General features: G+C 52.8%; 1 protein-coding gene and 1 long non-coding RNA gene across 6 annotated transcripts; one reads left to right on the forward strand and one right to left on the reverse strand.

Annotated features, from left to right (window-relative positions):
- Positions 1 to 49675: 49675 nt before the first annotated feature.
- LOC123575552 (uncharacterized) lies at positions 49676 to 51349 on the reverse strand. 3 transcript variants are annotated; one of them, XR_006700854.2, is made up of 3 exons: positions 50944 to 51349; positions 50174 to 50339; positions 49676 to 49793 (listed from the first exon to the last, which is right to left on the reverse strand). It is a non-coding gene; the product is annotated as an uncharacterized lncRNA (long non-coding RNA). The 3 variants fall into 3 exon arrangements; XR_012417626.1 differs by having other exon boundaries at positions 49695 to 49923; positions 51058 to 51349; XR_006700853.2 differs by having other exon boundaries at positions 49695 to 49923.
- An 8374-nt stretch (positions 51350 to 59723) lies between these two features.
- On the forward strand, positions 59724 to 112797 carry RET (ret proto-oncogene). 3 transcript variants are annotated; one of them, XR_012417627.1, is made up of 20 exons: positions 59724 to 59992; positions 82919 to 83182; positions 84819 to 85106; positions 87335 to 87576; positions 88793 to 88988; positions 91445 to 91644; positions 93720 to 93978; positions 94622 to 94747; positions 95375 to 95485; positions 96086 to 96205; positions 97017 to 97273; positions 99123 to 99270; positions 100952 to 101059; positions 102119 to 102333; positions 102601 to 102739; positions 104473 to 104543; positions 106143 to 106280; positions 107344 to 107443; positions 109032 to 109179; positions 110560 to 111085. XR_012417627.1 is itself a non-coding variant. In XM_005565037.4 (20 exons), the coding sequence occupies exons 1-20, from the start codon at positions 59914 to 59916 to the stop codon at positions 110715 to 110717; spliced, it is 3351 nt and encodes a 1116-aa protein (XP_005565094.2). In that variant the 5' UTR covers positions 59724 to 59913; the 3' UTR covers positions 110718 to 112797. The 3 variants fall into 3 exon arrangements, 1 of the variants encoding a protein (XP_005565094.2); XM_005565037.4 differs by having other exon boundaries at positions 102601 to 102723; positions 110560 to 112797; XR_010577937.2 differs by lacking the exon at positions 110560 to 111085 and having other exon boundaries at positions 109032 to 109963.
- The last annotated feature ends 6332 nt before the right edge of the window (positions 112798 to 119129 follow it).

Below are 119129 nucleotides of genomic sequence, written 5' to 3' on the forward strand. Positions count from 1 at the left end.
TATTAGAAAGACATAACCAAAGTGGTTATGTCTTGCCATCTAACAACAGAGCTACAAGATATATGAAGTTAAAAGTGAAAGAAAGGAGGAAGAAATAGACAGTTCAACATAATAGCAGGAGACTTCAATACTCAACTTTCAATAATGGATAGAACAACTAGACAGAAGACCAACAGGGGACCCGAAGACTTGAACAACACTCTAAACCATTAGACTTAACAAACGTCTATAGCACACTCCACCGTACCACAGCAGAATACATATTCTTCTCAAGTGTACATAGGACATTCTCCAGGATAGACTATATGTTAGATAACAAAACAAATCTCAATAAAATTTTAAAGATTAAACTCTATAAAGTATCCTCTCTGACTACAATAGAATTAAACTAGAAATTAATAACAGAAGGAAAACTGGAAAATTCACAAATATGTGGAAAATAAACAATGTGCTTCTAAAAACAACTAACGGATCAAATAACAAATCAAGAGAAAAATTAGCAAATACTTTGCAATGAATGAAAATGAAAAAGTACATGATATGGTTTGGCTGTGTCTCCATTCAAATCTCAACTTCTATTGTATCTCCCAGAACTCCCACATGTTGTGGGAGGGACCCAGGGGGAGGTAATTGAATAACGGGGGCTGGTCTTTCCTGTGCTCTTCTTGTGATAGTGAATAAGTCTCATGAGATCTGATGGGTTTGTCAGGGTTTTCCCTTTTGCTTCCTCCCCATTCTCTCTCTTGCTGTCGCCATGTAAGAAGCGACTTTTGCCCTCTGCCATGATTATGAGACCTCCTCAGCCATATGGAACTGTAAGTCAAATTAACCTTCCTTTTTTTCTCAGTCTTGGATATGTCTTTATCAGTGGCATGAAAACAGACTAATACAGTACAAAAACAAAAAATTGTTTCGTTTAAAAGATAATCAGAATTGCAAACCTTTAGCTAGACTGACCAAGAAAAAAGGAGATTCAAATTAATAAAATCAGAAATGAAAGAAGAGACATACACATTATTTATATTATTATAAAGAATTGTTTATATATTATTGTAAATAATTATTTATATTCCTTTGGGTACATACCCAGTAATAGGATTGCTGGGTCAAATGGTATTTCTGGTTCTAGGTCGTTGAGGAATCTTCCACAATGGTTGAACTAATTTACATTCCCACCAACAGTGTAAAAGCATTCTTATTTCTCCACAGCCTTGCCAGCATCTGTTGTTTCTTGACTTTTTAAAAATCACCATTCTGACTGGTGTGAGATGGTATCCCATTGTGGTTTTGATTTGCATTTCTGTAATGATCAGTGATGTTGAGCTTTTTTCATATGTTTGTTGGCAGAATAAATGTCTTCTTTTGAGAAGTGTCTGTTCATGTCCTTCATCCACTTTTTAATGAGATTGTTGGTTTTTTCTTGTAAATTTGTTTAAGTTTCTTGTAGATTCTGGATATTAGACCTTTGTCAGATAGATTACAAAAATTTTCTCCCATTCTGTAGGGTGTCTGTTCATTCCGATGATAGTTTCTTTTGCTGTTAGTTCCTTTTTCTTTTAGATCTCATTTGTCAATTTTTGCTTTTGTTGAGATTGCTTTTGACATTTTCTTCATGAAATCTTTGCTCGTACCTATGTCTTGAATGGGCCTAGATTTTCTTCTAGAGTTTTTATAGTTTTGAGTTTTACATTTAAGTCTTTAAGCCATCTTGAATTAATTTTCATATAAAGAATAAAGAAGGGGACCAGTCTCAATTTTCTGCATATGGCCAGCCAGTTTTCCCAGAACCATTTATTAAAGAGGGAATCCTTTTCCCATTGCTTGTTTTTGTCAGGTTTATCAAAGATCAGATGGTTGTAGATGTGCAGTCTTATTTCTGAGGTCTCTATTCTGTTCCATTGGCCTATGTGTCTGTTTTTGTACCAGTACCATGCTGTTTTGGTTACTGTAGCCTTATAGTATAGTTTCAAGTTGGGTAGTGTAATGCCTCCATGTTTGTTCTTTATGCTTAGGATTGTCTTGGCTATACGGGCTCTTTTTTGGTCCCATATGAATTTTAAAGTAGTTTTTATCTAATTCTGTGAAGAATGTCAATGGTTGTTTAATGGGAATACCATAGAATCTATAAATTACTTTGGGTAGTATGGCCATTTTAACAATATTGATTCTTCCTATCCATAAGCATGGAATGCTTTTCCATTTGTGTCCTCTCTGATTTCCTTAAGCAGTGGTTTGTAGTTCTCCTTGAAGAGGTCCTTTGCTTCCCTTGTTAACTGTATTCCTAGATATTTTATTCTCTTTGTAGCAATTGTGAATAGAAGTTCATTCATTATTTGACTCTCTGCTTGTGTATCGTTGGTATACAGAAATGCTTGTTATTTTTGTATGTTTATTTCGTATCCTGAGACTTTGCTGAAGCTACTTATCAGCTTAAGAAGCTTTGGGCTGAGACAATGGGATCATATCAACTGCAAACAGACACAGTTTGACTTCCTCTCTTCCTACTTGAACATCTTTATTTCTTTATCTTGCCTGATTACCCCTGGCCAGAACTTCCAATATTATGTTGAATGGAAATGGTGAGAGAGAGCATCCTTGTTTTGTGCCAGTTTTCAAAGGAATGCTTCCAGCTTTTGCCCATTCAGTATGATATTGGCTGTGGGTTTGTCATAAATGGCTCTTATTATTTTGAGATATGTCCCATCAATACCTAGTGTGTTGAAGGTTTTTAACATGAAGCGATGTTGAATTTTATCAAAGGCCTTTCCTGCATCTATTGAGATAATCATGTGGTTTTTAGCTTTAGTTCTGTTTATGTGATGAATTATGTTTATTGATTTGCATATATTGAAGTAGCCTTGAATCCCAGGGATGAAGCTGACTTGATTGTTGTTGATAAGCTTTTTGATGTGCTGCTGGATTCAGTTTGCCAGTATTTTATTGATTGAGGATTTTTGTAGTGATGTTCATTGGAGACAATATCTTTCATTAAATAGACATAAAAATACTAGCAAACCAAATCAAGCAATGTATCAAAAGGATTATATATTACAAGCAAGTGGATTTATCTAGGAATACAAGGTTGGCATAACATCCAAATATAAATCATTGTGAAATAATATTTTTTTTTTGTAATAGACAAAAAAAGCATCTGACAAAATAAAACACCTTTTTCTGTTTTTAAAAAAAAAAAATCAACAAATTTAAAATAGAAGAGAATTTCCTTAACCTTCTTCAGGGAGTCCATGAAAAACACCATAATGTAGTAAAAGACTGAATACTTTCCCACTAAGATAAGGAACAAGACAAAGATGTCTGCTTTCACCACTTCTATTTAACACTATACTGGCGGTTCTAGCCAGGGAACTATTAAAAGGCATGCAGACTGGAAAGGCAGAAGTAAAACTATCTCTACAGATGACATAATCTTGTATACAGAAGATCCTAAGGAATCCACAGGAAAATTATTAGAGTTAATACATGCATTCAACAAGGTTGTGGGATACAAAATCATTAGAGAAAAATTCATAGTATTTCAATACTTTGAATGAACAATTTGAAAATGAAATTAAAGGCCAACCACAGTGGCTTGTACCTGCAATCCTAGCACTTTGAGAGGCCAAAGCAGGAGGATCGCTTGAGCCCATGAGTTCAAGATCAGCCTGGGTAACATAGGGAGACTCGGTCTTCTCTACAAAAAAAAAAAAAAAAAAAAGGCCGGGCATGATGGTGCACGTCTGTGGTCCCAGCTATTCGGGAGGCTGATGTGGGAGGATCACTTAAGCCCAGGAGATCAAGACTACAGTAAGCTGTGATCACACCACTGCATTGCAGCCTGGGCAACAGAGTGAGACTCTGTCAAAAGAAAGGAAAGGAAAGAGAAAGGGAAAGGGAAAAAGAGGAAAAGGAAGGAAGGAGGGAAGGAAGGTAGGAAGGAAGAAAGGAAGGAAGGGAGGGAGGGAGGGAGGGAGGGAGGGAGGGAGGGAAAAGAAAAGAAAAAGAAAAAAATCCATTTACAATAGCATTAAAAATTTAACAAATGATTTGCAAGACTTGTTCACTGAAAACTACAAAGCATTTCTGGAAGGAATTAGAGAGCATCTAAGTAAATGGGAAGGCATCCTATATTTATAACTTGGAAGATTTAATGTTTCTAAGATGACAATACTCTCTAAATTAATCTACAGATTTGATGTCCTAAAAAATAAAACCAGATTTTTGTTTTTCATTTTTATAATTTGTTTGTTTTTACTTTTTTGCTGATCTGATGTTAAAATTCACATGAAAATACAAGAGACTCGGAATAGCTAAAACCATCTTGAACAAAAAGAACAAAGTTAGAGAACTCGTATTTCTCGATTTCAAAACTTACCACATTTGGTAATATTTGGTACAATAATCAAAACACTGTGGTACTGACATGCGGATAAGTCAATATTTCAATAGAATAGAATTGACAGCACAGAAATAAGTGCTTACATTTATAGTCAATAAGTTTTCTACAAGGGTGCCAAGACAATTCAATTAGGAAAAAAAAGTAACATTTTAGATCTCTCCCTCACATCAACCATATACAAAATTAACTCAAAATGGATCACGAACTTAAATGTAAGTGCTACAACTATAAAACTCTTTTTTTTTTTTTTTCTGAGATGGAGTTTCATTCTTGTTGCCTAACTGGAGTGCAATGGCGTGATCTCAGCTCACCGAAACCTCCACCTCCCAGGTTCAAGTGATTCTCCTGCCTCAGCCTCCCGAGTAGCTGGGATTACAGACATGTGCCACTATGCCCTGCTAATCTTTTTGTATTTTTAGTAGAGATGGGGTTTCTCCATGTTGGTCAGGCTGGTCTTGAACTCCCAACCTTAAGTGATCAGCCCGCCTCGGCTTCCCAAAGTGCTGGGATTATAGGCGTGAGCCACCACACACGGCCTATAAAACTCTTTTTTTAGAAACATGGGAGTAAATCTTCATAATCTTGAATTAGGCAAGGTTTTTGTTGTTGTTGTTGTTGTTGTTGTTGTTGTTGTTTTTGTTGTTTTTGAGATAAAGTCTTTCTCTGTTGCCCAGGCTGGAGTACAGTGGCACAATCTCGGCTTGCTGCAACCTTCACCTACCATCTCGAGTAGCTGGGATTACAGGCCCATGCCACCACGCTCAGCTAATTTTTGTATTTTTAGTAGAGACGGGGTTTCACCATGTTGGCCAGGCTGATCTCAAACTCCTGACTTCAAGCCATCCACCTGACCCAAAGTCATTGCACCCAGCCTTAAATTAGGCAATGGTTTCTTAAATATGACATCTAAGGCAAAAGTGACAAAAGAAAAAAAATTGATAATTAGATTTTCTCATTTCCTCAAAATTAGATTTTCAGGGCGTTCAACGGACACCATCAAAAAAGTGAAAAGACAACCCTGCAGGATGGGGACAATATTTGCAAATCATATATCTGATAAAGAACTCTCAAAACTCAATAGTAAAAAGATAATCCAATTTTAAAATGGGCAAAGGACCCATTTTTTTCAAAGAAATTTTTCCAAAGAAGATACACACAATAAGCATGTGAAAAGTCGCTCGCCATCATTTGTCATCAGGGAAATGCAAAACTAAAGCATAGGAGATACTGCTGCCCATTCATGAAGATGGCTAGAATCAAAAGCAGCCAACAACAAGGCTTGGCAAAGGTGTGGAGGGATCCGAACCCTCTTACTGCCAATGGAAATGGATGATGGGGCCACTGCTTTGGAGAAGAGCATGGCAGCTCCTCAGAAGGTTAGCCTAGGTGCCACGTGATCCAACAATTCCACTCCTAGGTATCTTTTTTTTTTTTTTGATGGTGGGGGACGGAGTCTCACTCTGTCACCCAGGCTGAAGTGCTGGAGTGCTGGAGTACAGTGGAACGATCTCAGCTCACTGCAATTGCAACCTCCGCCTCCCAGGTTCAAGCAATTCTTCTGCCTCAGCCTCTCAAGTAGCTGGGACTAGAGGCATGCGCCACCAGGCCCAGCTACTTTTTGTATTTTTAGTGAAGATGGGGTTTCACCATGTTGGCCAGGCTGGTCTCAAACCCCTGACCTCAAATAATCCACCCGCCTCAGCCTCCCTAAGTGCTGGGATTACAGGCATGAGCCACGAAGCCCCACCCTAGGTTTCTATTAATACCTAAGAGAGCTGAAATATATTTTTACATAAAAACTTGTCCATGGATGTTCATCAGCAGCACTGCTCACAATCACCCAAAAGTGGAAACCGCCCAGTGTCCATCAGTTGAGGGCATTTATCTGAGAGGAGTTTTCAGGAGGCAGGAGGTAAGACAGGATAGGAAGAAAGCTCAAGGCCCGGGATGCATTCAGCAGTGGCTGGAAAGCCTGCCCCAGGGCCTGTGTGCTCCCCACTGCACTCACACCCCTTGCTCCATGGAGAACTGAGATGAAACCTTGAAGATCCCAAATGCAGTTGATGGAAATGGCAGTTGCTGTGGTTATTATCTAGGGAGGGCCTGTGAGAATCTAACAAGATAATGCACTTAGAGAGCCCCACTAGCCATGCTGAACAGGAAGCTTGGGTTCTCTGTTTCCAGTTCCCTCACTGCCCTGTCCTGCCCTGCCCTCCTTCCCACTCACTGGCTACACAGAGTCGCCATTGGTATCACAGGAGGTCTTGGAGCTGTGTGTGTGTGAGGGAGACAGACAGACATAGACAGACAGACAGAGTCAGTGGGAGCCAGTGAGAGAGCATGGGAGCTAATTTCTCCCTGGCTCCCAATCAGGAATGAGGACAGGCAAAGTCATGCAGCATCCAGGCTCCTTGGCACAACTGGATCCCAATTCCCATCCTCCTGCCATCAGCCTCGGTCTGTTCCCACCTTACCACTGCCCCCAAATTAAACGCTTCCAAGCATTTTCCAAAACTGTTTTTCTCACATCACCCACCCATTCTTATCCCCTTAGTCAAGGGTCTGCCCACCCTGAGCCCACCGGACAGTCAATTTTCCCAGCCGCTGGTGAGTTTCTGGTTTGCCAAGACCCAGAGGCTGGGGGAAGCCAGAGAGCAGGTGGCGGCTCTCCCGGCTGAGGAGAGGAGAGGGACAGGGCTGGCTCCTCTACATGAAGAGGTGAAGGAGCTGTGCCAGGATCAGGCACAGTATTGCTGGCAGGGGCGGCTGCAAGGGCACAGGTCCTGAGGTGGGGCTGAGCTGAGCTATCCCAAGAGTGAATGGCAACCCCTCGGGGGCCTTAGAGGGTGAAAAGGGGTGGAGAGAAGTGGGGTAGGGTCGCCAGGGGCCAGGTCATACCAGGCCTCATGGGGTTTGGTGGTGGCTTCAGGTTCTATTTTGGTTGCAGGTTTTAATCCCAAGAGTGGTGTACCCTGGTCACACTTGAGAAACGTGGGCAGCTGCTATATTGAATGCAGGTTGAAGAGAAGGGGCATTAGGGGGGTTTGCTGTGGTCAAAGTGGGCATGATGACCACATGGGCTAGGCGTTGGGGGGACAGGCTGGAGAGACACGGGAAGACTGGATGTGTGAAATGATGTCACCTGCCCAGGACTTGCTGAAGCCACAGCAAGTGCATGAGGAAGCACGAAGTCCAGGGACTCCTGGTCTCCAGCCTGAGCAGCGGGCAGACAGGGTGTGAATCCCGGTGTGCGGACATATGGGGCTCGGTGGAACCCTTGCTAGGTGGGCCCCGAAGCTCAGGGCCCTCCCGGGCATCATTTTATGTACATCACGGTGCAGGCTGGGTAGTGCTTCTTGGGACAATGTGAATCCATTATTTATTGTAGCACAGCAGTATTGTCATTTTGTTTATTTGCTCAGTTATTGTTTATCCTTCAAATAGAATTAATAGCTTGCTGAAGTATCCTTTGTGCCTAGAACAATGCTGGCACAGGGCAGGGGCTCAACTGATATTTGTTGCATGGATGGATAAATGGATGAATGGATGGATAATGGATTATTGGTGGATAGATGTGTATTAGTCAGGGTTCTCTAGAGGGACAGAACTAATACATATAAAGGGGAGTTTGTTAACTATTAATTCACATGATCACAAGGTCCCACAATAGGCTGTCTGCAAGTTGAGGAGTAAGGAAAGCCAATCTGAGTCCCAAAACTGAAAAAAATTGGAGTCCAATGTTCGAGGGCAGGAAGCATCCAGCACGGGAGAAAGACGTAGGTTGGGAGGCTAGACCTGTCTCCTCTTTTCACACTTTTCTGGCAGCTTTTCATATTCTAGCCATGGTGGCAACTGATCAGATGGTGCCCAACCAGGTTAAGGTTGGGTCTGCCTTTCCCAGCCCACTGACTCAAATGTTTATCTCCTTTGGCAACACCCTCACAGACACACCTGGGATCAATACTTTGGATCCTTCAATCCAACCAAGCTGACACTCAGTATTAACCATCACAGATGAATTGATGGATGAATGGATAAATGGATGGGTGATGGATGGGTGGATGGATGGATATAGATGGACAGACGGACAGACAGATGGATGGATGAATAGATGGATGAATAGATATATGAAAGAAAATGCAAATAGATGCACAGATGGGCAGACGGATAAATAGAAAAATAGATGGATGATGGATGGATGAATCATGGATGGATGGATGGTTGGTGTTAAGGACTTAATTGTGTCCCCCCAAATTCATACTGAAGCACTAATACGTAATGTGGCTATATTTGGAGATAGGGCCTTTAGGAAGGCAATTAAGGTTAAAAGAGGTCCTAAGGATAGGGCCCTGTTTCAATGGGACTGGTGTCCTTATAAGAAGAGGAAGAGACACCAGAGAGCTCTCCCTCCATGTGTGCACAGAGGAAAGACTCTGTGAGGACACAAGGAGAGCAGCCTCCTACAAGCTGGCAAGAGAGGCCTCACCAGAAACCCGCCCTGCTGGCACCTTGATCTTGGATTTCCAGTCTCCAGAAGCGTGAGAAATTCAATGTATATTGTTTAAGCCACCCAGTCTGTGGTATTTTGTGATGATGGCCTGACACGGGTCATATAGATAGATGGAGGGATGGATGACTCCCCCAGCCCCTCTGAGTCTTCCCTCTCGGTGCAGGAAACCCTCTGCAGGGAAAATATGAGTGCATGGCTGCTGCTGGAAAGACCAGTCTTGGGAACTGTGGTTATGTTTGACTTCCTGGCTCTTCAGCTTGATGCTCTCTAGTCCCAACCTGGGACAGGGCTCCTTTCCTACAAGGTTCAAGTTTGCAGAGGGACCCTGGAAACCCTGAAGGCAATGCCTCGGGGCCCTCACACCTGGACCCACTCACACATTTCCAGGTATTGGTGCCTCCCCCAGGAGCTTGCCTGGAGCCCTTGTGGAGGACCTGGGGCAAGGGAACAGAGCAGGAAGCTGAGAGCCATTTTCCTCAGAGCTAATGGAACCTCTTCCATCACCACTGGCTTAGCCTTTAATCATCCTCACTTTCAAGTGGAAGGCAGCACTCCCCAGACACCAGACGGGTCAGGGCCATCATCTTCCAACTAGGGGTGCACAGCAGGGCTAATGAGTGAAAGGAGGCCACCTCAGGGCTTGGGGAGGGGATTGGGCCAACAGCTGGAAATCAAATCATCTCCCAGAACCACAGCTCAGCAGACCCTGGGGGAGGGGCACCTCCACTCTCTGCATAGCTCTTGGGTGCAGGCTGGCAAGGCTGGGGGACAGTCCTGAACTGCTCCACCCAGGCATTGCCTCCTGCACACTTCTTGGCCTCAAAACTTTCATTATATGGAAGCTTGATGAGTAAAAGCTGATCTGGTTGATGGCAGGTAAGGGCTTTCTCCCTTCCTGCCAGGCTGACCCTGGGAGGACACCGAAAGGAACATTGGAATGATCCACTTCCACCCTCCTCAACCTGCCTACAGTGACCACAGCTGTGGGCGGCCACCATCCTGCCCAGACCACGCTGATGACCCTTCTCGCAGCCTCCCCTCTGACCCCTCCTCCTCCACCTGCCCCTGGCACCTGCCGTGGCCCTGCCACCACTCCCACCGTAGTCCCAGCAGAAAGAAGAGCCTCTTTCAGTGTGTGGTTACAAAGAGTGAAGTGCAAAGTTTCCCCCTTTCCTTTGCAGTCTCTCTTAATGAGTTGTGGTAGTTATGCTTGCTACTTAATTGCATTCTGGTCAAGAAAAGCTGACATTTTAAATTACAGAAAAAATTAAAATTTTAATTTTAATGGTAAAATAAAATTTACCATTCATCTTTGTATCATTCAATGCCAATTTTAAACGTAAATGCTGTGTACGAGAATTTAACTCATGCAGAAACACCAAAATTTCTGTAACTCGTACATGCATGTGTGTGTTGCCCTTTTCAGAAAAGCACGAACACTTCACTGAACTAACTCACCTGATGGAATTTCACTTCCTGATACAGGCGCATTGTACCAACCTTCTCTACTTCAGCTTACCTGGAGGGAGGAAGGCCACCATCTTTCCTTCTTCCATGTCATCCTCAGCGTCCGTGCTTGTGCAGTACAGGTAGGTGACAGAGCCGGCAATGATGCCCAGGGCTGATCCTTTGTGTTTCTTAGGAGCCGCTGCCCCACCGTGCTCAGGCAGGGCAGCACGTGTTGGCCACGCTCACCAGCTGGCTGAGCTCCACCGGGAACCCTGTGCTGGGGCCTTGGGAGGCCTGATGGGGATGGGCTCACACTCATCCACACATCCCCTCTGCTCAGAGGGCCAGGGCTTCATTTAGCACCAGTTCAGACATGAAATCTTTAAAAATTCCAGCATAGCCGCAACCCAGCATTGAACCCAATGCCTGCTCCTCTGCCTGTCTGCCTTGGCTGATTCCTGTGTCACTGGAACCTCAGGAGGAAGGAACCCCTCCCCCGTCACCATGGTTGTTCAGTTTTGGGGCCTGGCACCATCACCCAACAACTATTTGCTGAATAAACGCATCGATCACCCTCTGAGTATTTGCTGAGCACCTATTGGCAGGGCGCCCCGAGGGCGCACAGATACAGCGGAGGACAGTGCAGCTTCTAACCTTGCCATCCCCGAGGTGCCTGGAGCCCTCAGGGTGACCTAGCTTGCTGATGAGCAAGGGGAGGCCAAGCAGGTGAAATTGGCCTGAGGCAGACCTGTTGCCAGGGCAGACGCAGGACAAGGCTGCTTTTTTGCCCCCAGACCTCAGGATCCAGGCCCTGGACGCCGAGGGCAGGGGCTCCCGACCCCGCGGCTCGGCCCCTCCCCCACCGCCTGGGACTGCCCTGGCATTAGGGAGCCGCTGCAGCCAACCTGCTCCTCCCGTACTATCGATTTTCAATTGACCTCAGCTTGCAACTTTGCACTTCAGAGCGCTCAGCGGCCTCCACACCTCCTGAGCAAGCGGGAAGGCCAGCCGGCCGCGGGGCTCCTCCTCCCTCCCCAAGGGAGTCCTCAGCCAGGCCACCACCACCAATCTAGCTCCTCTCCCTTTCCTCTCTGTAAATCACACGAATGGTATTGTAAGGACTATAACAGGCACTTGGCCTTTCTAACTTTTTATTTGAAAATAACATCACACCTACAGAAGAGTTGCAAGAACAGGACAATGGATTCCCCTGGGCCCTATACTTAGATTCGCCCATTGTTAGCAAGACAAGGACTTTCTCTTTCAGGACACAGCATCATAATCAAAATCAGGAAATTTATGCAATACTCTTTTCTAATATTCAGTCCATATTCAAATCTCATCATTGTCCCAACCCCGTGTGTCCTTCAGAGCTCTTTTTATTTCCCCTCATGCAGGATCTGACTTCACATCACACATCTCATTTCCTTATCATGTCTCTTCATTAAGAACGGTTCAGAAAGTCACAGCATATGATTCTGACAGGCATGGTGCCCTGTTCTCATGCTTCCCACATGTGTGCGTGTTCATGCATGTACACACACACGTGCGTGTGTGTGCACACATATGCACCTATATGTGCACACACGTCCATACACATACCAGCCTACAGTGGGCACTCAAGGTCCCCCACCATCCTGCAGTCCCTCCCAGCCCTGTGGCCATCACCTTCTCTGCACACAGCACCCCACCAAGCTGCCATGACACCTAACATCCTCTCTGGCGGCTGCATGACAATGCCCATGGTAAACATGCTGTGCTTTATTTGTGGATTTTTGCCAGAGAATGGGGTGTATGTCTGCCTCTTGTGATTCCTTGAAATCATAAGGCCTGCTGGTCTGTGTCGGGCTTTCTCTGAGTGGCCTCCCTCTGGGTCAGGGCCCAGTCCTCCAGGCCAAAGGATGCCCATCCAGGCTGGCCTTGTGCCCAGTTGGCTTGTCCTGGTCAAACCTGTTCCAGGGGCACCTCTAGAGCTGAGGCCTGGGCCTGGGGGCAGTCCCCCAGACCCATCGGGAGGCACGTGAAGCTGCCAGCACAACAGGAAAGTGGTTGAGCTCAGTGACTCTGGGATTCTCAGCTCCCTGTGACCTCAGGCAGGTTCCCTGCTCTGTTAGCCACAACTCTATCTGGAAAATGGGAAGAACATTATCTATTACATGAACACTAAATGCTCAGAAAGCCCTTCCTTCCTGGAATAGGTTAGTGATGCGGCACTGCCCTATCCCTTCTTCCCTTTTGAGGAGAAGCGCAGAACCCTATGGGTGCTGTCCCCAGGGCACTCAGGCACCCACTGCTCCTTGGTGCCATCTGAGGCCAGGAATCAGCTCAGGCTCTGGCAAAAGGATTCTTGTTTCTCGTTCAAGCGCCACCTCTTCCTCTGCAGATGCTCCTCTATAGTTCTGCATGTACTGCACGCATGCACACACGCATGTGCAGTGGTCCCAGAAGGCAGCCGCAAATCTACAGGCTCCACAACCCCAGGGCTCAAAGCCTGGCCTAGCACAGAGCGACTCACAGGCCACCTGGGGCCGTGAAAGGCCAGGACCTGGTGCCCTCCTTGGCAGCAGAAAGGACAGAGAAGTTGCCTGTTGGAGGCATGGCCCAACACAGTGGCACTGCCTAGTTCAAGTCACAGGACCTGCAGGAAGAGTGCAGGGCTTGGGTCCACTCACAGTGATGTTCCAATGACCTGTGGGGTCTGAGTGCCCCAGAGGTCTCAGACACCAATGCTTGGGTCTATACATTGAGACAAGCCAGACTCCGTGGGTCTGACCCCCAGGCAGCCTCCCGTGCCACCTTCCCCTGGATCAGGCACACCATCCACACCTTGTCTGGCTTCACTCAGGCCTTTCTCAGTGCTAACCCACATGGCTGTTGGCTTGCTGCTTAGGTGTGTGAGACAGTAGCATGCATCTTCTCCCAGAGCTCACAACCTACTGGCTTTATCTGGTAGCACACCTGCTAGTGCTCCACTGACCTGTCTGTTTTTCCTACCTCGTTAGGGCAACTTTGTTTTTCTGAAGGTGATTATGACTACTTATAAAATATTATCTGAACTTGAACATACTAACAGATACTTCCCAGGTATATGTCTGAAGATGCTGCTCTGAGATGTGCAGGAGTGTAGACGAGACGCCATCTGAGATCAGAGTTTACTTCTTGCAAGGCCATCAGAGGAGACGATGTCATGGAGGATGTGGTCAAGGGTAGTGCCTCTGGCTCCGGACAGGCACAGTGTGCAGAGGACCTTTCAGGAGCATGGGCATGAAGGGAACAATGAGCAAGGGTGAGCCAAGAAATTTTCTCGGGGACAGAGCCAGCCAGGGCCAAGCTGGGACAGTTGGATACAGCCAGACCGAGCAGGGCCTCCACCCGGGTTGGACTCTGGTAGCATCCACTGCAATCTCCATCCAACCACGTGCTGGGGTCAAAAGGCATGAACATGATCTCACGGTGAAAGCTGTCTGTCTATGGCTGCGGGAGTGATTGCATTCCCATCCTCTCAAGCTTTCCCCAGCAGGAGCGGCAATGCTGAGCCTCGCTCCCTGGGGTCTACTGTGACAGACGCCATGGCCAGCTTCTCAGGGTGGTGGTGAGGGTGAGGGATGCAGACCCCACAAAGTTCAGCCCAGCCTACTCTTCACTGCAGCTCTGACTTGCAGATGTCAATGGGCTCCTTGGGATTCTTCAAATTCAGAGTCACAGCCCATTGAGGGGGCAGCCTGAAGCTGGTTCCCTGGAACCTTTTTCTGTCCACGTTGAGTGCTTGCTAGAAGCTATGAGAGCAGTTCCTTCCCACTGTTGTGGTGGCATAAACTGCAGCCTTAACCCCTGAGCCTGCCTGGGCTGGAGTTGGGCTCCTTGACCCCTCCCTCTCCTTCACACTCCATACAATGAAGCCCCATTCACCTTACTCCCATAATCCCTCTAATGTGCAGGCTCTTCACCCACCTCCTGCCCCGACACTGTGCTGCCCAGTTTAAGCCCTCATGAGCCCTCACATTGATTCCGTGCCTCCAGTCTCACCCGCTGCAATTTCCTCCCAACCTAAGTGCAAAACACAAGTGGCATCATGGCAATCTTCAGTCTGAAATATCTAATGGGCATTCAGGTAAGAGAATACTTGAGCATGGGCATCCAACTGCCCCTCCCAAATGCTGGCCCAAATGATTCCAGAAATAGAAAAGGAAGGAGAAACCTGTATCCATTTTAGAAATTCATCAGGACACCATTTACATGCCACATGCAGAGTCACTTCCATAAGTTACAGTGCAGGCAAAAAACAGCCTGAAGGAAACTTGAACCCTCCTTGCTGAGCAAGTACAGGCATGGGAGAAGAAACTGCAGGGGCCTGAGAAAGGCCCAGGAATAACCCAGCTATAGAGGATGGTGCAGATGATGAGGGCATGACACATGGAACCTCTTAGCACTGAGGGTCAACATGTCTCCAAAGCAAACCAGGGCAGGGGGGCCAGGGCAATACTCTTCCTGAGGGGTGGGCAGTAGTTCGGGAAACAGCCTAGACAGACAAGGGAGGAACCAGTCCAAGTAGAAAATTATTAAGAAAAAAAGGTTCGGGCCGGGCGCGGTGGCTCAAGCCTGTAATCCCAGCACTTTGGGAGGCCGAGGCGGGCGGATCACAAGGTCAGGAGATCGAGACCACAGTGAAACCCCGTCTCTACTAAAAATACAAAAAATTAGCGGGGCGCGGTGGCGGGCGCCTGTAGTCCCAGCTACTCAGGAGGCTGAGGCAGGAGAATGGCGGGAACCCAGGAGGCGGAGCTTGCAGTGAGCCGAGATCGCGCCACTGCACTCCAGCCTGGGCAACAGCGTGAGACTCCGTCTCAAAAAAAAAAAAAAAAAAAAAAAAGAAAAATAGGTTCAGCCGGGCGCGGTGGCTCAAGCCTGTAATCCCAGCACTTTGGGAGGCCGAGACGGGCGGATCACAAGGTCAGGAGATCGAGGCCATCCTCGCTAACACGGTGAAACCCCGTCTCTACTAAAAAATGCAAAAAAACTAGCCCGGCGGGTTGGCGGGCGCCTGTAGTCCCAGCTACTCGGGAGACTGAGGTAGGAGAATGGCGTAAACCTGGGAGGCGGAGCTTGCAGTGAGCTGAGATCCGGCCACTGCACCCCAGCCTGGGCGACAGAGCAAGACTCCGTCTCAAAAAAAAAAAAAAAAAAAAAAAATTGGTTCAAGGAAGAAATTCCCCTAGACAGAGACAAAACACCCTGTTGGAACTGACCAGAACCATCTCCTCCATCTTGGGCTCTGAGTTGATTGTGAGACCCTTAGGCCATGTAACACTCTAAGCAGAGGATTCTGTTGTTATTTGGGTGGACAGCAAGGAGAAGCAATGATGTAAAGAAATACCATACTTGTTTGAGGCAAGTGCCAGGCTTTCATAGAGTCCTTACAATTCAATGCTAGGTCAATGGAAACAGCAGATATGAGAAAGAGAAAGGCTTTGCAAAGAAAAATAAAAACACATGCTTCTCAAAAGATAGATGAAGAGTGATTAAAATGATTTACCAAAGGAAACAGAAATTGTCTTAGTCCATTTGTGCAGCTATAACAACATCACGGCCTGGGTAATATATAAAGAACAGAATTTTTTCACAGTTCTGGTGGCTGGAAAGTCCAAGCTCAAGGCATCAGCAGGTTTGGCTGTCTGGTAAGGGCTGTTCTCTGCTTCTAAGATGGCTTCTTGAGTGCAGTGTCCTCACATGGCAGAAGGCGGAAGAGCAAAAAGGGTGAAATCCTTCCATCAAGCTCTTTTTTTTAAGTTTTATGGGTACATAATAGGTGTATACACATAGTAGGTATATATATATATATGGGTTCAATGAGATATTTTGATATAGGCATCAATATGTAATAATCATCTCGGGGGTAACTAGGGTATCCACCACCTCAAGCATATATCCTTCGTGTTTTAAACAATCCAATTATACTATTTTAGTTTGTCAAACCCTCTTATAAGAGCACCTAATCCCACTCATGAGGGCAGAGCCCTTATGACTGAATTGCCTCCCAATACTATGGCATTGGGGATTAAATTTTAATATGAATTGTGGAGGGGACACAATCATTTAAACCACAGCAGAAGTAAATTTCAGAAACCATCCATTTGATATTTCCAATAAAATATAAATTTAAAAATAGCTCTTAGGAGTAGTGACATTGCCAAAATGGCAGAGTAGGGAACTCCAAGCCTTCATTCCCCCAGAGAAACACCAAAAAACAGCCAGAAACTGGCTGTTTAAAACTTTATAGGCACTTTGGACAGCAGTAAAAGGTCCACAATAGCCATATTCAAAACAGTAGGAAGTTTTCTGGCATTTTTACACACTCTTGCCTCACTCCCTTCTTGGCACAGCACAGTCTTGGTCTGGAGGAGGCAGCAGCCCAATTCTCAGTTTCCTCCCTCAAACTGGAGGGAGCAGAGCGGATCTTAGTTGCAATGTTCTAACATGTGTAGGAGCTGCCTGAAGAACTGCTCTCTTCCATGCCTAAATCACATCTCAGGCAGGGAAAAGTGGCAAAACTCAGGACTCAAGCAGGGAAAAAACAATGGGCATTTCCCATAAAGGTTTCAGGGGACTACAGACCCATAGATACCTGGGGTAAAAGATTACAGGTGGAGACATACAATAGAACATCTAAGGTCCCAAGGAAAACTAGGGTGAGACTCTTTGGAAAATTAAGACATTCAAAAGCCACTGTGTATATAGAGAAAATTGGGGGTGAGGGTGCAGAAACACACACACAAGCACAGGCAAGATGCATGCTCAAAAAATACTTGAGAAACTTTCACATCTGGCTGATCTTAAGTCTCAGAGCACACCCAGCCAAGCAGGAAATGATTGCCCTGGTGAAAAGTCAGTCTGAAAAGACAGAAAGAGGTGACTGCGTTCCACGTGCCCAATTTTCAACAACAAAAAATTACAAGGCATACAAAGAAACAAGAAAACATAGCTCATTCAAAGGAACAAAATAAAATGGCAGAAGCTGTCTCTGAAGAAACATGGGCATTGGACATACTAGACAAATAACTCAAAACAATTCTATAAATATCCTCAAAGAGTTAAAGAAAACACAGAAAAAGAACTGAAAAGAATCCAGAAATTTATATAAAATCAAAATTTATATAGAATTAACAAAAAGAAATGATAAAGAACCAAACAGAAATTCTAGAGTTGAAAAATGCAATAATGAATTGAGAACTTCACTAGAAGGGTTCAACAGCAAACTTAAACAGGTGGGAACTTGAAGACAGGTCACTTAACACTAGTCTGAGGAGCAAAAAGAAAAAAGAATGAAGAAAAGTAAACAGAGCCTAAGAGATTTATGGGACACCCCAAAGCTGACCAATATATGCATAATAGGAGTCTCAGAATGAGGAGAGAGGAAAAAGGGTAAAAGAGTTTATTTGAAAAAGTAACAGTCAAAAACTTGCCAAACTTTCATATCCAAAGAAATAGATATAAAAATACAAGAAGTTCAACAAACTCCATTAGGATAAGCCCAAACAAGCCCACAGAAAGACACACTATAATCAAGCCACTGTAATCACACACTATAATCAAATCTTTGAAAGACAATACCAAAGGAAGAGTCTTGAAAGCATCAAGAGAAAAGTGACTCACCAAATACAAGGGAGCCACAGTAAGATTAGCAATGAATTTCCTAGTAGAAGCCCTGAGGACCAGAAAGCAATGCAGTGATGTTTTTAAAGTGCTAAAAGAAAGAAAAAGCTGTCAACTGAGCATTCTATACCTAGCACAACTGTCCTTTTAAAATGAGGGAGAAATTAAGATATTCTCAGATAAACAAAAGCTGAGGGAGCTTGTTACCACTAGACTTATCCTATAAAAAATATTAAAAGAAATTATTTAAGTTGAAATTAAAGGATGCTAAATAGTAACTCAAAGCCATACAAAAATATAAAGTTATGCAATAAAGGTAAAGACATAGACAAATATAAAAACCAGTATTATTATGATTTTGGTTTGTAATACCACATTTTATTATTTTATAGAGTTTGTAAGGCAAAGGCACATAAAATAATTATGAATCTATGTTAATGGGAACATATATAAAGATGTAATTTGCAACATACATCAATAACATAAAATGGGAAGAGCCATAAGATTGTAGAGTTTTTGTATTCAATTGAAGTTACTTTGTTATCAGTTTAAAGTAGATTATAATAACTTTAGGAGTTTTATGTAATTCACATAGTAATAGTAAAGAAAATATCTATGGAATACATACAAAAAAAATGAGAAGGCAGCCCTGATGTATGGCACATACATATTTATAATTGTTATACCTTTTTGTTGAATTGACCCTTTATCATTATGAAATGTCCATCTTTGTCTCTTGTAACAGTTATAAGCTTAAAGTATATCTTATCTGACATTAATATAACCACCCTTGCTCCTTTTAGTTAATATTTGCATGAAATTTTTCCCCATTCTTTTACTGTCAACCTATGCATGTCCTGTGCCCTTAAATCTAGTGTATTATAGACAGCATACAGTTGGATTATAGTTTTTGTTGTTGTTGTTGTTGTTTGAGATGGAGTCTCACTCTGTCGCCCAGGCTGGAGTGCAGTGGTGCGATCTCAGCTTACTGCAAGCTCCACCTCCCAGTTTCACACCATTCTCCTGCCTCAGCCTCCTGAGTAGCTGGGACTACAGGCACCCGTGACCACACCCAGCTAATTTTTTGTATTTTTAGTACAGACGGAGTTTCACCGTGTTAGCCAGGATGGTCTCAATCTCCTGATCTCATGATCTGCCCACCTTGGCCTCCCAAAGTGCTGGGATTGCAGGCGTGAGCCACCACACCTGGCTGGATCATAGTTTTTCTTTTAATCCATTCTGCCACTTTAGGTCTTTTAATAGGGGAAGTTAATCCATTTACATTTAATTCATGTAATTAATAATAAAAAAGGACTTACTATTGCTGTTTTGTAGTTTGCTTTCTGTATGTCTTATAGCTTTGTTGTCCTTCATTTCCTCCCTTCCTGCCTCCCTTTGTGCTTAGTTGAGTTTTTGTATTGACATCTTTTGAATACCTTCCTATTTCCTTCTGTATGTATTCTATAGATATTTTATGTGTGGTTACTATGCCCAACATTAATCATTAGGGAAATGCAAATCAAAAACCACAGTGAGATACTATCTCATACCCATTAGGTTGGCTACTATTTAAAAAGCAAAAATGAAAATAACAAATGTTGTCAAGAATTTGGAGAAATTAAAACCCATATGAACTGTTAGTTGGGATGCAAAATGGTACAGCTGCTGTGGAAAACAGTACAGCAATTCCCCCCACCTTCTCCAAGAATTACCATATGATCCCGCAATTCGACTTCTGGGTATATACTCAAAAGAATTAAAAACAAGGACTTGATCAGGCTTTTGTACACCTATACTCATGTCAGTGTTATTCTCAATAATCAAAAGGTGAAAGCAACCCAAGGGTTCACTAACAGATGAAGTGATACATGAAATGTGGTATATCTGAATGATGGAATATTATTCAGCCTTTAAAAAGAAGTAAATTATGATACATGACACGACATAGATAAACCTTGAAGACATTATGCTAAGTGAAATAAGCAAGACACAAAAAGACAAATATTGTACAATTCCACTTACATGAGGTGCCTACAGCAGACAAATTCACAGAGCGAAAATAGAATGGTGGTTGTCAGGGGCTGGCAGAGGGGAGAATGAGGAGTTGTTGTTTAATGAGTGTAGAGTATCAGTATAGAGCATAGAGTATCATCTTCCTTTCATCAGGAAGATGAAAAAGTTCAGAGCTGAATGATGGTGATGGTTGTGCAACAATGTAAATAAAGTACTTAATGCCATTGAACTGTACACTTACAAATAGTCAAAATGGTTATTTTATATTATGCATATTTACCACAATTTTTTAAACAGCTTTTGAAGTAAAAGATAAAAATGAATTAGATGACTGACTCCAATGAGGAAACCAGCTGAGTTAAGGAAAAGATGAAACGACTACAGTGAAACAAAAAGAAGACTTTTCTCTGCTGAGTACCGGGGCCTTAGGGCAGGCACAGCTCCTTCTTAGGCGAGGGGTAGAATGAGCAAGGAGCAGAGATGTACCACTGGGGATCTGCACCCAAGGAGGGAGGTCACACAGTTGAGGTTCACACTTTGGAAAGGATGTAACCCCTGAGGTTACATGGAGAGAAAGAAGAGACAAAAGGCTGAAATTAAACCTGGAACAAAACCAGCAAAATGAAGCTCAAAATAATGAGTTATTGGAGGAAATGGAAACTAAAACCATAAGGAGATGCCGCTACTAACCACTGTTAGTCATTTAGCCATACAACAGCCAAAACTAAAAACGGTGACAACGCCAAGTGTTAACGGGGATGCGGAGCAGGTGGGACTCCCAGACAGTGCCAGTGGAAGTATAAGTTGGTACAACTATAATGGAAACCCAGTTGACAGGATCTACTAAAGCTGAATATATGCACCCCTATAATCCAGCAATTTCACTTCCAAGTATTTACACAAGAAAAGTGAAAATTTATGATCAAACAGACTTGTACGTGAATATTCATGGCAGCTTTAGTCATAATAGCAAAAAAACTGAAATGAATCCAAAAGTATCACAACAGGAGAATGGGGAAACAAACTGTGATATGCCCACCCAACAGAATACTGCTTAGCAATAGAAAGAACCAAGGTGCTAACACACACAAGAAGGACGAAGCTCAGAAACAGGATGTTGGGCAAACGAAGACAGCCAATTATCTGACATTCTAGAAGAGTCAAAACTACAGTAACAGGAAGCAAATCAGTGGTTGCCTAGGGATGGGGCTGGAGGCTTGACTGCAAAGGGGTACAAAGCAACTTTCTCGGGTGCTGGAAATATTCCAGATCTTGATGGCAGTGGTTACACAGGTATAGATATTTGTCAAAATGCATCGAACTGTCCACTTAAAATGGGTGCATTTTATTATACAAATTATATAATACAGTCGTTGTTTTACGTGAAGGATTTGAACTTTATATCCAGGACAGATGAGAGTGGGGCTGAGACATGGATTGGGGACAGAGAGAGGTATAAGAAAGCAAGGAACTCACAGGAACTATATAGGGCTCTGGGTTGGGATCTGGATCCACCTTATCAGCTCTCTAGAGGCAAGGAGGTCCAGTCAACACATGGGATATGTCAGGAAGGCTACATCAGAGTTCAATACTAAGCTGCAAGCAGTAATGTACAGAATCAGTACTTAAGAAAAAGAATGTGGGACATGGAACATTTGCACAGGAAAGGGTTTCAAGACATAAAAGTCATGCAAGAGAAAAGGAGAGTTGTGCAAGAGCAAGAAGAGAGGCCCTTGTGTGGGCCACTGATGTCCCTGGGGTTGAGGCCAGAGGTGGAGCAGCGTGATCTGGAAGGAAAGCAGAGGCGTCAGGTTGCAGGAGAAGCTCTCACTCGAGGCAGCAAGCTGAGCTGTAGGGACCAGGGAGACCATGGCTGTTGGTCGCTGTCTGGAAGCTGAGGACAGAGTTGTTTAGGATGAACATCCTTCTAGAACATCCACCAGCATTTGCAGCCCGCTCTGGGATCGCTGGAGAAAAGGGCCTGAAGGCTGGTCCAGGGTGAGCAGAGGTCCCTGGCACACGTGGGCTCCTACCAGGAGGGCTGTCTTCTATGGACCCTTGGCCTGAGTCGCTGGAATGGCTCCTGAGCCCCCCACCCCCGGCCCTGTGCTCCTGCCTGATGTCACTCATGCCTGTGTGAGCCTGGCTGGGGCCAAGAGCCAAAGTGCTCAGGTGATTGAGTGCTCATGGAGGACCACTGGGCCCTTGGCCAGGAGCAGGGGGCCCTCAAAGGCACCTCCAACCTTTACCGCCCCTCACTGACCCACTCCTAGCTCTGCACATATGTGCTGATAGCCTAAAGTCATGCACCTCCTGGTACCTGTCTCCAGGTACCCATGGAAACTGGAGGTGTGGCCCCCTAGAAGGTATGGCCTTGGGAGGGGGGCTTCATGGAGGCTGCAGTTGCCTGGGGTCTGGACACAAATTACTTTTTGGAGTGGGATGAGCTGGGGTCTGGGCTTCACGCCCTGCCTGGTCTGTGCTCCTGCTGCACTCTCACAGCAGTGGGAAGGGGAGCCAGGTGGGAGCTGTGACTGTCCCCGGCCCCTCTGCAGGTCTCCTGCAGTCCGCTCTCACAGAGGGTGGTGGGAACAGTAAATAGAAGATGACGGAGAATGGCCAGGTGAATTCTAAGCATGTGCTATCTGTGTGCTGTTATTTTATATCTCTGATGTAAACCTGTCTTCTCATCCAACCCAGACATGGGGTGTGGAGGGTGGCATAGAACTCAGAGCTGGCCTGGGTGCTGGAGTAGGGCATGGGTGGGAGTAGACCAGGCTGACCTCTGGCTGGGCCCAGACCTGCAAGGTCCCCAGTTTCCTGGACAAGGGTGAGCTGGAGACCAGGGTGGGATTTCCAGAGGCCAGAGGGAAACCCAAGGCAAGGGCCTGAGGGGCCCGAGGGGCCCGAGCAAGTGGGCTCCGGGAAAAGACCAAGGCTAGAATTCAGGACTCCCCACTGGGCTGTCCTCTAAGGGACAGGGTGGGTTTGTGAATGTGAACCCCAACCCTGGGCCTCGCAGGGGCCCACAGCAAGTCCAGGGGCCCACACTGTCCTAATACAGAAAAGACTGCCACCCTCTGTAACTCCACTCATCTTTTTTGTTAAATATGTTTCCCCGCAGCTAATTCCCTTGGTTTTCCTTTGTGAGTTTTTGTTTATTTGTTTGTTTGTTTTTAATGCTTGAAGTTTTAAAACTATAGAAAAGTACAGGGAACAGACACCAGCATGTCTACCATCAGCGCCTCATTTCACAGAAAGGGAAACCGAGGCAGCAGTCCACCGCCAGAGGCCTGGGAGTGTCCATGGGCATGGACTGTGGAGCTACTGCTCACCAGGGAGCAAATTGTTCTGCCTTCTCCTTACTCAGAAACACCGAGCCCAGCCCGAGCCACAGAACAGGCTGACAGGATGTGGAGGTCAAAATAACCTCTCAAGTTCACTGTGTTTATTGTGTTTAAGGCTTTATCGCTTCAGTCCTTCCATACAGCAGTGCCACTGGGACTTCAGTGGCCCCCGGGGCAGGCAGGGCTGAAGCTGCTCCCATGAGACAGCTGTGACCAGGAGGCTGCGAGGGTGGAGGGAGGCGGGGTCCTCATCCAAGCATCCACACTTGGGAGGGCAGGGACCACTCCCACCCAAGGACCTGCACTCCCCAAGGTGGGAGAGTCTTTCTGGCCACTGATGCTTCCCAAAGGCCCAAGCCCACTCTAGGGGCACCTGGAGAGGCTTCAGGTCCTGAGTCCCCTGGGTGTTGCACGGCACAGCCTCCTGGAGAAGGCAGCAAGTGAGTTGCAGCCTGTCTGCAGGCACAAGAGGACCATGTATGACCCCAGCTATGCTCCTGGCCAGCCCTCCATGGCCCCACAATGCCCCTCTGCCCTGGATGCAGTGGGATGCAGAGGGCAGGTCCCACGGAGGCTGGTGCGCACTCTCTGCAGCCATGGGCAGGGCTCTGAAGCCCCTGCTCCTCTCCAGCTTCCAAAGAACCTGCAGCATCCCTGGAGGTTGTGCTCTCTGTCACTCAGGGCCAGAAAAGCTCCAGGGTGAAAAGGCAGGTCCCTCAGAGAAGCCCACACCCAGTCGCTCGCTCAGGCCTGAAGAGAGCTCAGACTCAGTCATGGGAGCCACAGTCCCTCTAACTCCTGCCACAGGGTAGGCTTCTCAGGCCCAAGTCACATCACAGGAACTGAGGGAGGTGAGAAGGAGGTCAGCTAGGGGAGGTTAGCAGCTTGCCCAAGGTCCCTGGCTGAGTGCACCTCCAGGGCTGGGGGTATTGTGCACTTGGCTGCAGGGAGCTCTCCACCCAGGAGGAAAGCTTTCTCACCACTGTTCTTGCTGGCTTCTCCCTGAACTCCTCTAGGCTCCCTACACAAGCTGGTGTCCAGCAGCTGGACTCCAGGGTACCCTGCCACCCATCTAGTGCCCTGTAGTATGCATGCCTCACTCCCACTCTCTCTGGGTGGGGCTGCCCGGAGCATTCACTCTGCATTCTAATTTTCAGAGGCAGCCTGAGAACGTGGAATGATTCCTGTCCCTGTTTAATGGATGAATGTACTGAGACTGCTGAGATCGAGCCACAGGGTAGGGTCATGGAGTTGGACCTCTGAGTTTCCAAAGTGCTTAGGTAGCCCCTGATGCTGTCTTTTTAAAAAGGCAGAGCAAAGCCTGCCTCCTTTCTCTGCACAGACCCCTAGGTCCCAGAGGAGCTGCCACACAGCCACACACAGGCCCACGCGCGCGCGCACACACACACACACACACACACACACACACCTGCAGCAGCCCCCCCACCGCCAGCAGGCCAGCCATTCCCCTGGCTCCGGGGAGCTAATTATATCACAGGAAACTGCGGTGTGAGTCTCATATCATCGTGGTCCCCAGTGGAGCGCCGAGACAGAACACATGTGGTGGAGCTCTGGGCCAGGCCCAGCTGCCTCAGGTGTCCCCGCAGCTGGAGTGCAGCCAGGCTTCCCATGTAGCTCAGCCAGGGAAGGGCCTCCTTGCTAGGCCAAGAGTGGTTACAGGGTTCTGAGAGTGGCCTCAGGCCTAAGCAGCCTCCTCTGCTTCTCCTTTTGGGTGTCCTGGCCTGGGGCATGTTGTCCTTACAACAGTCCTGTCACCCTCAGGGAGGGTAAGTGAGACCCTGCATAGAAAGGCGGCACACAACATCTGGTGCAGAGGCACAAGGACAGTGTCTGTGACAATAGTACCGTCTCTGCCCACAAGGGGCACATTCAGGGACATGAGACCCATGTGCCTGAGGCTGCATCCTCACTCAGGGCCTGGGACACACGGGTGCCTCTCTCTCAGGTGATACGCCCAGTGAGCCCATGGCCCATCGGACCAGAATTCTGCTGGGGACTCTGAAATTCCTACAGAGGGTTGGAGGGCTCAGGCAGGGCACTCCAAAGAGACATGTGAGCTGAGGCTGAGGGGAGAGGGCGAGTCAGATTGGAGGGGGAAAGGGCATGGGGCCGAGAAAACAATAGCAAAGGCCCCTGGCTGCAAGCTCCAGCCAGAGAGGCGGGCAGTGTGGCCCAGGAGGAAACAGAGCAGGAGAAGGAGGGGACAGGTCTCAAAGGGCTGGGCCTTCAGAAAGAACACGGGATATCCTGTGCGGGTATCCCACTCGCAGCAGGAAGCTACCAAAAGGTGTGCATGACAGTGACATGCACACAAGTCCTTTTGGAAAGTTCATGCTGGCTAGTGTTGGGGAGGGCACAGGATAGTAGTGGCTCCAAGGAGCAGGTGATGGTAAAGATGGAGTTGTGAGGGGTCCCAAGGACACAGGACCTGCCGTGCTTTGGGAGCGGGGTGCTGACGGGACCTGCCATGCTGTGGGGGAACGGTTGACAGGTCCTGCCATGCTGTTTTTGGGGGGACGCTGACAGGACCTGCCATGCTGTTGGGGGATGCAGCTGATAGGACCTACCATGCTGTTGGGCGGTGGGGTGCTGACAGGACCTGCCATGCTGTGGGGTGGAGCTGACAGGACCTGCCATGCTGTTGGGAGCGGTTGACAGGATGACAGGACCTGCTATGCTGTCAGTGGGGGTTAACAGGACCTGCCATGCTGTGAGGGGGCGCTGACAGGACCTGCCACGCTGGGGAGCTGAGAGGACCTGCTCTGCTCAGGAGGGGGAAGAGGGAGAAGACAGAGAGGGTGGAGGTAGTGGTGGTGGGGGATGAAGTCCAGGTACGAGTGAGGAGGAGGCTGGGTTAGTGCAGGAAGCTGTAAGTAGACATGGAAGGGAAGAGAGGTTCTGGGGTAGAATCAGAATCAAAGAATCTCAGAAAGTTCAGTGGAGAAGGATCCTGTGGTTTTCTATCTCCCGAAGTAAAATGAGAGGCCAGAATTTGCCTCTAACCACCATTCACTATAACCCATCCCTCTATAACTCCTGAAGCACTCCCTGGGGACCCCGTGGGCTCATGGAACACACGCTGAAAACCCTGGAGTGGGCCAGTGGGTGGCCTAGAGCCACATCATGGGTTAGTGCTGGAGCAGGGCAGTTCCAGGGCATCAGAGGCCGGCCCTGGGCCGGCTCCCTGTCAGGGGCTGAGTCCAACCAGGGGCATCCCTCACCTGAGAGCTGGCCTGAAGTCCCTTCTTCCTTTCCCCAGTCCCTGTTTTAGTGACCACCTGCTCCTCCCTCCTCCACTGCATGCTCCACTAAGGCCGGAATGCAAAGGCCAGTGGGGAGGCAGCCCCTGGACTTTCCCAGGCAGACAGCAGTCCTGGAAGAGCGTGCTGAGGGAGGGACAGACTGACTGCTGCATCCTGGGTCACCCCCACCCAACTCAGCCCACCTCCCGGTGCTGAAGCCCCTCTCAATGTCTCAGCCATCAGAGCCCAAGAGCTGGGCAGCTTCTTGAAGCTCAAAGCTGGCAGGGGCAATGTCAGGCTTTGCTGGCACCAGAGGGACCCTGTGGGTGTAGCACTGGCTTCCCCTGAAGCCAGCTGCTGTGTCCACGCAGCCTGAGGACCTGAGGAGACCTTCTGGCTGTCCCAGCAGGAATCCCCACATGAGCGCTCTTGAGCCAGGCGCCCAGCCAGCCTGGAGATCACCCAAGATCCTCAAAGGTTACAGAGGGAGTTCTGCCTCCTTACTTCCCGGTCCTGCACCGTCCCTGGAGCACCCCAGGAGACTGCCCCCATACCAGCCTTGGGGCCATGGGCAGGTTGGAGACCGGCCAGGAATGAGCTCCTCCTCTCTGGGGGCTGCCTCCCCATGGCAGGTCCTTCCCTGTGAGGGAGAGGTGGGGGTCTTCACAGCTTTCTGGCTCTGTGTGACTATCCAAGACCACAGTTCTGGGGGGCCTGGGAAGCCCAGGGTCCTTCAACCTTGGGCCAGGCCATGGGGCCATTCCCCAGGGCAAAGCCAGAGTAAGTGCAGGCAGGAAAGTAGGGGTTACCTTTAAAAATGGGACCAATCTGCAGGTATGGCTCCCTGTCCTGGGAGGAGAGGACAGTTACATTTTTTTCTTCCATCTATGCAATACTTAAAGGCCGAGAGGCCATTTGAAGCAGACCTCCCATGTTCACTCCGTGTCACACAGATGACCTACACCCTCTCATTCATGTCTCTGCTCCCCACTTAGGAGGGGCTGCAGCCAGGGTAGGGGACCCTCACCCATCTCCCAGTGGGCTCTGGGCACGCACCTTTGAGGTCAAGCCCAGCCACCCCTCCCTCTGGGCTTCAGGGAAGTTTGGGCCGAGTAGGCATAAGGTGCCTCCTGCTGGTGCTCAGGGCCGAGGCTTGGAGGCCCCTCTTGGGACTGGGGCCACGCTGAGGGGGCTGTCATGCCATGAGTCAGCCAGCTGTCAGGGACCTGGCCCCCAATTCTTCCCTCCTGCCCTCCCCACAGCCTGCTTCACACTGGACGGGTGCCCCGACTGGCTGGTCTGGGTGTCTTCAGGGGCCACAGCAGGTACCATTGGCTGCAGCGCCTGGAGGGATGTCATCAAGGCCAGATCAGCCACAATCCCTGGCTCTCACACTTTCACCTTGAGAAGGAGGCAGCATGGCCTGTGCAGTTGCCCCTCCTAATCCACAAACATGTGGCCTTTCCTGCTGAGTGTGATGGAGATTGTCAGCAGTCAATCTCAGCAAGGAGCCCCCTGCCAATTAAGATGGAAATGCCACCCTGTGGGGGCTTCCCCATGTACCAGGGAGCTGAAGTAGAGGGAGTATGTTTACAGCCAAATGCAAAGACACTGCCCAGTGCAGCCTTCTGTCTCAGGGCGCCCGGGAGGGATGTCATTAAGGCCAGATCAGCCATAGTCCCTGGCTCTCTCTGCTGGGAATTCCCTGGACAGCAGGACTAAGTGGCCCTTCCTTCCTCCTCTGCAAAAGCCCCAAGGTCGCAGGCACCTCTGAAATATGCCCCATGCTCCCCCTGCTTACCAGGCCTCATTTCAGGACCTCCTACCCGGCCTACACTCCAGGTCCAGTGGCAAGACAGAGATACCTGCAGGGCTCCCGGATAGGGGGGCAGTGAAAGCCTGCAGGTGCACACCCCAGCAGACCATAATCCTCATGCCAGCTGGCCAGCAGCTGCACGGAGGCCGGTGGGAGGCAACTCCCTGAAGTGCCCTGTGAGGCCAGGGAGGTGAGGACAGGCAACCCCTCCTCAGAAGTGCCCTATGAGGGCTGAGGGAGAAGCACAGTCTCAGCTGGCCCTGGCCATGGAGGCGTATCCCAGTGAACAACATTGATTGTTAGTGCAAAATGGCACCCCAGCCGCTCAGCCTGCTTGCTGCCAGGGCGCCTGGCGGAAACTGACACAGACACAAAGGAGAGGAAGGGGCACAGCATGGCAAAGCTGGAAGCAGAGCAGTGAGGCACAGCCGGGGGCCCCCGGGCCAGCACGGGCATCTGGGGCCCAGCCACAAGAACTGCAGTCCCGTAGAGGAAGGGGTGGGTGTTGTCTCACTCCCAATCTGTGCAGCCCCTCAGAGCCCTGCACAGGGTCAAGCAGAGACCAGGAGGGTCCCTGCGCCTGCGGGGGCTGTTGCCTAGGGCTCTGCAGAACAGAGAGGGGGGGAGCAGCTGCACCCCTGTCCAGACGGCTCCTGCTGAGTGCCAGCTCCTCACCCACCCGCCCTGGGTGCTGCGGGCCCCAAGGCAGAGGGCATAAGCTCTGTGCAAACATCCTGCCTTCTCCCCAGGATATTTCCTTTAATAAAAGACCATGGAAATGTCAGCTAGTCTAAACAAATAGCCAAGGTTTTCAGAGGATGAGCAGCCTGCATAGGAGAGCCTCCAGGGCCCGCTTTTCGGGGTGGCTTTAGGAAATTGTGTGCCAGAAAGGCAACAGGAGCCCTTCCTGGTGGGGTGAGCACTGGGGGTTGTGGTGACTGAGCCCAAAGAGGCAGGGCCTGTGAGGTCCCCTGGGAGGAAGGGGCAGACCCTGAACTGGGTGCAGGGTGGTTGTCCATGGTCACTGAGGAGCCTGGAGCCTTCAGATGAGGGCTCCCTCCTGAGGACCCTCAGAAAGGGCCTGCCTCAGAGACGCACGCAGAGGTGGGAGTGGGAGGCTGACAGCACATGCTTCTCAGGACACCCTCCTTCCCCTCCTGCTACAGGAGCCACTTCTGGAGCCCCATCCTCCTCCTTGTGCATAAGGGGAGGCCCCTGCTTGGGGAGGCCCAGGTTGGCCAGGGGGAGGTGAGAAGTTCAATAATGAAACTTCCAATCCCCTGCCTGACAAAACGTGGCCCAGGCCCAGCGGTGGCAGGGTTGGAGTAGGGGTGAGATATGTGTCCCAGCTCCCGGCAGCATCCAGGGCCTGCGTGTGGGGGTCAAGTGTTCCCGTGATCCTACTGCCTGAGCAGCAGGCCATGGCATCCCTGCTCTTCCTTGGTAGGGCAGACCCAGCTTCAGCCATGTGCAGGGCACTGTGGGCAGGGCCCAGACTGCCTCCCCAGCCAAGAAAGGTTTTCGGGGTGTGGATCTCCATGTGGGTTCAGCCTCTGTGAATGATGTGTCCGGGCAGAGGCCACACGTGCAAGAATTGCTGACCCTGCCTGGGCCAGTACAGGAGAGCGAGGCTGGGCTTCCAGGCGCTGGGCTCGGGCTGTGCCAAGTAGGCCGACGCTCCTCAGGAGGCCAGCAGATGCCTGCTGGGTGGCAGTGAGGGTGTTCCCAGCCCTTGGGACCTCCATGCAGCCACTTGCACCTGTAGCCATGGGTGGAAAAGGTGAGCCCACAGCAGGTGGGATGGCCAAGGCTGAGCAGGTCCACAAGGAGCAGAGATGGAAGCCAGCAGTCAGCTCTGCACCAAGGCAGGGCCTCTGGGCACCGCCTCGAAAGGAGGGCATGGGCTCTGGAGTCCTGTATGCTGTGCTGGAATCCCAGCTCCATTTCCTCACCTGTGAGCAGAGAAGTGGTTTCTAGCCAATGCGGTGTCAGAAGGAGAGAACAGGATGAGGTGCCTGGGCACGGCTCAACATTGGTCACTCGGTCCCTCCCCAGTCCCTCTGACCAGGCACCCAGGCAGGCCCTCCTGCTAGCAGAGAACGCCATCTTTGGGCCTCTGGGTGGCAGATGGTATTTTCTCAACATGGCCACAAGAGTATCTCCAATCCCACACATTCTCAGAACCTTGCTACTCTCCAGGAGCACACCTGTTTCCCCTTCTCTGGACCTGGGTGCAGGGCAGAGGTGGTGGGTGGGGCCTGCAGAGGCCACGCAGAGTGAAATCAGAGACTGGGGCAGATAGAGCGACTCATTTCTGCCTGATTTCCTCCTTAGGGAGGTTCCCCTTGGAGTCCGGTCCCATGCCGTGAGGAAGCACAGGGCCCTGGGAAGGCCACATATAGGTGTCCCACCTGAGGGCCCAGCAGCAGCCTCTGCTGCCAGACCCGGGCACCAGGAGCCCTCAGATGCCTCCAGCCAACCCAGCTGACACAAGTGGAGCAGAGACACACTGTCCCCACCACACCGGGCCCAATGTGCAGTTTGAGGAGCAGAATTAATATTGTCAATGAAGCCACTGTGCTGCGGGGTGCATTGTTAAGCAGCAGCGTGATGGAGCATTGGTGCACAGGCTGAGTGACAACATGATCACAAGATCACAGTGGCCCCATGTCTGTCAGACTCTAGCCAGGGGGCGGGGCGAACTCAGAAAGGCCTGTTTCAGGAGACAGGGCCTGGTGACCATTCTATCCCTCCCAGCCGGAGGCGCCAGACAAGGCTAGGCTTGGAATCCAGAATACCTGGGCCCTTGGGACACAGCGCCCCGCCCCCCAAGAGCCAAGTGCTGAGACACACGCTGTTTAAACGGCCTCATTCAGACGCGCCCGGGAACCCCACGCAGTCAGGACTGGCGTTTTTCACAGGAGGAATCTGTTTTTCACAAGGGACTCCAGGATGGGCTGAGTCCCTTGTCTAATGCGCCCTGCTTGACCTTGGAAGAGACACGCTGGGGACTGATTTAAAGCCCCCACTCCATACGTTCTCCCTGCAGCTCCCATGCCAGCCACTGCCATCCCTGCTGTAGTAGCACAGCTCTCAGGCACGGACGCCCCCATCAATCAATATTTTTAATTAGTTACATGATTGACTAATAAAATTCTCCACCAACTAATTGATTTTTTGATCAGAGGGAGCCTTTATTTTTATTAAAAGGCTACTTAGATGAATTTTTTTTTCACTTAAGTGGGAAGTTGTATTTCTTTTGGTCATTTTGGAAGAAGAAAAATAGGAGGGCGCTGGAACAAGGGAAGACCCCAAGTCCAAGAAGATTACAGGCCCAAACTGAGAGACCCGTGATAATCATCAGAACCCACTCACCATGTGCCCACCAAACACCCAGTGGCTCAGGCTCTGGCCAGAGGGGCCCTGTGGCATGGGTGGGCAGAATGGTGACACACACCACCCAACCACCAGCAGCTTCCATCATTTTAAAAGGTGAACTGTAAACTTTTCTCTGCATTTTAATAAAAGAATCGGGCTTGAAATTATAAAAGCAACTCATTCATTGTGTAGAGTTTGGAAAAGATGGGCAAACCTCACCAAACAATGAAAGTGGCCCATGGTGTGTGGGGCAGGTGACCTGAAGCTGTTTGAGAAGAAACCGCAGGGTTGACTTCGGTTTCCCAGGGACCCAAGGCCCCAAACAGCCATGACCATAAAAACAATCTGGACAGCCACTCACCACCCAGAAAACTGCTCATGGGCTCACAAATCAGTGGACTTTTTATTGTTTTCCTTTTTTTTAATTTTTTTTTTTTTTTTTTTTTTTTTTTTTGAGACGGAGTCTCCCTCTGTCGCCCAGGCTGGAGTACAGTGGCCGGATCTCAGCTCACTGCAAGCTCTGCCTCCCAGGTTTATGCCATTCTCCTGCCTCAGCCTCCCGAGTAGCTGGGACTACAGGCGCCCGCCACCTCGCCCAGCTAGTTTTTTTGTATTTTTAGTAGAGACAGGGTTTCACCGTGTTAGCCAGGATGGTCTCGATCTCCTGACCTCGTGATCCGCCCGTCTCGGCCTCCCAAAGTGCTGGGATTACAGGCTTGAGCCACCGTGCCCGGCCTTTAATTATTATTTTTTTAGAGACGGGGCCTCATGCTGTTGCCCAGGCGGCAGGCAGTGGTGCAATCATGGCTCACTGCAGCCTTGAACTCATTAAGCGATCCTCCCACCTCAGCCTCCTGAGTAGGTGGTACTAAAGGTGTGTGCCACCACTCCCAACTAACTTTTAAATATTTTTGGAGAGACAAAGTCTCACTATGTGGCCCAGACTGGTCTCCAACTCCTGATCTCAAACTGACCCTCCTGCCTCAGCCTCCCACAGTGCTGGCCTCCCGTTTTCATTTTTCTTTTACCAGATTGGCATCTTACTGTAGATCAGGTGTGGCCATGTTCCTCCACTTGCAGTGGCCTTTAAAGATGTGTTTGTAAGTGGCTCCAGGGCAGCCCATCCTGGGACCTCTTCATGTGGCACACACTGAGGTTGTTTCCCTGGCAGATGCTGGGCGCAGGATGATACTGGGCAGCTAGTAGGGCCAGGGGCTTGGCAGTGATGATTAGAGTAAGGGATGGTGGGCATGTTTGGTGAAGGAGGGGCAAGGTACAAGGTCTCCACCACAGCCATGGGAGGCTCCTTCTCTCCTGGCTGGAGGGTCTCAGCCGGTGGGACACAGTGGATGGGGGGTGTTGCCTGCAGCTCAGCACTGGGCCTGCCACTGCCTCTGCCTGTTACTTCCGCAGTCATGGTCATCCACTGATTTCACTGTGACCTCATCTCTTGTTGGCTGCTCCATGCCCTGCAAGCAGAGCAGTACTCAGGATATGGTGGGTGCTCTGAGACCAAGTTACAAATGCTTGCTGAGTAACCCTACAGAAATGAACATTCTTACCGTGGCCTCCACATGGCCTTTCTGAGCGAGGCCCTGGGGCTGTGGGGAGGATAAGCCTGCTCCTTTAGGAGGGTCACTGCAGATGTGCAGAATGACAATAGGGTGCAGAGGTGACAGGGGCAGAGCTGTCCCTGTGGCACAGCTCATCCACATAGACTGGGTGAATGCTCTGTGCCTCATGCCAGCCCCATGCACAGAACTGAGTCCTCGAACACAGAGGGGCTGAGTGACTCCCCAGGCCACACAACCTGTCTGGTTCTCCCCATGGGACACTTCTCAGGCTCACCCGGAGCTTTCAAAATGGATTCCTTTGCTCATGACCTGCTCTCAGCCTCATGCGAGGCCTCAGACCAGACACAGCTAATGACATGGTAAGGAAACATGTGGACGTTTAGCGACGTGAAGGACCATCCAGCTGGCCCTAGAGTGTCTCGCCTGCCTGGCCAGCAGCTCCAGCCTGTCTGTCACCCTGACTGGGCACATCCAGAAGCCTGACCCTCCGTCCTTGGTGATCTCATGCTTCATGGCTTGCACCCGCTGGCAGCCAACGCCAGCACGCCAATTGCTGCAACCCTCTGAAAGGCACCTCGAGGTGTCCTGATCTGTCCCCAACATGCACCCTGCCCCTAGATGCCCTCTCCACCGCAGCAGGAGGCAGTTTTGTCCTGCTCAATTGGAAAACCTGGGAGCTGAGTGACCCTGCCATTTCCCCCGCCCACTGACAGCAACATCCCTGCTGAGAAGACCAAGTAGGGAGTTGGGGCTTTGATCCTCACTAGCTGATACTGATTTCCCCACCTGCAGCAAGGTCAGAGAAGACCACACAGAAAGCCAGAACTCCCATTCCCACTCAGCTGTAATGAGGAGTCCCCACCTGCACCTCAGGTGTCAGCAGAGGCTGAGTGAGAAACCCGAGCTTCTACTTCTGCCTGGCAGTGAGAAGCTGCTGCCTCCCTTTCCCTGACAGAGGCTGACAGAAAGTACCAGCTGAAACAGAGGCTTAAATAAGACCCAGAAGCTGGGCGTGGTGGCTCACACCTGTAATCCTAGCAATTTAGGAGGCCAAGGCGAATGGATCACAAGGTCAGGAGTTTGAGATCAGCCTGGCCAATATGGTGAAACCCCATCTCTACCAAAAATACAAATATTAGCCAGGTGTGGTGGCGCACACCTGTAGTCCCAGCTACTCAGGAGGCTGAGACAGAAGAATTGCTTGAACCCAGAGGTCAGAGGTTGCAGTGAGCTGAGACCACATCACCGCACTTCAGCCTGGGCAACACAGTGAGACTCTGTCTCAAAAGGAAAAAAAAAAAAAAAAAAAAAAAGACCCAGGGTCTCGTAACAAAATATGAGAATATCTAGGTTTCTAAAGAGAATTTCTAGTCACACCAAAACCCAGGGAATCTCAAACTAAATGAAACAATAAATAAATGCTGACATCTAGATGAAAGAGATGCTAGAATTACCTGACAAAGATCTTAAAGCAGTCATCAAAAAAGTGATTCAACAGGCAAATTATTATAATTTGGGTTTGTCCACTGTCTCCTCGGGATTAGATTCAGGTCACGCATTTTTGGCAGGAATGCTGCAGACCTACTTCCGTGCCCTTCTTGAAGCACCACACCAGGATGAATGTGGAAGTTTATTACATCACTGATGATGATATCAGCTTTCACTATTTGATGACGTCAATATTCACTTGCAGTGAAAATTCACTACAAGACACACAAAATAGTAAAGAAATTTAATACAAATTCAAAAAGCATTTCATTTAGTAAAAACAAAAATGATCTAATAGAAAAATGAGCAAAGATTACAGATCATTTAAAAAATAACTGGAAGCCACGAACACATGAAAATAAGCTCAACATCACTAGTGATGAGACTAACGCAAATTCGAGTATCTGTGAGATGCCTTTTTGCTCCTATCACATTGGCAAAATTATTTTTCTCCTTAAACCTCATGTTTGAAACAATTCCAAACTTAGAGAAAAGTTAAAGAATAGTGCAAAGAACTCCTATACCTCATCTCCCCAGATTCACCACTGTTCACATTTTTCTTTCCGTGTCCTCTTTTCTTTCCCTTTCCCTCTCCCACTCTCTCCACATGCATATGCAATTTTCTCTTTTGAACCATTTGGCAATAAGTTATATCCATTCACCATGCCTCCTTGCTTCCAAATATTAAATCTTTATCTTCTGCAAACAAGGACATGTTCCTACTTAGAGATGATACATCTGTCAAGTACTGAACAGGAAAATTAGCATTGATACAATACTATTGTACCTTGTACCTTGATACAATACTATTATCTAACCCAAAGTCATACTCCAGTTTTGTCAGCTGTCCCAATGTTGTCTTTGACAATAATTTTTTTCCATCCAGGATCACGCTTTGCATCCGATCATCCTGTCCCGGTGGTCTCTTTTAACCTGGGACATCCTCCACCTTCCTCTCCTCTAACGTTCGCATTTTGGAAGGGAGCTTTCCACTTACGTTGTAGACTGTGCCTCCATTTGGGTTTGTCCACTGTCTCCTCAGGATTAGATTTGGGTCATGCATTTTTGGGAGGAATGCTGCAGACCTACTTCCATGCCCTCCTTGACACACCACACCAGGATGAATGTGGAAGCTTATTCCATCACTGATGATGATGTCAACTTTCACTATTTGGTGAAGTCAATATTCACTGGGCTTCTCAATTATGAGGTTACTATTTTTCCTTTTGTAATAAACCAGGACTTTTATGGGCAGATACTTGGAGTCTGTGTGATTCTGTGTTCTTGCACAAACTTTCAGCCTCAAATTTAGCATCTGCTGATGATTGTTGTCTGAATCATTTATTCTAATTGTTGCCAAATGATTATTTTTCTAAATTCCACCTACTTTTACTAGCTGACGTTCTATTGTACCATAAAGACAAGCTTTTCCTTATCTTTTTATTTCATATCATTATTGGATGATGAGCTCATGGAGTTTTATTTTATTCAGGGGCCATAATTCATTCCTAGCATTCATTCTGATGCTCAGAATGTCTCAGCTGGGCCAATGGGAGCTTGGTTCCTGTGCCCTGTAATATGCCTTCCTTGTTCTCTGAGTCTTTCCTTACTTTCAGTGAGATGTTCTAACCTCATTTTTTTTTTCTGCTCCAGCCCTGGAAACCTTTCTCCAGGGAGCCCTGGTTCCTTTTAGTGGAGACAGAATTTACAAACCAAGATGTGAGTGCTGGGTGTGCTCATTGTTGCTCTAGAATTCCTGAGGGCCTGGGGACGGAGCACTCTCATTCTCACTTCGGGGAGAGAGCTGGTGCAACAGCTTAGGGGCATTTGGCCATCCCTGTCAAACGTGGCCACGTGTGCATCTGCACACAGACACGCCATTTGCAGGAATCTGTTTGACAAAAGTAGCACACAAGTGCCTAACAGTAACCCGTGGAAGCAACTAGAGTGTCCATCAAGGTCAGCTAAAAAAACCACTGAGCTCCCTTTCTAAAGGACACTCAGTGTACACTGAAAATAATGAGCCTGATTTGTTCAGGTTTAAGAATTACTAAAGGAGAAGAAGTAACTTATAGAGTGGCACATGTAATCTGGTTTTTAAATACATTTAAAATAAAATGTGTGTGTGTGTGTGTGTGCACATGTGCACATATCTTACATACATTAGTGTGTTAGTATAGGAAATACTCTGGAAGGATGAAGTCCAAGCTCCCAAGTAATGTTATCGCTCAGAGAGGGTAGTGAGCAGAGGTATGGAGGCTGGTAATACCAGCAGAAAATTATAGTTTTTATTTTATAAACTTCTGAACTACTTGAAGATTTTATAGCAGCCATATAGTTCCTCTGTCTGTAATTTTTTTAAAAAGCGTTAGAAGATAATAGGTCAAAAATGACAGCCGGCTCTCCAGCCTACAAAACTGGCCAGCACTGTTGAAATATACTGAAGTAGTTTCAAAAATAAAGAGAAAAGTACTCACCAGAAGTGGGATCAATCAGCCGTGGAAGCAGAGGAAGGAGACAAGGAAGAGAAAATGTTGGCAGTGTTTTATTATACCTGCCCTGGAGCAAAGGTGGAGCCCTGGCCCATCTTGGCTCTCTGTGAAGTGGCCCTGCAGGCTCTTGGGGACATCCCAGGTGTCAGCTCTCCAGCTCTGATCCTACCCCCCACTGGCTTCCCCTGAGTGGTCCACAGGGGGAGGGGATGTAGTGGCACCAGGCACAGAACCAGAGGTCGCTGACCTGGGCTGTACTGTTCTTCCTCATCTCCTGATCGTATAGATGGATTCGCACGTGGTCAGAAGGATGGATTCTGGAGCCAGACTCTGAATTCACATCCTGGTTCACCGCTCACTGACTTGGAACTTGGAACATGGCAAGTTCCCCCCGCCCCAACCTCTCTGTGCCTCTCTGTGCCTCAGTTTCAACATCTGTAAAATGTCCCCTTAGAGTTGTTGGAAAGATCAAATGAGTAAATATGACAAGTGCCTAGGACAGTAGCTAGCATGTAGTAACACTCCAAAATGGTTGTTTGTGATATTATTCCTGGAAGTCACAGTGGGCACACCCTTCTCTTATTTCAGAATGTAACAGGAATGAGGCCAGGGTTTTACTCTTAGGTGTGATATTCCTGATGCTTTGCCATAGTGGTGTATACTCGCTAGGAATGCTTTCAACTGCAGGAGTTCCAAACATAGCAGCCTAAACAAATAATGTTTTGTTTTGCCTCCATTTACAAGAGGCCTGCCAGTAGGCAGCTGCTGGCCTGGGTTCAGCAGTTCAACCCCATCAGGGCTTTGTTTGTCTTTCATGCATTCTGCCTCAGGGTTGCAATATGGCTGCCCCAGTGCCTGGCATCACATCTATCTTCAATGTAGGAAGAAAGGAAATGGAAAGAAAAGAGCTGCATTTGGATCTTTTGACAAGAAAACAAGCCTTCTCAAAATATCCCAGCTGACTGCAGCTTAGGTCTCATTTACCAGAACTGTGTCATTTGACTACACTTAGTTCAAGAGAGGCTGGGAATATATTTAGACTTTTAGCTTCAATAGCGCAGATCTCAAGGGAAAGGCGGTTGGAAACAACCTCATGGAGCCTGCCACTATTTTCTTTATCCCATCAAGAAGATCTGTATGGCCCATGTTTGAGTGACATGTGTGTGTTTGAGTGAGGAGTGGTTGGTGGCATTCACCAAATGTTTTCTCAGCAGAGGGATCATCCCAGTGTCTCTACCCCCCTCCTACTCTAGGGGTCCAACTAAACGGAGTCCCACCTATTATGAAGCAGCAGCAGGGGAAATTCATCTGTGGAGGCAGCTGGGAGCTCCAGGACTTAGCAAACCTGAGAGCCTGTGCAGACCAGGATGCACGGCTTCCAACCCCAGCCACCTCCCTGCTGGAAGGCCACCACTGCCAGCTCCAGGTTAGCTCCAGGTTGGAGGAAGCTGGAGGCTGCCAGTTTGCTAGCCCCAGCCTTTGGCAGCAAGGGCATCTCTGGTCAGTGCCTCCTGGATTGTTCAACCTGTTTCCATCTTCCAGGCTCTCAGGAGCACTGGGCAGTGCAGTGGGGTGGGGGCTTGGGAGCTCCCATGTGTGACAGACACAGCTCCCAGCTTCCCTTCACATCCGCAGTGCAGGCCTGGCTGATGGTATCTAGTTCCTGAGACCCTGCTGTGAACTCAGACCCCAGATACTTTCCCTTGATAACAGCTTCACCTTTTTCATCTCTTTTAACAAATACCAACTCCTGGCTGAAACCCAGACTCCTGGCTGTATACCAAGTCCTGGCTGAAAACCCCTTGCTGCTTCCCAGAAACAGCCTGGTCTGAAATGGTCGGTGAAGAAGAGAGTGGGCCTGGTGCCCACGGCCACTTACTGCCTTCTCTGGGCCCCAGTTCCTCCTGGTGAAATCAAGAGGGTGGGTAGGATGCTTCCTGGCTGCCCCCTCTGTGCACAACTGGTGGCTGTGGGTCCTGGTTGCCCCCACTGTGCATGCCCAGTGGGTGTGGGTCCTGGTTGCCCTCTCTGTGCACACCCCCTGATATGGGTCCTCATTGCCCCTCTGTGCACACCCGGTAGCTGTGGGTCCTGGTTGCCCTCTCTGTGCACACCCCCTGATATGGGTCCTCATTGCCCCTCTGTGCACACCCGGTGACTGTGGGTCCTGGTTCCCCCCTCCGTGCACACCTGATGGCCATGGGTCCTGGTTGCCCCACTCTGTGCACACCCAGTGGCTGTGGGTCCTGGTTGCCATCTCTGTGTACAACCTGTGGTTGTGGGTCCCGGTTGCCCCTCTGTGCACACCTATCTTGCTCCTCATCTGGATGAAGTCACTGCCCGTGGTGGCCTCGTGCAGCCTATGACGCTGGGCTCTCACCTGCTCCACTTTCCAGATGAGGAAACTGAGGCTCAGAAAAGCTGCCCCTTGCCTTGATCTGAGCCTGGTCTTGCAGCCCAGGGCTCTTGCCACCTGGCTGCACCCCTGGCAGTGACCAAAACTGTTGGTCCCAACCCAGACCTCAGAGAGTCGGTGAAGAGTGTCCTGGGTTGGCCTCTCCTCCCCTCTGCAAACCCTCTCAGCCCACACTCTTTCAGCTTCTCACAAACCGCATGAAACAATGCAATAGATGCAATATGAGATTAGGAGCTGAACCTCATCCAGGTCAGGAAATTCCAAGTGCAGTCTCCCAGCTCAGCTCTGGCTCCTGTAGGCTGCCCCCAGGTCTCAGCGGGGTGTGCAGGGGACCCTTGCAGGCTTCAGAGGCACCTGCATCCTCTAGAACTTCCTGAAGATCAGACGCTCTGATTTTCCAACCAGCACTGGCCCAGTCATTTCCCTCTGCCTCCCTGGGGACTGTTCAAGCCGCCATCCCTTGCTCCTGCCTCCATGGGGACTGTCCAAGCCGCCATCCCTTGCTCCTGCCTCGTGCGGGTTTCCTCTCTAACCAGATCCTCCCCGTCTGTATCCAAAAATACTGTTACCTCCCTGCCTTTAAGACAGTCCTCTGTTTGACTTGCTTTGCTTGTTTGTTTGCTCCTCTTGATGGTAAAACTGCTCCAGAGATGTGGCCCCATCTGGGGTTGCCCCGCTTAAGCCCTCCATGGAGACTTTGTGACACCTGACCACTAACCTCACCTTGCTAAACTGAGGCAGAGCTTGGCATCAGTGGTGACTCAGTGGCAGTCCTCCTCTTGAAATACTGTCCTCGCCGAGTTCCAGGCCCCCTCTGCCAGGCCCCTCCCTCCTTCTCCATCCCCCACACCTCCTCCCCATCTTCCCATGGGGGGACCCAGTGCTCGTCTTTATTCACACTCTACAGACTCCGTGTGCCACCAGACCCCACCCCTGCACCCTCCACCTCAAGGTTGGAGAGGCCTTCCAGACTGCATCCGTGAACCCCAGCCTCCAGGTCTCCCCAAAACCTGCTCACCATCACCTTCTCAGGTACAAAAACAGCCGTCTTCCCTCACACCCCCGCCGCCCAATCTGTGGTCTACCTTGGAAATAAACCTCACACCTCCGGTCATCGCCACCGCCACCCCACTCCCCACCCAAACCACTCAATGGCCACCTGGACCTCGGAACATGTCAGGTGCTGGAGGTCTCAAAGCTGCCCTTTCCCTAAGGTGAGCTGAAGCCCAGATGCCAGCACGGCCCCTTCTCCTCTCTGCCTTGGTCCCCACCTCCTCTCACCCCCTCACTCTACTCCAGTGCCCTGGTCTCCTGAGCACCCTCAAACACATGTCCCCAAATCCAGCTCTGCCCCCAGGTCCCATGATTCCCTCTCTTCTTCTACAACTCATTTCTCAAATAACTCCTGCCCTGCTACCCCATCTTAAACTGCACCCACCTTGGTGTTGGTTAGCCAGTGTTGAGGAACAAAGCAGCCCAAACCTTAGGGGCTTCAGAGAACATTGCGGTCTCGGCTTCCGCGGGTCAGGAGCCCGGGCATGGCTCAGTGCCATGTCCCTCACCCCCGGCCCAGGGTCTCCCATAGGCTGCGCTCAGGCTCGGCTGGATCGGGTCATCTCAGGGCCGGGTCCACCTCAGGCTCCCTTACAAGGCTGTGGGCAGGAATGGGCTCCTCTCAAACTGTAGCAAGGGCTGCCCAAGTCCCTGGCAGGTGGTCCCCCAGAGCGCTGCTGAGGACATCAAAGCAAGCAAGGCAAGAGAGGGAGCAAGCACCAGTAAGACAACCCACAGGCCTCGGTCAGACGGGGACCTTGGAGGTGGCAGCCATCCCTTCTGCCTTTTCCGTCCATTAGAAGCAAGTCCTGGCCCAGGCAGCCTCCGGGGAAGGGCAGCTCAAGAGTGTGGCCCCAGCAGTGGGCGTGAAGCTCTCCTTCCCACCGCGAGCTCCTCACTCTCCATGTAGGCGGCTGCAGAGCCCAGCTCTTTGTCTGTCTCCCTCAAGGAGAAAGCAGGCTCTTGAGGGCCGTTCCCTGTCATCACAGGCTTCATCCCTACCACCTGCCCTGTCACAGCGTCAGCACAGCTCACAGCAGGTGCTGAGTAAACACTTGTGAACTTCAGAAAGCCCCTCACAGTGCAGAAGGAGAAATGGCCATCCTCTCCCAGAGACTCCGCTGGCATTTTCCTGTGTTACACCCTGATCCTAGGACCCCCTGAAGGCTGGCTTCTGCAGGAGTGAGAAGCCTGGGTACGAGCCCCTGAAGCTGGGGCCGTACTGGTTATCTCAGTCCAGCGGCCTGGAAATCACACCCTCCCCAGACTTGGCCCCACGTCTGAGAGGAGAGACACATCACAGAGCCTGGCCTCGAGGTCTCAGGGGTCCTGTAAGGGGTGGGGCTAGGTTATTTTACATATGTTTTCAAATATTATTAAAAGTCATAAATTGGGCCAGGCATAGTGGCTCAGGCTTTTGGTCCCAGCACTCTGGGAGGCTCAGGTGACAAGATCTCGAGTCCAGGAGTTCGAGGCTGCAGTGAGCTGTGATTGCACCACTGCGCTCCAGCCTAGGTGACACAGACTCTGTCTCTTTAAAAAATCATAAATTGTTAGACGTACTTTTGTGGGAGTCATTTGGTACACACTCCTTGACAAGTATGTCCAGATCCTGGAATTACTGATGTTTTTCTATCATCACACATGAATGCAGAGATGTGCAGTGCAGCTTTGTCTATAGCATCAAATAGAAAAGCTAGATGTCCTCAAGTAGGAGTGGATGAATTATTACAGCACAGCCCCACAGTGGAACACCACACAGCCACCGGAGTCCCAGGCAGAGCCGCATCTGGGTGCATCACCATCTCCTTCTTCGTGTAGCCAGGAGACAGCTATAGGGCCTGCACCTCCCCAGCACTGGAGGCAGGCAACCACGTCGCTGCCTTCAGGAGCTTTATCTCAAGGTTAATGCCAACATGCAAATAAGAATGCAAACACACAGACGAATGCAGCTATCACAGGAGCATAAGGAAAGCAGAGCAGGACAGGGAAAGTGGGAACACGCTTCACACAGCAGTCCGGGGGGCTGCGCAGATGCCAGGGCACGGTGAGGGAGAGGCCGCAGCAAGCTGGGGCTGGCCCCTCCCAGGCAGAAGGGACCTCCAGGCAGGGCAGGTGGGGGCGAGCCAGGGTGGGGAGGATCCTGTGACACCTGGCAGACACACTGGCATTCCACACTGATCTGTGTTACAACACAGGCACCCACCTATCAGAGCAGCCTGGGCCACCCACTGCCAGCTGCAGACAAAGGTCAGGCTAACTGGTGCTGATAAGACACCAGTCCCCATGCACCTGGTGTGATAGGGCCTTGCTGCCTGCCAGTGTCACTCTGGAGCAGATCAGCACGGGTGAGGGGGAGGAACCTGCATGACCCAGGGTGGGGAGGCCGACCTGGAGAAGCAGAGTAGGGCAGGTCGGGAAGACAGATATTCTGAGGGGCCCAGGACCTCCACGTTCTGAGATGCTCTGCAAACAGCTTCCGGAAATGTTATGTGGAATGAACCATCTGGTCTTACCCTTCCTTTTTTTTTTTTTTTTTTTTTGAGTTGGAGCCTCGCTCTGTAGCCCAGGCTGGAGTGTAGTGGCATGATCTTGGCTCACTGGAAACTCCATCTCCCAGGTTCAAGCAATTCTCCTGCCTCAGCCTCCTGAGTAGCTAAGATTACAGGTGTGTGCTACCACACCCGGCTAATTTTTGTATTTTTAGTAGAGACAGGATTTCACCATGTTGGCCAGGCTGGTCTGGAACTCCTGACCTCAGGTGATCCACGTGCCTTGGCCTCCCAAAGTGCTGGGATTACAGGGGTGAGCCACCACGCCTGGCCGTTTTCTTTCGTAGACCTTTGAGATTGCCAAAGTCCCTTCCAAGACTCAAATCTACTGGCTCTGATACAGGACATGGGCATTTGGAGTAGATCTCCACCCAGACACAGGAAAGTAGCCCCCCATCTCCGTCCTCACTGGGGTCCACATGCAACCCAGCTGAGCACTTGGACACAGATGGCCTACTCTGCCCCAGTGCAGACAGCTCCAGGTGCCAGGTGCTCCTGAGTCCTGGCCACAGGTCAGATCCCATTCTGAGAATGGTCAGAAGCCAGACAGAGGCCTCAGGTCCTGTGACCCCGAGGTGCTGACCAAGGACCTCAAATGTGTCTGGCAGCATGCAGGGCCTCAGAGGAGGAAAGGGGGCCCTGGGCCCTTCATGCACATTGCTGCAAGGTAGGCGCTGTCATGTGACGGGGAGGGTAGAGGCCTCGGGTGACCCATACGAGGCAGTGGGAGGACAAAGCTGGGGCCCATCACAGCCTGTGTGCTGAGCAGCCATCCTTCACCCTCAGGCTCCTCCTCGTGGGAGTGCCGGGGACCCTGGCTCGGGGAGTCCATCACTTGCACAGGTGTCACAGGTATAGAAGTCCAAGCCCAATGGATGCCCTTGCCTCCAGCTCCCAGCTGAACATCCTGGCTGGCAGGAGCTGACTGCCCTGACTTTCCTGAGGTAGGTGAGCTCTGGGGGCTCCATGGGGGAGGTGGCTGTGTCCAGGCCACATATCCCTCTCCACCAAAGCGTCTGCCCTGATGACATCACCTCACACTGCCAAGCCGTTACTCACAGAATTACAGCTTGTCTGAAAGTTGGATGAGATGTATACAATGCCCCAGGATGACAAATCCTCCCTTTGAGTGGGTCATTTCCTGAAGGAGATTCCAAGGATTCACAGATCAGCGTGTCCTGGCATTGCAGGCAGTGGGAGCCGAGGCCCCTGAGATGTGTCTGGGTCTGGTCTCGTTGTGCTAATGAGGGCCAGAGCAGACACTGACGTCCCAGTGGGGCAGTGCCACATGATCACGTCCATGCAGTGAAGAGGCATTCCGGACTTTGTCCCTAACTCCTGGTGGTGAACCATCTTTGGAACCTGACCCCTGGGCTCAGACTCCCTGGTAGGTCTGACCTCTAGCCCACGGCACAGCAGGTTGCAGATCTCATGGTCCAGAAACAGCCACAGCAGTATTTCTGAGCTCCTCCAGGATCTGGCCACTCATTGAGAGGCAGAGTCTATTTCCCCTCTCCTTGAAACCAGGGGTGCCTTCACGACTGCTGAGATGAAGAGGAGAGAGGGTTTTAGGTGACTTAGGACGATGGGTTACAGACAGTAACATGACTCTGGCCACCACATTGTAAGGAAGCCCAGCAGTCCCGGCCCACAGCTCCAGCAAGGGAGCTGTTAGTCAACCGACAGTCAACAACAGCCACCAGCCACCAGCTGCATGAGGGACCTCAGTGTTGCCAGCCCCAGCCCGCAAGCCGCCTGCCCTAAATGAGTCAGAGCTGAGCAGAGACAAGCTACTGCACCGAGCGCTGCCCGGATCGCAGACTCAAGAGTAAGGCAAACAATGGTGTTGCTTTAGGACACTCAGCTTGGGGGTGGCTTCTCATTCAGCGCTAGACAAGGAGAACACACCCTAGGTGATTCCCAGCTTTCCCTGGGTCTTCTGTCTGCAGATCACTGGTGCAGATCCTAGGCAGGGAGAGGGCTAGAGCCCATCTGCAGTGATGGTTCTGCATGCTGGGCGGGCTCCAATGGGTCGAGAGCAGCTCCTCGGGCCTGGGAGCAGGACTCAGAGCCACATTCACGGCTGCAGGAGTCGTGGATCCGTGGTCACCAGGGTCTGTGAGAGGGAAAGTGTCGCAGGCTGGAAGCCCTGTCTGGGGTTTTCTACTTAATGGGAGATGTTTTCATAGTACCAAAATGTATTAGTCTTCAGAATTAGATATTTGGTCATTTTTCCAAAGGCTGTGAGGTCTCCGAATCCCTCCTGTGGATCTGTGGCAAGCTGTGCACTGTCCTGTAGAGAAATGGCCCTTTCTAGATCTCCACTCTAAAAGCAGCAGTAACGGGACAGCGTGAGAGCAGAGCCTGGCCCGGAGCAGCATGGGTCCCCAGGCATTAAGCAATACGCTGGGATCCTCTGTGATGGGTTTCATTAGATGAGTCGTCTTTGGTTTTATTTAAAATACATATGCCCTTTTTATTAAAGCAGTATTGACCTGTGACCATGTGGGAGGACAAGCCCGTGCCCCAGTCTCTGGCTGGAGGTTGTTGCGCCCTGGGCCCCCACGGGCTTCCTGATCAACCACCCTGCCATCCATGGGCACAGAAAACATCGCCAGGACAGCAACAGGGGGAGGACAGAGTGCAGTTCCCACCATGCCATGGTCCTTGGGGTCCTCGGTTGGAGATGAGGGCTGCAGCTCCCCTCCCAGGTCACAGCCCACGGTCCTGTATCCCAGCAACCTCTGGACCAGCCTCTACCAAGGCCACTGCCAAGACAGCACCAGGCCACCTTCCCACCAGTCAGCAGCTTCCTCTCAACCTCTGTTCGTTAGTAAATAAATTCTGATTCATGAAGCCATAACAAAACAAACTAAACAACAAAAAAACCTAAGACACCAACTTCCCTGAGAAAACAAACAAACAAAAACAAACAGTGCTTTGCATTCCCTAGAGTGAATTCCTTTGCAATGTACATGAGTTGCTGGGGCTGCTGTAAGGAAGGACCACAGACCAGGTGGCTAAGTTTACTGCCCCCCAGTTCCAGGGCTGGAAGTCTGGAATCAAGGCCTCCAAGGGCCACCGGCCCCCTGTGGGTGCTAGGGAAGGGTCTATTCCAGCCTCTCCTTACTTGTAGACAGTTGCATCTTCCCATGTCTCTCTTCATGGTCTCCCCTCTGTGTGTCTATTGGTGGCCAAATTTCCCTTTTATAAGGACACCAGTCACACTGGATCAGGGCCCACCCTAATGACCTCATCTGACCTCGATTACCTCTTTAATAAACTTAGCTCCAATACAGTCACATTTTAAGGTCCTGGGGCTTAGCACTCCAGCATGGGAAGTGGGGCCTTTCCTGGGTCAGTCCAGAGTGGGCGGTGGGTACGGGAGTCACCCAGGCTGCTCAGAGCAGGGCACACAAAGGAGGCAGCAGCAGAGAAGCACTGGGAAGGGCTGGTTCTGCCATCATCAGGGACAAAGGACTGAGCCCCCCCACACCAGCTAGCCCTGCGGGGATTTTGCTGGGATCTGTATGACCAGGGTCCAGCAGAAGCAGAGGGCACATGGAGGGGACAGGGACTGGGGTTTCCTGTAGGGGCAGAGGTGTGGGCAGCATGGGGAACCCACAGGCCTGGAGAGAGACTGACCCATCAGGAGCTCAGGGAATGGTGCTGGACCTCCAAACCTGGCTGAGAAAGAGGGATTTGGGTGTGGGGGTGGGGGGCACTGGGGCCTTGCTAGGAGGGGGTAGGGGATAAACACACTGTCCTCCCCTCACCGGTCTCCCACAGGGCCTCCAGGTGGAGGGACGGGTGGCACAGCTCAACTACCACATGGCCCCCCCATCCCCCTTCTGCCCCATGTGGTGTGTGCACAGGATGGGGCAGAGCTGAGCAAGCACAGATCCTAAAGAGGAGGGCAGGAAACTTGCTGCTCTTGCAGCCCTGCAGCTGCTAGGAGACTTGACGCTCCCAGCAGGGGAAAGCAGAGAGGCAGCTCAGGCATGGCCAGCAAGGGCTTGGACTTACAACTCCTTGAAGGCATCCGCAGCACCTAGACTGGGGATGGCAGAGTGAACAGTGGCTCAGGCAAGCTTCACCGAAGTGGGGAGTGTGGGCCCATCATTCTCACGGAACCACAATGGCGGTGGGTCACACAGAGGGAAGACCATGAGGAGAGACATGGGGAGGGGATAGCTGTCTACAAGCAAGGAGAGGCTGGAACACACTCTTGCTTCCCGCCCACACCTTCAGTGGGTGGGCGGCCCTCGGAGGCCTTGATCCCAGACTATCAATGCCATGAGCATCTCCAAGCCCAGGCCCCGGGAGAGGTCCCCACTGCATGGGCCTCAGGCAGCACCTGACCAGCCAGCCCTACCCTGCCCCACCCTTACCTGCCCTCTCCTTCCCTGGAGAAGCTTGATGACAGGTGCCCTGGGCCAGGCCTCTGGAAATCCTTCTGCTGCAGGCCTGGAGCTCACCAGGGTGGAAGAAGGAGGGGATGGGACAGCCCAGATGGGCCCCTGCTCCCAGCAGCCTCCCCGCCCCCTGAACACTCCCCTCCAGCCCGCATGGACGGGCAGGCCCAGCTGGCCCCATTTCTCATTCCTATTGATTATGGTGGCAGAGACCTGCAGCACAGAATGTAAATCAGCATCCCTGGGGTATTTAACCCCGGAAGGGTTAGGTGGAGGTGGCATCGCTTATAAGTCCTGCATCTGATGTTTTTATATTAATTCCTATAGTGGCCAGATTAATTTTTATTCCACTGACTATTATCTCTTCTTCATTGACTAGGAGACATTTCTGAGAAGTGCGTATCTGTTGAGTATCAGTCATTTAGTCGGGGGCTTCCCTGGCTGCAAGGTTTTCATTAAAGAAGGAAAATTCCTTTGCTCCAAAGACTCAGTCTGGAAATAACAACGCACAGGCCGGCTGGAGTCACTGCCAGTGCCGCCGTCACTTGGGAGTGGGGTCTGCAGCTGCCTGGGAGCCTCAATTAAAGAGGCAGGGCCCCCTAGTTGTCCCTCATCCTCCCTCTCCTCCCAGCCTCCCAGGGCCAGCTTTGGTCTCACACAGGCTCTGAGTGAGCCTTCAGCAAGTGACCACGCCCAGCTCATCAGCCCTTGGTCTGTGCTGGGGCCTCCCCTCCCACATCTCACAGAATCTGTGCCCCGACTAGGAGTGAGGTGGGACTGTCGCTGCAGCCATTTTGCAGGTGAAAGAAATGCATTTGCTGTAGATTCCCTGACACTCAGTACTGTACAGGGTCATGGATATCTTGGGTGGGATCCAGGCCTAGATCACAGAAATGACCACCCTTTTTGCTGGGGTGGCAGAGGCAATGGATGGGTGGCTTCCAGGGGCTCTGGGCCTTGCATGAGGAGTCCAGCTGAAAAAATGGGTGTCAGAAGGCTAAGAGCTGTCTGCAAACCCAAGTCTCTGCAGAGTGTGGTGTGGTGTGTTCTAGAAGCATCCTTCCCCGCTGACCAGTGAGGCCAGGGCCAGGGGCATAAGTCCAGGGCACTGAGGCTGGGAACAGATAGGAACACGGGAAGGAAGATGGAAGGAGGGGCTTGGCAGCGCTGAGGATGCCTGGCCAAGCTGGACATGCTGCCAGTAGGTGGGGGAGTGCCTCTGCTCTGAGACCCTCACCTGTCCCTCTCCCATCCTACAGGACTGAGAGCAGTGGATCCCAAGTGTCGGCCCAAATGTGGAGCCAGCAGCATTCCAGCCACTGGGAGCTCCTGGCAAGTGTACACCCCGGCCCACACCCCACATCCGCCTGGTGACCAGCCTCCACTGGCACTTGGGAACCATGTGCAGGGTGGCTTGAGGGCCCCAGAGAAGAAACACCTGAGCTGGAGCCTCAGTTAGCTCACCTATAAGACAGGGACGTAGCTGCCACCTGGGGGTGTTGTGATCCTGAGTGAATTGGAGGGGCCAGTCCTGGGCTGCCCACTTGCCTACATGGTAGGGAGGATCTCCACCAGCTGTTCTCACCCCCCCAAAAAAGAGGGCTGCCTCTTTGTCTAGAAAAGATGATTCAGGAACCAAAGCTTTACCTCCCTGAGGGATCTCATTCAGCCTTTCTTCCAGGGGCCAGATATGCATGACTAAAACCCAAACCTTTATGGTTTGGAGAAAGCTGATAAATTACAAATGCAAATGGGTAACCAGGCAACAGCTACCCTCCATGCCAGGCTGGGTATCAGGGCTGGGAAATAGAGCAGAGGTGGCTTCCTCCCACCTGGCACAGGTCACAAGAGCCTCAATGACGCGTCCTTTACGGAGCTGCTTTTATTTAGTTGGAAGTTGCTTCAGAGACACAACTGTGAAGACAGAAAAGGTTGCTGTGTGTGGTGGCTAAGACATCAGCTGCATCTGAAGGGCTGGATTCTGCAAGGAAATAAACTATGAGGCAAGAGAAAGACTTCAGAAAATCCTCCAACTATTCTCATCCTTCCGTTAGGTGGTCTCCTGATGAGGTTCTGGGCGAGTCTCGGGCTGAGGAGGTGAGTTTGGGCCCCTAGGAGAAGAAGGAGGGGGACAACATTTCCCTTCCTAATGTGGGCCTCTCCACACCTACCCCTCATTTACAGCCTAGGACGAATCAGCCAGGGAGGCTGTTCACAACAACCCCGTCCTGACCCCGTCCCGACCCCATGTGCACCACCTCCCACCCAGGAGGATGCCTAGGTCCCCGTGAGTGCAGGGCTGGGTGGGTGAGGGTCTGAGACACACCCTGAGGGCCAGGCCCAGGGAGGCAGGATACCCACTGAGGTGGAAACCTGAGGCCAACTGTCTCTTGGCTCCAGCGCTGGAGCTGTTGAAAACGTCATCCCAAATGTGCACAGAAATCAGCAGGGCGGAGGGTGAGCTGCCTCGCCACTTCTGCCATCAACATGGAGGCCTGGAACCTTTCTGCAGCCTTCGGTGGGGGTCCTGGAAAACAGCGCAGACACCCGTCCCTTCTCTCCCACTCCCCATCCACAGCCCTGCCAGGAGGAGGCCTGCCTGTGCCCTCGGAGCCCCCAGCACCAGGGAATCCACCTGGGCTGCCTCTCAATTCTTGTTTCTGCCTGTGTGTTTTCTGTGAGCCAGGTCCTGGGACCATGACGCAACCCTTCTGCCTGGGCTCCCTGCGACCCCGCCCATACCCACCGGGCCTGGAAAACAAGCCTGCAGTCAGCCCAGCCTGGCCCTAGGACCTCCCACCCAAAGTGGTCCCAAGCCACAGCACAGATGATCTGGTGTATAGTGCTTAGACGTCAGCCTCACTAGAAGATGAGTTGCAATTGGGACTGCAATTCCAGGAGGGCACCCACACCTTCACAGCTCAGCCCCATCCTGGGGCTGGGAGGCTGAGAGTAGAGCAGCTCAGGTAGGATGGAGTCAGCCCCCCAGCGGCTGCTTGGTATCCAAGCCTGAGCTGGGCAGAGGGGGGTTACAGGACCCTGGGCAGGGCCCAGGATGGATGGGTGGGCAGCAGGGTGGGGGCCCATCTCTAAGCCGGAAGGAGAAGCTTCCAGACAAGATTGCATCTGACCTTCTCCTAGTGTCTCCTCTCTCTGGCTCAGAGCCCACGGTGAGCTCAGCTCCCACTCCTGGGCTTCATCCTGGGGAACTTTGTAGAGTATCCAAACTACAGAAAATTGCCAACCTCTGGAAGCCTCAGCAGGACCAACGTCCTCCACGCAGAGCCCTTCTTATCCCCTAGGACAGCAGGCCCAGGCTCCTCTGGGGATCTGGGCGGGGCACAGCTGGGAGGGGAGGGGAGTTGCTCTGGGTAAGCAGGATGCTTCTAAGCTTCTAAATCAGGTTCCGGAGAGACCCTCCCATCCCTGATCCCCCACCCCCTGCTGGCCTGGAGCACTGAGGTCTTCCAAACCTTCCAGAACATTCTCAGCTGAGCAATCCCAGCCCTGGGCAAATCCCAAGGGAACCTGGAAAAGGAAGCCCCTCCCCTTGCTGGGATCATCATATCCTTATGTTTAAAGGGCCAGAGGGAGAAGAATGTTTCTGTGCTTTTTAGAGAAACTCTCTCCACAAAACACTTCCTGATGCTTGTCTGACACCAAAAACCTATTAAAGTCATAAAGTTCTCCTGCGGAACGCTTCTCAAAAATGTATTTATCTAAAGGGCATCTGTGTTTGGTCTCCAACGCAAACGCTCCAAATGTCGGGCCCCGGGTGATTTATTTGGGCGCTTTGTTCTCTCCCTGCGAGTTGTTTTCAGCTCAAGCCCCTGGTCGCATAGCTCCTTCCCCTGATGTTTATAGATGGCTTCGATCGGCGCAGAGCCAGGCCGGCCACGAAGAAGGGGCTTGGAGGAGCAGGTGAGCATGCATCGAGGGGCTGCAGAGAGTGGGGCAGCGGACAGATGCTCCCAGCAGACCCCTGCACTCCCCATCTGCTGGCTGAACACACACCTGGCTGGACCCAGGCTGTCCTCCCCACCCAGAGGGCATTCTCCTGGTAGACATTTGAACAGCAGCTAGGAATCCTCACCAGGTCCCCAGCTGCCCTAGATGCTGGGAATTCAGCAGTTAACACACCTGAACCCACTCAGGCAGACTGGACACACGAGACAGACCAAGGAACAGAAAACAGTGAAGAGTGATGTAGGGAGCCTGGGGCCACAGACATTGCAAGGCCTCCCTCAGGCGACAGGGAAATGCAGCACAGCTAGGGCAGAGGGCATGCTAGGCTCCACGCAGTGCCAGTGCTGAGCATCTAAGTAGGGTGGGAAGAGGTGACTTCTGAGTGATAAGTAGGAGTTGGACAACAGAGGGGCTGGGAGGAGCCAGGAAGAGCCTCCCAGGCCGGTGGGGGTCCAGGGCAGGGAACACCTGAGTCTGAGGGATGGGGAGTCTGGGGCAGAGGAGAGAGGGCTGGATGCTGAGGTCCCAGCATTCGGTGATCACGCCTGGGCCTCAGGCTGCATAGAGAGTCCCCTGACAGCTCTTCATCAGCCTCTTAATATGCAGTAGCTCATCAGCCCCTTTCCAAAGAGGCCCCTGAGGGCAGGGCTCTGCCAAGGCTGAGCTGTGTCTGTGCTCCTAGCCCTGCCTGCTGTAGGAAGGAAGTCCTGGGACTGGGCCTGGAGGAAAGCAGCAGACTCTCCAGACAGGGGGTGCCCAGGGTGTACCCCTGCAGTGCTCCCCATCTCCTCAGGGCTGTGCATTTTCAAGCTGCCTGGAAGCCAGGGCACAGAGGGAACGCTGCAAGAGCAGTGGTTCCCGGGATAATCCAGGCACTACCCAGCCAGCTGCTTCTCTGCTCTCCTTCCAGTAGGGAGGTGGGTGGCAGGAGTCCATCTTCCCCAGGTGCCCCAAGGAGAGGCTATGGAGATGTTTTTTAGAGCTGCATTGCTCAATAAGTATCCTAGCCACATGTGGCTATTTAATTTTACATTATTTTAAATTCAATAAAATTAAATATTCAGTTCCTCAGTCACACTAGCCACATTTTAAGTGCTCGGGCAGCACAAAGTTCAACATGGTCATCATCACAGAACCTTCCCCTGGACAGACAGAGCCAGCAGGGAGGGGCCTCTCTGGTCTGTATGAGGGGTCCGGCATGGCGGGAAGCCCTGGGCAGGCCTCAGCTCAGGTAGCAGCACAGGGTGTTGCAGGGGCTGGAGGGGAAGTCCTGGGGGCTCTGCCTGCAGCCAGCCCCAGGGCTTGCAAAGCAACAAAGGCCTGCAGGAGAGCCGGAAGGGGTACCAAGCACCTGGGCCCTCTGCAGTTACCTGTACAAGTATCAAGTACCTGCACCCTCTGCAGACACAGGGGCTGGAAATCACGCACAACCTGCACTCTGCACCCCACACCCAAGGGCAAGCAGGATACAGGAAAGGAGGGTGGCCTGCAGGCAGCTTACAGTTCCCTCCTGTCCCTGCAGCTCACAGCAGCTCCTGAATGTGGAGCAAGGCAGGCTCCCCTGGGCACCCACAGGCCTGGAGGGCCCTGGCAGATACACACCTCACCAGAGCCGCAGCCACCTCCATCATGAGCCCATGGCAGCCTGCAGACCACTGGGGCATTCAGTCACTGGCTTCCTGTTTGTCAGCATCCCAAAGCACCACAGGGTTTTTTGGCTCCAAAAGACCTCCTGGGCCAAAGTGAGCCTCTGCAGGTCCTGCGGGCAGGACCCCTCTCAGAGGACGGAGGGCACGCTGCAACTTCCAGGGAAGCCAGCCAGAGGCTGCTGCGAGGATACTCTCCTGGGAGGGTGAACGCCTGCCTGCCTCTGCTGGGGCACTGTGGGGAAGCCAAGGCTGGCTGGCCTCCCACCACCTCCCGGTGTCTCCAGGGCAGCACTGCACCCCAGCACCATCCTCTTTGCCCAAGGTCAGCTCCCAGGGCCGCCCAGGCCTGACAACCACCACCTACGTCTCTTCTGCCTTGGACCCCTGCACACGTCTTGAGTTTGAGGGATTGTTCCCTAGATGCATGGGGAATTGAGGGACTTGGTTTTCTTCACTGTTAACGTCTCTGTTTCCAAAAATGGTGCCGGGAATACAGCAAGGGCCCAGGAGATGTCTGTCAAATAAATAAGTGGGCTTTTCAAGAAGAACGAAGGGCAATTGTGCAGACTGAGGGAAAGACAGATTCTCCTACCAGTGTTGGAGCAAAAAACAAATCCCGACTTCATCCTCAGTGGTCATTTTGGGTTTGGCGACTGAAGAGGAGCAATGCTGCTGAGGACGCTGGGAGCTGGCGGGGGCACACTTCCTCCCTGGAACCCCGCTGAATGGCAGCTCACGGTGGCCTTGGATGCCAGAGTTCCTCCTTCGAAGTGGCTCCTTTGCGGCCCCTCTGTGGCCCCTCCAGCTCAGATCTCGTTGTAGTTTAGAAGCCCAAGGAGAAGTTGTAAATAGGTTTTGCAATGGCAAAAGTGAGCTTAATTTTTCATTGAGCTTACCTCCAGCTAATAACGAATCAGGAGGCGCTCTCTCACTCACAGAAGCAAAAAGGAAAAGAAAGGGCTTCCTAGTGACAAGATAATTTGTCAGAAAGTTATGAGTGGGCACGGCAGGGCTGTATAGGAAGTGTGTATTGAACAATACGACACACTGGCTTCTAATTGCTGCTGCCTTTCTGATCAATAATACATGTTTTCAAAAAGCCCTTCTGCTTGCATTTACACAATGGACTGTAACTACTGCAAAGATCCATTAAGGCCTATTTTAAAAAGTGCATTCGTAAAAAGTTGCCTAAATCTGCATTACAAGGCAGATTATGAAACTGCCTTGGGAGATGTTTTGTCTAAAAAGCATTCAGCCCGTATCTGCTGGACGGCTGACTCGAGCTCCCCACTCTCCACGTTGCTTGGAGCCAGGATGCCTTCTCCAGAGGATGCACCAAGCAAGGCACCAACAGGCCTGAGGTCCTGTCCATGAACCGGCCGGCCTCTGAGCCCCTCGGGCTGGGTGTAAGCCAATCGCCCAGGAGGCTGGGTGGGTGCAGACATTAATCAACCCACCACTCCTGAATGTGTAATTCAAGGTCAGATAAGTGGTCCTCTGCGGCAAATACGGCTCTGGGGTCTTGGGTCCCTCCAGCACTGAGAAGGCTTTGGGTTACATGGGGAGGGCTCAAAGCCTGTGGCCAAGCCAGGATGCAAAAGCCAGGTGTGTGCTCTGGCAAGCTAGTCTTGTTGACCACCAGCCCCACACAGCATGCAAGTGCACCTGTGCAGGTGGAAAGTCTGGACTGTTTGGGTCCAGGGTCCCCTGGCTTTCTGTGCCACCCTAGCACCGTCCAGTGGCTGCTTGGGCCTCATGGCCTCAGCTCCTACAGCTGACAGGATAGAGGCTGATGCAGTGGCAGCTCATGTTGATGGCAAGGGTCCCTGGGCTGAGGGCTCTGTGCAGACTGACTGGCTCCATCCCCAGGGAACTTAAGGGAGAAGGAGCTCTGCCTTCCTACTGAGGCACGGAGACTCTCGGTAACCCGCCAAGGACACGGGGACAAGAGACAGAGCAAAGACACACTCAGAGCCCCCTGCAGCCTTCCCACCATGCTACTGCCCCAGGCCACACCTAGACAGCCTCCTGTAGGAGAGAAACCCTGGCAGAGGGGCAGGAAACACCGCCACTGTCTACTGAGCCCACTGATGCATCATTGGGCTTTACCCTCAAGTCAGTGCCCATGTTATTGCTCTCATGTCACAGAGGATGACACCGAGGCCCAGAGAGCACCACAGAAGCTGCTGAGTGGTGTGGCTAGCCTGGCTCTGGTGCTGGGCAAAAAGGATGAAGATTCCTCCAAGGGAAGGGGAGGAGAAGAGGGGTAGAGGGGGAAGAAGAAAGGAGGACGAAGGAAAGAAATTCAGAAGAGAACGAAGTGTGGGGGCATGGAAAAGTGAGGTCGGCAAAGTGATAATGATAGGTCAGCGGGAGTAGGTGGGCAGGCTGGTGGGAGGAGGTGGGCTTTCCCTGAACCCCCCAGGGTTTCTGATGGATATGTAGGCCCCTGTTGCTTCTGTTCAGGCACTCGGCTCCTAATCAGGCCCCAGGGAGGATGCAAAAGGGGTCTTCTCCCAGGCCAGGCTGAGGGCTCTTCTACAAACACCCCTGAGGGCACCTGAGGTCCACAGGCAGGCAGGACTTGCACGGTTAGGTAAAGCCTGTCCTGCGCAGCCACACCCTGCGAGCCCAGGCCAGGTGTTCTGTGAGCATGCTCACGGAAACAGCATATCTGGCATGCGGTGGGCTGGCTGAGCAGCCCTTCTGGGTGCCCTGAGAGCCAGCTGGTGGTCACTGGCTTCCTCCTCGCAGCTGCCCTGGAGGGCACCAACAGCAAGGCCAGGGAGGCAAACCGTGGGGAGCAGTAGACCTGCCCCTCACCTCAACAGCCCGATGGGGGAAGCAGAGGGCAGTGGCAGGCAGATGGGGAAATTGAGGCACCGACCACTTTGCTAACAGTGCACATAGCCAGCCTCAGAGTCTGTGCTTCCAACCACCATGTCACACTGCCCATGGGAGGGACCTGGACCCCTGCCCACGTCCACTCTGAGAGGCCTCGGTCAGCAGTTCTAGGAATGCCACCCAGCCTTCCAGTGTCACCAGGACCGAGCTGCATTCTTGAATGTGTTTTCCCCTACCTGCAAGTCATTAGACACCCCCAGAGCCAGTTTCCTGTCACTGCACTCAGCCTCACTCCGACCATGCTTCTCAGTGCAGGCAGAGAACCCCACGTCACCTGGGTCAGAGGACACAGAGCATCCCGCCCGCCTCCTGCCAGGCAAACCTGCACAGGCATGGCCCATGATGGGCTTGCCCTCCTCCCTCCCTTCCCTTTGCTGCGTTTTGGTGCTTTGGAGTCAGACCTGAGGAGCTCCAGGTAATCTTCATCTGCTCAGAAGCAATGAATGAACTCCAAGTTCTCACATGCTGCAGGGAGATGGTGTGAGCTGCCCACCCACTAAGCATCTTACCCTGCACTGGGGCAGAGTCTTGAAAATACCATCTCCTCACAGTCACCAGGGAGGGACACTATTTCAGTCCCCATTTGAGAGATGGCAAAACTGAGGCTGAGGAGTAAAGTATGCAATGTCACACAACTATGAATGGCAAAATTCAAAATCAGGTCTAATCACTCCAAGCAGATGCCTGCAGCAGAACCTCCTGGGGTTTTTTTTTTTTTTTTTTAGAGATAGAGTCTCACTCTGCTGCCCAGGCTGGTCTCGAACTCCTGGCCTCAAGTGATCTTCCTGCCTTGGCCTCCCAAAGTACTGGGATCACAGGTGTGAGCCCTTAGCCTGGCCCCTGAACTTTTCTTTTAACATGGATTTTTAGGGAGCGGGGGACCCAGGATGTGTGTCTTCATAAAAGCTGTCCTAAAGATTCTCCAAGGGGACCTGCGGGCAGGGACAGGGAGCACCGACCACATTTTGATGTGCCCTCTTCCAGCTCCCAGAGAGCCCGTGACCCTCAGCAGGACGGTGTGGCCAGGGTGCCCGAGCCCAGGCCCAGGGAGGCCCAATGGCTGCAACTTACTAACGGCTTCCTGTTTGTTGGGCACTGGGCTCTACCCTCACATGCACCCCTCTTTCTATCTTCACCCCTTCTTCTGAGAGGGAGATGTTTATAGCTGGGGAAACTGAGGCTCAGAGAGATGACTAAGGGGCAGAGCCCCCTGCAGGCCCTCCCCACCCCATGGACTGAAAGAAGTCAGGGCCAGGCCTCCTGGGCACCCAAAGACTGGCACATCTGCCTTGCACTTCACCCGGCCTCCGCCTCCCCTTGTGGGGGTGGCCTCACTTCCCCTCTGCTGGGCGAGGAGCTCTTTCCTGCTGCCTGATGTTCTGGATACTGAGCCTACACCCAGGCAGGGCTGAATCTCCTCCACCCGCAGTCCCTGAGACCAGCCGGCTCTGGGCCTCACCTCTGTCCTCTGCTGAGCAACCCTTTGGTCAGATCCCTGGGCGTGCACGTGTCAGGGAGGCATGCATCTGTGTGCGTGTGTGTCCATGTATGGGAACACAGGTGTATCCTGCGAGGGCCCCCCAGACCTTTTTCTAAGGGGTAAATGACACCCTTTCACGGTGTCAGGTGTTCACTCAGGACCCCCAAGGGTGAGGGTGGAGCGAGAGGGTGGAAAGGTCTAAGGTAGGGTAGGCAGGAGCACAAGCCCAGATGGCTCCTTAAGATGGCCACACAGAGCCCAGCCAGACATCAATGTCAGCCAAGGGCTGGCCAGGGTGGTCCCTGGGAGGTGTGGGGGTGGGGCTATTTAAGCCTACCCACTTCCCTCTTCATTCACCTAGAAGCCGATCACAGGAGCTTGTTTGTAGCCAAAAGATGCCCCCAGCCCCTCCCTACCTATCAGGTCCCTTCCCTGGGCACAGGCCTGAGTTTGCAGCCTGGGTAGCCACTGGCACCAGAGATGGAACCTGTCTGCACCCAAGGGAGCCCCTTGTGGCCAACTCCAGCTCCATAAACTGGAAGGGTGTGGCAGGCAGCCGGAGTCCAGTGGCCCAGAGTGGCTCTCCCCGGCTGCCAGGCCTGTGCCCCGGCCACCTACCTCTCAGCAAGCCAGGTCTGGACATCATGGTTGGCTGAGTGCAAGCCAGCCTCTGTCTTGGCAGTTCCCCCTCCTGCCTGTGAGGGTGACTTCACTTTGACTTCATATCTGCAGTGATGTGCAGATCACTTACTCAGCCCTGAGCTCAGCCAGGCAAGAGGGCGGGGTTCTGCACACAGCAGGCAAAGGAGCGGCTGGCTCAGGGGCGCCCTGTGCCCAGGTTCCCAGGCTCTTCATCCTCAAGGGCCCATGGGCTTCCCTTCCTCCATCCCTCTGCGCCTAGGTGCAGGCCAGACCTCAAAAGGCAGCGAGGGATGGGGCGAGAACAGAGAACTTCCCCACTGAGCCCATATCCAGCCTCACCCAGAACCCCTTCTCAGGTCTAGTTGCTGCTCGCTACTAGGGGTAAACGTGTTTTGCGCATCATTTCCATCATTTCTTTGGGGGAAAATTGGATTCTTTGGGGCTCCAGTTCCTCCCTGCTACTCACTCGCCGACTGTCAGCCCCACCTCTTAAAAGAGTTCTGCTGTGTAAGGGATGCAAGGGCCACCAGCACCAGGTCTCTGAGAGGCGGCCGGAGCCAGTTTCCGGTTTCCAAGGGTTGGAACAGTACTGGTGGGGGGAATCACAAACTGCCCTTCCTCGACCCTACCCTCTCTACTACCCCAGGATGTTGAAAAAGGCTATTCTGCCACTCTTCCCCGCCTCTCAGCTCTTCCCCGCCTCCCGCCTCCAGCCCCAGCAGAGGCCGCGCTCCCACTGCGCCTCCCGCCTCTGAGAAATGGCGCAGCATGCGCTCCGCGGAGAGCCTGGAGGCGGGGCGCCCTTCTCTGAGTCCGCGGGGTCGCACCCCGAGCCAGTCGGCCAGACCTGCATCCCTCGTAGCATCCCTGCCCTTTCTGTGCAGCGGAAAGGGCAAAACGCAGGGACTGCAAGTGGGCGCGCACCGGGTAGGAAAAGCGGTTCTGCGTGCAGAGGTGCGTGGACCCGGGCTCCAGGGTTCCATCCGCACCGCGCCCCTCATGGCCCGCACACGACTCCTGCCGCGCCCTTTTCGGCCGCACCCCGCTCCTCCCCAAGCCCCACCCGGCCCGCGCCGCACGTCCCGCACTGAGCTTCTACGCGCGTCGCGCCCCGGCCGCACCCCGCGCAGCCAGAGCAGGCACCGGAGCCCCGCCCCTGCCCGCACCCCGCCAGCCTCCGGCCTCGCCTGGCCCACCCCTGGACCGCCCCCGCACCGCCCAGTCCCGCCCCTACCCGCTTCTCCGGCGCAGCCGGCGTTTGCCTCGCTTCAGTCCCGCGACCGAAGCAGGGCGCACAGCAGCGCTGAGTGCCCCGGAGCCCCTGCCGCGCGCCCAGTGTCCGTCGTGTCCGCCGCGCCCCGGGCGGGGATGGGGCGACCGGACTGAGCGCCGCACCCGCCACCCAGACCCGCCGGCCCCAGCCGCCGGCCCTCCAGCCGCGGCCCCAGTGCGCACGGGCGATGGCGAAGGCGACGTCCGGTGCCGCGGGGCTGCGGTTGCTGTTGCTGCTGCTGCTGCTGCTGCCGCTGCTAGGCAAAGGTGAGTCCTGCCGGCTGCCGGCTGCCGGCGCCCGCAGCGGCCAGGGCGAAGTTGGCGCCGAGCAGCGGAGAGGACGCATTCAGAAGCGCCTTTCTGTTTGCTGTGGGCAGCGGGCTGTGCGGTCGCCGGCCGCCTGGCCGCTGCTGGGAGCGCAGTGGCTGCGGCGGGCGGCGGGCAGGGCGCCTCGGGCTGGGGCTGGGCGGGTCTCGGGCGGGAGCGGAGCGCAGGCCGGGCAACAGGGGCCGGTGCTCAGAGCCCTAGCCATAGCCGCAGGTCTCAAATCTGGCCGCGCCCTACGCCAAAGCCGCGTCCTGGAGCAAACTGGACAGCAGTTTCGGAGCCGGCGTGGCGGATGGGTCAGGGACTCCCAAAAGCCCGCGATTCGTGCGGGGAGTTCTGTTTCGGCAGGAGACGGCTCCGTCCTGGTTTCCTTTTCCCGCTCAGCGTCCGTGCGTTACTCCGACAGCTCTGCCGTCCTGGCCAGCCGAGGGTTTCGGAGGCTCTTTTGAAAAGATTGCTTTTCCCTCGTGCGCTTTTGCCGCCCTGGTCTTTAAACACCTAAAAACCGTGGTTTCTGGGGTGGCTCCCCCCGAGGGGCCGCCGTGATCGGAGTCCCACCCGGCAGCCCTGGAGTGGTGTGGCGCTGCTTGGCAGAGATGCTGAAGATGCGGCCATAGGAGGCCCAGGGCTTGGGGTGGGGTAGGGGTTTGCGCCGCCAGCCAGCGTGGGTGCTGGGCCTGGTGAAACCGCAGATGCCTTAGGATCCCAGCATTAGGTGTGGCCTTGCAAAGATGGTCATCGACCCCACCCAAACTCTGGCAGAATGAGCCTCAAGGCTGTGCAATCTTTGACCCCTTGGTGCACGTTTTAGTGTCCCTCAAACTGGCCCTGACTTAATTCCCTCCAAGTGCTTGTGTATGAACCAAGTTTCCCTCTAAGAGGGTAGGAGCCCTGGCCATCCTCCCTCACTCCTTAGGAAGGGCTTTCTCTCCCCACAGCTTTTGGGAACAGAAGAAGCCGTGGGCAGTCAACCTGTCTCTGGCCCCAGGCCCTGCACAGACTGAGTTTCCAGGCCTGCCTGAGACTTCATGTGTGTGACCTGTGCGTCAGCTCAGCATATGCTGAGGCCAGAGTGGGTCCCCAGTCCACCTAGCGAGGGACAGGGGAGAAGCCCTTGCCCTCCTATCTGTTCTGAGTGTTAGGACTTTGGGGTCCCAGTGCTGCAGGGGGAAGACACGGGGCAGAAGCAAACAAGGCGCCCTGAGGCTGTCTTGGGATTCTGGGCTGTGGCTTTGGCTTTGAGGTTGTGGGTAGGAGGTCAGGTGTCAGCAGCTGCTGATGTGCTGGGCAGGGGACTTCCCCACACCCTTCCACAGCGTTGCGTTCAGTCGGGGTGGCCAGTGAGGCTGTGGGGGCCAGGCTCTGGGGGTTGGCTTGTGGCACTCAGCAGGCATTCAGGTAGCTTTCCATCCCCAGAACCCTGGCCCACAGACAGCTTCCGCAATCCAGAGATCGTGAACCCCTAGCCCCTGGGATAACCCAGACACCACAGTTGGTAGCACTGGAAGTGGAGAGGCAGCCCCACTCCCTGTTGTAGACAGCTGGGGCCTTTGGAGAGGCCTGTGGGGCTCTTTCCCAAGAGACACAGCTCGGGAGGTTCAAGCCGCACTCTTGGAGCTGCCAAGGACCGCCCCAGTAAGCCCTGCCGTGCTCCCCAACCACCCCCGGGGACAGCTCGGCCTCAAGCGCCCTCTTGCGGACGCTGCCCTTTAGTAGCTGGGCCTGATGACAGGCACAGACAGGGTCTCTAGAGGATGAGAGTCCTTCCCCAGCTCACACACACACACTCACACTGGATCACCATCAAGACACACTCCTGCCCCTTCTCATGGCACTTGCTCCCAAGGCTGTGGACACGCACAGCGTGGTTCCTTCACACCCTGCCTCACCCAGGTCCACACAGGGACCCCAGCCCCTCTCATCACTCGCACACACAGGGACCCCACGTGTGTATGCAGGGACACACACTCCTCATACCTGCAGGGCATAGCCTGTCAGCCCCAGGTATGCTGGAACCAGAGTGAGAGAACCTCCATCTAAAAGTTACATTCATTTAAAAGTTGCTCTTAAAGGTTTCTGACATTTCACTGCTCAACATAGATATGGCTGTCCCCGTTGCTTGGATGAGGAAACTGAGTCTCAGCTTCTGGGGTTCCCCCCAGATCCCAGGCTGACCCTGCACCTCAACCTCCCCCAGCTCCTCAGCAAGCCTCTTGTCTCTTGTCTTCCTGGCCTGGCTTCTTGGGTCCTGTTTTGCAGCAAGGAAGGACCTTCCCTCTCTGCCCCCGGGCCCCAGGGCCTTCTGCTCCCAGCATAGAAGAGCTGGGCAATGTGACTTGGCAGGGCCCCAATCCAAGCTGCCAGACCACCCTTTGCAGAGGGCCTAGGCGGCCCACCTCTGCCTGAACCACCAGGTGTCAGCGTGGGCAGCTCAAGCCAGGGGTACAGCTCCCCCTGCTTCATCCTTTTCCTCCTCTCCTTTCTCTGGCCAGAGGCTTCATCAGGTTCACCTGGGCCTGGCCTGCTTTCTCCTCCACCCCAGCTCACTGACCCTGTCTGGTGTCCAGGAGCTGCCTGCAGCCCACACTGGTGGGCTGGGCCTGCTGGGGGCCTGCAAGCAGAGAGCAAATGGGGAAGTGCATTGAGCTGATTCACTAAATTGCCTTTATTCTGCAGAATCACTTTAGGGACAGGTTGAGGAAATCGCTGTTTCCTTGGTGGTGTGAAGAAAATGGGATGCATTCACCTAGTGGGGAGCTAATAGCCTTTTAGCCAGGGGAGGAGAAAATCAATTAAAAATTATGATATCTGTTAAAATGGAACCTGGGGTGCCAAGGGGAAGGGAAGGCCCCAAAGTTGCCATCTCCCCTGAGACCTTCCCCCTCTGCAGCCTGGCCGAGGACCCTCTAGGTCCCCTCATCCTAACTGGATAAGGCTAATACCAACAGTAGCACCCCATGGGGGTTCACAGTGCACTGCCCCTGTGCTGTGCCCACTCACCTCATCTTTTCCAACAAGTCTGCAAGGGCCATGGCCTTGGCCCATTTCACAGGTGAGGAAACTGAGGTTCTCATAGCCTATGGACTCGAACTGGTGGAGAGGATGCAGGAGCTCCCCAACCCTGGCCCTCTGGCTTGCTCCAGCCCGTTCTCTGGGCCAGTGGTTTGCGTCCAGGGTGGGGCTAAGAAGGGCTTCCAGGGAGGTTGCCCTAAGCCTGCCTACCCACTGGTGAGTCCCCCTGCCTTGGGCTCCAGGTGCCCTCGGGACATCCCAACCCAGATCCCAGGGTGACATGTGGCACCATGCACAGACACTGAGACACTCTCTGGGTCTCATCAGCTTTAGTTGATGTCTGGGAGTCCTATGGGTCTGGGGACGAGCACCAGGCATGGCTGTGCCAGCAGAAGGGCCGGCCGCATGTGCTCTGTGGATGGCAGGAAAGCATCTTGCTGCCAATGGCGATGCAGATGTTCAGCTGGGACACCAGGCTGTGGCCCTTGCGACCAACATATGCCTGAGGCACTGGCGTCGGATGGAAGCTACTGTGCTGAGGACAAGGGTGTAGGGATGGGGGCTGGGCATCAAGGTCAGGGGTACAGCTGTGTTTCCTCATGCGGGACAGGGCCTTCCCCCTCGTCTTCCCCATCCTCCAGGACAGCCTGGGAGAAGAAAGCCAGGGAATAGGGGCAAAGCGGGGCGCAGCCCCCAGGCTCCCTGCTCCCCTCCTCCCCGCCTGCAGAGGCACTTCCTTTCTACTTCAGGAGCCCCTCCCCCAGAAGTGGGCCCCACCGTCCCCTCTCCCTGCCTCAGAGGCTGCTCCCTGGTGCTGAGTTATGCTCCCTCCCCGTTCTCTGCTGTGCCCTCTATCTCCCCTCTCCTCTGCAATTATTTTTCAGCAGTGTGACTTAATAGTAACAATAATAGTACCAATAACAGTAGCAATATAGTAACAACAGCAGCTGGGAGCACTCCTGAGGGAGCCTTGGCTCCTGCCTTGCTGCTCTAGGGCTGGGGACTCTCCGGAGCTGTCTCGTGGCAGGAAGAGACCATAGTCAAGGAGACCCTGTGTAGTGACTTCCACATGTGTGTGTGGCGAGGAGCGGGGACTGGGCAGTGACCACCAGGCAGGGAGCGCACCTCGGTCATGGTCACAGAGAAGCTGATGGCACCGAGGCCGTCTCTCCCTGCCCATCTGCCTGCCAGAGCCTTCTTCCATGCTCCATGGGGTAGGGGAGCACCCCATGGCCCCTGGGAGGCTGCCAGTCAGTGGGACTATGAGGTCAAGCTGGGAGGTCCCTTGGGGTCCATAATCCAGGCACTGCACCCCTCGGGGCTGGGAGGGGAGAAGGCCCCAGGCCCACCAGAACCCACCTGGTTCCCCCACTAGAACAGCAGCCGGGGCTGGCTCAGGGATTGAGGCGGAGCCTTGGGAATTGATTCTTTGCTCCCTGAGGCAGGCTCTACCTCTCATAGGAGAACTTTGGAGGACAGGCCCTCTCCTGACCAAGGCTCTGGGACACTTAGCAGCCGCTGAGGTCCTGCCTTACCTCTCTGCTTCGTCCCGCCTTACCTCTCTGCTTCGTCCCGCCTTCCCTGAGCTCTGGGGCCAGGCCTGGGCATGGTTGAAGGTGTTGAGACAATGAGGCCTGGACCTCCATGGAGCTCTGGTCCCGCAGCTGGGTGATCATGGGGGCCTCAGGGACCCTGCTCCCCTCCATTCCCCAAGCCTAGAGGCCATGAAGCCCATGGGTCCCTGAACTGTCCACCCTGAGACCCCAGACAGAACAGAGCTGGGCAAGAGCAGGCAGCGAGGTGTTCTTGTTCCCGCAGCTCCCCCTGGCTGGACTCCTGGCCTCTGGAAAGCCTGGGGCAGGGAGATGGTGCCAGCAGGACCTTAAGGACAGCAGTTCAGGTAGCACCTGGCCCTGGAGGGAGCAGGTGGCCAGCTCCGAGCAAACACCTCTGTTTGCTTTTGCCTCAAGGGTGGCTCCACAAAGTATAGCAGCCCAGGCACCACCACACAAAGGTCACCGCTGCACCTGGACAGGTGTGCACCCACCTGGTGGACCAGCGGGCATAGGCTTTCTTCCCTGATACCAGGGATACCTGGAGGGCCTGGTGCTGGGGCTCTATGCTCAAGAGAGAGCCTGTGGCCCTACAGCCCCAGGTCCTGGACCCCCTCCCAGATTCGGGTGCTGCAACTGTGCTTCCACTTCTGGCTCTTGCTCCTCTGTGCTGCTGCAGTCTGTGCCCTGCAGGAGCTGGGGTTCCAGGGAAGCACCTGAGGGGCAGTGTGGCCCCAGGGCAGGAGGACAGTGGCCACCAAGCTGTTTCCAGTTCCCTTGTGTGCCTGTGACTCCAGAGGATTCTTGCCCTTGTGTTCCTGAGAGGGAAAAAGGAGACATGTTATTTCCTAGAATTTAAGTAATGAGCGGGGAGATGCTGGGGTAGATGTGTGCTCTGGGTGCCGGGACGAGGGTGAGTGAGCTGGGGGTGCAGCATGAGCCGGTGCAGCTCCGGAGGGAGGGAGAGGGCTCACTGGGTTTCTTCCTCATACTACTTGCCAGTGCAACTGGCACACACCCGGCAGCTGTTGCTGGGCTAGGGGCCAGGGGCTTCCTCCTGCTCTGCTCCCATTCCTGCTCCACCACCATTGCCTGTAGGGCATCTGCCACCCCCGGGAAGCCTAACACTTAGCCCAAGTGGGGCTCCAGGCCTGGCCCTCCTCACCCAGGAAAACAACGGGGCTCATAGGCGCTTGGTGACATGGGCACATTGCTCTGCCATCGTGAGGGGCCAGCCTGGCTGTGGGACCCAGCACTGGTGGGCAGCCTGCAGGTTGTCTCTGCAGGAGACTCCTCTGGCAGGTCACATACAGGACGCCCCACAGCACCTTGAAAACTCATGACCCAGGAAAGTCTCAAATTGTCTTTACTTCCCTAGCCTCCCCACCACCTGTATCTGCAGGGGCAGGTGAAACTGTACTTGGTGACAGCAACGCCCCCAGTCTCAGGAGCTTAACACCATCTACTGTGTCCTGTTTGTGGCACAACCTGGCATGGCTCTTACCTGCTGGGTGGCCACACCTCCCAGCCCGTGTGCCCGGCTGTGTGCATAGGCAGGCACAGAGTTTCGAGGAGCCTGAGGCTTGAGGAGCTTTGAGGCCTGGGAGGGGGCCACTGTCACTTTCCCTGTCTTCCCTGGGAGCCTGTCACATGGCCCTTCTGAACACCCCAGGAGGCTTCAAGTTCAGAGGACACAGGGATGCGGGCATGCAGGGGTGTGCCTGCACACACGTCTGCCTCTCGGCTCTCCAGCCCTTGTCCTGGTCCACATAGCCGGGGCTGGTGGCAGGCCCAGCAGCTGAGGGGGAGGGAGGGGAAAACAGGGTAGCAAATAATTATGGGTTACACTTTTTTAATTGTGAAATTTATATAGCATAAATTTAACCATTTATAAGTGAACCATTTGGTGGCATTTAGCACATTCACAGCATTGCACAGGTGTTGCCTTAGTCCCAAAACATTTGCATCACCCCAAAAGGAAACCCCATACCCATTAAACAGCTGCTTCCTGTCCCTGGGCAACCCCCAGCCTGTGTCCTGTCTCTGTGACTTGGCCTGTCCAGAAATATTTCATGTACATGGACTGTTGTCTGGCTTCACTCAGCATAAGGTCTTCAGGGTTCCTCTAGGCTGTGGCATGCGTCAGCCCCTTCCTGTCAGGGGTAAATAGTGTGCCGTCACCCATTCATCTGGGGATGGACACATGGGTGCTTTCCATCTTTTGGCAGTTACGAAAAATGCTGCCAGGGGCATTCCTGTTACAAATATCTGAGTTCCTGCTTTCAGTTCTTTTGGGGACATACCTGGACATGAAATCGCTAGGTAATTCTGTTTTAATTTTTTGAGGAGCAGCCAAACTGTTTTCCGCAGTGGTTGGATTGTGTTACATTCCCAAGGGTTACAATCTATCCACATTCTCACCACCACGTATAATTCCCTGTTGTTTTCTGGTTCATGTCTCACTCTGGCCGTGCAGCCAGTGCACAGTGCTAGCTCATTGTGGCTTTGGTTTGCCTTTCCCCGGTGATGGCGTGCTGGGCATCTTTTCCTGTGCATGCTGGCCAGTTGCATGTCTCTTTGGAGAAGCATCTCTTTGAGCCCTCTGCCTGTTGTCTAACTGGGTGGCCGTCTTGCCGTACAGCTGACTTTGCTGTCGCATCTGCATCAAGAGCTGCAGAGAAGCAGCTTCATGCAGGGCTGTCACCGTTAGTGATTGAGCCCCGGGTCCCTTGTGAGGAGGATGTGGATTCGTCTGATTCCTTACATGGGCATTGAATCACCACTGCCCTTGGGGACCTTGAGAACGTTCTCGGAAGACCCGGACTCTGAGGCCACATTGAGCACAAACATCTGGAATCCATGATGTCACTATTTGTGCATAAGAAGGGGCCTCCCAGGAACCACCCTGTGAAGGATGGAGGAGGGGGAAGGTGCAAGGAGCCAGCGGACCCCCACCCCACTGACGAGACAAGACTCAGCAACATGGGAACCCAGGGCCGCCCTCTCTCGCTCACCCTGAACCCTGTCTCTAAAAATAACCAGGCTGATAATCGGATCTGCCGTAAGTTGATTATCGTCATTGCTGTGGTGTTATGTCATGCTGCCAGGGCCTGGGGCAGTTTTCTTGGGACAGTGGTGGATGCACCTAGGTAGCTCGGGAGGTCAGCACAGAGCCGGGGTCCCTGGCCCAAGGGTGGCAAGCAGCCTCTTTGGGCTCCTGCAAATCTGCTTGGTGGGGGTGAAACACTGGCATCCATAGACAGGCACTCTGTGCTCCCAAGGAGGAGTTTCTGTCCCCATTCGAAGCTAGGGACAGAGCTAGGGAGGTCAAGCGCCCAGCCCTGGCACACAGCGGGGAGGCACAGGGGGATGGACTGGGCCACTCTGCCCTGCCTTTCTGCTCCCTCCTGCTGCTGAACTCTCTTCTTTGGACTAGGCCTTTGTCTTCTTGCCTCATCGTCAGTGGCCTGGGAGGACACTTGCAGTCTTAATCCTGTTTTGGCCCCATGTCCCTCACCCCTCAGGGGCTACCTCGGCCAGAGCCTGTCCCGATTTCCATCTCAGCCACCGTCCGCCCCTCAGCCCCTCGTCAGGAGCTCATTCTGTGAATACTCCTGCACAGATATCACGTGGACTCAAAGGGCATAAGGACCTCGGCTGAGAGGAGCTTACACATCAGTGCAAACCTCTCATTTTACACATGGAGAAACCGAGGCCCCGAGGGGGTGTGAGTTGTCACACATGGGGGCAGTGTCAGGTGAAGACTTGGCACCACTCCCCTGGGCATCCCCTTCCCTGCATGGCACCCCCAGCCTTGGGTTTGGATTCCTCTTCACCCTTGATGTTGAGGTCTTTGCTCCCAGGACCTGGATAACAGCATCCAGATGCAGGTGGTGCCCCCTCATTGGGCTACCTGGCCGTGACCTGGGGCATCAGGATTAGCAGCTTGTTTGGCCCCAGGTCTGTGCTGGGCTGAAACCTATTGTCTCAGAGGCTCGCGACTCTCTCCCCTGACTCTCCACCAGAGCAGACCCTCAAGCCTTTTTTGTGTCCTCTCCCCAGGGAGAGCCCAGCTTCTGCTCTGCAGCCCGATGCAGAAGGGGAGGTAGCTCACAGTGCCCCGGCTTCTCTGCATGCCTGTCACTGAACAGACAAGCCCAGGCCAGACTGCAGCTTAATTCCTAACCTCTGTGTGGCCTCCAGCAGGTTACCTAAGCTAGCTCTGCCTCATTTTCCTCCTGTGTGAGGTGGAAATCCTTATGGTTCCTACCTCTGACAGTTGTTTTGATGCCATGAGTGACGCAGGTGAAGTGCCTGAAGCAGACTTGCTTACAAGGAGCACACCGTGGATTCCCACTTGTTAATGTTGAGCAGGGATGAGAAGGGGCTGGGGTAGGGCGAAAATGGGCAAGACCGTCTCAGCTTGAGGAACATGAGCTGACAGATTGACTTAAATTAGCACATGGACATGCTTTGAGTCACTGCCTTGCTGAGTGCATGGGGACAGTTGCCCAGGCCAGAGGCACCAGGGTCAAAGCCAGTGGTGATGCCCTGGCCCTGTTGCCCCAGGCCAGGGCCAGTGAACAATGTAATCAGCTGGGGCAGACTCTAGAGCCTTGCAGCCAAGGGGGCCAGTGACCCTTACACGGTCATCCATAGGCCACTTGGGTGGCCAGTCTTGTTACAGCCAGGCCTTGCCCTAGGAAAGAAATTAATTATAACCTAATTGGCAGTTTCCTTTGCATAGAAGCCGGAAGCAACTGCCAGTGAGACTGGTGATTAACTCCGCAGCAGCTGGGAAATCGCATTTGGGCAGGAGCGCCCATCATCTTGGCCAGGCCGCTGCAGCTGGTCTGGGTGTGGAAGTGTGGGTGGTGGCCATTGTGCAGCTTAGGGCCTGGGCCCCTCAGAGCAGAAGGCTGGGTCTGTGTGCAGAAGGTAGCCCTGGGGTGCCAGATACCGCAGTGCCCAGTTGCGGACCTCCTTCTCCCAAACCTCAGCCATGCCTGGACCCCTTCCCCACTCACAGCAGAAGGCTGCATGGCTTTTAGGGGTGTCAGGAGGCTCATGCCCTGGTTGCAGTTCTACCATGGGTGTGCGGCAGGAATTCTGGGCCTCTGTTTTCTAGCATGGGATGAGGTGAGTGATATCTCAGTTCTACAGCAGGGGCTCAGACCGGGTGTGTGAGAAGAGCCGCAGTGAAGGAGGGCCATGCTCGTGCGTGCAGGGATCGTGGTGCCTCCCAGGCCAGGGCCAGGCCCCATCTCTCCTCCTCCTCAGCTGCTCTTCCAGCTACCGGCCACCCTGCCTGGCTAGGGGTCCAAGAGGAGAGGTATCTGAGGAGATCCTGCACTCCGCACTGGGTCTCCTGCCCAGCATTTTGGAAGAATAAATTTTTAAGTCTGGTACTGAGGCTGCCCTGCCATGATGATAACTGGTGTCACCAGGACACCAGGAAAGTAGCTGCCCTTGGTGTTTATTGAGTGCCCAGTATGTGCACTGAGCTGCAGAGGCCAGTTTTTTCTTGATGGTTTTACAGAGAGATGCTTAAACCTAGCGCACGAAGAATGGGACAGGCTGTCAGATTTTTCTTGAAGGAGGTATTGGCTTGTTCGTGGGTACAATTGAGCCAAGGAACCAGGGGCTGATGCAGTGTGCTCCTGAAGAGGGGCTTCTATGGACTCCAGTTACCAGAGCCTGCCCCAGGCTTTTCCTTCATACCTGCTCTGTGCCGGGGATCAAGCAGGGTTATAAATACAATAGTGGGCAGGATGAGCCAGTGGTGGCCCTGTGGGTCTTCACAGCCCAGATTTCCTTCCACGGTTAGTGTAGGTTAAACCTGGCAAAACTGCTTTCATTTGGAAGTCTCAGGATGCCAGCAAAGTGATGAGAGTGGTGGGGATAGAGGTGAGATGGGGGTGGTGCTGGTGATAGTGATGGTCATGATGTTGGTGTTGGTATTGGTAATGGTGGTATTGGTATTGGTGATGGTGATGGTGGAGGTAGCCATGATAGCGGTTGTGGTGGAGGTGATGATAATGTTGATGGTGGAAGTCATGATGGTGAGTGGTGGTGGTGGTGGTGGTAGTGATGGTGAAGACGGTGGTGGTGGACATGATGGGGATATTGATGGTGGAGGTCATGATGGTGAAGGTGGTGATGGTGGAGGCGATTGGTGGCGATGGTGCTGGTGGAGGCAATGGTGATGGTGGTGGTGGAGGTCATGATGGTGAAGGCAGGAATGGTGGTGGTGGAGGCAATGGTGGTGGTGATGGTGGTGGTAGAGGCAATGGTATTAGTGAAGGTGATGGTGAAGGTGGTGTTGGAGGTCATGATGGTGAAGGTGGGGATGTGGTGGTGGAGGCAATGGTAGTAGTGGAGGTGATGGTGCTGGTGGTAGTGGTAGAGACAGTAGTGGGGAAGGTGGAGGTAATGGTGGTGGTAGAGGTAATGGTGATGTTGATGGTTGTGATGCAGCCATCTTCTGTGAGCATTTGCTTGGTGCCAGCCACTGTTCTATGAACTTCACGTGCATTAATTCCTTCTAGCTCCCAACACCCCTGTGTGGTGGGAGCTCTGAGTCTCGGTGGGTACGGAGGGGAAACTGAGACACAAATATATGTCCTTTGCTCCAGGCTTGTTACCACTGCAACACACACTTTCTCTCCATCACCCAGATGGAGTCCACAGCCTTGCCTGGAATCCACAAGCTTGCCCAACCCTCCTCTTCTTCCTAAGTTCATGCCCTCATGGTCCAGGGAGCTGGCCTTCTGTCTCCAACCAGCATTCGCCTCCAGCTCTGTGCTGTTGCTGCTCATCTGAACTGCCTCCACCTCCTACTGCTTTTCCCCTCCTCTCACTCTGGCTCTGCCCCCAGCCCTCCCGTCCTGCTGGGCACTGGCTCCTGCTTGTGGCTGCAGCCCCAGGCAGTCCCTTCCCTTTAGCCTCCACTTGCCTGTCTGTGGCTGTCTCTTGGTCAGGCATTTTTTCAGAACAGGCAGCGTGGGGTAGCCCCCTTGGCCCCTCAGCTGGGCTGGGCACTCTTCTCCACCCAGGGCTGGGCCCTTTAGACAGGTTGGGCAGTGTCAGCTCAGCAGAAGGGTGTGATGACTTCGCCAGCCCGCTGACCTCAGGGAGGGTGCACATGGGTGCCCCAGTCAGGTGTCCCAGGGTCTCCAGCCTTAGGGTCTAACACATTCATCTCTCCAAAAGTAAGGATTCCTTGCCAGGGAAAGGGCTGAAAAGCTGCCTATTTTCTTGGCCAGCAAGCATCCTCCCCATGAGCCCAGGACTGTGTGTGACCAGCAAGCCATTAGCATGTGCGTGTCCATCTGTCCTGCCTGGTTTGTGGGCTGCCAGGATAGCCGCTTCTTTTGCTGCTCAAGGAAGTACTCAGGACCCAGTTGCTGTCACCTCTCCCAAGGCATGCAGGCAGTGTGGGGAGTGCATGTCTGTTCTTTCTGTAGGACACACCTCAGGACCCCAGGGTTCATCGTCAAGAGGCATAACCGGGTGCTCCTGCTGTGTACCAGAGCCAACAGCCTTGTGTCGGGGAGCCCGCCCCCACGTGCAAGGACACACCACACACTGAGAGGCATGGAGCATGTGTGGCCTGTCCCACCTGCTTGGCACCACCATAGGCCAGCCAGTGGGGCCCTCCTCTGGCTCATAGGCAGGGCATCTGGAGGAAGCCCTCCCAGCCAAGAGCAGGTTGAGTGTATGGGCACCGTCTGTCAGCCTCATACTCTTGTTATCATCAGACAAGAACCCTGAGAGTTAAGGGAGGCAAAGGCCAGCAGGGTCGGGACTTGGGGCAGAGATTGGGGCTGGGACAGGAGCTTGTTCAGGACAGTCGGCAGGACTCCCACAGGTGGAGAGGACAGGGACAGTCATGCACCTGGGAGCCCTGGGCCAGGCTGAGCGAGCAAGCGAGCACCAGGGCCCAGAGTGAGGGGCTGGTGGCGGGGGCATGCAGGCAGCTGCACATCCCAGGCTCTGTGTATGAAGGGGAAACTGGACATGTGTGAGCAGGCCCAGGCCTGGCAAATGGCTCAGAGAGACACCTGTGAACAGCTGTGTGTGGTGGCTGCCCTGGGCAGGGTGAGGCTTAGAGGCCACTGAACCTCCTGAGTTAGAGGTGATGAAAGCCACCCCCAGATGCAGGGAAGACACAGGGAATTGAGGAAGAGAGCAGGACGCCAGGCAGGGTGCACTTAGTCGTCACTTGGAAACCAATGCCTGGTAGTGGCTGCCTGGGAGGCTCTTGAGTTGGCACCTGGGCTTGTGGGAGGAGGAGGCATGGCAAAGGGAAGGGCTCTGCAACAGAAAGCAGCTGAGATTGGGCCGCCTCTGGGTGCTGCCTCCTCTGCTGAGGCCTTGGATGGGTCCCTGCCTTGCCCAGGGCTGCGTGCTCCATGCTAAGCCTTGTCCTCCTGGGGGCTCAGGCACCACCAGGTGACTCTCAAGCCAGGGCCACATGCGTGCACCATGGACCCCTCCCACATTCAAAGGCAAAATTGTGTTCTGCAGCTGTGTTGGTATAAGACAAACATAATCCAGGCCACTTTATTATTATTTATTCCTTATTGTTATATTTATTTCATCCTTTTGATTTTAAAATTAATTAAAACAAAAACATTTTTTGCGCACCCAGGCGCATGTAGCAGCAGTGCTGGTCAGGAGCAGAGGTTCCTCCTCTGCAGGCTCCTGGCCCCCTGGGACCCTGGCACCGAGGGCTGGCGCTAGTGGCCCAGCCCTTGTGAGCCCTCACACCTGCCTAGAGATGGGGCACTCCCTAGCCAGTCAGGGCGCTCCCGTGCCTGGATGCCGTGCTCTTCTGAGTGGACAGCAGCTGAAGTGGGAACTGCAGCAGAAACTGGCCGTGCCCAGGTGTGTATCTGCCCCAGGCAGGTGGCCAGGGCAGCAGGGCGATGCCAGATGGGGCCAAAAACTTCATGCTTCTGTTTGACCTTGGTTCTAGCTGAAGATTTAGCTGGGTACACATCTTTAAAACTATAAACACCAAATGCACAGGCAGCCGAAAAAAGGATGGATGAATTGGGCTACATCAAATGTAGAACTTCTGTGAACCAAGGCCACGATCAAAAGAGTGAAAATGCAGCCTATGGAACGGGAGAAAAACTTGTAATTCATAGATCTGGTCAGTGTTAATCCAGAATCTGTAGAGAACTCCTCACACTCAACAATAGCAACAAAAAAACCTGATTCCAAAATGAGCACAGGGGGCCAGGCGTGGTGGCTCACTCCTGTAATCCTGGAACTTTGGGAGGCTGAGGCAGGTAGATCACTTGAGGTCAGGAGTTCAAAAGCAGCCTGGCAAACATGGTGAAACCTTGTATCTACTAAAATTACAAAAAAAAAAAAAAATTAGCCAGGCGTGGTGGCAGGTGGCTATAATCCCAGCTACTTGGGAGGCTGAGGCAGGAGAATCGCTTGAACTCAGGAGACGGAGACTGCAGTTAGCCGAGATCGTGCCACTGCACTGCAGCCTGGGTAACAGAGTGAGACTCCATCCAAAACAACAACAACAACAACAACAAAAATGAGCACAGGGCTTAGATGGACATTTCTCCGAATAAGATTTACAGATGACAAAGAAGCACATGAAAAGATTCTCAGCATTGCCACTCATTAGAGAAATACAAACCAAAATCACAGTGTGATACCACCTCACACCCATTTGGATGTCTACTATCAAAAAAAGAAAAGAACCAGTGTTTGTGAGGACGTGGAGAAATTGAACTCTTGCGCACTGCCGGAAGGTAAATAGTGCAGCTGCTGTGGAGAACAGCAGGAAGGCTCCTCAAAGGTTAAACCTAGAGCCGACTTCGGCTCCAGCACCTCCACTCTGGATACATACAGGAAAGGAAGCAGGAAGCAGTCAGGATACATTTATATGTCCCCGTTTTTAGCAGCATTATTCATAGTAACCACAAAGTGGAAGTTACCCAAGTGTCCATTGACCAATGAATGGATAAGCAAAATATAATACAGACATACAATGGAATATTACTTGGCTCTAAAAAGGAGAAAAATCTTGCCACATCCTACAGCGTGGATGAACCTCGAGGGCATTATGTCACAAAAACACAAGCACTGTATGATTCCACTTATATAAGGTCCCTACAGTTGTCAAATTCGTAGACAGTAGAATGGAGGGTTCCAGGAACTGGGAGCAGAGAGGAGGGGGAGTAATTGTCTCATGGGTACAGAATTTCAGTTTCACAGGATAAAAAGAGTGCTGTGGAAGGATGTTTTGCACAGTAGTGTGAACACACTTAATGCCATTGAATTGTACACTTAAAAATTGTAAGATGATAAAGTTCATGTATATTTTACCACAATTTAAAATAACTTTTTAAAACTAGAATCTCTCTTTATATACACCTCCAAATTTGTTATTTATGGTACAGCCTCCCTTGATCTGTGTTTTTTTTCCTAAAAGCAAAGTTAGATTATAGCCTCAGGCAAAAGCAGCCTCCAGCTGGGACAGAGCCCATCACCCAGGTCTGTGCAGCGTGCTGCAGGTGGTCCTACCCGAGCAAGTCTGGAGAGCCGCTCCGGTGCCCAGGGCTCCTCAGGCACCTATAGATCATTTCCTGAGCTGAAAAGGAGTGGTTTTGTTCTCAGCCTCAGGCTTTGTTTGCTCAGCACAGTGACTGGCCCCACAAGGCTACTGGTGCACTAGTGGGCACTGCACATGTGCACAGGGTGCATCCACACAGCCCTGTCCTGCCACTGACAGCCTGCCCGTGGCTCCAGTGCCCGTGAGACCATGTCACAGTATCTCCCCGTCCCCTTACCCTCTTCCCGTCCCCGAATTCTGACCATTTCCCAAATGTGCCCAGTCCTTTCACACTCCTGTTTATGAAACCATTGTACTGGCTCGTTGATTCATTGATTCATTCATTGGTTCATCAGTTTATTCATTCAGCTCACAGAAAGTGAGTTGGCAGATGTGGCAGGAAGGTGGGCACCCTGTAAGAGTGAGGAGGAAGTGAGCTGGAGGGTAGAGGGGGCCCTGGGAGCCCTGATGAGGAGCTATGTTTTATTCTGCAAGCAGCGGACAGTTAACACAGGGCTCCACAGAGGGTGCCATGATTCAATGGACCCTGGCTGCTCTATGCGAAGTTGCCTGTGATGCCCAATGTGTGGTCCAGAGTTGGATGGGGGTGGCAGAAGGGACTCGGGAGGTGGGGTGAGGGGTAAAAGAGAAAGGACTCTGGGGACTAAGGTGTGTGACCTGAGCAGTGAGGTGGGGCCATGCCATGATGAGATGGGGAAGAGTTGGGGACAATTTGGGGTGAGGAGGGGCCAAACTGAGGCAAAGCAGTGGAGGGAGCAAGGCATGAAGATGCCCAGGCTGCTGATCAGCACGCCGCACACCAGCATAGAGACGGGATTAACAGCCCAGGGCCTGGATATGGCTGGTGAGTGAGCGGCTGCCACCATCTGGAGGACAGGGTGCAGAGGCGGAAACCAGCCTCGTTAGCATCCCAGCGATGCTGGACAACACCAAAGACAGAGGAGGTCCTGGGAGCAGCTGGGAGAAAGTGGGTTACCCAGGAGGGGCTGGCTTGAGCATGGGCCCTCAGCAGCAGCAGTGAGGCTGAAAGACGGGAGCCAGACCTTATGTAGAGCGGAGGAAAATAGCTGTCCACATGGAATTCTCCACCCAGCAAAAATGGGCCTTCCATGAATGACGTCAAAAAATGAGGCAAGAGAAAGGACAGGCGTGGGCTCCTGCTGGTGGGGGTGGACTCAGTGGCAGATGGGGAGGCGGGAGGGCAGCATGTGGCCAGGCATCCAGTTCAGCAGGGCCACGGGCTCCTGAGTGTTTGTTCAGCATAAATGTTCTGTGAAATGTATTCGTTGTACATGTCAAATATTTGACTACAGTAAGAGAAAACATGAGTGGGAAGTGGGAGAGAAGCGGTGGGGGAGGTGGGGGTAGGTAACAGGTCACATCCTGAGAGGATAACAGTGCTCAGCATGGGGCTGGAGGAACCCCCATAGGGACAGCTGGCCTGGGGAGGCAGGGACCGCCTCTTTCCACCCCCAGCCCCCAGGGAGGAGCCCTGGGGCCTGTTTCCCATTCCCAGGAAGATGATTGCATTAGGAAATCGTCTCTTAAGGAGATTCTGCTGGGCCATAATAAAGCTGTCATCTGCATCGTCTGCCACCCATCAAGGGCAGGCGTGGGGCTGGTGTCGCATGAGGGGTTCTGCAGGAAGGGCCTGCTGTACACACACGCCCTGTGCTGCTTCTAATTCATGCAGTTTTTGGATCCTATCGTTGTTGTTATTGTTTTCTTTTTTGGAAGTCCCAAATTTCAGCCCTTGTGCTGCCATCCTAGGGAAGTTTTTCATCATCTGGAGCTCCATTTGTGTTTCTGTGGCAGGGTCACCATGCCATGGTGAGGGTGACCTTACAATGCCCCATCAGAGCTGCTGGTCACCAGTGGGGGAGTGGGAGACCAAGGGCCACAGCCAGGAGCCTGTGGAGAGCTGGTGAGCCCCCGCCTCCACAGACAGGGCCAGGCCATGCTTAGTATGTGTGCACCTAGGGTGCAGGAAAATGTGTGTGCTTGTGTGTGAAAGTGGGTGGGCACCAGTATGAGCGAATGCATGTGCTTGTTAGAGCCAGATTGGCAGTGCGAGAATGTGTGAGCATATGGAAGAACAAGTGTGTAACTGTGTGCCCCCGTGGTGTGTAATGGTATGCATCCGAAAGAATGAGTGTGTGTGAGAGAAGGAATGCATGTGTGCAGTGTGTCCGCCCGAGTCTGACCAGGAGACAGCCCCACGTGGCCCCTGAGACAGGAGCAGTAACATGAGAGGCACTAAACTGTGATGAAAGAGGGACGAGTAGGGATGGGGAGAGCTCTGTGGGGCACCCTCGACTGCAGGTGAGCACCAGGGAAGGAACCCCCTTCCCAGCTGGGGTCAGAGCCTGAGGGAGGAGCTGGATCCCCGACTGGGGCTGCTGTGCAGGCTCAGGTCTCGCAGGAACTATCCTCAGGGCATGGGAACTGAGGCTGAGGGCTGCAGGAAGCTGATGGCTAGGCTCAGGTGTGGGCTGCATCAGTGCCGAGGGATTGCATGCACTGGGGTGGAGCACACCCTGTCTCATGGGCTGCTGGGCAGCAGGACTCAGAAAAGGCAGGTATAACAACCGGAGACAGGAGCAAGCCCTGGCCTGTCCTCAGCATCCCTCCAAAGCCCTCCACCAATAAAGCTTTGCCTTGTGCTGCCTGCAAAGTAGCCTGCTCCAGGCCCTCCTGGAGAACATGCACACCTGGACAGTGTATGGACTGACAAGGTGTGTGCGTGCACACCTGTGGGACGAGGGGGCTTGGGACTGGTCCCCTCTGCATCCAAAGATGAATAAATTAAACAGCCCAGCCAAGTGTGGATCATTGGAAACAGTCTAGCACTTTACTCTGTCAAACACTAGGGCCGAGTCTTTCCAGCTGAGGTGGGCAGGGTTGGAGCAGATGGGGTCTTGGGTGGGCGTGCCTCCATCTCTTTTCCTGTCTCCTGCATGCCCTGTGCATGCACACATATACACACACTCATGACACACACTACACAGGCCTTGAAGGTTCCTGAGGTCTCTCTGAATGTGAGCAGCAACTTAGGTCTTTGGCAGGTGTGCTGTGAGCAAGCAGGACCTTCGCTCACCCCATCCTGCATGGTGCCAGGGTACAGCCAGCCTGAGGAACCAGAACCACGGTGGGGTAGTCATTGAGGGTTGATGTGGGAATCCTGTTGGTTTCTCAGACAAGCAACACTGCCATTTGCACCGTCGGTGGGTGTGGTGTGTGCCAGGCCACTGCTGTGCTGCAGAAGTACAGGGTGGGCCCAGCCCTGGCAACCAAAGCTGTCCAGGCAGACACCTGTGTGCTAGGTGTGGGGGAGGATTCTGTTACCACGTGGCATTTGGGCCCTGAAGGCATGGGGTGGGAAAAGCTTTGCAAGTCCTGCTGGTGACCTTCCCATGGTGCCAGGAGTGGCTCTCACCAGAGGTGGGTCTCAACCCACAGGCCAGTCAGCCCTTCTAGGCAGAAAGGCAGCAGCAGGATGGGAAGCCAGCCAGCAGGGCCCTGGGCCTCCTGGCAGGCTCAGCACCTGCTGGAGCCTGACTTCCACCATCCCTTTCTCAGCTGTTATTCTAACCCCCAAGACACACAGCCTCACAGCGTGTCCAGCTGTTTAACTTGGTCAGGCTTCTCGCCACCCAGCCTCACTGTTCTTATCTGTGAAATGGGCAGTGAAGGGATCTGTACCCAGTGGCTGAGTCTGCAATGAGAGGCTCATGATGATACAACCCTGGGCAGAGGTGCACACCTGCCTGCACCTGCACTGGCTGTTCCTCCTCTCCTTAGCATGCCTTCCCCACTTCGAAGCTGGGGAAACTGAGGCCCAGAGGAGGCCAGTGCTCTGCAGAGTCTACACAGCCCGGTGGTGCCTGATGCCAGCAGCTCTTCCCCGGCTCTCCCCCGTGGCTGACCCACCACGATTGGCTGCATCGTTTGTGGGCCCCTTGTTCTAGAATTACGAAGAATTTCAAGACTGTAGCAAAGAGCGTTAAACCAAGCATGAGACCTCTGAGCACAGCCCACTGGGACTGCCCAGGCTGCACTCCGCTGAGGCCGGCCCTGCACCCCGCTGAGGCCGGCCCTGCACTCACCTCCTTCATTCTCCCACCTTGGATCATGTGTTTTTCCATCTAGAAGTGTTTGTGACAAGCAGGAACATTAAGACAGCTGTGCCCAGCTGCAGAGACCACCTGGGAGGCGAGGCATTTTAAGTGCATTTAAGTCTGTTTCTGCTCGCAATCATTGCCTGACCCACAAATCCCTTTTGGCAGCAGGGAGACCAATTGGGATGGGGCCCCCCACGATCCTGTAGGGGTGGGCTCTGCCAGATGGGAGCAGAAAGGCCCGTTCTCCCCTGCACATGTGGTCTTGTGGTGGGGGCTTTGGGAAGCCCAGACCTGTCTTATGTCTAGTCCCTGGACCACTGAAGGTGCTTGCACATCATGGAGGCCCCAGAGGAGCACCTGCAGGATTCCCAGACTGGAACTGCTCCTGCCGCAGATGGGGTGTCAGGGCCCCGCCCACTCTTCTGCAGCCTGGGCATCACCAGAGCCACCGCACGGCCGCCCAAGGGCAAATGGTTCTTATTGGGAAGACCAGGACCAGAGGTGTGTGTCCCAGAGAAAACTAGACCACCTGAGCTCAGTCAGGTCCCTAGCATCCCCTCTGGGGAAAGAACACGGACCCCGCCGCCTGCGTGGATAGCCCAGACATACGACACCACATGGAATTGGGAGGGGGCTCATCAGGGGCCAGGGCATTTGGACCCTCCTCACCCTGTGAGGCCACTGTGAGTTACTATCTCTCACCCTCTTTGTCACCAGAAATGCAGCACCCCTCCCACCGCGAGGGCACTGTCATGGGAGCAATGTTCCTGATGTGCAGTGAGCACTTCAAGAGAACCCTTCTCCTGTTGTTTTCCCACTGTGGGACTCCAGACGTCTCACCTGTTCTCTTCCAGGGTCCACTTGGCATTTGATTGTTTCCCAAACCCAGATGTGTCCCGGAGGAGCCCGGTGGCCCCCGGGGGTATTCTCAACTGCTGCTGCAGACCCCGCCCTCCAGACCCCTCAGTGACCTCAAGCAGCAACTGTCTGGGTGGGAGCAAACTGATAGAAAAGAGAGATCGATTACATACAAGTGCAGTATTCCTAATGTCTGCTTTGGATGTTGGTATTGTTTGGGCATTCTAGAGTCTATTTGCAGGTTCTTAATGGATTTTAAGCATTTTTTGCCGATTTATCCATCTTTTTAAAAATTCATACTGCTTTTTATTGTGGAAAAATATACACAAAAATAAGATTTACAATGTAGCTATTTTTAAGTATACATTTCAGGGACATCACCACCGTCCCTGAACTTTTCATCATCCCAAACTTAATCTCTGCCCCTATCAAACACTAAGTCCCCATCCTGTCTCCCCCAAGCCCTAGCAATCACCATCCTATGTTCTGTGTCTGTGAATTTGACTACTCTAGGGATCTTACATAAGTAGAATCATGCAGTGTTCATCCTTTTGCAATGGGCTTATTTCACTTAGCATAATGTGCTCAAGGGTTATCAATGTTAATAGCCTGTGTCAGGATTTCCCTCCTTTTTTCTTTTTTTCTCTGAGACAGGTCTTGCTCTGTTGTCCAGGGTGGAGTGCAGTGGCACAATCTCGGCTCACTGCAACCTCTGCCTTGCAGGTTCAAGCCATTCTCCTGGCTTAGCCTCTCAAGTAGCTGAGATTATAGATGCCCGCCATCGCGCCTAGCTAATCTTTGTATTTTTAGTAGAGACGGGGGTTTCACCATGTTGACCAGGCTGGTCTTGAACTCCTGACCTCAACTGATCCACCCACCTCAGCCTCCCAAAGTATTAGGACTACAGGCGTGAGCCACTGCGCCCAGCCAGATTTGCCTACTTTCTAAGACTGAATATTCCATTGTATGTGTAGACCATGTTTTGTTCATCCATTCATCCATCGATGGCCACTGGGGTTGCTTCCACCTTTTGTCTATCTTGAATAGTGCTGTTGTGAACATGGGTGTGTAAATATCTCTTTGAGACCTGGCTTTCAATTCTTTTGCATATGTACCCAGAAGTGGGATTTCTGGATCATATGGTAATTCAATTTTTAAGTTTTTGGGAACTACCTTCTTGCTTTTAATGACATAACTGTATATTATTTTCCATTCTCACCAACAATGTACATGAGTTCCAAATACTATTTTAAAAGCTTTCTACTGTGGGGAATGTTGGCCACACACAGTCAGCAGTGTAATGCACTGCACTCCTGCTTGGGCTCACCCGGCCACAGCCGAGGCCAGCATCCTGCCTTCTCCGAGGAAGCTACACCTCTGTCCACAGCGCCCTCAGTGATTCATTCGTTTTTCAGTTATTTAGGTAAAAATTATATAGATAGGCCAGGCGCGGTGGCTCACACTTGTAATCCCAGCACTTTGGGAGGCCAAAGTGGGTGGATCACCTGAGGTCGAGAGTTCGAGACCAGCCTGACCAACATGAAGAAACCCCATCTCTACTAAGAAAATACAAAATTAGCCAGACATGGTGGTGCATGCCTGTAATCCCAGCTACTCGGGAGGCTGAGGCAAGAGAATCGCTTGAACCTGGGAGGTGGAGGTTGTGATGAGCCGAGATCGCGCCATTGCATTCTAGCCTGGGCAACAAGAGCAAAACTCCATATCAAAAATAAATAAATAAATAAATATTAAAAATTGCATAGATAAGATGCCAGCCTGGGCAATAAGAGCAAAACTCCATATCAAAAAGAAATGAATAAATACTACATAGATAAGATGCACGGACCTTAGCTGTACAATGCAGACTAATGAATATACCCGTGTGATCTGCACCCCTCTCGGATATAGGACCTTCTCCAGAAAGTGCCCTGTGGCCCTTCCCAATCTGTCCACCTCCCCCACACCCCTGCCCGCCACAGGCAGCCAGTCTGATCCATTGCCTAATATCCATCCAGAATCGTGCCATGTGTGCTCTCCTCTGCCTGGCTTCCTCACCTTGGCATAGTGTGTGTGTGTGTGACCCATCCAGGTGTTCGTGTGTATCCATAGTTCATCCTTTTTCATTGCTGGGCAGGATTCTGTGGCGTGGCTGGACCATGGTCTGCCTGTCCATCCACCTGCTGAAGGGCCTCTAGGCTCTTGGCTTCTATGAATCATCCTTCCAGTTCCAACTATGGCATTTGATAGACATGTTTTCATTTTTCTTGAATGAATGGAGTGGAATTGCAGGGTCATATGGTAGGCGTATGTTTAGATAAAGACTTATGACTTTCCTATAAAGTGCTTTCTTCATTTGTTGGCAACTGTTGCCCGCCCTGCGTGGCTGGCAGTGTCACCTGCCCTTGAACACTCTGGCTCTGGGTGATCTGTTGAGAAGTCTGTATGGTTCGGGCGCCCTTCCGGCTTGGACGATTGAGAATAGGCTTGTCATTGAGGATACTGCCTCCCCTGTTTCCTTCTCTTTTTCTATTTTAAAGCAGTTTTTTTCTAGCCCGTGTGTAACTATACAAATAATTGAGTGTTCATGTTATCAGGAACAGAGATGAAAAACTCCTGCTAAGATCAGAATTTTAAGTTAATGATTTTGTGTGTGTGTGTGTGTCCTTGAAGAAGCCTTATCCTCACCATCCCTCACTCACTTCCCTACTTCCCACAGTGGCATTGGGCCTCTACTTCTCAAGGGATGCTTACTGGGAGAAGCTGTATGTGGACCAGCCGGCTGGCACACCCTTGCTGTACGTTCACGCCCTGCGGGACGCCCCTGAGGAGGTGCCCAGCTTCCGCCTGGGCCAGCACCTCTACGGCACGTACCGCACGCGGCTGCATGAGAACAACTGGATCTGCATCCAGGAGGACACCGGCCTCCTCTACCTTAATCGGAGCCTGGACCGCAGCTCCTGGGAGAAGCTCAGTGGCCGCAGTAAGGGAGCCGCCCCAACACCCACCCCTGTGCCCCACCCCACCCCTTCCTCAAGCCGCCCTCATCACAGCCACTGGCACTGAGGCTCGGGGTGGCTTCCCCACCACCCCTGCTGTGGAAAGCGTCAGGGGTTAGGTGAGGCTGGCCTGCCTCTGTGTCCAGCCTGGAGAGAAGCCAGGACAAGCTTCAGGGCTGCCTGAGGCTGTAGGAGTTTGGAGACACACGGGAATCATCTGGGTACACTCTTCTGCCAGACCGGAATCCCTCTTCCAGTGGGGCTAAAAAGGATTAGGAGGTTTCGAGAGAGGGAGTGAGTGGGACTGGAAAAATCCCAAGGTTTTGATTTAGCAAATGACCTGCAACTCTCTGGAGAAGCGGCAGTTCCCAAGGAAAGCCTGACTTCTTATCGGCAGCTGGCTGCCCTTGTACCTGGCAGGGACTTGGGCCTGTCCCAGGTGTCCAGGGAGGAAAGAGGAGCAGTCAGAGCCGGAGTCATGGCCACATGTGACATTGGTAATGGGAGGGGTGTGGGGGGGAAGCAGAGCCCCTGTGACAGAGAACAGTCACCTGGTAGTTCCCATCCCCAGCACCCCTCCAGGGCCACGACTCTCACAGCCCTCACAACTACCCTGAGCCCTGTCTGCTGGGGAGAGGCAAGCCTCAGGCTGTGAATGCAGAGCAGGCATCCCTGCCCTACCCAGGCAGAGTGACTGATCTGTCTTCCAGGGACAACCAGGGTGCAGGGGAGGGAGGGGGCTTGGGTGAGCAGCTCCCTCCAGCGCAGCCCAGGCAGTTCCTGGAGGAGGCGGCATCTGAGATAGGTCGTGGTTCCATGCACTTAGTTGCTGCCCTCTTCATCCTGCTCCCCCAGGGTGGAGCTTGAGGAACGGGAGTCCCTGGGAGGGGGCCAGCATGGAATTTGCCCTGGGCCTGCATTTCCTAGGAGGCCTAAGCCCTCCAAGGTGGGGAGAGGCTTCATGCACAGCCAGTTCCTGTTAAGGAAGAAACCACAGGGTAATTTAACAGGGAAAGTTTGTGTAAAGAATTAACTACAACAGGGGATTGGAGCAATGAGGCACAGGCTACAGGCTAGCAAAAAGTAAAGAGAATGCCAGAGTATATGGGAAGAGCAGCTCTGAGGAGCAGCCGCCCACCTAGGGCTGAGATGGAGGCTGGGAAAGCCCTCGCAGCCCAGCTGAAATGGCTGTGACACATGGGTGATGGAACTTGCCGGAAATGCCCCCCTCTAGGCATTGGGGAAGTATGTCTGTGGCCACTCCAAACCTCCTGGGGAGGATGTGGAGGGGGGGCACTGGTCACCCCTTACTGGAGAAGTTGCCAGCATCAGAGTTGGGGAGCCTTAGACCCAGTGCTCAGCGCACCTCCCTGAGGAAGGGGCCTCTAAGCTGAAAACTGAATGATGAGAGCTAGGCCTGTGGGGCACTGGTACTCTGGGCTGCAGGGCCGTGCAGCAGAGGTAATGAGGTGGCAGGCAGAGCTGGAACACCAGGCTGAGCTTTGTGGACCTTGGTGGGGACCAGGGTTTACACCAGCCCTGGAGCTCCTGCCTCCTCCCCATTCCCAACTGCCTGGCAGGTGTGGCCGACGCCCTCACAGACCTGACTTCTCTCTGCAGACCGCGGCTTCCCCCTGCTCACCGTCTACCTCAAGGTCTTCCTGTCACCCACATCCCTTCGTGAGGGCGAGTGCCAGTGGCCAGGCTGTGCCCGCGTGTACTTCTCCTTCTTCAACACCTCCTTTCCAGCTTGCACCTCCCTCAAGCCCCGGGAGCTCTGCTTCCCAGAGACAAGGCCCTCCTTCCGCATTCGGGAGAACCGACCCCCAGGCACCTTCCACCAGTTCCGCCTGCTGCCTGTGCAGTTCTTGTGCCCCAACATCAGCGTGGCCTACAGGCTCCTGGAGGGTGAGTGCCGACCTTGTGGGGCCACCCCACAGTGCCTGCTACTGCTGGGCTTGCTCTGCGAGCCCTTGACACAGGCCATCTGGTTTATTCTTCACCTCCATGCCATCAGTTCATTCAACATTCCAGAAGTACCTCTTGCATGCCTGCCAGGGGCCAGGTACTGTTCTAGGAGCTAACGATATAACAATGAACACAACAGGTTGGAATCTTGCCTGCCTGCAGCTTTCATTCTTGTGGGGCAGACAGAGCGTCTGAGCATGCCAAGGAAATCGGGTGGCTTCTGGAAGGAGCTAGCTTCCAGAAACTAGGAAACTGGGAAGAGGGAAACGCTGAGGAGGAGGGGAACAGAGGAGGAGACCTCCATTCCTCCATCGTAAATTGGGTGGTTGGGGTGGGGGCTAGCAGAGCAAAGGTGGGAGGGTGCCGGGTAGGCAGGCCTAGCCCCTTGGAGGGCACTACAGTGTGACCCTCGTGTGCCTGGAGTGCACTGAGCTACAGGGAAGAGCTGAGGCTGATAGGGCAGAATAGTTCTGGGGCAGGGGGCAGGTCTGGGAGCGCTTTCAGGGCTTTCTCCAGAGGAACATGGGGAGCTATGGAAGACTTTGGAGGGACGGAGTGCTGGCAGGACCTGTCTTAGTTTTAAAAGGATTAGCCAGACTGCTGTGTTAGGAATGGTTTGGGGTGGGAAGATTCAGGGGTGAAGCTGGGTGACAATCAGAAGGCTACAGGAGAAACCTCTGAACAGGAGGATGTGGGCTGTGATGCCGCGATGCGGGTGTAAGCTGAGGCATGGCAAGAAGCAGGCAGCTGCCGCCAGTCAGGGGGTGGGATGAGCTGGATCCCAGCGGAGAGGGGAGAAGGCAGCTGACCCAGTGCAGGGAGGCCCCATTTGACCATCTGAAAGTCAGGAAGTGGGGCTCAACCAGGTCACAGGCTGCACCCCTGGTAAGTGTGTCCTCCATTCACACTATATCACACAAACATGGCAAGAATAGTAAAAATCTCAGTAAAGGAAGAAAAGCCATCACTCTTGGTTTTTTGCATGCCGCCCTTTTCCACTAAAAATTATGTCATTAAATTTAGTTTAGTAGTGTTCTTTTTGTAATCACACTTGACAGAGGAAAGCATTATATGATAAGCATTTCCCACATGTGTAATTCATGCACAAGGCATGGTTCTGCCTGGGAGGCTTGTGGAGTTGCCCCCTCCTCCTTGGGGTTGGCTGTGGAGTCTTCAGCGGTGACCTTCCGCCTTCAGCATGCCCCCTTTTCTGGATTATTTCTGGAGGACAGATCGAGGGCAGGCTCACTGAAGAGTGTGTTGTGGTTCCTGGCCCTGCTTCAGGGGCGATGTTGAGCGCGAGCTGCCGTGCAGGGCACGGAGCATGCGCTTTTGCCTCAACATCCGGCCTTCAGAGGATGATCAGCCTGGCGACGCACTGGACAAGGAGTTGTAGAGTGGCGATGCACACTAGGCGGTCAGAAATCATTATGCATTAATGTCACATCATACCCCAGATGTCCACCGTGTTTGTTTTCAAGTGGTAGAATCGTGGCTTTATTTCTCACGTTCTCTAAAATGAACATATACATAATTGAAAAAAAAAAACACTAACATTTTTTAAAAAGCAGCCAAGGTCACCAATATGGTGAAACCCCGTCTCTACTAAAAATACAAAAATTAGCTGGGCGTGGTGGCGGGCGCCTGTAGTCCCAGCTACTCGGGAGGCTGAGGCAGGAGAATCGCCTGAACCCGGGAGGCAGAGATTGCAGTGAGCCGAGATGGCGCCACTGCACTCCCGCCTGGGCAACAGAACGAGACTCCGTCAGAAAAAAAAAAAAAAAAAAAAAAGCAGCCAAGGCCAGTAGCTGGCTCTCTCGGGCCGCAGTGCAGCTTGATCTGACCCGGAGCCACCCTTCCCCACACAAGGTCACTTCCGATCGAGGCCGGGTGGACGGAGGGGTGTCCCAGTCCCTACCGGTTGCTCAGGGTGCTGGTCCCCGCTCTTCCCCACCAGCATGAGTGAGGACGCAGCTGCAGCAGGACGTAAGCGCAAACTCGTGTTCGGAGTGCTGCGCTCACCTGTGGAGCGGAGGAGGGGAGGCCTGGGTCCTCGGCTGGCGTGCGGTGTGCGCCCCGCTCTGACCGCAGAGCCCCCTTCCCGAGAAAGGCGGCTGGCCCGGTCCCGGCTGGCGATCACGCGGGGCCCCTGTCTGCTTGGTGCGCAGGTGAGGGTCTGCCCTTCCGCTGCGCCCCGGACAGCCTGGAGGTGAGCACGCGCTGGGCCCTGGACCGCGAGCAGCGGGAGAAGTACGAGCTGGTGGCCGTGTGCACCGTGCACGCTGGCGCGCGCGAGGAGGTGGTAATGGTGCCCTTCCCGGTGACCGTGTACGACGAGGACGACTCGGCGCCCACATTCCCCGCGGGCGTCGACACCGCCAGCGCCGTGGTGGAGTTCAAGCGGAAGGAGGTGCTTGTTCGCGCGTGCTGTGGTCTACCCAGTGTTTGTCTCCCGCCGCAGTTCGTTTCTCTGTCAGTTTAGTGTCCGTGTAGCCACCCAATCATGTGGCCGACCATTCACGCGTTCATTTGTCCTTCGTCTCCGTCGGCCCCCTCTGTCCTAGGGGGAGGAGAAGGGGGAGTCCTGTCAGCACCCAGCGGGGTCTTGCCTTGGGAGGCTGGGAACCCTGGGTGCCCAGTCTGGGACTGACCAGGATGAGGCCCGAGGGCTCGCGTCTGGGGCACACTTGTGCCGCTGCAGGCGGGCGCGGCGCGCTGCCCGGGCGGGGAGCATCTGCCGGGAGGGCACTCCCTCCCACCAGCAGTCAGCCCCCAATGGGAGGGCCATTGAGTGACCAGGAGCGGTGCCGGGGATTGGAAAGGGACAGGAAGGCGGATCGCCGCCGGCCCGGCCCCGCCCCGCCCCTCTCCGGTTCGCGCTGATGGAGCGCCACCGCCACCTGCTGAGCCTCAGGCCTTCCTGCAACCGGCCCACTCCGCCGGGGCCGTGGGAGAGTGGGCGTGGAGACTGAGGTAGTGCGTTACCTTGTGCCGCTTCTCTGGGCACACCACGTGCAGGTTTGGCAGGGAAAGGAGGTCTGACCGAAAGTACACCTTGTGAGTAAAGGCTGTGTGGGCCTCCCTGGGCCGCCTAGGGGTGACAGCAGAGGCCTGGTGCGCAGAGCCATCCCAGGTGCCCCGCGGCTTTCCTCACAACCCCCTCCAGCCTGGGGGAGGAGGATGCTTCGAGCAGAGTGCTTTGATGTACACCTGGCCTCGGATCTCGGCTCTGCCATCTGTTCCTGTGTGACCTTGACCTGACCTTCACCCTGTAGGGCCCAGCTTCCTCAGGGGAGAGTGGAGGTGCTCATTCTGCTCTCTAGGGACCTTGATGGGACCTGCCAGCAGGGTGCCTGGGCATCAGCTGTAATTCTCCCTATAAGAGGTCTACATTGCACCTGTTACACAGAGGGTCAGTGGCTCAAGGAAGGTGACTGGGCCAGGCTGGCCAGTGACCCCGTGGGAACTTGAATCTAGGTCAGACAGTCCCCATACCTGGCTCTGACAACGCACACCTGGTCCACCTGTGGGCTGCGTGGGACGTGCAGCATCCTGAGGTCTCTGGTTTTGGGGGGTCTGAGGGGCCACTCTCACCTGCACTGACCAACGCCCTCTGCATCCTGCAGGACACTGTAGTGGCCACTCTGCGTGTCTTCGATGCAGACGTGGTACCTGCGTCAGGGGAGCTGGTGAGGCGGTACACAAGCACGCTGCTCCCCGGGGACACCTGGACCCAGCAGACCTTCCGGGTGGAGCACTGGCCCAACGAGACCTCAGTCCAGGCCAACGGCAGCTTCGTGCGGGCGACCGTACATGACTATAGTAAGAGGGGCTGGTGGCATGGCCTGGCTGGGCCCCCAGGAAATGAAGTGCTCGTTCTTCATGGGCAAGCAGCACCCCACACACATGCACACCTGGCATGGCCCTCTGTGGCCCAAGCCACTTCCCCTCCACCCTCTTCGAAGCACTTCCTGTGTCTCTGCCAGGCCTGCCCTCCATCCACCAGCAGGGCTTTCACCATGGGTCCTCTCTTCCTGAGCTGCACCATGGCCGACCCTGGCAGGGCCCTACCACACCCCCATGCTAACCTCGCCAGGGCTCACCACTGATTGCAAACATACATGTCACCTGAGGCTTTCCTCCCGCCCCTGGCACTCCATCATTGCCCCTAAGGTATCTCAAATGCTTAGGGATTATTGCTCCAGCCTTATCAGCTCTCTGCTAAACAGTCTGGTATACAGAAGCAGCCCTGAGCCAGGTCAGGGCTTCTGAGCCCATTGTCCTGCCTGACTCCTGACATGTGCCACCATGCTCACCTGCTTGCAGGGCACCTTTCAGCTGAGGCCTTGCTTCCTGCCTCCCTCCCCCACCTCCTGCTGATTTCTCCTGGGATGGCCTTCCAAATAAACCACCTGCATTTGGGGTCTGTGTCTGGGGGAACCCCGGGCCATGGGTCCTTCGCCCCTTTCTGCCTGGCCTGGTCCTGTTCATTCCTCAGTCCTCCCCACCTCACCAAGCCTATGGAGGCCCCACCTGTCAGAAGGGAGACAGCCTCCTTGCCCTGGCACTGAACACCCTGTCTGCCAGAGTGCCCCTCCCATCATTGTTTCTACCGCATGAGAACTAGAGCGGAAGCACGCGGCAGGTACACGGACGGCATGACTTCCAAGGCTTGGCCTGCAGGGTCATTGGGTCTGCTGGAGGCTCCTGCAGTGGAGGGGAGTTCTCCCATGCTCTGGGGAAGCTGTTTGGAGGGCTCTAGCATGTTCTTCCCAGGGCCTTGGTAATGCAGACCTTTAAGCCCCCATGTCACACACACACACACACACACACACACACACACACACACACACACCCTGTTACCCCCAAAAAACGAAACTCTGTAAAACATTTTAAAGAGGTTTATTCTGAGCCAGGATGAGTGACCACAGCCTGGAGAAAACACAAACCCAAGAAACCTTGAGTAAGTGGTCCCCAGGTCCAAGGTGGTGGGGTTACAGTTTGCTTTTATACATTTTAGGGAGACAGGAGTTATAACCAAGGACATAAATCAACACTTGGAAGGTATGCATTGGTTTGGCCCCAAAATGCAGGGTATCTTAAAGCAGGGGCTTACAGGTTAGAGGTACATGCAGAGATTCTTTAATTTACAGTTGGTTGAAAGAGTTAAGCTTTGCCTAAAGACTTCAGGTCAGTACAAAGGAATGTTAAGGAGGCCTGCTATGTGTCGCGTGATGCTATACAGGGTCAGGATGGAAAGTAAACCGCGTTATACCTGGGTAATAAAAAAAAAAAAGGTTTTTAACAAGATTTTATGGGCCAGGCATAGTGGCTCACACCTATAATCCCAGCACTTCAGGGAGACCGAAGCGGATGGATTGTTTGAGTCCAGGAGTTCAAGACCAGCCTGGGCAACATGGTGAAACCCTGTCTCTACAAAAAAATACGAAAAATTAACTAGGCGTGGTAGCACACGCCTAGATTCCAGGAACCTGGGAGGCTGAGGTGGGAGGATGGCTGGAGCCTGGGCGGTTGAGGCTGCAATGAGATGCAACAGAGCAAGACTCTGTCTCAAAAAAGAAAACCAATGTTATGGTTTGTAGGGTGTTACTTAACCCTTGCCTGGCATGGCCTTAGGTCCTATTTATAATTGGTATCTTACTGCCACAAGAGTCTGTTCTGTCAGTCTTATGATCTCTGTTTTAATGTTAAAGACGGTCAGTTGTGTCCAAACTCCAGCAGGAAGAGGGCCTAATAAGGCAAGTCCACCCTGCCTTCCTGTCATGGCCCAGAATTCTGTTTTTAAGGTTTTTCTGGTGTCCTCTTGGCCAAGAGGGGATCTATTCAGTTGGTCTGGAGACTTAAGATTTTAATTTTAGTCTACAACTCTATACACAAACACCCCATACATACAGGCACAAATACCCTATGTACAGACACCACACACATGCATACTACACACTTACACATACCACATACACGCATACCACACAAGCATATCATACACACAGACACCTCATAGAGTGCGTGCACATGCACACACACACAGGCTGCCTCAAACTGAGAAGGGTTCCCTGGACTTTCAGTTCAGCAAATCCCAACATTTGAACATTGGTGCTAACTTAGGACCAGCCCCCAGGCCGGTCGCATGGCACTGTACGTGTGAAAGTGCATGTTTGCACCAGTGTGTGTGCAGGGCTGTGTCTGGGAAGAGGCGTGCTACATATGAGGAAGCAGCCAGAGCAGCTCGGTGGTCATTGTTGTGCCCCCACCTGCAGGGCTGGTTCTCAATCGGAACCTCTCCATCTCGGAGAACCGCACCATGCAGCTGGCTGTGCTGGTCAATGACTCGGACTTCCAGGGCCCAGGAGCGGGCGTCCTCTTGCTCCACTTCAACGTGTCGGTGCTGCCGGTCAGCCTGCACCTGCCCAGTAGCTACTCCCTCTCTGTGAGCAGGAGGGCTCGTCGATTTGCCCAGGTGAGCCCACACCCACTGCCCATCTGGGGAAGATTGAAGGGCCAAGGGACATGGGGGCACAGGGAGGCAGGTGACACTGCCTCTTGGCCCAACCAGCACAGAGTAGACTGGGTGGAGTCCTGAACCCAGGGCCAGGAGGTACAGCTGGGTGCACAGAAGAGGCCTGGGAGAGCTCACAGTGGGCGGGGCTAGGGGCTCCTTGGGCCTCTCTTTTTTCCCCCTTTCCATTCTTGGTATCTTTAAAATGTTTTTTCAAAAATGCAAGAGTAATGCTGGGTAAATCTACATATATGGTGACTTGGAAAAATCTTCCTGGTAAATTGGTAAGTGAGAGTGGCTTGCAGAGATGTTGGTCCCCACGTGACTCCCTTTGTGCAAAAGCAGATCTTTCCTGACGGGGATCTGCAAGTGTGCAGAGATCACAGTGCTGTCCACAGTCATGCCCTCAGGGGGAGGCAGAAAACGCTTCCACTTTTTACCTTTTGTAACTAGGTTTGCTAAAAAGCGTACATTTATATTTGTCTTTGGAAAATAATGATTAGAAAGAGAAAACATAAAAATAATAAATACTCATTAAAGAAGATGAGGCATGAGGTGTGATCCCTTCTGCCTGCAGGTGCCAGTGTTGCACGTCATGGCGTTCTTTCTGGGATGTTTCTCGTAAGCACTTATTAAGTTGACTTGAAACTGCAGCACGCATGGTCTCACATGCCGCTCTCCCTCGCAGAGCAGCCCGCAGCGCCTCCTCTTCAGAGGGCCATTGGCCAGTTCTTTCAGGTGGTTCTGTGCCCACATCAGCTCCTGTCAGCCACCTGTGTCCAGCCCACAAGGGAGCCCACCCTTGGACATATCCAAGCTCCCCGACCACCCACATGGCCTTTAATGGGAGAGGGATCAGAGACGGAGGGGCGACAAGGCAGAGGGACCTGGGGGTCTCACAGGGGGCGGGGCAGGAGCAGGCATTGCTGGAGGTGAGTCACCTGCCCTCTGTCAGGCTCAAGAACGAGGGCCTGAATCCCAGTCCAGCCTCAGCCTCACTGTGGTCTCACCCCTCTCCCCAGTTTGTAAAGCTGTGAATTAGGGACAGGAACCCTGGACAATTTGGAGAGTCACAAGAGAATTTGGAAGTGGGCTTTGTAGGGGGAAGTGAGGAGGCCCAGGAAGCTGGTTTTTGCTGTGGTCACATGGGCCTGGGAGAGCCCAGCCCTACTCTGGCTGGCCCCTGTCTCACCATCTGTGGAACTTTTGGTTTCAAGCAACTGCAAGAGTTGCCATGAGGCTGAAAGAATTCAGCTGCCTGGCTCCAGGACCTGGCATCCCCAGGAGAGGCCCCTCTTTCCCAGGGGCTCTGGTCAAAGTCCCAGGGAGGCCCCTTGGTCCTGGCTCCAGGGCCTGGCGTCCCCAGGAGAGGTCCCTCTTTCTCAGGGGCTCTAGTCAAAGTCCCAGGGAGGCCCCTTGGTCCTGGCTCCAGGGCCTGGCATCCCCAGGAGAAGAGGCCCCTCTTTCCCAGGGACTCTAGTCAAAGTCCCAGGGAGGCCCCTTGGTCCTGCATGGGCTGGGGCAACCATGCTCCCGAGTGTTGTGGCTGGGGTTCAGTGCTCTGACCAGGGGACACCAGGGCAGGGTGGACCTCTAAACCCTGTGCACTGAGGGAGGAGTAAGGGATCCCCAGAGCACTGCTGGGGCAGCTGGGGAGGAGCGTGGGAGACATTCTGGTGGCCTTGGTGTCTGAGTGAGGGAGAAAAGGGGAGTAAAGGGTTAAGTCAGGGCCTGCCTGGGGCTTTTCCTGCCACCAAACTGAACCTCGAGGCCCTGGGTTGCTTTGACCTCCGGCTCCCAGGAACAGAGGCAGCTGGTGACATGTGGCCTGAGTGGAGCTGGGCAGGGCAGGGCCGGGGCAGGTGGGTGGGTCTGCAGGCTCTGAGGGGATGGAGGACAGGGCGCTCAGCGGGGCTGCTGTCTTCAGGTTCAGTTGGGGGCTGTTCCAGAACTCAGGCTGTGTGGGAACCTCTACCCTCAGGCCACTGCAGGCCGGTCCAGCGGCCTGGTTAAGGTGTTCCCCTGTGCCCCCCTAGATTGGGAAAGTCTGTGTGGAAAACTGCCAGGCGTTCAGTGGCATCAATGTCCAGTACGAGCTGCATTCCTCCGGCGCCAACTGCAGCACACTAGGGGTGGTCACCTCGGCCGAGGACACCTCGGGGATCCTGTTTGTGAACGACACCAAGGCCCTGCGACGGCCCAAGTGTGCTGAGCTTCACTACATGGTGGTGGCCACCAACCATCAGACCTCCAGGCAGGCCCAGGCCCAGCTGCTTGTCACGGTGGAGGGGTTGTGTGAGTGCCTGCTCCAGGAAGGAATGGGTTGGGGACCTGGGGGCTTCCGGAGCCTGGGCCTGCTGCCCTTTGAAAAAAACAGTACAGCTGCAAGGCTTAGCTGGGGAGTGGGGAAGGCATGGACCAGCTTTACCGTGAGTGACCCAGCAATAAATGGTTGTCCCTTCCAGATAACATACAGGACCTTGGTTAAATTTGAATTTTAGGTAAACAACAGGCAGTTTTTTGGTATAGGTGTGTTCTGTGCAACCTTTGCAGCTTCTCGAAAGACACACCTCCAGGCCCATCCATGCCCTCTTAGGAACATGCTGAGCAGCTGCCATTCATGCCATTCATTGTGTATCTGAAATGCAGGTCCCACAGGGCGTCCTCAGCATCGTTGGCCGAATCTGGCTGCCCTCACATCCTTCCTCCTGTACTTACCCCAGCCCAGGTGACCCCCGCTTTGTGACCATGATGTCCTGTACCCTGCCCTGTGCTCTGTGCTCCTGGCACTGGCTTTGCTGCCCTGGGTCTGCCACTCCAGTCCCCTTGGGCTCCATCTGTGAGGCAGCTCAGCTGGTACTGTTCCCTGTCCTTGGGCACTGGCTGGGCGCTGGACCCAGGCCAGCCCCCTGTGACCCTGCTTGTCTGCCACCTGCAGATGTGGCCGAGGAGGCGGGCTGCCCCCTGTCCTGTGCAGTCAGCAAGAGACGGCCAGAGTGTGAGGAGTGTGGCGGCCTGGGCTCCCCAACGGGCAGATGTGAGTGGAGGCAAGGAGATGGCAAAGGTAGGTCCTGGAAACGCCCGAGGGATGCCTGCAGGGGCAACGGCACCGGTAGAAACGGGGTCCTGGGGCCCTGCCAGCCTGGGGTGGCTCTCCCTGCTCCAGGTCTGCTTCTGGCACCTCATCCCCCACGTGGCTCACGATGCCAGCATAGTGGGCAGCAGTGCAGGGCTGGGGAGAGGGCTTGTGAATACAGCAAATGGTCCCCAGGCTGGAGTCACTCTGGACTTGGGAAGGTCTGAACCAAAGTTGGGATGTGCTGGGGACAGAATGGCCTTTTCTGGGAAGTCCTCGTCCAGGGGATGTGGTGTGGGCAGGGGACTCATTGTCTGCATCAGCCAGAGGCCAGCCTGGGTGTGCCCACCACCATGAGGGGCCCTCACTGTGCAGCCCTGAGAGGGTCCTGGCCTCTTTGCTGTAAGGGCCACCTGTGTGAGGAACCCCCCATACCTCCTCTCCCATAAGCTGTGGCTCCCCAGGATGCTTCCGCTGGCAAGGCTCTGTGTGTGGTGTTTCCCTGCTCAGGGCTCCATTTGCTCCTCCCTAGAGGGGCAGGATCGGCCTAGGAGGTGGTGGGGGCATGTGGCGGGGCTCCCACGTGGGTGACAGCCTGCTGTGTGTCCTGTGCAGGGATCACCAGGAACTTCTCCACCTGCTCTCCCAGCACCAAGACTTGCCCCGATGGCCACTGCGATGTCGTGGAGACCCAAGACATCAACATTTGCCCCCAGGACTGCCTCCGTAAGCAGGGTTTAATGAGGGCATGGGAACAGGTAGGAGATAGTAGGGGAAACCTGGATCCCACATGCACTTCAGCCAGAGTTGCCAGAGCTGTCAGTTTTATGCATCAAGCTGAGCCTCTTGTGCATTTCAGCGTCACCCTGGCCATGGGGAGGGAGCAGGGAGGGTCAGGGATGGGGGGAGGCAGGGACACACAGACACACAGACTGTCCAGGTCCCTGCTGAGGCCCCAGAAATTGGCACACACAGATTTCAGAAGCAGAGAATGGTCAATAGGGACACTGACAGGGAAAGTGTGGCCCTGAGCTAGACAAGGGACCCTGCAATGTGCTGGTCAGGCCACCAGGCTCCAGTTTTGGAGGCAGAGTCCTTTGTTCAGATGAAATGTTAGGAGGGGGCCTGGCTTCACCCATGGCTTCAGAAAGGCACTGTGACCGAACCCTGCCCGGCTGAGCTAAGCTGCTGGGCGCCTGGCCTCCCTGGGCCTATGCTTGCAACACCAGTTGGGGAGGGGGGCTCCTTGGGACAGTGCCCTCGAAATATGGGGGCCTGGGGTGGTCAGGCACCCCAGGGGGCTGAGTGGGCTATGTCTGCCCTCAGGGGGCAGCATTGTCGGCGGGCATGAGCCCGGGGAGCCCCGGGGGATTAAAGCTGGCTATGGTACCTGCAACTGCTTCCCTGAGGAGGAGAAGTGCTTCTGCGAGCCCGAAGACATCCAGGGTGAGTGGGTGGCAGCCACGACCACCACCACCTCCTGGGCCCATGGAGGTCTCAACAGCACATCTGAGGTCCCAACAAGGGAGGAAATTGCTGGGAGGCGAGTGGGCCCCATGAGACTTCCCTCCCTCCCTCTGGGCCTCTGTTACTCCATTGGTGCAACCCAGGAGAGGGGCCAGAGCCCCTATAAAGTGTCCTCTGGCCCTGAGTTCTATGATGAACAGGCCAGAAAAGCAGTTCTTCCACCAAACAACTTGTCAGGGTGACAGGTCACTATCCCTGTGACCATGCATCTGGGACCCACCCAGGAACACATTTCAAGGTCAACAGGTATGGTGGGTGGCACAGCCACACTGACTACACTCAGGGATGCGGTTCTGCCTGAGCACAGGGACACATTTCTGGTATTGAGTTTTCCGGTATTATATAGCCCTACATCATGAGCCACTTAACATTTTCATAAAGAAAATGCCAAAGACATTTGGAACAGAGGAAAATTTTAACCTCCCCTGCCAGCCCTCCAGTGCCAGCTGGTGTAGTGAGCATAGCCTCTGCTGTGTGACCTTGGCAGGCTGCTCAGCCTCTCTGAGCCTCTGTCACCATCTGTAAGAGGGCAATAGTAGTCTAGGAGGGGGCAGTAAATGGCAGTACCCATGCCCAATGGGGTGTTCTCAGGCCTTCCCACACCTTCATGGCCACTTCCCCGCTGGTGCGGACACGGTTGGCTGGAGAGCCATGCGGTGGAGCATGCGCAGCCTGTACCCAGTGGTGCCGAGCCTCTGGGCCTGGAGCCTCACACCGCCCCCACCCACAGATCCACTGTGCGACGAGCTGTGCCGCACGGTGATTGCAGCCGCCGTCCTCTTCTCCTTCATCGTTTCGGTGCTGCTGTCTGCCTTCTGCATCCACCGCTACCACAAGTTTGCCCACAAGCCACCCATCCCCTCAGCTGAGATGACCTTTCGGAGGCCCGCCCAGGCCTTCCCGGTCAGCTACTCCTCTTCCGGCGCCCGCCGGCCCTCGCTCGACTCCATGGAGAACCAGGTCTCCGTGGATGCCTTCAAGATCCCGGTGAGGGTCCCTATGGGGCAGGGAAGACCACCTGCCCTCCCCAGATGCCTTCCAGGGAGGGAGGCCAGCTGGGGAGAGGAGGCTATCCCATGAGGGACTGCCAACACTGGGCAGACGAGGCCCGTGCTCTGCCCCTATTTCCGTAGGGTGCTGTGTGGGGACAGTCTGTGGGGTGGAACTATGATGAGGTGCTGTTCCCATCCAGGTGAGAGGCAGTGGTCAGGGTCGCAGCATCGGGCAGGGGAGCAGCAGTGTGGACGGAGGGACACTGAAATCAGAGGGGGGTGCCTCTCTGGAGAGCCTGGCCTGCAGGTCTGCGTGTGTTGCTCAGAGCCTCCAGGCTGTGCTGAGCACCCTGGAGCCTCCCTGTCCCGGCCAGGCCTGCTGTGTGGTGCTTCTGCCCTCTTCTGGTGGTGGCCTGCCCCTTCAGTGTCCCCACTAGCACTGTCCAGGGCGCTGGAAGCCAAGCCTCGTTCTGGGAGGAAAAGAGGCTCAGAGCCAAGGGTGTGAGTGAACGGTGAGCCATGCAGCTTATGGTGGCGTGAATACCTCCTCGGCAGGAGCCTCCAGGGAGGAAACTGAGCACCCAGTGGCCACAGGGCCCTGGCAGTTGCCATCTCAGGCTGGGAGGTAACCTGGGATTCCTGGGAGGGGCCACATCCCACAGCACAGCTCAGCCTGAGGCCTCGGCCCTGGAGCCTCCGTTCAGGCAACACCCAGCCCTCGGTAAGGGTGTGGGCCAAGGAGGCCTTCCCAGATGTGGCCACTGCCACTTCCCCACCAGCTTTCCTAGTTGGTGGTCCCCGTCCTGGCCTGGCCGCAGCTTACTCTCGTGGCAGGGCTCTAGGAGGAGCCTCCAGAGTCCTTCATAAACCCAGCGGGTTTGTGCAAGGCTGCCCAGGAAGGCCACACTGGTCTGGGCTGCTGCTGGCAGAGACCATCACCCTAACCCCAATCAGCTCCAGAGTCACACTCATCAGCAGCAGGTCTTGGACCTGTGACTCAACCTCAGTTTTTGAGAGGATCAGGTTGATGTCGCCCTCATGTGCTTACTGCAGTCTCTGGAGTGTGGTAAACGGGTTTCCAGTGCCAGCTGTGGAGGTGACAGCCGCAGGGAAGCCATGGCGATGTCGACACTGACCTTGACTGTGGCTTCCCAGGGAACATGGGGCCAGACCAGGATAGCCCAGGAGCAGGAGATCTGGGGTGACAGATGCCCATAGCTGGCACATCAGGGGAGGGTTCCTGGATCCTGGCAGGCTTTGGCCTCCCTGGTCAGAGTTCAAGCACTGGGGGTGGGGGTCCGGGAAGGCATCCGAAGCAGTCCCAAGTGGGCCCGATGTGTGGATAGAACTTTGATGGGAGGGCAGGGTGGTGGTGCCAGCAGGCAGAGTAAACGGGTACGTGAAGGCAGGTGGCAGCCCTGGAGGAGCAGTGGTTCCACACTTGGAGGCAGAACATGGTGGCGCCTTTCTTTGCAGGGGTGGCTATGTAGAGAAGTTGCCCTGGACACTTCCATTGTAGCTGGAGGTCCTGGGCTGGACCAGTGCTCATTTAGTCCTGGGGCAGGGGTCAGGGGAGACAGTAGACCAAGAGCCAGAGACGGTCAGAGTACTGAGTCCAAGCCATGCTGTGACCACACCTGTCATGTAGCAGCTCTCAGGGGCCTGGCTGTGGGGTCCTGCCCTGGACAGAGACAGGCAGCATTGCCTCTGGCTCAGATGACAGCTGGTTCTCTGCACATTGGAACTTGTCCATGGGGGCTCCTTTAAGGGTCTTGCCTTCTTCCTCCCCTGTCATCCTTACACTTTTCTCCCCTCTTCTCCCACTTCCCTCATCTCCAACATAGGAGGATCCAAAGTGGGAATTCCCTCGGAAGAACTTGGTTCTTGGAAAAACTCTAGGAGAAGGTGAATTTGGAAAAGTGGTCAAGGCAACGGCCTTCCGTCTGAAAGGCAGAGCAGGGTACACCACAGTGGCCGTGAAGATGCTGAAAGGTACCTGCCAGGCACAGGCACAGTGCACCTGGGGGAGTCTCTGGGGCGAGGGGGCGGGGTGAGGCCCCTCCTGCCCAGCATGGGACCCCGAAGAGCCCCCATGGCTGTTTTAGAGCGGCTGCAGTTGGGGGACCCCTCCCATGGACCACTTGGGCCTAGAGAAGCAGAGCGAGGACTTTGTTCTCCCTGGAAGGCTCTAGAGGTGCTGCTGTGCCAGTGCCACTGAAGATCTAAGCTTTAAACATTTAAAAAGCCCTTTGGTTTTGAGCTGATAGCCGTCTTCACTCCAGTCTACCCCATTCATTCCTCTCAGCCCAGTGTCTCCTGGGGTCCTGGTGAAGAGACCACCAGTAAGGACTGGCCCTCAATCTCAAGAGACCCCCATGGGCCTATCTCGCCTGCATGCCCAGTCATGCCACAAGTTTGGCTCTTGATAGGCACATGCACCTACCCGCACAGGCCTGCATGTCTGAGGCTGGTGACTGCACTGAGTGGCCCCCTCTTCTGTGGCCAGGCCCCAGCCCTGTGGACAGCCAGGCTGAATGGCAGTGAGGGAGAGTAGTTGGTGTACACAAGAATTATTTGCAGTAGTCAGGGGCTGCACAGCACAGGGTGCTTCCAGATGCCTACCCAGCCCCTCAGACTGGGTTCACCTCCAAGCCAGTAAAACCCTGGACTTTCCAGGGGTACGGGGAGACCCTTGGATTTCCTTCAGCCATGCACAGCCCCAGGCCGCCCACACCTGATCCAAGGGGTCCTGGGGCCCCGACTCCCCAAGTCCTCCTATGTTGGAAATGTCCTCTCCCTTCCAGACAATCCTTCAGGACAGAGGAGGTGGCACGGCACAGCTGGGCAGTGGGACAGCTGAGCTGGGAGGGATGGCTTAGCCATGTATTCTGACTCTTGGAATACCTTCAGGCCCAGGCACCTGCTGGGCATTCCAGGACAGCACTGGCCACCCTCGGGACGCGTGTGCTGGGCAGGCCACCCCTGTGGTGCCTCGTCCTCTTTCCATCATGCCTCTACAGTTAGACTCTCTGGGGAATCATGCTGTTCATTAAGAATAAGCCAGAATGTCAGGTGTTCAGTGCACTGGTAACACTGTTTTATCTCAGGTGCTAATGTGGGTCTTCTTAGTAACTAACGGAGTTTGAGCTGCTGACATGCGTGTGTGATGGATACATCAGCAGCATGGGAGATGCCTGGGCTCCAGGCTGGCCATCTCAGACGGGAGTGGGAAACGGGGAGCCTGATCGTGGTGTGTGGACCTCCTTCATGGCTCTCCACCTTCTCCAGGGCCTCTTCCCACAAGTCAGCGTGGGTACCTGGGGGAGTCCCCTCACCTTTCCAGAAGGATTAAGGAGGGGGATTTCTGTGGACCACTGTCTTCTAAAGACGACTACAGGAACATAATGCCACATACACAGGTGGCCCAGCCCTGGGACACTGGGGAAAGATCTGGCATGTGTGGATGCTGGCTCCTCAGGGTGCTTCTTCCTCAGGGCGGATGAAGCCCCTGTCCACTGACCCCAAAGGCTGGGAGAAGCCTCAAGCAGCATCGTCCTTGCAGGCCTCTCTGTCTGAACTTGGGCAAGGCAATGCCGGTCCATCCTGACCGGTATGGTCATGGAAGGGGCTTCCAGGAGGGATCGTTTGCAACCTGCTCTGTGCTGCATTTCAGAGAACGCCTCCCCGAGTGAGCTGCGAGACCTGCTGTCAGAGTTCAACCTCCTGAAGCAGGTCAACCACCCACATGTCATCAAATTGTATGGTGCCTGCAGCCAGGATGGTAAGGCGAGCTGCAGGGTGAGGTGGGCAGCCACAGCACCCAGGCTGGGGGCTCCATACAGCCCTGTTCTCCCTCTTTCTCCCTTTCCTGACTGCTCCTGCCCTGTTTTTTTCTCTTTCTGGAAGCCTTCCCTCTTTCTGGAAGCCTGGCTCAGGCCCCAGCCTGGAGCTTGTGTCTAGCTGAGTCCACGGGCTTAGTGGGCACTTCCCATCAGAGGAGCCGCGTGCTAGCCGCACTCCGTGGGCCCAGAGGGCTACTCAGAGGTCTCTGGTGTGACATTGCCATGTGTCCTCACCCAGTTCCGGGCTGAGCCTGCAGTGCAGGGAGCTCTAGGAATGGCCAGTGCATCCTGGGTACTAGGGTACCCTGGGTACCACAGGGCACTAGGTGTGCTGTGACCTCAGGTGACCCCAACCCCGCCCTGCATGACAGGAACTTTGCCACCATTTCTCAGATAAAGATCCAGGAGACCAGCCTGGTTTGTTGGTTTTTCAAACCACCGTGCTGCTCAGGGGCTTCCCAGCATGCATGTGCGGGTGTGTGTGAGAGGGATAGGGAAACACCGGGAGCACGCAGTAGGCATTCTGCTCAGCACCAGTAGAGTTGGAGGCTGGACCTGGGGCAGGACAGGCGGGAACAGGGAGCAGGCTGCGTCCAGAGCCCAGCGCCAGGCAGGAACCCTTGCATCTGCGCAGGTCTCTGCCTCCATCAGCACCCCCAGCCTGCACTGGGGCAGGACCCAGGAGGCAAAAAGGCATGGGGTCCTAGCATCGGGGGGGGGGGTGCCTCCCAGGGCAGTGTCACCTGCCTCAGGCAACTCTAGAAGGAGGCGCCCACACGAGCAGCAGGAGGCAGAGAGCAAGTGGTTCAAGAGAGAACTGAGACTTCAAGGTCTTTGATCTCCACGGAGCTGCAACTGTACTGCCCGAGGCAGGGCTGTGTCTGCCCCCTTACTCATTGGGTGGCTGGGCCTGGGGGTCCTGCAGCCTCCCACCCCGGCTCCCGAAAGACCGGAGCTGCCTGACCTGCACGCCCAGGGCCCCCTTTCTCCACCCCCAGGCCCGCTCCTCCTCATTGTGGAGTACGCCAAGTATGGTTCCCTGCGGGGCTTCCTCCGTGAGAGCCGCAAGGTGGGGCCCGGCTACCTGGGCAGTGGAGGCAGCCGCAACTCCAGCTCCCTGGACCACCCAGACGAGCGGGCCCTCACCATGGGCGACCTCATCTCATTTGCCTGGCAGATCTCACGGGGGATGCAGTACCTGGCCGAGATGAAGGTGCGTGCATATGGCTGTGCACCCAGCCAGCCCCGGTCAGGCCACACCCTGACCCACCATGTCCCTGCCACCCACATCCTGGCCTGCCACGTCCCCACCATGCCCCGCTCTAACCCGCCACGCCCCTGCCATGCCACACCCCCGGCCCAGGTCTCACCAGGCCGCTACCCGGGCCACACCCTACCCCTCTGCTGGTCAAACCAGGCTGAGCCAGTGACCGCTGCCGCTGGGCCATGGCCTGAGGACTTGTGCTGTTTTTCCTCGCAGCTCGTTCATCGGGACTTGGCAGCCAGAAACATCCTGGTAGCTGAGGGGCGGAAGATGAAGATTTCGGATTTCGGCCTGTCCCGAGATGTTTATGAAGAGGATTCCTACGTGAAGAGGAGCAAGGTGCCCAGTCCTGGGGGTGAGGCAGGGCTCCCGGAGATCCCAGCTGCACCACAGGGCGGGCAGTGCCCTTGAGACACCTAGGAAAGATACCGAAGATTTGTGGAACTCTAAGTTTTTTATAGCCCTCACCCCAAATCTTTCTGACCCTGGGTCCCCAAGGACCCAGTTAGAACTCCGCTCAGCCTCTGGCATGTCCCTCTCCTCCACGGCCTCGAGGGCACCCCTCCCCTGCAGCACTGACTGAGGTCCTTGCCACACTTTTCAGAGGCCACCTCATGCTGCGGAACTAACAGTCCTCTTCTGCAGAATAAAGGTCACCGTTCTGATGTGACCTTCGCTCTTTTCTCAAAGAAAGGTGGGATGAAATTAGCAGGATCGTCATTCTTTGCAGAAAGGAATGTACTGCTTTACAAGTGAGGCTTCTCCTGCACAAGGGCCTTGGATGCTGGGCTGGGTGAGTTTAGAGGCATAGGAACCCCCTGGACAGGATCCAGAAACGCAGCCCAGCTTTGTCCAAGGCTATGAAACAGGCAGTGGGCACCCTTGAGGACACCTGGTTCCCTACCGTGGTCCTAGTCCCAGGACAACTGCCTTGGCCCTTAGGTTTTCTGCCCACGTCAGCCCCTCTCCTGCAGCCTCCCAGTGGCAGCCCAGGCAGGTCAAGTTCAGGGGGCTGCTCAAAGGCCATGCTACCCAGACGTTCAGAGCAGACCCTGCTCAAAAAAGAAGAAGAAAAAAAAACAAAACAAAACACACACACACACACAAAAGGCAACTTCCTATGATTCAGCTTTACTCTGAGGGGTCTGGAAAAGTCATTTGTGTTGCCAGGGGTTGTGAGCTGTTCAGTTTCTTCTGGGGTTTCCCTTGTGACAGCAGATCTCAGAACTGCTGCAGGGGAAGGGGTAGGGGCTGGCCCGGGCTCTGTGGAGGGTGTGGACACAGCCTTCCTGTTGATGTACTGGTCCTCCAGGGAGAGAAGCTGAAGGCATTCCTACACAAGGTGTGCAGGCTGCACTGTCACACACTGCTACCAAGACAGCCACAGTGCCCTAAGGACATAAATCCCTAATGTGTTTAAGTAAAAGAAGTGACAGTAATGTTGTGTTACAACCTAAGGCACACATTTTTAAAATGGACTTGCACCTTCAGGCTTGTCTGTGGAGAAGCTGTTTCTCAAGTTACCCTGGAAAGGATTTGTTAGGTCAGACCCCAGCACTGATGAGGGATGTAGGAGGCCGGGGACACTCATTCAGAGATACTAAAAGCACCCTGCAACACAATAAGAGAGAAAAAACAGCCTCCCCCAAGGCACATAGACAAATCCCTTCCCTCAAGGCTCTTTCAGTGTGGTAGCTGCTGGCAAAGTGCCCAACATGGAAATGCTAGATGTTGGTTTCCCAAACACATTGGCCCTCAGAACCCTAGCAGAGATCTTGCTGGAGGAGTTCCAGGCCCATGCATAGGGAAGCACTGCTCTACACCACCAGCAGGCCTGTGTTGTGTGACAAACTGGCCCTGTGTGGCTGTGGGCAGGCAGCTGACTCCCGCCAGCATCTCAGCAATCCCCAGGAGGTTCAGGCTGAAGCTCCAGCCCCTTCAAAGCTGTGTGTGGCCAGCTCTGTGCCCAGGAGTGTCTACAGCACTCTGGCTGCTGAAAGCTCAGGGATAAGGCCTGGCCTTCTCCGTCACCCCTCCTTCCTAGAGCGTCAGAGTAACTTAAATGTCTTTCTTCCATCCCCTCTTTAGGGTCGGATTCCAGTTAAATGGATGGCAATTGAATCTCTTTTTGATCATATCTACACCACCCAAAGTGATGTGTAAGTGTGGGTGTTGCTGTCTTGGGGTGGGGGTTACAGAAACACCCTTATATGTGTAGTCAGGCCACGGCACCCCATCCATGCAGTTTGGCCAGGGAATTGCGCTGGCCCTGAGCACCTGTCTGCAGTGTCAGCCCTCCACAATGACCCCCTCACTGAGGGGACTTCATGATGTATTCATGAGGCGAATGGCTGGGCCAGGCCAGCCTGCAGTTCTGAAAGCTCCAGTGGAGCATGAGAGCAGAGCAGGTGGCCAGTAACCCAGCCTCCCCCGCCCTTGCCAGCCCCACGCCTCCCTCTGGGCCCCTTGGTGACTCACAGGCCCAGCCCAGCAGTTACCCTCCTGTGGTCCTGAATAGGGCTTTGGGCTCAGGCAGAGTGCCCAGTGACTTGCCCCCACCCACAAGTGGAGCTTGGGGACTCCACCTGAAGATGGCCTTGTGTGAGTTTATAGATTGGTGTGCCCCAAACTGCTCAAAGGTGAAAGCCAAAAATTCATTATTCAGGTCCAGTGACAAGAGCTGATCGCTTTCAAAACACAGGATTCTTGCCTCTAAAGTGTTCTATAGTCAGCAGAGGTATGATGTGCATCTCTTTTTTTTTTTTTTTTTTTTTTTTTTTTTTGATGGGAGGATAGGGTCTCACTCTGTCACCCAGGTTGGAGTGCAGTGGCACAATACTGGCTCACTGCAACCTCCACCTCCCGAGTTTAAGCGATTCCTGTGCCTCAGCCTCCTGAGTAGCTGGGATTACAGGCACGCGCCACCTCTCCTGGCTCATTTTTTTGTATTTTTTAGTAGGGACAGGGTTTCACCATGTTGGTCATGCTGGTCTCGAATCCTGACCTCAAATGATCCGCCCACCTCAGCCTCCCAAAGTGCTGGGATTACAGGCGTGAGCCACCACACCTGGCCAACACGTGCATCTTAAATACTGTGGGCTGTGAGCAACTATTTGGACAACAGCTTCCCAATTACATAAGCTGAGTGTAGGCTAGTTGGAAAAGGCAGAGAGAAAAGCATAAAGAAGAGACTGAATGTCACTGGACCACACCGCACAGTGACTTCTGGCTGCCCTCTGGTGTGCTCTGTGGTGTGCACATGTATGCTTTTTATTGCCCTAAATGGGCTCATGCGATGCTGTTTTGTGATATGATATTGTTCCCATTGCACAGCAAGTTTTCCTTCACAGTTAAAATGTTTTTCTATAGCTTTTTTCCTTCTAAGATTTTACGAAATTTTCCAAGCACATAGAAATGGTGAAAGAACTATATAAGGCACTCTGAGTCTGGTGGTCTGCATTCTCACCCCTTTAAGTGCCAAACCTCATGTGCCCCTTGTGGGTGTGGCTGCTCCAATGGGAGTGGCTTGGGCAGGGACTTCAGCTTCATGGAGTAGGGGCCAGGCAGGCAGGCAGCCCTTCCGCACCTTCATACTACATCCATCTGAGCAACCAGACCCAGGCTGACATCTGTGAGCATCTGTGCTTGGGGCCGACAGGGTCAGCAGGTGCTTGGTGGTAGGGATTGACATCTGGGCCCCCCGGAGGGCACTGTGAGGGCCAGGTAGAACCACTCACTGGTCTTCTTGCTCTCTGCAGATGGTCTTTCGGTGTCCTGCTGTGGGAGATTGTGACCCTAGGGGGCAACCCCTATCCTGGGATTCCTCCTGAGCGGCTCTTCAACCTTCTGAAGACCGGCCACCGGATGGAGAGGCCAGACAACTGCAGCGAGGAGATGTGAGCGGGAACCGGCTTTGGCCCAGCCTCACTTGGGAAGGGAGGGGACACCTGTGTGCATTCCCTCCCCATCCAGAGCAGCCCCAGGAGAAACCAGGAGAAGTGGGGGCTGGGGAGTGGGCAGGGCAGAGGTTAGAGAGCCATCCTTGGGTGTTGCCGTAGATGCTGGGGGTCCTACCCTGCTGAGGGCTGGTGGGCTTGCTAGGGGCTCTTATAAAAATGAGCGAGAGCAGGGACTGGTACAATACAAGCTCGAAGGCTGAGAGCTGTCCCAGCATGACACTTGGGGAGGAGCTGGTAATTCCAAATGGCCCAGGGGGCACGTGTTAAGGGGTGCCTGAGCAGAGGTACAGAGCCAGGCAGGGGCAGCCTGGGCTGCAACCTGAGAGGTTGAAGCCTTTACACTCTTGGGAGAGATGGTCTTAGAAACCAGGCCGAGAACAGATGAGAAAGGGCTGCCCAGAGGCAGAGATGCTTGGTCCATGCATTCCATAGAGTGGGGCGTGGAGGGGGCATCCTGGGCCAAGAAGCCAGGCACCACCTCCCTGGGCCCCCAGCTGGTGGCCAGTTGGAGCACTGTGGTCTGCCTGGGCACCTAGCAAGCAAGGACAGTGCAGGACAGACATGTGATTGCCAAAGGTTCTTGTTTGTCTGTCTCCACACCTAAAAGCCTTCAGTCAATTCATCCTTCTTGAGAGTTTTAAGGACGGGCACTTATCACTTAGCTGCCAGAGCAGGCATAGTATCCAGTGAGCTGTTTACCAGTGTCTTTGCAAGGGAAGTAAAAATGAATCTCCCTTGGAGGGAAGGGAAGCCTATAGGATTCTGGACCACAGCTCTGGGAGACCTGAGCACAGTGGCCCATGGGCTGGGATCCTGCAGACAGGCCATGCCCCAGTCCCAGCAAGGCTCAGAGATGTCAGCGATGCAGAAATAGCTTTGGGGTTGGAAACAGAGCACACTGGGCCCAGGGTGCAGGGCAGGGTGAGGTGACTGTGGTGGGCTGTCCTTCCGAGACCTGGCCTTGCTTGGGTCACATTGGCCTGTCTGCTCTTCCCACCAGGTACCGCCTGATGCTGCAGTGCTGGAAGCAGGAGCCAGACAAAAGGCCAGTGTTTGCGGACATCAGCAAAGACCTGGAGAAGATGATGGTTAAGAGCAGAGTGAGTGCCTGGGGCCAATTCCCACCAGCTGAAAGTGGCATGGGAGACTCCAGCCTCACCCCAGGCAGTGGTTTTAGCCCTCAGAGTTCCCAGTGGGAGGCCACAGTGGGATTGTGCAGAGAGAGACAGTCATGCTCTCCCCTGCGTGCAGACAGCAGACCGAACCCTTCTCAGGCCAGGCTGCTTGGGCTTCTTTTCAAGTCATGAAGAAACCAAGATTCTTGACATTTAGGAAGAGCTCTCTACAGACAGGCATGGGAGGAAAATATTCCAAAGCCAAAAAAATTGTTTTCCATAATGGAAAATGAGAAAGTCGAGTTGAAGCAAGTGCCCAAAATTCAGATGCCCAGAGGGGAGCCCAGCTGGGGGAGGGCAGTGAGTAAGGAGCAGTGGAGACTGTGACAAACAGCCAGGCCCCTCCAAAAGGTTCCTTGCTGGGGGACCTGTGGCCTGCAGAGAAAGGAGCCAGGAATGGACCGGGTCTTCTGAATTTTACGAGGTTTATGTTGTCTCCCAGTTTTTATTGTTAACAATTCATTTAAATTTCCCAGAGCCGAATGTAGGCAAAACAAAGCTTATCGGGGGGTGACCAGAGTCAGCCCGCGTGCCTGGAAGTACAGTTTGTGAGTTCTACACATTTTCAACCAGTTTCATCAGGCAGCTGCTAGGACCCGTACTGTGTCTCAGAGGCTGGGAATCCAAATAAACAAGACCAGCACAGCCCTGTCCTCAAGGGGTTTACACACAGACCTTGTCTTAACATTGGCACATTTACTGAATTGTCACTTCTTCAGACTTGGATAGCAGGATGCAGGACCTAGGACCCCGTAGGAACACTTCACATCACTGTCTCGCTTGGATGAAAACTCCCAAGTCCTGAGAATGCAGGGTTGTTCTAAACAGAAGTGATCACTGGTTCTGGCCTTCCTAGAACAGTGCTGAGAAACAGCCAGGAAAACACTGGGCCCCTCTGTGCACATTCAAGCTGGGCATTGAAAGGAGCAGATGCAAGTGGCCCCTCATGCTGGGGAGCCTGTGCCTGTAGCAGGGTCATGTGCACCCTGACAGCACTGTCAGATTTCAGAAGTCTCAGCCCTGACGTGATGTTCTAGATGACAGGGATCCTTGGGGAAAGCTGGAAAACATCCTGCAGGCTGGGGCTGCATCCTGGCATGTCGCTGCAGTGGGCTCCCCCAGAGCCCAAGGGTTTGTCAGCGGGCCAGTTCCCTGCCACCCGTCTCCGAGTTGGGCCAGGGGCAGCTGGATGAGGCATCCCCTGGGGCTGCCCTCCAAGCCCTGGAGATAGGACCCTGAGGGAGCACATTTCTGTCCCCAGGGAGGTGACTTTCTAGGGGAAGAGACAGAATAGACAACAACCAGGGGGAGCCATGGGGACCTCAGAGCAGGACCAGGCTAGCCAGGAGTCCTGGGAGCTCAGCGCAGCCTGGCCCTGGTCTCCCGGAGAGGCCGGGAGATTGTTGCAAGGTGGAGACTCAGCCAGAGCCTCTGCCCTGAGGGCGGCAGGGGACCTGAGTTGTGTCTAGTCGTGGCACATGGCGTGGAGTGACCGGCCATCTCTCTCTTCTAGGACTACTTGGACCTTGCGGCATCCACTCCGTCCGACTCCCTGCTTTATGACGACGGCCTCTCAGAGGAGGAGACACCCCTGGTGGACTGTAATAATGCCCCCCTCCCTCGAGCCCTCCCTTCCACATGGATTGAAAACAAACTCTATGGTAGAATTTCCCATGCATTTACTAGATTCTAGCACTGCTGTCCCCTCTGCACTATCCTTCCTCTCTGTGATGCTTTTTAAAAATGTTTCTGGTCTGAACAAAACCAAAGTCTTGCTCTGAACCTTTTTATTTGTAAATGTCTGACTTTGCATCCAGTTTACATTTAGGCATTTTTGCAACTATGTTTTTCTAAAAGGATGTGAAAATAAGTGTAATTACCACATCGCCCAGCAACTTAGGATGGTAGAGGAAAAAACAGATCAGGGTGGAACTCTCAGGGGAGACCAAGAACAGGCTGAATAAGGCATTTCTATGGTGGGAATCAAGTCATAGCACTTCTACTTTAACTACGTGGATAAATTTACAAATCTGGGGAGGTATTCAGTTGAGAAAGGAGCTGCCAGCACCACCCACCCTGCACTGGGAACACAGCCAGGTTCCCCCAGACCCCTCCTGGGCAGACGGGTGCCTCTCAGAGGCCACCTGGGACTGGCAAGCGGCCACTGGCCAAGCCTCAGCCCCAGTCCCAGTTGCATGTCCTCCATCCAGGGCAGTGAGATTGCAGGAGCTGGCCGGCCCTGGGAGGACACACCCCCACTGCTGTTTTCACATCCTTTGCCTTACCCACCTTCAGGACAGTTGTCACTTACGAAGTCAGTGCTAAAGCCGGAGCAGTTGCTTTTTGAAAGAACATAGTCTGTGGTGCTGTGGTCTTGCAATGGACAGTAAATATGGTTCTTGCCAAAACTCCTTCTTTTGTCTTCGATTAAATACTTGAAATTTTTTTCTGTTTCCTAACTTCATCATTGGTTGTTTGAAATCTTGGAGTTTCAAGCATTTTTTCAAGCTGAGACGGTTCCTTTTGCATGCCTTCTGACTCACTGACTCCTCACTGGCTTTGTGTCTAGTGCCACACTCCATTTGTGCTGACGATGCTATGAGGCTGGCCCGCGTGCGCCCTCGATTTGGAAGGTCCTCTTGTAGGCTCCAGACAACAGACGAGTGCCTCCTTTATGTTAGAGAACGTTTTATAGAACGTTCCCACTGCAGTAAGCCAATGAGTGTAGCAGTGTGCTGTTGCCCTACACTGCCTTAGAAAAAGTTAAGCAGTTTGACAAATATACATCAGATTTGAGAGTCTCAAGCTCATAAAAGTCAAATTGGTAGTGTCTGTTAAGTTACATTTACCAAGAGAGCACATGATATTCCCTTAACGATAACAGTGTTTTTGGAAACCTGAAGCACAAAACCATTAATATAATTGGCACAGAAACCATGAGTTTGGTTTGAACATCAAAGGGAGTTTTGCCAAGGCCTTACTGTCTGCACTTGAAGTTTTGGTTCTTCAGTGCAGAACAAATGATCTGTTTTCATTTTTAGGCATGTCAGACCCGAACTGGCCTGGAGAGAGTCCTGTACCACTCACGAGAGCTGATGGCACTAACACTGGGTTTCCAAGATATGCAAATGATAGTGTATATGCTAACTGGATGCTTTCACCCTCAGCGGCAAAATTAATGGACACGTTTGATAGTTAACATTTCTTTGTGAAAGGTAATGAACTCACAAGGGGAAGAAACATGCTGAGAATGGAAAGTCTACCGGCCCTTTCTTTGTGAACGTCACATTGGCCAAGCCATGTTCAGTTCCCAGGCGGCAGACTCGTTTTTGGTAGTTTGTTTTAACTTCCAAGGTGGTTTTACTTCTGATAGCCGGTGATTTTCCCTCCTAGCAGACATGCCACACCGGATAAGAGCTCTGAGTCTTAGTGGTTAAGCATTCCTTTCTCTTCAGTGCCCAGCAGCGCCCGGTATTGGTCTGTGTCCATCAGTGACCGCCAACGTTCTGTGTTCACATGTGTGGGTCCACTGCTTACTACCTGGTGTATGAAATTGGACCTGAACTGTTGGATTTTTCTGGTTGCCGCCAAACAAGGCAAAAAAGTTTAACATGAAGCACACACACACAAAAGGCAGTAGGAAAAATGCTGGCCCAGATGACTTGTCCTTGTTCAGAATGAGAGCCTGGGAGGGCCTGGGGGTAGTGTCAATGCCCCTCCAGGGCTGGAGGGGCAGAGGGGACCCGAGGATGGGCCTGGGCTCAGCATTCGAGATCTTGAGAATGATTTTTTTTAATCATACAACCTTTTCTTAGGAAGACATTTGGTTTCCATCATGATTAAGATGATTCCTAGATTTAGCACAATGGAGAGATTTGATGCCATCTTTACTGTGTGGATGGTGGTATCAGGGAAGAGGGCTCACAAGACACATTTGTCCCCCGGGCCCACCACATCATCCTCATATGTTCGGCACCGAGCAACCACTACCCCTGATGAGAACAGTATGAAGAAAGGGGGCTGTTGGAGTCCCAGGACTGCTGACAGCAAAGGCTTTGCTGCTGTGAATCCCACCTGCCACCAGCCTGCAGCACACCCCACAGCCAAGTAGAGGCGAAAGCAGTGGCTCCTCTGACCTGTTAGGAGCAGATAGGGCTTGTACTCACTTTAATTTGAATCTTATCAACTTACTCATAAAGGGACAGGCTAACTAGCTGTGTTAGAAGTAGCAATGACAATGACAAAGGACTACTACACCTCTGATTACAATTCTGATGTGAAAAAGATGGTGTTTGGCTCTTATAGAGCCTGTGTGAAAGGCCCATGGATCAGTTCTTCCTGTGTTTGTAATTTAATGCTGCTACAAGACGTTTCTGTTTCTTAGATTCTGACCATGACTCATAAGCTTCTTGTCATTCTTCATCGCTTGTTTGTGGTCATAGACGCACAACACTCCTCCAGTCTTGTGGGGGCAGCTTTTGGGAAGTCCCAGCAGCTCTCCTGGCTGTGTTGTCAGCACTGTAACTTCGCAGAAAAGAGTCGGATTACCAAAACACTGCCTGCTCTTCAGACTTAAAGCACTGATAGGACTTAAAATAGTCTCATTCAAATACTGTATTTTATATATGCATTTCACAAAAACAGCAAAATTATGGCATTTTGTGAGGCCAAGGCTTGGATGTGTGCGTAATAGAGCGTTATGGTGTGTGTGCACACACCCAGAGGGAGAGTTTGAAAAATGCTTGTTGGACACCTAACCTGGCTCTAATTTGGGCTGTTTTTCAAATACACTGTGATAAGTTCTTTTACAAATATCTATAGACATGGTAAACTTTTGGTTTTCAGATATGCTTAATGATAGTCTTACTAAATGCGGAAATAAGAATGAACTCTCAAATTATTAAATAAACTCTCAAATTATTAAAAATGCCTACACAGTAAGTGTGAATTGCTGCAACAGGTTTGTTCTCAGGAGGGTAAGAATTCCAGGTCTAAACAGCTGACCCAGTGATGGGGAATTTATCCTTGACCAATAACCTAATTGTCTATTCCTGAGTTATACAAGTCCCCATCCTTATTAGCTCTATTGGAATTTTCATACACATATATGCAGAAGTTCCTAAGTATTAAGTATTACTGAGTATTAAGTAGCAATCTGTCAGTTATTAAAATTTGTAAAATCTATTTATGAAAGGTCATTAAACTAGACCGTGTTCCTTTTTTTGTAATCAAGGTGACTAAGAAAATCAGTTGTGTAAATAAAATCATGTATCGTAAAATGTGTAACCTTTTTTTTCTTTTTAACATTCTAGTTGAAAACAGATTTCTGATTTTGTAGTCTGACGTTTTAAATATTGTATGGAAACTACAAAATCAGAAATCTATTGTTTTAAATATTTAAAATGTCACAAAGAATTCTATCATGATAACCACTGAGGCATCAGTAGTGGTCGAGGACTAGGGGGTCCCGTGATATCGCTGGTTTATCTGGTACATTTGCATGTGAATAGGCACATTGATAGAAACTGAAAAACTCAGCTAACTCCACTGTTCAAGGAATCCCTTCCTTAAGGTGTTCATCCCTAGAACAAAGCAGCAGCCAGCATCGAGTTTAGATCTTCACAGTTCTCTAGCAATTTGCTTGTTGCTGATCTTTTGAAGTTGGCCTTAGAGTGTGAGAGAGAATATAAAATGCCGAGTCCTGAGGAAGGCCATTAGAAGTGTGAGGGAAAATGCTGTCCTGACCACCATGAAGCCTGACACACTCACTGCTTCTGTTTATGTCTTCCCGAGGAATTCTCTGAGCTTCTCATGCTGGGCGTGGAGCTGTGGGTCAGTGGGCAAATGGGAGTTGTCAACATCAGTCTTATCTGTGATTGCATTGTATCAGATGGCAAGGGCCTGTGTCACACGCATACATGTGTGTACACGTGGGCCTTTGCATGCTTTGCCAGGTGGTGTACACACAGGCCTTTGCACACCTCGCCCAGTGCCTGCCCCAGGCCCATGAGGCCCCGCCTCCCAGCCGTGGGTGCCTGTGTCTGCTCACAGCTTCCTCCTTCAACCTGGACCACAGGAGCTGGAAGTGAATGTAATCTCCAGAGCCAGCTGTTTGCTATAGCCTTTACCACTGAAAGTAGAAATCTATGCCAAGAAAAGTTAATACTAAAAGCCACCCCAATGTAGACTCTACATTAGGACTATTTGAGTGTGTATGTTTACTGTTTTATTTTCCCCTAAAAACACATTTTCTGCCAACCTTCATGAAGGATTTCTTCCCACCACAAGGCCAGCTTATATGGTCAGAAATCTAGTTGAAATGTGCCTGAGAACAGGGCTTGAACAAATACTTCATATACAAAAGAAATTTTGAAGGGAAAGCACAATTTCTAACTTTAAGAAAGCCTCTCCCGCAGGCAGGTGGAGCAGTTAGTAGTGCCTCTCCCTGCCTCGGATGCGTTTACACATAGTGTCTGGCACACCTTGTTTTATTGCTCTTTGCTTTATTGTGTTTTTCACAAATTGAAATTTTGTGGTAACACTGAATCATCGGGAAAGTCTATCAGGGCCATTCTTCCAACAACCCACACTCATTTCATGTCTCTCTATCAGTACTGTTGAGCAATAAAGTATCTTCAAACCAAGGTATGTACATTGTTTTTTAGACATAGTGCTGTCACATACTTAACAGACTCCAGTACAGTGTAAGTGTAACTTTTATATGCACTGGGAAACCAAGAAACTTGTGTGGCTCACTTATTTAGGATCTTCAATCTTCTTTGCTTTACAGGGGTGGTCTGGAACAGTATCTCTGAGGTTCGCCTGTGTTTAGTGGTTCTAGGAAGTCCTAGGGAATCCTAACCTCTGTGGCCCTGAGAAAGGTGGAAAGGTGGGTCTGCAGAGTGCATGCCACAGTGTGTATGGCCCCTCGCGTCTTCCACATGAAGCTGCTCTAGGTGTGTGTCCTAGGCTTGCGTGCCTGCAGGGAAAGCACCCTCTCTGCCAGGGCTGCCTGCTGTGGCCCTGTCCCTTCTCCACGGCAGCAGCCTTGACCGAAACTGTAGAGTCTCCCACCTCTTCAGGGAGCTGGGACTCAGGAAGGATCATGTTAGCTGAGGTCATAAGAACCTGTGTGTAGAGAACTTTTCAGCGTGGGGCCACTACTGTGTCCTGCTGCTGAGGCCAGGTAGTGGCCGTCTGAGGGCTGATAGGGCTGGCTGCTCCTAGGAGTTAAGGAGGCAAACACTCTGAACACCCTGGAGAAATCACATTTTATCTTTGCAACTACAAATTTGAGTGCTGTGTCAAGTGACCAGGTATTTTTGCAGATGTCTCTGAGGTGTTAAATCACAGGACCTGGCCAAGTGAGATCTCTCAGCTGGACCCCGGGCAGGGGATCCTTTATGGGGGCACATCTCACTGTGGGGGCTGCAGAAATGTGAAGTTCAGCATGGAGGGAGCTTGTGGTCTAAGACTACCCCAGGCACTGTGACTACCACACTAAAAGAGATCATAAACCTGCATCCTCTCAGATGATACTGAGCAGTTCAAGCTAAAAATGTGCTGGCTGGCAAACAAGGTAAGTGAATTCTAAAGCTAAAAAAAAATCATTTTTCATTGTTTGAGAAGGAAACAAGTTTGATATTTCATACACAGACAATATTTACCATGCAGACTGTCGATTTCTTGAATAAAAATATGAAATTCATTTAAAACATTCAAGTTTTTCAAGTTTTTGTGTATTTTTGTCAATGTAAACAGAATCAGAGCCCTGTTTCTTGGCTGCTCGATTTTCTCACCTGCACATCAATCCTTTTCTGTACTCTCCCATGGAAGAAGGGGTCTCTGGGGGCAAGAGACTTTGGTCAGAGGACTGCAGGGAGCCAGGCAGTACCCAGTCTCCCTAGGGCGTGTGCCTTGCTCCATATTTTGTGCCTTTCTTCTGGGAGTTTTCAAGAGCTTGAGAATTTTCCTGAAGACTCTGGCCACAGGGCCTGAAGCTCTTAGATTGCTCAGAACCCCATGGTAAAGGAGCATACTGAGGGTTTGAGGGATTTCAGTGTCTGGGAAGAAAAGTAAGATCATAGCAAATGATTTCTAAAAATAGGAATGACACCAAGGATGGAAGAGCTCTAGTGTCTCACAAGATAGTCACTGGAAAAAGTAGAGGAAGTGTGGTTGGACACTATTTTTAAAGAGATATTCACACAATTACCTATAATCTTTAATTTTGTAGAAATAAGCAAAGGCTACCCATATGAGAACCCACAGGAGCCATTGGTTCTGAACTTGCTATAGCAAGAGAGTCAGCCAGCATCACTTAAGGCAGACACTCAAGATAGGCAGAGGAGTGGGAAAGCCTCATAGTAAAAAATAAAAGGTGGGGCGGGTGAGGAGAAGGCTTCGGGGATGCTGTGATTGGGGCTTGTTGGCCTGGGGAAGCTGGAGGCAGCTAACCAGGAGGGCCTCTTATGTGATTGGTTTGGGGGACACAGGTGGCTTTCTCTGTTTAGTTCAGAGGGCAAAAAATAGGGAAGCTTGTAGTTCCTGACCAAGTTGTAATCATTCTGGGATAATTGTTGCAGAGGCTATGGTTTAGCTTCCTGGCTAGTTCTGCAGAGAATCTGATCCAAATCTTCTGGCCATATGTGGTCTGGCCATTGTCTGTTTGCATGTTCAGTCTCTCAGTCCCCCTTGTTGGTCATTTTCTTGTTTGTAAAAGGTTGGCCGACTCAAGGAAGTCTAGAGATCCAGCTCTTCACTGCTCAGAGATTATTCAGTTGTCTTTCCGGTCAACTGTACTGTGAGATCTTGATCCTTCTGTTGTTGTAGCATCATAGTGCTCATTTGACAAGAATGGGATGCAGTGGAACAACATCAGGACCACTATGACAGAAATAAGAGCAACTGTCCCTATGACACGCTTAGAACGCAAACCTCAGCTGACCAATGCAGGCAAAGAGCAAATCCCATATAGGCCATGAGGATCAACCTTAGAAAGCCAAATAGCTTTTGCCTCAAGGTGATCTGTGGCCTGTTCTACCTTTCTGTTTCACTGATCCAGGTGCAGTATTGGCAGTGGCAGAGGCCTTTACCAACCAACAAGAAATCTACAGCAATGAGACTGTCCATCACTACTCATGCCAATGAGTTGAGACTGATAGGTGCCCCATCTAGTGAAGAAGTGGCATTGCTAATGACTTCTGCCAGGGTTAATGATAAGTTTATGACAACAGGATTCCCACAGATGAGAACATTGCTCTGATTGTTTGCATAAACAATGAGTCAGTAACTCCCCAGTTAGAGTGCTGAATAACCAAGGGTGATGTTACGGTTTTTGTAGTTTTACACCAACCAGTTTGTGGTAAATCATTACAGCAACCCTAGGAAAACCAACGCACCATTTGTATGTATGGTTAATGTGTGGCAGGTGTTTAAAGGTATTGCAGGATATTGGTGCTTTTCCTTTCCCCAGTGCACTTCATTGATCTGAAGTGAGGGATTTTTTTGTCTTGATTTTTGTTTTGCAAGATTGAACAATCTTTTTTCCCGGTGTCCCTTCTGTTTACAGTATCTATAATTGCCCTTGTCAGTAGCTGACTGGTTGGGTAGGGGCCACCCAGCAGTTTGATCGGCAGGGCCACAAGTTAATTTTGAGTCCTGTCTTATTTTTGTTCTAAAGCACTTTTAAAATGTCTGCCAGGTGTTGTAGTTCAGGTTAAGGGGTTATTTCCCATTCTCATTTCTGTTTTTGATTAGGTCTCCAATTTCAGGTTTAGCTCCTTGAAAACAAGCAATGAAAGGGTTAATGTCTAGACTCCCAAATGGTACAATGTATTTTCTAGCCTATCCCAAAAAACATACTGTAGGTTCATCTTTTTTTTTTTTTTTTTTTTTTTTTTGCATGACACTGGATTATGGTCTAATCTTTCTTTTGTGGGGGGGCGGGGAATGTTTGAGGTATGGCTTTTAGAAGACTTTGCCCTATTTTGAGCCTCTTTGTTAACTCTCAGTTTCATTGTGGGCGGTGTGATCCTAGGATTCCTTTTGGGGGAGTCTAGTCAACTTTTGCCATTCAGGATTTAGCATGCAAGGTTCTGGTCAATGTGTGTACAAGTTGATATGGGTTAGGTAACACTGGGTCACATGCTTCCCCCGCCACTTTTTTTGAGATAGGGTCTTGCTCTGCCACCAAGGCTAGAGTGCAGTGGTGCAATCACGGCTCACTGCAGCCTCGACCTCCTGGGCTCAAGTGATCCTACCATCTGAGCCTCTCGAGTAGCTAGGACTACAGGCACACACCACCATGCCTGGGTTTTTGTTGTTGTTGTTACTGTTTTCCATAGAGATGGAGATCTCACTATGTTGCTCAGGCTGGTCTCGAACTTGTAGGCTCGGGCAGTCCATGCTGATTCACCTTCCAAAATGATGGGATTACAGGTGTGAGCCATAGTGCCTGGCCAAAGTATTTTTAATTATTTTATGAATAGTTGTTGATCTTGCCCGGGTTTGGGGAAATCCTTAATTTTGGTTATTAATTTAGCTTGGGTCTAAGGTTTAAATTCCACATTTGTCTGTATATGGGGCTCATGGAGGGATAGGCCTTCAGAGAGGCAGCCGGCATCCTGGGGTCATAGGAGGGTGGTTGTGAAAGGGCAGGGATCTGGACAAGAGAAAGAGAAGGGAAGTGTGGACAGATGTGTGGAAGGAAAGAGATCAGAAGGATAAGGGGGAGAAGAGGGAAAGCTGTATTAGGGAAGCAAATGGATGACAAGCAGAAGGATTTACTAGGAAAATGAGTCTAGGTTGTTGCTGCTTAAATTTGCCAAATCGCTCATTAGCTTTAGCCAAAGAGTCTTTCAGGGAAGCACTTTTGAATCAGAATATCATTTGGAGACCTCTGACTACCAATCAAAAAAGGCTGCTCACTGGGCCTGAGAAATCTTATTCTCTTTCATTTCTTTTTTTTTTTTTTTTTTTTTGAGATGGAGTCTCACTCTGTCACGCAAGTTGGAGTGCAGTGGTGCGATCTCAGCTCACTGCAAGCTCTGCCTCCCAGGTTCACGCCATTCTCCTGCCTCAGCCTCCCGAGTAGCTGGGACTACAGGCGCCCGCCACCTCGCCCGGCTAGTTTTTTGTATTTTTTAGTAGAGACGGGGTTTCACCGGGTTAGCCAGGATGGTCTTGATCTCCTGACCTTGTGATCCACACGTCTCGGCCTCCCAAAGTGCTGGGATTACAGGCAAGAGCCACGGCGCCCGGCCTCTCTTTCATTTCTAAGGTATCTCTCAAATGAGCAATTTTGTTCAATTAGATGTTCTCCAAATAAGATCTTCACCAAATCAACCTTGGTGAAGTTAATGCTTTTCAGAGATGGGCATGAGAATTGGAATTATTAAGAGAGTATATGTAAGAAGCAGGAGTTTTTCCTGGAGGAGGAGAAGATTTAAACTTAGACAACACCATGAATGCTGGCTGGTGAGGCTGGCGAGAAATGGAATGTTTGTGTCTCTCAGGACATGAAAGTGAGATGGAAGGAGAACCTCATTCAGTTTTACCAGAAACCCACAGCAAAGTTTGTCCAAGTAGAGGCCGGTGTGATGAGAACTGC

This window comes from Macaca fascicularis, chromosome 9 (genome assembly GCF_037993035.2).
Source record: "Macaca fascicularis isolate 582-1 chromosome 9, T2T-MFA8v1.1".
Taxonomy (NCBI): domain Eukaryota; kingdom Metazoa; phylum Chordata; class Mammalia; order Primates; family Cercopithecidae; genus Macaca; species Macaca fascicularis.

Excerpts from the sequence above, each read along its gene's own strand:
- RET (XM_005565037.4), top strand. The coding sequence starts at position 59,914 with ATGGCGAAGGCGACGTCCGGTGCCGCGGGGCTGCGGTTGCTGTTGCTG. Across the intron at positions 83,183-84,818 it reads GGAGAAGCTCAGTGGCCGCA|ACCGCGGCTTCCCCCTGCTC; the intron begins GTAAGGGAGCCG and ends TTCTCTCTGCAG. Across the intron at positions 109,180-110,559 it reads GATTGAAAACAAACTCTATG|GCATGTCAGACCCGAACTGG; the intron begins GTAGAATTTCCC and ends TTTCATTTTTAG.